Below are 141,539 nucleotides of genomic sequence, written 5' to 3'. Positions count from 1 at the left end.
GTTTGACACCTTGCACAGGCATGGTGGTGGCAGCGGTGGCAGAGCAAGCCTAACAGATGCATTAGGGCTTGCAATTACCCTTGAGTCTACAGGCACCCAGCAGTCAGTCCCTGCGCTTCCAGCAGCTTGTTCAGCAGTGCCAGCTGGCTCCCGACAGCTCTGCTAGAAGCTGTGGGAACCAGAGTGGGGTCAGGGTGTCCAAAGGGCTTCATGGGCAGCACTGTGTTGTGATGCTACGTTGCTCCCCAAAGGTGAGCAGTACAGAAAAGGCAAAGATGGGCCACCGCAGCACGTGGGTGAGAAACAGAGACAGAGGTGCTCCAAATAGCAGTGCTCTGTGGAGCCACGGCCATCCAGGTGAACTACAGCCAAAGAGCCCGACCAGAGAAGTCTCAAGTTTGAGATGCATGTGAGCAAGCAATACGACAATGTTTAAGAGCTAGCACAAGGATCTCTTATAAAACAAACCCTCTTCTTCCTTTTGCTCTTTAACAGGCAAGTGTAGAGCTCTGAACCAAAACAGGTTTGTGCAGAAAATGGTCTGAGCCACGCTGCCCCGGGATGGGGAGAGCCATCAGGACCCCCCCCAGCTTAGGGCTGCCCCAGAGGTGAGAGTTGCCTTCACGCAGTGCAGTGCCCGGCCCCTCTGCGGGCTGTCAGGCAGGCTGGGAGTTATTGCCAAGTTCTGTATTTATAATGTGCTTGCCCATGCATATACAATAAAGGATTTCTCAGCTATGTGGTGATGAGCTCCTGTGTAGCTCAGATTAGAGATGAGCTCCTGGTTAGTATTACGCAAGGAACACATCAAGCAGGAATTCATTATTTCATAGTAGAAAATGTGTACCTGGAATTCTCCTTAAAAAATGAAAAAGCAGCTCAGCCTTCCTGAAAACAGCAATCTCCCTCTTCTCCATGAATATTCCCAGTCCCTCTTTCTCTCAGCACAGCCTCATCCCTGCCTGCAGGAGCTCAAATGGTCAGCCTGCACCACAAAAATTCATTAAAGGCAACAGCCTGTATCACAGTTTATCAACAATTCATAAAGGCCCAGTCCAACAAGTGGCCAAACACAAGATAAATTATAATCCACAGCATCAAAGAATAAGCCATCCATTCCACAAGAACCCCTGTGGCCCTGCCAGGGATGCAGGAGTGCAGCAGAGCACTCGCCCCACAGACACCCTTCCTGCAGCAGCTCAGCCTCTTCCACATGGATGCTGGGGCTGCCCCAGGGCAGGAGAACACAGGGAGAGCATGCCCATCTCTTGCAAGCTCCCCACAGTAAGAACATTTTGAACTTTGAAGGCTTCAGCTCCCATGGCTTGGCTTCCCAATGCCAATTTGTTATTGAGCTGGCAGCTTTATAATGAGCTGAGAGGAATTTGCTGTTCTGTTTCCTCTCAGATGCACACAGGTGAGCTCTCCCACAAGTGTCCCCTCACCAGCTAATGAGCTTAGCTGCTCCCCCAAGACTGAGTCCCTTTTCCAGGTCTGCAGTTACTGCTGGGAACAGAGACCCCAAACAAAGCTTCAGCACTCTCCAGCTACCCCAGCTTGTTCATGAGTAAGCCAAGCAACAGAAGCATCTTCTGCTTCTCCTGATATAGACACAGAAAATCTGTGCAAGTCAGTGTTTCAGAGCTTCATCCCCAAGTCAGGAAGAATATCAGTGCTTCTCTGCTCCTTGAGTCAAGCCAGCTAGTGCTCAGATGACTGATGTGCTCCAGCTACTAAAGCCTAGGCAGTAAATCAAGAATTAGCCTACACAGAGACTAAAAGGGAAAGGATTTATTAAAAGTCAAGCAGGAGAAGAAAACAAGTTTTGTTCTATAGTTTGGTCTCTGCACACTGCAAGAAGCAGCAGAACTGTAGCAATAGAGGAGTTCAAAGACTGAACACTTTCCATACAGACACAAAAAAGCTGAGTCTTTTTCTTCCCTAAACACAGGTAGCTTTTATTTCTCTTGAAAGTTGCCCCAAACACAGATCTCAAAAAATGCTAGCTACATTCACCTTTTATACTAACTTTGTTTTACAATGTACTTCAAGCTCATATAAGAGCCAAAGTCTAGATTAGACTGAACTTTGTTATTTCTCTAGGAGATCAGCTGAGATTTTTCCACACAGCACAGAGAGCAGCAACAAAAAAAGGCCATGTACTAAACACCATGTAGCCACCATAACCCCCCAGAAGCAAGATAAAAACACAGACCCCCAAAATACTGCAGTTTTTCTCCATGACATACCAGTGCAGAGCAGCCTCCAGCACAGCCTGACCCCAGCACCACCCAGCAAATAGAGTAGGGGGCTCTCGGAGCCCCACATTTATAGGCAGCCTGGTCCCCGCCACCCCCACGTTGGGGTGGGGCCTCTGAGATAAGAGGCCCCCGGACACACCTGGGGCTGTTGGTGAGCATCTCCCACCCTTGGGTGGGGTGCTGGGTGTGGGCTTGGTGCTGTTGGAAGTTGGGCTCTTTGCTTTGGGGTCCTGCTAGCTCCTGCTCAGTGGTTACAGCACTGGAGGAAGGTGGGCTGGAGATTTGCTTTTTTAATGCTTGGAAGCCTTTTTTCCTGGTTATAAAGCTTTCTGGGTATGGAGGTACCACTATGAAGCAGGTACAGGATGCTGTCTGGTGAACAGAGGTTTAAACAGTAAAGAATATTAAATGCTTATTGCTTTTTCTGTTTAGCAGCTATATAGCATGGGTTTCACCTTATCTTGTGGCAGTGTAGTCTGGAAGATATCAAGTCTCCTCCCAGCTATGGCTTTGAGGCATTTGTGGGGTGCAGGTAGTCCAAGTAACAGGAGGTGCCTAGTGTATCACACCAAGGGATGTGTGTTCTCCTGAGCAGCTAAGCCATGCCCTGAGGCAGATGTGGGGAGCCCTTTATGGGGCTTGTTCTGGTTTGCTATTAAGGAGAATGAGGGGTCTCTGACCTCCTTTCCCAGCTGGCTGAAATAACCCCTTTTTGTAGCTCTTCCTGTGCTAGTGGGTAACTGGCTTTATGATGCACAGGCAATTTTTTTGGGGGGGGAAGACTATTCATGTGGGCAGGCCTGTGGGAGTCCCAGGGGTAAGCAAGAGGGTCTGAGAAACCCCCAGGTACCCACCTTGCAGTTAAGGGGGGGGACACAAAGGAGCATTGCAGGCAGGTGCATTTTCTTTTGTGCAGATTGTGTTTCATGTTTTCCTTGTAACTGGCCTGGATGCTATGTGACTGGTGCCCTGTTCCCACTCCAAATAGGTGAGTGCCCCAGGTCCTTGTTGCAAAGGTCTCTGTTTGTTTGAAATAATTTAATTTTAAATAGAGTAAAAAGAACGGTTTATTTTAATAATAGATGATTATTGTTCATAAGATAAAAATGTGTCACTCAATTATTTTTGCAGAAAGCTTCTTACCCAATATGTGTTTTTCAAATGGTAAGATACTACAAGGGTATTTTTCCTGTTTTCCTAGCTGCAGATGCATAGAGAATCCTAATTAAAACCTTTAAGTCTTATTCCATTTACAAGGAGTGTATCATTTTTCTTTTAGCTTTTTTAATACAGGGTCTCAATGCCCATTACAAAAATTCCAATGCATCTTTGAAGTTAGCAGCTAATTATATTTCTCCAAGTTATATATCTGGAGTTCTAGATGGGGGAAAGGCAATTACTTTTTTTCTCATTTAGCATAACAATCTCTGAAGCTTTATTGGAGCTCCAGTGAGTCATGCTATAGATCAGAGCCCAGGCTGGAAAGAGGAGGAATTTGGGGGAAAGGCAGGATGCTTACTCAGCTCTTCTGGGCTCTGTCCCTTGTTAGTATGCTGTCCCCACCAGGACACTCTCTAATTGTTTGTTGAATGACCGTGGTGCTTTTTGCCTCAATAACTTTGCTTGGTAGGTCATTCAACACATTCATTATGGGGCACCTGCTAGCACTGCTGTAGCGGAGGGTCTGTCAGCATTTTACAGGAGTTTATAACTTGGCTGTAAATGTTTGTGTGGAGCTGAAAATTGTTGCATGATTTCTCCCAGGCAGAAACCGGCTGGTTCAGCCTATTTGTTAGTGTGTCACTTTGCCCAGGCGCCGTCGGCAGCGCTGCAAAGAGCAGAGCTCCTCCATGGCGTGGGGAGCAGTGTCCTGGTGTCAGCACCCCGGGAACCCGCCGGCAGCTGGGCTGCGGGCATGCCGGGCTGGGGCTTGCTCTGCGAGGTGAAAGTCGCCCCGGTTGTCCGCAGCTCTTGTGCTGCTGCCGTGGCTGCGGGTGGTTTGATCGGTGCTGGTGGGCAGGAGTGCTCTGTCCCAGCCTGGCAGAAGCAGGGAGGATGACCTCTGGGAAACCATGCTGCTGTGAAACGCAGCAGCTCGCAGTGCTGGGGTGCAGGTCTGTGGAAGCCCCCCAGGGTGGGCAGCAGTGATGGCTGGGGTGCCTGGTCCTGGGGAGAGCCTGATGAGCTGCTCCCATGCAAGCCTTGCCCTTTGTTAGTTGCATTGTTACAAGCTTTGGTTTAATGCTCCTCAGCTATATTTTTTAAAAGATCTATTAGGCTTGGAGCATCTTGCCTCTTCCCCTTTCACAAAAATGAACTTAAAAATGCTTCCAGAAATGAGTCTGAAATTTGTACATCAGCCCAGAGATGTATGTATTTGGCCAAGCTGTGCTACCCTGATGGTCACTGCATGATATGTAGTTTTGTAGGTTTTTGTCTCATCAAGACCATGCTTGTGATAATGTGATGCAAAAACCCAGAAAATAAATTCTCTAGCACATGCTGGAACAGGGGGAGAGACTGAAGCCAATTCCCAGCTGGTTTATAGCTCAGCCCCGTATTTCTGCCCCTAGGATGAGTAACTAAGGAGATGGGTACCTCTGTACTAACCCGCACCAGGAGACAGCATGTTTTTACCCTCTCTGGCAGCTGATTTATTCCCTCTACTTCTGCATTGTTGGGGCTGTCCCAGACCACTGGCTGTTTTTCCAGACTGGTCTGTGACACTGAGTACAGAGCACTGACACCAGGGATGACTTCCCAGAAGTGTTTTTTTGGAAGCAAATGTACGGAAAGGGACTCAAATGGAAGGAGGCCAAAATTGGTCCAGGCAGCTCTGTTGGCATCAGGATCTCTTTACAGTTTAATTTCCTGCAAACTGGAGAAATGCTGGTGGCTTCAGGACCCGGACACCAGGTTTTCCCTGCCTGGTGGCATGTGCTCCCAGCTCCTTGATGCACCCTGGTTGCTGCATGGCTGCTCTGGTGGGACCCGTGGTGCTGGAGCCCCTCCATACCACTGTGGGTGCAGAGCCAGGCGTCTGCTGGGACCTCCCTGCCCTCGGCTGTTTTGCCGCTGGGCTGAAAGCGCTCGTAGAGCCCTGGGCTCCTGCGTACTGCTTTGTGTCCTTAGCCCAGGCTGCCGGCTCTGCAGTGATGGGTAAACGTCACCCTGTGTCAGGCAGAGCCGTCTCCCGTGATGACCGAGCCCTGCTCTAGAAAATGAGAATGGGGCAGCCCCTTCCCCACTGGCTCCCCTGGCCCCGGGGCGTGCACCCACTCCCCCCAGCCCCGTGGGCGATGGAGCGGCTGCAGCCGCTGGGTCAGAGCTGTCGGCGCGCGCAGGGCCACGGTGTGGAGACGCTTTGCTGCTGGGGAACCTGCGAGAAATTAAATTCTCCACTTGGCTGGTCCGAGTGACTTGGCTTTGCTCTGCCGACTTGTTCCTTCATTATTTTTTTGGCCGATAACTGACTGCAAGCTTGTCTTGTCTGTTTAATACCAGCACAGCGGCTCCAGGAGAGGCACAGGCTTGTCGGTCTCAGCAAGAGCGCGCTGTATTACTCTCCCCACTTCATTTACTTTGCGGACAGGAGGGGAAAAGCCTCAAGGTGCTGCTGAGCCTGGCAGTCAGGGTGTAGGTTTTCTCTGCAGGCTGGGCGCAGCCTCCCCAGCACAGCCCTGCATGGGGGGAGACCTGTGCACGTTTCATGTCCAGGGGAGGCCTGAGCTTGGACGGGGCCAGGCAAGCTGAGGACAGTAATTATTAAGATTAATCTTCCACTCACACCTCTTGGAGCATGCCAAGGAGATCTCCAGGCAGCCTCACAGCCAGGTTTGTGATGGACTTGGCTGTTCTCGCTCTCTGGAGTGCCTGGCACGGCAGGTCCTGCGGCTGTGGGTTGCCAGTGGGAGGTGGGTGCAGGGCTGGCCGGTGCCCTGTTCCCCACCGCACGGTGGGTGTCGGGCTCGGGATGCTCCCTTGGCCCCTGAAGGGGCTGCATGAGGATGCCTGAGCAATGGTTTGGCTCGCCAGCTGCATCTTCAGCATCGCTCTCTGTGTGAGAGACATCGCTCTGCCCTCAGAGCAGCCTTGAATGACAGCCAGCCAGGCTGAGCTGGGCTGTCTGGCAGAAGTGTTTGAAGCAGTTATGTGGTGTTGGGGCCCCAGCTGGCACCCGAAACCTCACCCTGCTTGGCTTTGTTTTTCTGCAGCACGAGTCCATGGCATGGGCCCTCCTCGCCCTTGTAGCACCCAGCATATGCTGCAGCACCCTCCTGTCCAGCACTCATGGGGACACGTGAGCAGAAGGCATCTGGTTTAAAGACCCTGAATAAGCTGGTGGCACGGTGGGTAGCACTCCTGGGCAGCAGCATTAATGTCCTGGCACTCTGCATGGCTGCCAGTCCCTATCCCACATGGGGCAACCACTGCTTTGTCACTCGGGAGCCAGAAGACCCTGGCGAGTGCTGGGCTTGGGGTTGTATTTTCTCTGTGGACAGAAGAGATGTCACTCCTAAAGTACCATCTCCCTGTACATATACTTTTCTATGCAGACTAATGCATTTTGGAGAGTGTGAGGGTCCAGCTGATCTGCTGTGGGGTTGGAGCCGCAGATCTGGCAGCTCTTGTCCCAGGTGTTTTTGCAATGGGGAGTGAAGGGGGGGTCAGCTTGGTCCCATGATATGGGTCTTTGCCTGCAAGACAGGCTGCCTGTACTCTGCTACCGAGCCACTGCAGTTGGGTCCTCAGAGTGAGGCTTAGCAAACATAGTAGGTTTTTGTTTAATTAAGAGCAAGCAGGGAATTTAAAGACTGGGTTTCCTCCATCCTGTGATAAATTAACCTCCTCCTTGCTCAAGAGGACAGGTGAACACTCCAGATCAATGATCTTACTGATGGCTGGCCTCTTCCTTTGGAGGGAGAAGGGAACAAAGTGCGTCAGCCCCTGCCCCTGCTGCTGCCTTTGGGCCAGCGAGTGGAGTGACTGTGGGTAATGATGATGAATGGCATGATTAATGCTGAAACTTGGACCTAAATCTGGAATTTTAGACCTTGTTCACAGAATAATCCAGCTCCTGCTGTGCTATTTGGTGGCACACTTAGAGTGCAGCTGAAAGCACTGGGGTGCTCCAGGTGAACCCCCTGACAGAGTGGGCACCCCTGACTCATGCCTGTGTTCAAGGAATCAAAGGGCTCCTGTTCCCACATCTGGCTCGGTTCAGAGCTGCCCACCAGCAAGGCCCTGGCTGTGCCAAGGAGTGCCAGCGTCCCGTGGCAGCCATCGGCAGGGGTGCGGGGCACCTGCGGGTGGGATGCCCCAGAGCAGAGACTGCTGGATGGTGGCTTCTGTCTCTCTGGGTCCTGGGTGGGAGGGATTCCCGGGCAGGTTGCCCTTGCCAGCCAGCTTGCAGAGCCCTGGCATGGGAGTTTAATTACCAGGGGAAGCAGGAGATGGCGTACAGTGCGGGGCTGCCTTTGTTGTGTGCTGCTGTTCAGAGCAGCTCTGGCTCTGTGGGGATGGCTTGTGTTGTTCCTCCTGTCCACGGGAGGGTCGCTAATTTTATTTTGCACTAGCACTAATCATCAAGAGCAGTATTAGCTAAACTGCACCCAGCAAAACGTTGCTTTGGAACAGTATGTAATAATGACAGGGTCTGGAAAACATTGATTTAAGCACGAGGGAGCTGGCAAGGCTGTGTGCTGCTCCAGCGAGAGCACACAAATGGGCCAGCATTGGGCTGGGTACGGGTTTCTGTCCTGCCCACAGCCATGCTCCCAGGACACTCGCACCCCCGAGCACGGTGAGCCCCGTGTCCTGCTCCCCATCATAATCCAGATCCTCTGGGCACCTCGAGCTGTTCATGAATGTGGTTGTGCTTCAACACAAGGTACCAGGCAAAGTCTGCTCCTGCGGGTTCCTGGCAGGCACCCTCACTCACCAGTGCTGGCCAGAGATAGCCTGAGAGCTGATCCTCCCTCAGGAGGTGGGGGTCCCCTGCAGGGACCCTGTTCCTTGGCCAGCAGCCGCCTGGCCCAGGGCTCTGTGGACGGCTCGGTCACCTTGCAGGGCACAAGCATCCGCGCTGGCACTGGGACCCAGCAGCCCTGAATACCTCTCGCCGAGGCTGTGGGGTCTCTGCCCTCCCCACCCAGCCGGGCAGGGTGCAGGAGTTTGTGCTGGACTTGCTTTTGGGTGTAAAATCTTTTCTGAAGCGATGGTACCTAAACTCAAATGTGTACCATCACACAGCAATTCTCCTCTGCATCCCATCACTAAGGAAAGAAGCTAACAGAAAATAAGCCCCTGACTTGTTAATTTCTGAGCATTTAAAACAAACTAGTAGATTTATAAATTTCTCAGAAATCACTGGATGGATGTAACACCTGCAGCTCTGCCTGAACATTGCTGGTCCTTATCTGTAGTTTTTGCTTTTCTAAACTCCTTCTTTAAATGTATTTTTATACAGCAGTGTTGACCTTTTCTGCCAGCCCCTGTGGAGCGAGGTTGTATCTTGTGTAAAAGTCATATCAAATGGGCCACAAAAAATCACTCTTGCCTGATTAAAATGAATAGTCTAGGCGACATGTGCATTTTCCTTCTGTGTCGTTAGCTTTGTGTGAGAGCTTGCAGCAATCAGGGCTTTTATGGGAGAAATACAGCTACAGGTACTGCTAGCTGCCTTAACAGATACTAATTACAATCCTTGTAAGGATTGATTTGCAAAGAAAATTTCTATTGCCTCAAGGACAAACGTTTGTGCAAATCATATTATTGTGTATGGAGAAATTGGTAACACTTTATGAAATGGTTCATTTATAAATACTTTACTATTTATTAAATTAAATGGTATTATAACAATCCTTTTGCTAAGTTAAAATATAGTAAGTGTTCTGCTTTTGCATTATTTCTGTGCTATAAAGCAGGCTATTAGATCTTGGTTGCCATCACATGTTAAGACTATTGTTGGTGCATTTTGTAACATGCTGTGTCTTAGATATCTGAGGCACCCATGCCACGCTGAAGGATATCAGAAAGGCAGCTCATTTCGGCACCTCCTCTCCCCTTTCTTGATTTGGACCTGAAATTCTAGAATAGAATAATTTTGAAGTTGCCTCTTTTCTAGCCTCTCTGGGGTTTTGACTGCCCAAGAGTCTTTCCCAAGCCTCTCTTGGGCTTTGACTGCAGCAAATAACAAACTTTGTCTGTGATTGTATGTTTGGCTGCTTAAGCAAAGGTGGCACATGCCCAGGCCCCATAGAAAGCAGAGATGAATGCTTTGGGGACCAGGTTCAGCCGCTTTTGAAATGCATGGAGACAGACTTCCCTCACCAGGAGCATGCATGCTTGCAGGAAGCCTGTTTGGATTTGTCTTGGCGAGCTGCAGCAAGGCGATGTGTATGCTGACCTGGGCAGCAGAAGCGATCCCTGTGGTCCCTTGGCTCATCCAGCACATCTCTGATAACAAACGGTGGGTGCCCAGCCCTCCCCGGTGGGACCAGCAGGTCCCTAACCCACCTGGCAGGAGATCTGATTGCTGTATAGAGGAGGATGAGGCTGGTTCTGGTTTGGTACTTCCTTCATCCCTAGATTTGACCCTCTCCAGATATGAGCCGGGAGAGACCTGCAGGTGGGAAGCATGTTGCATTGCGTCCTAAGCCTTGGGCTGGTTTGGGCGTTGTTGCTGTGGACAAGCCAACCATATTCAAAGGTACAGGAGCTTTGCTCCGCTCCTTGTTTAGGTCTTCAAGACCCTGTGGGTCAGGAGCTGCTTTCCCATTTTCCTATGGGAACACTATTTGTATTCCCATGGTGAGTGGGTCTCTGTCCAGACTCACCACTGTCCACCTGACCATGCTTCCAACATGGAAATAGCCCTGTTGTTCCATTCCTATTGTGTATTTTACCTGGAGAAACTGGAAGAGGAAGAATTGGCACCTTGCACACAAGGTGTGGGAGGCAGCTGTGCTCACCCTGTGCTGTGCACTGCCGCCTGGGGAGGTAAAGAGCAGTGGTCACATCTATCAGTAATCAAATATGTGTTAGTTCTGCATGTTAATGGTGCTGTGCCAGCACTCCCAGGCTGACCAGCTCCATTCCTACCTTGAGAAGAAGTTGACCTTGCCTTCTAAAATTCTTGTCCACTCTGGAAAACAAGCGGACAAGACATCTTTACTGAGCTAGAAATTTCTCTTGAATGTACCCTCTTTAATTTATGTCCTCTTTCACTTCATTGCCTGCAGCAAAACCCATTAATGGTGGCAGTTTGTGACACAACTGAAGGCTTCTCTAATGGGCAGCTCTCCTGCAATTCCACTGCGCTCTGGCTTCGGAGGAATTTGCTGGCATTGTGGTGCTCAGCTTCTCCCCCTCCATTTCCCAGACTCCAGAGACTAATCCTTCCTTCGGCTGGTTTTGCTGCTGCTATGGCAATATTTTCTCCCCCATAGTGGTAATCATGCAATGGTCTCTGAGAACAGCAGGAGAAGCGGTGCCTGTTAGATGCATAAAAGGTAAGATGAACTACATGTCATAAAACTTTTAAAAGTTCCTTTTTTGTGTTTGTGCGGGGGTTATTTTATATGGCTTTTGATATGAAGCTAAAATTGCACATCAAAAAGGATAATGCATCTTTAAGCTGTTACAATGACTTCTAAATTTTTCATTTAATGTCAGTGAGGAAAAAGCCCCCTCAGTTGGCTGAGTTACGTTGGTGAGATGGCTGTTTCATTCCATAAAGTGTCTGCAGTGGATTTGAACAGTAGGAAATCCAAGGGTGATAAATAGCTATTTCTAAGTAAATTTCATGCAATTGCCCTTTGGTTAAAGTCTTTCCTCTCAGCACTTTCCTGTGCACATAGCCCAACTAATAATATTCAGGAGCAAGTGCTTTCCAGTGTGACAACTGATTGCACTTTGAAGCAGTAAATGGCTGATTTCATAATTGGTATAATTTTTCACAAGTACCTGAATGTCATATACAGAAAGAATAAGCAACCTGGACTTAATACGGGAGCTTTTTCAATTCTCCTAAAAATCAATAATGTATTAAACCCCTCTAACTGATTAAAATAATGTGAACCCTGAGTAGGTTTTGTGAGGAAGGCAGGTTTCTTCAAGGGTGGCAGATTTATGGCAAAAGGGTTAATACATGGGGAGAATGAGGATATGTTACAGATGGAGTCCGTTTTCCTAATTAAACTTTTATCAAGATTTTCCTGGTTTGAATTGTTTCACTTAGTGCAATGGAAAAGAGCATTTCCTTTAGTGTTCAGGGCAGCACTTGCAGCGCTCATGTGCGACGCCGAGAGCACTGTCCTTGCAGAAAAGATTGTGATTAAGAAGGAAAAAATACAGTATCTGTTCCAAAAATCGCATGCCAGCTCTGTAGGATCTCTCTGCCCTGCTACAGGAGAAGGCACAGGGACGTTTTCCAGAGGCGAGTTTTGCCGGTGCTGGTGCGGTCTCCATATGGCCCCGAGCCCAGGGGTGCGGGACCAGCTCCGGCCTGGGGAGGAGGCTGCCGCAGGAGTTAGCCTGGTGTGCGGGGGGCGACTTTTTGCCCAGGGGCCTCTTTGCATAGAAAAGTTCAATTAGTGTCACAGTGATGTGAATGTTATTAACAGGGTTACAAAAGAAAGAGCGTCTCTGCTGGGAGATAAGCAGAAGGTTATTTTTTCCCCAGGGTTTTAAGATTTCTTTAAATCCTTTAAGACTATTGTGGAAAAATGTTTGAAGATCTATTGAGAACATTTTTTGTAAAGATAAAGCAAAGGTGCAGCCTGACAGCAGAGATGTGCAGGTGGCAGGAGCACAAGCAGGCGGGGAGGACCATGTGGAGGGCAGGTGAGGGGTGGGGGCACCCAGGGCCCGGGTGGGTGTATCGGAGGTACAGCAGCTCACACGGACCCTCGCTGGCAGCGCCGCGTGTGGCCCGTATCTGGGGGGGTCAGGGCAGTGGGGTGCGCGTAAATGCCTCGGAAGGGAAGGCTAAGAGAAAAGATCGCTTGTGTTAAAGGCTGGGCAAGCTGCGAAAGCCCACGGTACCGCATCAGTCCTCAGTAGTGAGGGCATCTGCCTGCGCCTGACAAAGTGGCACCGCGTCCCCTCTCCCTGGGGGAGACATGTTCCCTCTTGCCCCTGTGCTGGGTAGCCGGGTGGGAGCGTGCATTGCTGCCAGACCTGATGCGGCATCCCTGGTTCTCCCAGGAAGGGCGCTCTCCTTCCCAGTGCGGTCACACACAAGTGAATTGAGGAATCTATTTAAACTTCACTTCTCAAGATCGAGATCAGACATCTTAAGCTCTGTATTATTCACGTTTGTCTATTGTTTCTAACTCATTTCCTATTTTCCAGCTGAGGGACTCTGCCAGAAGCACTCTTTGCCAGAGATTAAAACAATTTAGGAAGCAGACACCCAATTCCTTTCTTTGGATAGTAGGCAAATTGGGTATCTGTGAGAAGCAAGCAAATTTTATTATCAACAGATAGTTTGCTACTTAACTATCCTTAAGAATCCCCTGGTATTTACAGGCTTTTATGAGTTGTCCTGAGCCAAAAGGAAAACATGGCGCATGCCCTGCAGTGGTATTCCAGCCGCTGCTGTGTTCGGCCCTGTGCCTGCTGCCTGGTACCCCTGCGGGACCGCCGGCAGCCTGGGAGGACAGCGTGGGGAGCAGACATTTCAGGGGAGCAAAGATGCTGCAAAACAAATGTACCTGATGCAAGAGGAAGAGCCTGAGGTGCTCCCGTGCATGCGTGCGGTGCTCCCCGCGGTGGGGACCGGCCCTGGCGAGCTCCCCGCGAGCTCTGGCCCCACGCGTGTGCCACGGGCGCCCATGGGGTGGGTGTTTGCATCGGTGCTCAGGTTCTGCCGGGGCTGGCGCAGTGCCCTGCCTGCACGGGGATGGCCGGAGCTGGGGCCCTTCGGGTCTTAGCTGCACAGGCTAATGCTGTTCTTGCGCTGCAGCTGGTGTCACCATTACCAAACACGAACTATTAAAACACAAGCAGGTTTGGGGAAAAAAAGGGGGAGAAGAACTCCAAGAACTCCAACACCACAGGGCTAAAGGCAGCTGTGAAGGCTTTGTGGTAGCTCTGTTCTGTTTAAGCCTGGCCAGTTTATGCCCACCAGAAAAGCCTTTTGCTTTGAGTTTGTCGGCTGCTACCGTGCAGTTTGTGCTCTGCATATCTCCTCCGATGTTTGTAAAGAGGCCAAGGGACATGTGAAATAGCGTTTATGTCATTAGCCGTGGCTCTCATTGATTTGTATCAAAATAACTGTTTTAAATGTAATTACCACTAATTTGTGAAAATGTGCCATTAGATATGTAAATTCATTGGCTAATGGATGCATGTGGCAGATTACAGTGAATGGGATGACGTGGGATAACGAAATCGGAACCATTTCTCAGCTTGCTAAGCAGGTTCCTGGGGGCTGGGTTTTGGTATCTGGATGTGCTGGGGGTCTCCCAGGCACCTTTTCCCCAGCCCTTCACGCAGGGCATAGGCCACGTGGGACCTGGAGCTTTCTTCCCAAGCAAAGGTGTGTGTCTTGCATTTCCCAGTGTGGGAAATCCTGCAGGAGTCCAGGAAGACAAAGGGGATGGCTCTTAAAATTATACAAGGATCAAAAAAAAATCATGGAATCATTCATCAGGATTGCTGTAGTTCTTGACCACATAGTCAATGATTTATTTAATCTTAATATATTCCACAAAGAGTCCCCATATTTCCATAAATATGTCATATCTACCTAATACATAGTAATGAACCTGCTCCAAGGGTAAATAAATAAGATCTAAGCTCAGCAAGCCAATGTTTATCAAAGGGAGATATACAGATATTGAGTCCTTTAAAGTACCATTCTTCACAGCAATCACAACCAAGTTAGGCAATTTATAACATGTCAAGTCAATTAGAAATCCCAGTGGGCTCAGTGTGAGCCCAAGTGTGGAGGGGGGCAGCTCTGACGAAGCGGGTATGGCCGTGCGTATGCAAGCGGGTGTGAGCATGTTGGTGCATGGCTGTTGCACAGATGAGCGTGATACGGTGCTTCAAACCCTGCAGGGCAGCACCGCTGGCACTGCTCCTCTGCAAACACTGCCGAGCTACTGGGGAATTTTTGCTAAAAGGGTTCCATTTACAAAGCTAATTTAATGTAGGTGTTTTATAATGGGAACTTTTAAGTCTCATATATAGAAAGATTTCTTAATTTTTCTTTTGAGGAATTGTTTATTATGAAAAATTGAAATAGTTTCAAACTGAAAATTTTACTTGGACTGTTCTGATTTTTCTTATTCCATTATTTCATGGAATTATATTAGCAGTACATAAGGTGATGTAATATACTAGTCTAAATATTTTTACACAAATACATTGGAAACATAAGAATACAGTTGCAAAGGGAAATAACTATTATTTGTTACAGGTTGCACCTTCTTAATCTTATTTTCTAGAGCAAAGTATTTCCTGTGTTGTGATTAGTTTGACAAAGTCAATAATAATAGAATATTCTGATTATGTCAATATGACATGTAATATTATGCACTTCTTCTACTATTATGCATATTATGACATGACTTGACATGATATGACAGGTCACATTATGCGCTACTATTGATGTCATAAAATAATGTAAAAGTAATGAAAACAAATTTTGAAATGAAAAATTTTAAAATGAATTCATGACTTTTTCCTAAGAGAAATTCCCAAGAAAATCTTTTTCATTTCCATTTTTAAAGTTTGTTTTATTTTCATCCAGACAGCAAATGGCTTCTGAAGAGTTAATGTTTCCCATAAGGATGGAGCCCTGGGTTTTGATCAGCTCACAAACCCACAGCTCCCTCCTCAGCATTGAGCTTTCTCGTGGTCCACATGTGCATCTTGGTGTCCATGAGCCCGGCACGTTGGCGGCATGTCTGGTGCTTCTGCATGTGTACCATATTCATGTGCGATGCTCTGGGGTCCCACGAGTGGGAAGGCCGGGTGATGCATGCTAACAAACATATCTGTGTTGTGGGACAGCAGTCTTAACGGGTCATTTTGAGCAGAAAAATGTCAGTCCTGCTAGTCCCAACACAACAGATGTGGAAAAATATTCAGTGTGTTAAAAGCACAATGAAAGAAAAATGCAATTTTTTTTGCTTTATAAATTAAAGCATCCCATCCTTTCAGTCACAGGGGCTGGGGTGGTAGAGGAGAAGCGGGTGCGTGGTCCCCATCTTTTTGGGAGTGTGGTACCCTGCCCTTTGGGGAACTCTGCCCGGCAGCTCCCAGCTCTGCTGCTGCCTGCTCTGGGCATTCACAGAGGAGGTAGGTCACTACTTTTTCCCAGGTAAAACATTTTATTCTTCATCCTCTGCTGCCTGCTCACTGCTTTGCTCACCCAGAATACAGTCAGGTTGTGTGTTGGCTTTTAAAACTTCCCAGGAGGAGCGTGTGGAAAGCACAGAAAACCCTGGAGAACAGAGATATGTCCTGGCAGATGAGGCAACACGGGTGATGAAGACACTCGCTGACACCAGACTGGCATATGTTTTACTCGTGAGCTTCTCATGTGAAGTATGCAGCATGCTGATCCTAATTTATATTCATTTTTACAGGGATACAATGATAATTCTCACTTCCCAGAGACACAAAACGGTTTGGAAAACATTCATAACAGGTCGCTGGTGAGCTGGATGCTTACAAGCCTGAGTCTGTCCTGTGCTCGTGTCCGATGTAGCTGCAAAGGTTTAGATTCCCTGTGCAAATCATTAAGAAAAAATGCCACTTGCTGGCAGGCAGGTAGGAGTTTCAGTGGCCTGGAGACATGGGCAAACATGGGCACCAGGGACTGTAGACTGTGCTCGGTGTTCTCCTGCCTGTGAACCAGTCAGATAACAACGGCTGGGATTCGGATTCGTTTTTAATGAAACACTTTTTGCAACAATCCTACAGCAGCCCCAAATGGTGGCAGATAAGAGGACTGCCAGGTGGAAGATCTCCTTCTGCCTCAGCTGCTTCATGAACCCCTTTGTGAGGGAAGCCCCCAGCGATGGCCGCGAGGTGCGGCGGCAACGGGGGTGGTGGGGAGGGACGCTGGCGGGAGGGGGCGAGGGCTGGCGGCCGGCGGTGGCCGCAGAGGAGCAGCGTCGGCGCCGGCGAGCGGTGTGAGGATAAGGTTGCCAAAGGGGGGAACGGTGAGCGTGGGTGCGGCGGGGACCCCCTCACCCCGTGAGTGCTTGGGCAGGGCAGCCTGACGCCCCTCACCCTCTGCGGTCCTGTGCCCAGGCTGGCACCCGCGGGGTCGGGGCAGAGGCTGAGAGGGTGCTTTTGGCACGCTGCCTTGAAAAAGAGAGCACCCTGCCCTGGGTTTGGCTGCAGCCTCCGGCAGCCATGCAGGACCCTCGCCTGCCCCCCTGGCCTGCAGGACTCTCCAGCGCCGCTCCTCCGGGGCAGGGTCGGCCCTGCAGCCCACCAGCCCCTTCTGTCACCACGCGGCAGACAGACGTGGCTGCCAGGCCCATGGCGTGGCCGCGCTCCTGGCCCGCGTTGGCTCGCTCGGTCGCTGGACGTGTTTGGCGCGGGCCGGCCTCGCTGCGCGCTCCTGGCACGGCACGGCCTGTGGTGCTGCCAGCTGCACCGCACGCTCCAGCGTGTCGTGCATCTTTGTGACAGCTGGATGCGGCTGTCGGAGGGATCGCTGCCGAATCCTTGCTGCCCCATCGCCTGGCACAGAGGAACCACACAGATGTATGTCTCCGGAGCCCCTTTCCCAGGGGCTTCCAGCCTGTGGGTCCCTGTGGCCATGCCAGCCAAGCATGGCACCCGTGCTTTGCCATCCCTGGCCAACAAAGCTGGCAGAGAGGCTGGACCCAGGCCAGGCTCTCCTCCTGACCTGAATTTCCAGCCAGCATGGGACCTGCTGCCCAAAGCCTCCCTCCCTGGGCACTCAGAGCCCCCCAGGTGTTCCTGATCTGCTGTGACCGGGTCCCATCCTTACTGTGGGACATCTGCCACCTCATCTTGCGGTGAAAGTCACACTGCAGCACCGTCCCCTTGTCCTCACGTCCCAGCAGCACTGCTCCTGTCTTGCAAACGGTGCAGTTTGCCACATGAGGTGCATCATGCACATGATTTACTGAGGCTTCTCTCTGCTGCCATTGCTCCTCTGCTGAAGCCACTATGGGACCATGCAGGTGACAGCGTGCTGCTACTCTGGGGGTGAATCTGCATCTCTGATGAGAGCTGCCTCTGCTCGTGTCCCACCTCCCTGCAGCCCTGCACCAGTACCAACACTGTTCCTCTGGCAGAGCCTGTGCCAGCTGACCGCCATGCAGGATGGGTGACCTGCACCCCCCTGGCCATGGTCCCCCTGCCTGCAGTGGGACCACCTCTACTTTGGAGTTGTCACAGGGTGGGGGAGAGGCTCCACATCTCCAGGGCTTGTGCAAGGGGATGTGCCTGCTGGTGGCTGCCAGCCCTGTGGGATGTTCCCTGCCTGGCTGCGGTGGGAGAGCCCTGCAGAGCCTGTCCTCTGCCGGGGAGGCTCTTGCTGGGGGCTCTGTCCTTAGTGCATGGGATGGGCGATGCTGCTGACAACTCTTCCCAGGCACGAGAGACCCTGGTGATATGAGAAAGGTCATTCAGAGACCTCAACACTGTCGTCCTCAAATGGAAATGTCATTTTTTATTATTCAGTGCTGATAGAGTGCTCAGAATAAAGGCAGCTGATGGCTGGGAAAGCGTCAGGTCGGACAGCCTCCGGCCTCTGCTCCCGGCCCTTTCCCACACACGACGTGGCGCAGAGCCCCTCTGAGCTGCCGTCCTCCTCCTCGGCAGCTGCGGGACTGCTGTCCGCTCCCTTCCCGGCAGGAGCAGTGGCTGTTAGCGAGGGGCTGCGTGGTCCCTGCCCGCGGTGCCTGTGCCGAGAGGGCCGGGAGCGTGCGGCTGGGTGGGCGCCCGAGTGCCGAGAGCTGGTCCTCGCCAGCCCTTCAACTCCCCTGGGCTCCAGGTGAGCCTGCGGGAGGGAGGGGGCCTGGGGGGGACCCCGCCAGCCCTGGAAGAGAGGGGTTGGGTCTCGTCTGTTGTTCCACGATGCCACCTTTGCTGCCTGGACCTCCTGCCTCCCTGCCTGCGCGGGCACTGGGCCCTGCTCTGGGCATGGAAATGCAGTCTCGGAGAGGAAGTTAACTCGTGCTACAGACTTGCGTTGGAGTGCCGCTTCCATTTCCATGAAAGCAAATGAAAGGGGTTTGATCCAAATTGCATTTCCTCTCATAGTCTGGAGTATGACGGCACATTAAAGCCTGTAATATTCCACTGCTGCTCTTTTGCATGATTTTTTAATTAAAAAACTATGGAGTAAACAAACATTCTGCTCTGGAGTAGCCCTGCAGAGACCCATCAGTAGGCACATTTACATCCCTGCACTTTTTCAAGAAAGTTTATATCTTAACAAAAAAAAATATTAATAATATCACCCACCCAAACAGTTAGTATTGGATAAAAGTTTGAAGTGAAAGGCAGCTGGCAACCTTCTCCAGCCCGTGAAATGATATTAACATTTTATTATTCTAAGGTGAGCTTTTTGAAACGGAATTTTAAATGTTACCCTGCTGTTCCAGAACACAAAAACCTTTAATTTTATGCAAATGAACAGCGAGGAGCTGAGCGCTTAATGTAAACGAACACTTTCTTTGTAGGAGAGGTTGGAAGAGAAAAAAAAAAAAATTCCCAGGGATTCTTTAATTGCTGTCTGAAATTATGTAAATCCCACCGCTAGGCAGAACGCAATTATCCCGTGCCCCTCTCTGCCAGCATTGCTAATGTCTAACAAAATATCGGTGGGTGACATTTAGTCGAGGTAATGCAAATGAGAATTAATTTTTTTCCAAGACAAAGGGCAGCTAAAAGATCACCTCATTCACACACGGCAGAGGGGGGGCAGAGCCAGAGGGCTCTGCCGGGGAGGCAGCGCCAGAGGGAGTCGAGGGCACCGCAAAGTTGGGCTTGTGGCACCTGGGGACAGCTGGGCCCAGGCCAGAGCCTATGAGAGCTTCTTTAGCTTTTTATTTTTTAAAGGAATGAAACACGGGGAGGTGGGGGCAGGTTGTTTGTTTGTTTTTCTTTTTAATTCATGGTCATTCTGACACGGGGGCAGGGTGGGAAACGTGATTGAAACCCCCTAATGCCTCTGCCTGGTGTTGGGTAAAGGCGGCTTGTGATTTATCACCTGCTTGTGCTGATAACTAGCAATAATTCTATTAAATATTCAGAGTGAGGCTTTTGCAACACAATTATCAAAGGGGATTTGTTAGAGCAGAAACGCTTCACGAGCACAAAAAGGTGCTGCGGGTGCAGGGAAGGGGGTGCTTTGTAAAGGGCTTCCCTCGGCCCCGCTTTCCCCGAGGCTGGGGTCACCTCCACGCTTGGAAGGTGGGGGGACGGTTCCCATCTTTGTAGCGCAAATCAGACAAGTCATACAGGGATTTTCCTTCTTTTCTCTTTTTGTTTTTTACTTTCGGTTCTTGCATTTCACACCTACCTTTGCTTCCAAGGCAGCATCTAAGCTTGTGACTCTGCTTACCTTTTAAAAGAGAAAAGGAAACCCCCGTGGGAGCTGGTGCAAGGCAGGGGCAGGTCTGTGTGAAGAGTGATGAAGTATACGGATGCTCAGAAGGCTCCGGATCAGGGTAAGCAGTGCTTGTGGAATTATCCTTTGAAATGTACACTCTCTGCAGGGAGGCCCCGGGGATCATCCTTGCTGGAGGAGACGGGCTGAGTTACACCATCTGCTTGGGATTTAGGACAGGCAGAGCTGTGAAAATATGAATTAAAAATACAGAGTAGGAAGAAATAGTTTCCTCTTGCCCTGTCTTTCTGAAATTATACCAAGCACAACTGGATGGCTGGTGCCACCTGCGTGCCGCGGCGTTCCCTGTGATGGGGCTGGGTTGCTGGTGGCCAGCAGGGACCTCCAGAGCCCCAGCCCTGCACGGCGAGCTCTGCCGCCCAGCACCAGCCCCACCTGAGCACAGCTGCTCTGGCAAAGCTCAGGCACGTCCCCATTTTTTGCATTCAGTTCTTGCCGCATCAGCTCCCCACGGTCTTGCTAAGGCAGCAGGAGAGGGGCCAATGCCCACCAGGAGCCCCCGGACCTGGGTGAGTGTTGCCAGCAGCCTGCAACTCGCTCCATGGTCCCGTTTATGAGTGTAGGAGCTCCAGTGCTGGAAAAGGAATGGATGTATCATCTGTTTCTCATTGCATTCCCTTCCCTTGAGTTGTTGAAGCTAGCGCATTGAGAAGTGTATTCCCCTGATGCCCACACCGTGATCACCAGCCTGCCCAGACCCTCCCCCAGACATGCTTGGCACCCACAGGGGCTGTGCCGGTGCAGTCCTGCCATGCCGGTACCAACACGGGGGATGAACGTGAGGTGGTGCAACAGCAGGCGGAAGCTGTCTCTCCTCTGCAGGACACTGCTGCTGTATAGACAGAGGCCGTCCTTGTCCTCCTAAAATTTATAATCTTTATAATCTAAGATTTAGACTCCTCAAAGCTTTATGCCTGTCTTTAACCTGTAGCACATGCATAGTCTCAGTGGGATTTCTCATCTGCTAAGAGTTAAGCACGTACATAAATCTTTGCAGGCTGGGGGCCTAAGGCATTCCCATGCACACACGCACACACATTCCTGTGCACACGCGTAATGGAACAACCACTGTGCAAACTCGCTCGCGGAGCCTCCTGTGTCAGACTGGGGAGGCATGCCGAATCCTTGACGCTCATGCCAACCTCCCGAGCATTTCTCAAGCATTTCAGATGCCATAGGGATGCTGAACTTCTGACACCACCTTTAGCAAATTCCCTCTCTGTGTCTGCGTCTCTGGGAAGCAGGAGGTGGATGTTAGCAGGCAGTAATTGTGCCGGAGGTGAGCGCGAGCAGGGAGCAGTCATGCACAGTCGCAGACAGCATTTGGATTGGAGTGGGAACAGAAAATAGCTCAGGAAAGCACTGGCATGGCAGGTACTTGGCATGGAAAGGAAAGCATGTTGAAAGCTCACTGTGCAGCAAGTCTTTCCCTCGCCTCCCTCCCCCCGGACTGCTCTCTCGCAGATGTGGCCAGAGCAGCCTGCACAGGACCCAGGGCTGCTCTGCGCAGGCGCTCCGCTCCATCCCAACTCCAGCCTAGTGCAGCCTCCTGTGCTCAAGCGCTGTCGTGAAGATTTGTTACCAGGTTCCATCACATCAGCTTCATTTTCAGCAGTGCAAGCTGGTCCAATGTGATCCAGAGTTAAACTGAGGTAAGAAACCAGGGCAGATTTTTCATGGACTGGTAGAACTGACAAAATGCCGTGCCAGCCGCAGTACATCCTTCTGAGAGACAGTGTTTGTGGGGTATTTCTCCAGCTGTTTGTATTTAGCAGCATAGTGTTTGCAGGAGTCTGGTCTATGAGAATTCACTGTATGAATCTCCAAGCTTTAATTTCCATGCAGGAGTTTCTGCCATCAAATGACAAAAAAAGAAGGAATACACTTCACATTTAAAATCATCCCTGTGAAACCCTTTTTTTGCCCTCATGTAATGTTGTTTTAAGTCAGATGATATCAAATTCCATGAAATTACTCTTTCCACTTCATATCTGGTGTTTGCAATGTGAATGGATAAGGCCTCTTTAATTTGGGGTTAGAAAATCCAGGCAAAGTCATCAGGTGAGAAGTGGCATTTCATAAATGTCTTGTGTTCTGCAGCGTTCACTTTATTAAGGACTAAATTGTATTAGTTTCCCTAAAACATCATCTGCCCACTACACAAAGTTATGGCCGTTAGAAATAGACCCTCCAAAGCGGCAGGCAGCAGGCACACACAATGGTGTTTAAGCCGGCAGCATGCTGCCGGGCCAGGCTTGCCCCCGTGCCGCGTGGCTGCCTGCGCCCGCAGTGGCTCGGGTCAACTGCTATTTGTCAAAGGCAGCCGTGGCCGTGGCCCCAGGCAAAGTGCTGATCACAGCACAGCACCCTCTGAACTGACCCAGGCATTTAGCCTTTTCTGAGAAATATTTACAGAAAGGTCAGCAAATGCTTTGTGACAAGACGCTAGCACATCCCTAACCTACTCCTTTCTCACTCCCTACCTCACCCCACATGCCAGGCGCAGAGCAAACCAGGACTTGAGGTCCCTCACACCGACATTTCTCCCTTCACATCGCACAAATGCTGCTATGAGCCCCCGTGCCCGCGCGGGCAGGGACATGTTTCTGTCTGTAACCCCATCTGTTTCCAGAGGATGCTTTTGCATCAGCCAAATGATTTTCCTTGTGCCCTCACGACATCAGGATTGTGCTGCATGAAAAAAAGCCCTTCTCGCCATGTTTTTGCTTGTCCTGATGGCAGCCTCCACTGCCCTAGTCCCCATCCCCACTTCACCACCACCTCTCGGAGTCAAGATTTGGGAGCTACGGTTGAAAAGGAATGAACAGGACCTGTTACTGCAAAATGCTGGTGAGGAGGAGGACGCTGCAGCGGGGTTACAAGCAGGATGGCTCCGTGCACTGCACCGTGGCAACACCAGCTGCCTTTTCCTGATGGCACCAGGTACCCCGGGCTCCAGAGCCAACTGCACTTCCCCATCCTATGATTTCTTCCTGCCAATGATTTCTTCTATCAAACATGCTTTTGCTGTGCTCACTCTGACTGTGTCCAGGCAATCTCAGCTACCAGGCACTTGCTGACCTGTCTGCTGGCTCTGTCTTTGTTTCCCCATCCCACAGTCAGCAGCGTTAGCTGCCCATCCTGGCAGTGGCCAGTTACTGCCCGTGGTGAGGCAGACAGACAGACAGAGCAGCAGCAGGAACCAATCACTCTAAACAGATTTACCAGCTAGAAAGTTCCTTGCAAGAAAATAGAGCAGTGAGGGGCACATGGTCCTGAGGAAGAAACAGGCTTACCGTCCCTGAGCCCTCCCTGCCCTGAAATGGCCCGGGTTTCTAAGCAGATCAGAGTAAAAACCTCCTGTAGCTGGGTAATTCTGCCTCTTTCCGATAAGCCGGTAACCCCATTAATAGAGAGTCTGGCATGGAGGGAGCTGTGCTGGGAAAGCGCTGCACCTCAACATACGCAGCAGATTAAAAAGGACTTAATCACAGTGCAGCCACAAAGTGCACTACATGGCATTATTCCTCTGAAATAAAATTTTATATACAGCCTATCTGAGAGCAGCACAAAATAAATACTTTTAAAATCTATGATTACTGTAGGGTTTTTTTTTTAATTTTATATTGGTGGCTGAGTTCTGCTCTTGCTCCAAAGGATTAGAGGGATAATTCCATTACAATTTAGTAACAAGATTAAAAGAGCCAGTTATCCATTTATGGGGGTCTATGGAAACGAGCAGTGGCTTCTGGAGGTCTCAGGCTCTGGGTAGGTGTATCACTCACATCACAGACACATCCAAATCAGGTTAAGGCACAGGCAGGACATGCCTGAGGTGAAAAGGTCTCTGGGGCCACCTGTCCTGGCTTTACCGTGAGAAGTGTTTGGGGGTTCGCAGGGCGAAAGGATGCAGATGGAGAGACTTTCTAGTGTGAACGGTCAGGAAGGAAGGAAGAGTAAGGAGGAGTGCTCTAGAAATAGAACCATTCAAGCAACTCCCCCAGGACCAAAGCACCAGTGCCACAAATGTCAGTGCTGAGGAACCGTTCCACACAGCCACTGACGCCAGGGTCCCCAGGGCAGGAGGAGCCATCTCCGGCACGAGAGGCGGAGGAGACCCAGCGCCGACCCATGGGGCGGCTGCTCCCAGGGCCAGAGTGTGTCCCCAAGAGGGAACGGGCAGCGGGGTGCTGGGGTGGCTGTGACGGAGATTGCCAGAGCCTTTCAGCTGTGCAGAGCCTGTGAGAAACACGTATCAGCTAGAGTCCTGGAAAGTGCCAAGATTTGGTACGCCAGGATCTTGGCATCTTTCCTATCTCCACAGCTGGAAGAGGAATTTGTGACAGCTTCCATGGCAAATTTAGTTTCTTCCTATTTAGAAGCAAATCCCTAAATTCTTGAACACTTTTTGTCTCCAAGTTCTCTGTGATTTTCTGCATTGATAAAGCCTTGGCTCTACAGGACAGGAAAGCTTGAGGTCAGCAGTGGGAATTCCTGACGGGTGTTGAGTTATGCAGGATGCACGGTTTGTTTCTCATTCCTCCTGCCTCGCACAGGTAACAACAAGGACACAACATTATAATTATGCATCTGAGTGTCAACTTCACACTGATGATCTGTTATGCAGCTATGAGAATATTTGAGCATTTTAGTTTAAAAAGCGCTTTTCAGGAGCATTACTAAATTTCACTTGCAAGGATATTGGCTGAAAATGACCATGGCAGAAGATGCAAACACAGGTGATGTGGAGGAAGGGAGTTATTTAGCTGTTCTAATGAGTACACAAGGGAAAGCATTTGCAGCGCTGGTCCAGCTCTGCCCCGCAGATTGGAAACCCCACTGTCTGAAATTCTCTCTCAAAAAAATAACGTACCTGTCAAGCTACATATGTGGAACTGGCACGAAACGTTCAGGGTTAGAAGCTAGCCATCACTGGCATTGTTCTGTGTATCCTCTATACTGATTAACTGATTAATTGATATTTAATTGATTGCACTGTCAGAGCAAGACTTTAGCATGTGCTGATTGTCTTGCTGACTGTTACTAACAAGTCTGAAGAGCATTTAGTATAAATCCGTAGGAACCGTGCATGCAAAAGGTACAGAAACTGCTTTGGTGGCAACAAAGACCTGAGTTCATGGAGCACGGTCAGTGAGCAATGTAATCATTCACACACAGAAAGGTCTTTCTCTTCGCTTTTAAAATAATTGTTTAGAGAAATTTAAATTTAGCTGATTAGGTGGGGTAAGAAGTGTCCTCAGTTCAATTGCCCCAGCAATGTGCTGTGCTCTGCTGTCTACTCGGAAAGCTCCTTTGAAGCATTTGTGCCATTTTTGCGCTGCCCTCTCTGTCCCGGGGAGGTGCATTATCCGAGCGCTGCCACCACCGTGGGGGGACTGGTGCAGACCGAGGATCCGTTCCCGTGCCATGCGGAGCAGCAGCCCGGTGAGAGGAGGCAGGTTTGAAGGAGCAGCCAGGACGGGGCTCTGCCTTCCGCTCCGGCCTTGAGTGGGGAGGGCAGGATCCAGCCCACGTGCCTGGTGGGCAGGCTCTGTCCCCTGACGAATGGTCCTGTGCATGTATACTACTTCTTTTGCTGTTTGTCAAGAGCTTCTTTAAAGGCCTCTCACTCTGCAGAGTTACAGCCTGTAGCAATCTGTCCTTTTCTCCTCAAACAAACCCTTTATAGGCTTGTTCTTGTGAAATTTATGGGTTGTTGGGTGAAACATTAGGAAACATTACATCAAAAATGTAGAATGCTTTTCCCAGCCTGAACCAAGGTCTGTGGCAAGTGCTGGCTGCTGAGGTATGGCTCTGACAAGCCTTTTCTTCACAGCGACTGGGGCTCCTAAGTAATAACAGCCAGGACCGGGAACCCCTCCGCCGGGACGGGGGCCGGTTCACCTGCATGCCCCTTCGACCAGATTATCCCATCAGAACTGTAAAGATGCAGAATACATCACGGATCAGTCTGGTTTTCAAGAGGTGCGGGCTGAGGTGTGCTGGTGAGCCCCCGGAGCTCCCCGGGGGAACAAAGCCGGCTGAGGAGCGGCTCTAAATGAAGTACGAGAATTTGAAAGGACCAATAGGTTTTCGGAAGAGCCACCAGACAATTGTAACAACGTTGTCTTGCTGTATTAGTTTAACGTCCCCTTGAATCACTGACCTTAAGCTCTGAAAAGGACTAAATCTAAAAACAGATGCTTTTTTCCATGCAACGTGACAGAGGGGGCTGCGGTCGCTTCTAAATGCGATTTTACGTTCCCTTATGGAAACGCATCGTTCCTTGGCTACTTTCAGGAAGAAACCGGCATCTGCGCTCGCTCGACGCTGGCTGAGACCTCCGCGACGCCGAAGCCATTGTGTGCCGCCGCAGCGGCGGGAGCGGCAGCGCCGAACCAATGCTACCCCCTGGTGACCAGAACCGACGCTCCGCGCTGCCCCGCGCCGAGGGGCGGCTCCGCGCCGCGGACCCCCGGCCCGGCCCGGCCCGGCCGCCGCCGGCAGCGCCCGGCAGCGCGGCCGCGGGGCTGGCGCGGCGGGGCCCGGCACCCGGGCCGGGCCGGGCCGGGCCGGGCCGGGCGGACCCCGCTACCTCCGCCGGGCCGGGCCGGGCCCCTCCCGCCCCGCGGGGCTGCGGGGGGGGGGGTTGTCTGGGCAGGAGCACCGGCAGGGACCGGCCGGGGCCCCTCGGGGCGCGGGGGGGTGCGGGAGCACCCTGCAAACGCGGGGAGTGGGGGCCCGGCCGGGGGGGGGGGGCTGCGCGGCCCGTCTGCCAGGCCGGGGGGGCTCCGCGCACAAACCCCCCGGCCCCCGCTGCCGGGCACCCTGGCGAAGCCGCCCGCCAAACTTCTGGCGAGAGTTAACGGGACTTCGCCCAGGGCAGAGCCGCGGCAAACCTGCAGCCTGGGCTGGGGCGCCGTGCAGGCTGGATCTCGCTCCTCTCTGCGTTATACGGCTCGCTCTTTGCATCTTGTTAATGAAAAGCATGGATGTAATTTCAATTAAAGATAATTACATATTTAAACTTAACATTAAATTCTGCACTAAAACAAAATTACATGAAATCTCAGTGTGCAGCCGTGCTGCACGGCGGCATGCGAGGCGAGCGGAGGAAGGAAATGCTATTATGCAAAGCGAGCTGATCCTTTCCGCGCATATCTCCTGCCTGCACGATGCTTCCCTGTCCAGCAAGCTCCATCGAATCTGTTCCCACGCGCCACCTTCAGAGGTGATTCCTCTCACTCGGTTTTGCTGGGCAGGCCCTGCAGCCACTCAGCCATAACCATTACTGCACCGTACAACACAGACAAAAAAATGAAATACCCCAGCAAGGTTACGAAGGGGGCTGTGGTGACATTTGCCGTTCCCAGCAGCAGTCACTACCTCGGCCCAGCAGCCAGGTCCCAGCGGCCTCCTGCATCCATGGGAGGAGGCTGAGAGATGCTGCAGTTGGATAAACTCTGGTGTTAAACCGGGCTCAGGGTCCTGAGTAAAGCCAGGAAAGCGTTTTGAACTAGTGACGAAAAACACAGTTCCCGGACTACTGAATCTTTTTGTGAAATTCAACAAATTTGTTGGCCTCAAAAGCAGTTTTCTGAAAATTGAAAACTTTCTTGATTATTCCTTACAATTCCCCCCCCAAATCCCAAACACAACATTTCATTCTTCCAAAAGCAAATGCTTTTATTTTCTATCCCCAGACACACTGAAAATTACTGGTTTGAGATGGCATAAATTGCTTTTTGCTCTCCTTGCTCCCTATTCGACCAGCAAATTAAAAAAAACCCAATTATTTGCCCAACTCGGTGGCTGGGCTCAAGCACCAGGCTGGCACAGTGTAGGACCGAGCCAAGTTACTACCGGGCCACCCAGCCGTGAGGTTTATCCCCTGCAGCCCGTAGGGCTTGTGAAGTCCTGCGAGACCTTCTCAGAGAGGGGACTACACTCACATGTTGGTGGCTCAGCTTGGAGGCCATGTAGGGATACTTTTTTCCTAGCTTTATATATTTCCTAAAAATAGATGACCAGAGGATGAGTGGGTTAAAGCCATGCAAATTCAGACCGGCTTAAAGCCATGCTAATGAGACCCGGATTTCACAGGCACGGCTAAGCAGGACTCCTGCTCTGAGCCTCTTCCAGGCTTCGCTGGAGGTGGCAGCTCTGGCCGCTGGCGTGGGGACAATCCCCTCTTCCCACCTGAGCTTTCCATACTGCCCTGCAGAACCTCAGAGGCGTGCGGGAGGGGAGGGTCTGCTGAACTCTGCCCAGAGGGGTCCCGCAGTGTCCTTGTGCCTGCCTGCGGGTCTGTGCAAACCGTGGGAGCAGGGGGGGAAGCAAAGGGCACCTGTGCCCCCGTCCCTCCAGAGCAGGCCTATGCTCTGTGCTCGGGTCTGTCACGATGCCTTCCTGAGGCAAACCAAAGACACTGTGGCACCATCAAACCTCTTGAGAGAGAGGCTTTTGTTTAATAAAACATGAAAATTATTCATTGTGTGATTTAATTTGATAGGAAATTCATGCTGCTCCTGTAATAATTATTATCATTATTGATTATTGCAGTGTGGCTGAGCAGCTGCAGCCAAGGGCCAGAGCCACACTGTGCATGTTATGCCAGGGGACAGTCCTCACCCTCACAGACACACTTCTTACACTTCTTAACCTCAACTGGACACAAACGCGGCATTGAAATCGCGGGTTTGTGCTGTGTGATCATCAGAGCTGCCAGCAGACTTCATAACTGCACCAGGCAGCGCAGTCTGAGGAAGAGAAAATCAAGACATCATCTGAGCAGATGTGGTGCATGTGAAACAGCGAGCTGTGTTGCTGTCATTAAGCTTCAGTGTGAACGTCACCCACAGAGCCCTTTGCTCCTCTCCTTGGGCCACAGTTGTTTTCCAGCCCTAGAAGATGTCTGTTCCTCAGCACACACCAGGAAGGGCCTATTTGCTGCCAGGAGGGAGACAACTGGCAGGATTTGCTTGTTCCCTGGGTGGACACGGCGAGCAGCCACGTGGAGGGGCAGCACCGCGGGCACCGTGGGCATCGCGTACAGCACAGCCGCTGCGCTCCAGCACTGGGGTTTCTCCTCCTCTGTTAAATGATTGCAGTTATCAAGCACTGACAAGTGGCATTAAAATTTATTAGCCAGCATAAAGTTTTATTTAAGGGATGGCTAGAGATTTAGTGGGCTCTGCGAGTCCTTACTTAGGCTGGCTGTGTCACCTTTAATCACTGCCTGCGGGGTGTGCAGGATGGGGGGGGGGGCCTGGGTACCCCAGCTCCTGCTCCCCATCCCGGGAGGTCCCCTCCCCTGCCCCCCGCGGCACCTGCGCCCCAGCGGCCCCACGTCCCGCCGCTGCCGGCCTGGCCATGCAGACCCTGCCGGCAGCGTGCACCCGGCATTGGTGAGGGAGCTCCTCCGGCAACGCCTCCATTAATCAGTTTGGCAATCGTGAAATACACTACATGCGTACTGGAGTTTAAATCCTGGACTCACTAATGGTTTACTACCCACTAAATCCCCCTTCATGTTATTTAACTTTTAAACCCAAGGAATATTCCAAATCAAAGAGGCTCTGTGTCACGCTTAGTCCATCTCAAAGAGCCTGGAATTAACATCCCTTCATGGCTCGACAGTGCCTGCCGCACGGAGCCACTGCTTGCTCCTTATTAATATTTATGATGGGGAGCGAAAGTTGCATAAATCTTGGTTGATACTTAATTAAACCCCACTTCTTTTGATTTCTTCTCTTTCAGCTTCACTTAGTGCGGACTGTACAACCATTAGATGTTCATCCCACAAAGAACAGCCTGGCACATGCGGTGGCACCCATGGGGCTAAATGGGATTTAGCATCTGCAGCCCCCCCGCTCATCCCCCCTGGACGCCCCTGTGCCACCGGCTGGCCTTTGCAGCCCTGGCCTGGCCGGTGCGGCCGCAGGTCGGAGGCTATAGAGGCCCCACGGGCCAACACGAGCCTCGGCTGGCAAAGCACAACTGAGCTCCAACCCCTTTGCTTTGGTTTATCTGCGTCTCGTGTCTGATCTCAAGCGCGATTCATAAGAAAACAGTTAACACGCGGCTGACATATCTTTGATACGACGATCATACCGAGGAAGCAGCTTGACCCCCGAAGGCTCCCGCGAACGGCGGGATTGACACTTCACATTGACTTTGCTTCAGGCTTATCAACAAATCTCAGCCAATTTTATTAAAGAGCCGCGTGTGGTGTGTGGGACACGCCAGGCTCAGACAACTTCATCTAGCGGCAGCTCAGAAACCAGGCAAGGGCTTGGCTCATTTTCTTCTCGTTCATGTTTCCATTTTGCTGGCAAATTTAACTTTACAAAAGCTCCTCATGGGTTTCAGTGAAGGCTGGAAAGCGGTAAAAGCCCATGGTGTTTCCTGGCCCTTTCAGAAAGAGAAGGGGGAGAGCAGGTAGGGGCTGGCTGGGGATAATAGGGCTGCAGCGAGCAAGTGCTGGCTGGCGAGACAGGTAAGCGCAGCCGCCGTGATCCCCCGGCAGTGCCCGGGCAGTAAATCACCGCGGAGGCAGCATGGAGGCAACTGCTCCAGGCCGGACTGGCCGGAGCCAGAAGCTTGGCAAACCCTGCCTGCCGGCGGCAGCAGGCTGGGGCACGAGCGGCACCGAGGGACTGGCAGCAGGCAGGGACCCCCCTGCATTCCTGGGGGCCACGGCCCCGCACCTCCGGGCTGCTGGACGAGGGGCTTTCGCCTCTGCAGAGCTGTGATGCCTGTCCTGAATTGCAACCCTGGGAAACGCCGAATTCTAAAATCCCACCCAAAACCCAGCCAAACCTGATGGGACAGGCCGTGTGGGCAGCGCTGACTTTTCTAAACTGGTTTACTTGGTTTAGGCTCTATTTTTTAGCTCAGTTTAATGTGTATGTTGTATTTTTAGTACCATAAGAGGGCTGGGGCAGGATCCCCCAGGATGAGAATCAGGGCAGCAAGCAGCCAGCAAGATCCTCTGCTCTGAGGCATCATTTGGTAATTATGTCTCTTTTTACTCATGCAAATTTTATCAATATTATTTATATATTCAAAGCCATTTATAAATAATATATACATTTATGCTAAGGTAATTGCCTCAACTAGATTATTTGTCCCAGTTTTTATTGTCTATCCAGATGCTGAATATTAAAAGTATGTTTTCTTGTATGCATTAGTAGTTCAGAGCTGGCTGTCTTGTCCCAGGAACAGCGCTTCTGCATCTGCGGGTTTGGTGGGAGGGGTAGAAGGTGGAGGATGGTTTTGGCAAGGGTAGGGCAGGGAGAGGGGAAGGACGATGGGGAGCAGGGAGGGGAGCTTGGGGCGGGCGGCCATCCCAACACTCCGGTGCTGGACCTGCACGCAGCGATGCCGCTTTGCCCTGGTGCTGCGGCTGCCCCAAGCCCCCTCTGCAGGGCAGCAGCCCATGGGTGGGCTCCCACCGGGAGGGACAGGGCTTCGGGAGTGACTGGGGGAACTGGTCCCAGTATCGCTCACATCCCATCCCACCTCCCACCTCTTCACTTACCAAAACTTGACATCGCAATGAAAAAAGATTAGGAGCATTGACAGGCCTGCAAAGGTGACAGCTACAAAGAAATATGGAGCAATCACATTGTCAGAGTGCCTATTAGGAACCTAAAAAACCTCAGCTCTCCTGCACAAGCAAAACTGATTTATTGCACAGTACAGTTCATGAACTCATCAGTGGTTTTGCATGGAGAAGAGATGGATTTTCTTTCAGATGTTTATGGTGTGAGTAGACTGTCCTGAAAGTTATTGTTTGATTTTATAAATCAGTAGTGCTTGCTAGGGTGAGCTAAGAACAGAGCTGCCTCTCCAGCTGAAACACAGCCAAAGCTCATCCCGAGGCCTGAGAAAGTGCTGTTCATTTCTAGGGTCGTGTTTCTCAGGAATTCCCGGCACGGCCTCACTGAACAGAGGAGCACTCGCACATGGCTGGGCTGCATCTGCTGGCGGTGCCAGCAGTCTGGAGGAGACGAGGATCCTGTTCGCGTCTCCCAGAAAGCCAAACTGTGCAGCCGTTTCTGACCAGCTTCCAGATCATGGTGCGGTCTCCCCATGCGTCCGTGTGGCACGTGGCCGGCTGGCCTGCTCTCCCGGCTGGCACCGGCACAGCCGAGCAGTGGCTCTGGAGACCACGACACTGCCGGGTGCTGGGTGCTGGGTGCTGCGGCCAGAGCGGGATCCTGACCCATCCCTGGGTGCCAGAAGGGATTTAAAGGTGCGGATGCAGGCTCGGCTTTCTGACAATCCTGTACTTGTGTTAAACATGTAAATGTTTCCTCTCCTGCACGGGATTACGCCTCGGATGCCCTGGGAACAGCTGTGGTTTATGTAGATTTTAAAGGTGAACTTTCATGCTCAGTGAAATTTTAAAAGCAGCTGATTTACACATGAATCCATTTCTCGGCAAGTGTCTATGTAGCTGTTTCTCTTCCTTAATGGTTTGTGACTGAAGAGCTGGGCTGTAAACAAGCGGCTCCCATGCGTGGAGCAGCACTGCCTGCACGGCAGCCGAGACCACCCTGCGGGCAGAGCGGGCAGAGCCTGCGGGCAGAGCGGGCAGAGCGGGCAGAGCGGGCATCAGGGCTACCCTGGACGTAGGGTGCAGCCACGCTGGGAGAGGGCCGGCGTCAGGGCGCTGACGGAGGTGGGGGCTGCTGGGCCACGGCACCGTCTCAACGGTGAAGAGCGTTTCTTCTTCATCCTCGGCGGTCCGTAAGGGGCTGCAGGAGCTGGGACATGCCGCTCTCCCGCTGGCGGAGTGGACATCCTGGTATCCTGCCTGCATCATCCTGGTGACTCGCCTACCTGCACAGCCCCTGGAATAAGGGATCCACAGGCTGACGTTGCCATTTAATACTCTTTATAGCAAACAGTTCATAAACATTCATGTCTGCAGCCGAGCTGCTCTGCTCCTTCACCCGCTCCTTCCAGGGGACGTGCCTCCTGCCTGGTTTGGGGCACTGCGGGAGGTGACCTCAGGCACACGTCCCCTCACCAGAGACCCCGACCACGCGTCCTGCCTTGAGCCCCACAGCAAGCGAGTCCCGGCTCGCCAAAGTGTGGGCAGGAGCGTGCACCCACCTGCCCTGCCCAGAAACCGCTGCCTGCTCCTGCCCTGCTCCCCGGCCCTGGAGACCTGGCTCGGGCAGGGATGGCCGCCAGCACGTGGGGCTCCCGCGGATCCCACGCCGGAGCTGCCATTGCGGATGAGCGCTGCCAGGTGAGCAGCGGCGGAGGCAGAGCCCCCGCGGGAGCACCCGAGGTGCTGGCAAGCATCGGCTGCCCCAGGACCCGTGCCAGCATCCCGCTCGTGCAGTGCTGCTGGCTCACCCCATCCACCGGCCCTGGCGATCCCGTTTAAACCCGAGCAGAGCACATGGGTCCCCAAGCCCTCTCCAGCCCTGACCCTTTAAAGACACTCTCTCTTTTTCCTTTAAAAACACAAACTTTAAATGGCTCTGAATAAAATAAAAGAGAATAACTGAACTGTGAAGGGTGATGATTGTATTTCTTTCACTTGTAAGAGAGACCTTTATAACTCTCTTGGGAGGAAAAAACCAATAATGGTCCTTCATGGATGAAGTGCTCTAAATATGGTGTATATTTTTTAAAATACCAGTTCTACAGTTATTGAAACAAATTATTGTTAAATGCATTTACAGCATAATAACTGTGCTAATTTGCTGATAAAAAGCATCCAGCGTTAAACCCCCCATACATTATTTTGTCATTAGCATTTGTTAGCTCCTCGTAGGTATTTTCAGACAGAAGGCTTTGTTCTGTATTTAGCACACGGGCCCCGCGCTCCTCGCTCTCCCCTCCCGGTGGGAATTGCTTGTGCGCAGAACTGCAGCTTTTTTTTTAAAACTTCATGTTTAAAAACGGAAAATTTATTTCATTTCATTAATGGGCGAGGGAGGGAGGGAAAGGAGGGAGGAGGGTGCGTGATTTAGTGAGCAGCATGTCACGTGCCGTGTCAGCACCCGCACCAGCCGGACCCAGGGGCGAGCGTGGCCCCGAGGCGGCCCCAAGGGGCGCGGGGCCATGCTGAGCTCCCCGCCGGATTGGGGGTCCTGGCCAGCTCCCACCCACGGAGGGCCACCAGGGCTGCCGTGGGTACTGCAGGCCCCTGCGGGCACCCTGCCAGCGGCACCTGCGGAGTGGGTGACATGGCAAAGCCTGGACCCCTGAGGATGGGGAAGGGGGGCTTGGGCATGGCCATGCCCTGAGGACAGCTCCGGGGGGCAGGCAGGGCAGGCGGGAAGGGGGTGGCACAGGGCTGCCTGTCCCAGAGCAGCCGGGCAGCAGCCCCCGCCCCTGGCAGCAGTGGGGGGGTCTGTCCCACGGCCCATCCCACGGTGGCATCCTCAGGGGGTGAGCGGGGCCAGGGCGGTGGGCAGGGGACGGGGCAGTGGTGCGGGATGGGGTCGTGGGCGCGAGATGGGGAGGTGCACAGGGGATGGAGCAGTGGGCGCAGCACGGGGGCGGTGGGCACGGGGTGGTGCGGTGGGTGCAGGATGGGCTGCTGGGTGCAGTGTGGGGCGGTGGTGCAGCACGGGGCGGTGGGCAGGGGATGGCGGTGCGGGCAGGGGATGGGGCGGTGGGCAGGGGATAGAGGTGCAGGCAGCGGATAGTGGTGCGGGCAGGGGATGGGGCGGTGGGCAGGAGATGGAGGTGCAGGCAGCGGATAGTGGTGCGGGCAGGGGATGGGGCGGTGGGCAGGGGATGGCGGTGCGGGCAGGGGATGGGGCGGTGGGCAGGGGATGGCGGTGCGGGCAGGGGATGGGGCGGTGGGCAGGGGATGGCGGTGCGGGCAGGGGATGGGGCGGTGGGCAGGGGATGGCGGTGCGGGCAGGGGATGGGGCGGTGGGCAGGGGATGGCGGTGCGGGCAGGGGATGGGGCGGTGGGCACATCCCGGCCTGGGAGCGCCCAGCAGCCGCCGCCAGCGGTCGGGGGTTTCTAGAGCCACCGTTGCCATAGCAACCCTGCTCCGATCATATCATCGCCAGGAAAAAAGCAGCTTTATTATCAACACAGATCTTCCCAAATTAACCCTCGCACGCCCGCTTGGCTCCAGCCCGGTGCTCGCCCAGCCCAGTGCCGCCGGCCGGCCCGTGCCCTGCTCTGCTGGCGGAGGCTGGCAGCCCGGCTGGGCTGGGCTCCCTGGGGTCAGAGCGACGGGACTTCTGCATTGACGAAACACGCGTTCGCCCACCGCCCCCGGAGAGCGGGAGCATCTCGAGGGTCCTTTCCAATCATAAGTGTTTATCGTTGCCCATGCAAGCATCGGAACTTTAAGTCATCCATTTAACCAGCATCACGAAAAGCACCGGCGGTGTGAAGCGTGTGTTTCCCTGTGCAGCGCGGTGCTGGGGGAGCCGTCAGGGTGACAGATGGACCGGGTGGAGGGAGGCGCGGGGAGCCCACTTACCCCTCCTAGCTCCGTTTAAAACAGGAGATATATATTTCCCCCCTGAAATATTATTGCTAATTCTCTGTACGAATGTTCCCTGACCCTTCCTGTGGCCTCCAGATGCAGCCGTAACAGATAAATAATGATAATGAGCAGCGAGGGGGGAGTCAGAGCGGCGATGGCCGGCAGGGACCGCGGGAAGAACCTGATGGAGGCGTTTGGAAAGGGCCCGGAGCCGGTGGCCTCCCGGCACCCCGCTTCACGTCGCCTCGCGGGGACACCTCGCACCCGCTGCCCTGCCGCACATGTGGCCCCGACCCTCCCGGATAACTGATGGGCTATGGATTGAAGGCCTTAGACAAATCAATTAAGATAGCTACTGTATATTGATTAATACCCGTAGCTATAAAAATATAATTGATTACCTGAAGAAGAGCAGAGGTAATGTACAGAACAGACAGAAAACCTGTCTGAAGAGTGATCAATACTTACATTCAGGAAACTCACCCAGGAGTATAATTGGACAAAGCAGAATTTGGGCCAAACCAAGCACCGGGAAAATAATTTTGCTAACAACAAGCCATTAGGAAGCTCGCAGGACCGTCCGCCATCTATCCCAGAGCGAGTTTACGGCCACGCTAGCTGCAGTAACATTTTTTATTTTCATTGCTTTTGATGAAGGATGCAAAACTTTGTTTTTCTGACCAGACCAAACACTCCGGCTGGACTGAGCCTCCTCCCGCTCAGGACAGCCCCAGGACTCCCCCCAGGGACACACCAATCCCAAGGATGTTTCCCAGCTGCTTCTGAGTCTGGGCAACATTTCGCTTCCAACTCCCAGGGATGCTCTGACCTGGCCCTGCCCAGACCGAGCGGTTTGTTCCTCGCTCCTCATCCATGTGGGATGCGCACACCGAGACCAAGCCCACCGGTCTGGAGCGGAGCAGCTGCTCCACCACAGCTGGAGCCCGTGCACGGGTCCAGCGCTGCCTCACCGCCTGAGCGGTGGGGTCTGTGCACCGGGCCGGCTGTGGGGCACCCCCCGCACCGGCCCGAGCCCCCGCAGGGTAAGGCAGGTCCCACGGCCTCAGCGCCGGCCCGGCCGAGTGCCCGAGGCTGGGAGCGTCGCAGCAGCCCTGGCAAACCTGCTAAATTCTCGCTCCTCGGGGGAAAGGCGAGCATTATTTGTGGGGTGTTTGTTGTCCACACCGGGTGCCGGGTGTGCTCCTGCCGCACAGAGGGCAGGGCGATTAGCAAGACACGCAGTGAGATTACAAAATGCAATAAAATACTTAAAATCTGCCCTCCAGACTAAAGTAAATCAGACATGACTTTGACAAGGTGAAACCAAAGTGATGAAACCAATCCATTGTGCTTGGGGAATCGATCTCCCCGGCAGGGAGTAGAGAGGCCATCGATTCACAGCCTCAGCAGTCAGGAATGTCAAGCTGCCTGATCTAAATTTCTATATGCATCACTCCAGATTAAATGATGGAGGAGCACGCCGTGTGCAGGCATCCACCTGCCCAGCCTCGCCGATTGGCACCGGCACGAACCCGCCGGGTGCAGGAAACCTCGAGAGGTGACGCGCAGGCGGTGGCGGTGCCTCCCCCGGCAGGGGTGAGCACCCGCTTGGCTCTTCTTGGACATCCGCAGCGCAGACCCCAAACAGTCACGGCGAGCGGCGTGGGGCTGCTGGTGGGGGGATGCTGCGGCGGGGCCGGGTGGGTGCAGGGACCCCGACCACCTGCACCTGCCTGAGCACCGGGGAGGGCGCCTGCATTACAGTGTCACTGTGAAACCCGGTGTAGTAATTAAGATTTCATTCTCAAAAATTAAATATTTATCCGGAAACATGATCTCTAGCTGTGAGGAGCCTGGGCCTGCGTCACCACGAGGGGGACTGAGCATCCCCAGACCAGGACGGGGGTCCGGCCCCGTCACGTGTGACACTGCACTGGTGGGGCCAATGCCATCGACTGCTTTGTCACTGTCGGACCCAGCGAGGCCATTAGTTTTGTCAGTGTGAGAATAAAGAGCCGTCTCTGGGGAGAGATGGAAAAACTCGATCCAGCTCCCAGCAGCCCTGAGGGGGTTGTGTTTTACCATTTCTTTATGACTTACCAGCTGGAACACGAGCAGGCTTAGCCGTCGCGAGTGGCAGGAGCATTTTCTGCTTCCAGCTCCCACGGGGAGCCTGTGACAGAACATCAGGGACCGGCGCAAGAAGCGGAGAAGCTGGGGAACAGATTGAAGGAGGGAGGGAAGGTGGTGGCATTCCGTCGTGCCAAATCCAAAACACTTCTGGCACGTGCCTGGCCCATCCCACCTCCTCCCTCCCACGGGGCAGGGGCTGCACCGTGCCCCCAGAGCGTGCTGGGACGGGCACTGCAGAAAAAGGAAGACTTACTGAGAAAGGCCCATCTGCTTGGCGGTGCCCTGTGGCGATATGGCTGTGCTCAGGGCAGTGTAACCTGTCCAGGGTCCGGGCTCTTGAACTGGTCCTGGCCCATCCCAGTAAGGGATGGAAAACTGCTCTCAGTACCCCGTTGGGATGGCTGCTTTCATGTAATGGATGCAAATCTATATGCAAATAAATCCTGGTCTCTGGTCTCATAAAAAACCCAGAACTCATCAGAATAAATATGGTTTGCCTCAGCTTATTTTTCATCCACCAAAGGAGTAAATTGCTCTTTTTCAACAGTTATGTCTCATGATGTATTTAACTGTTTCAGTATAATAACTCAGCAGTAATAGAGATGATGAGCTAATGCACAACAGTAATTAAAAGTGGCTGTGACCTCTGTCCCTGCTGATAACAGAGCTGTAGTCATTGCCGGACCTCCTCCAAGTCACCAAACAAGCTTTTCTTTATTTCTGTCACTTTTGCTGCTTTAATAATACACAGGTATGATACATCTCTGAACACATCTGTATGTGAAGAGTTGCCCAGACCCAACCGGTCACCGTGCCCCAGGACGTGCTGCCCGGGTTCAGGGACAGTCTGCCAGCTTTCCCCAGGGCCGAGCGGGGTTTCGGGGTGCCGTGGGCATTGGGGGACCCCGGCCCTGCCCCTGGGCTCAGCCCCTCAGGGGGCTCTGCAGAAGTGGCTGGAGAGTCTAGTCTGAGCAAACACTCTTTTTGGGCCCTTTCCCAGGGAAAAGCCAGGGTGGGACGGGGCGGTCAGGAGCCCGCAGGCAGCTGCCTGAAAGGGGGCTGTAAAGCCGCTCAGGGAGTCTGCAGCTCTCAGAGGGGAAACCACATGTGATGGACGGAGAAAGCAGGCTGGTATCAGTCAAATAATCCCTCTCATTAGTCTTCTGTAAAGCAGGAGATAAGGCAGTGAAAGGGACAGCTGCTCCTTCGGCTGTGCGGTGGGTGGGGGTTTCCCGCAGCAGATTTGTCAGTGCCAGAGGACTTTCCCAGGGGAGGGGTCCCCGCAGCAGGCGCGGGTACGGCTCCGCTGGCGGCAGCGCCCCGTCGCCCTGCCCACGCAGTGGGGTGCTGCCCGGGACCCCCGACAAGCGGCGAGAGCCCAGGGCAGCGCCAGTGTCCCGCCACTCGCTCCTCTGCCCAGGGACGCCGGGCACCCAGAGTCCCGGGGGCCGGGGAGCCCTGCCCGCCCCAGGGAGAGGCTCGGGGTGCCCGGCGGGGGCTTGGGGTCCGGCGCCCACCGGCAGCGCTGGCCTTGGCTCCTGCTCCTGAGCACATGACGTCCAGCAGCTCAACCGGCCATGAGCCGGAGAGTCGCTCCCTGACCGGCAGACCCATGCCAGCGCCCGGCACCCTCCGGTGAGCCCCGCAGAGCCCACAGGCTGCCCCTGCCACCGCCGGGCAAGAGGGAACAGGAGTGAGAGGCTGCATTTTTTTAATGTAGATATTTTATGCGTTGTTCCCCTTCTGGGATACGTGAACGTCTTTCCTAAAAGTGCTTTTAAAGAGACACCATCAAGTGAGGTCAACGCTTAGAGCAGCAATACGTGCACTACCCAATGGCAATGCAGGCACACGGGCACAGCCTTGCAAGACGTGTGGCCGCTTTCAAAACGGCATTCTTGAAAATGTTCCCGGTTCATTTTCAACATCCCTTAGAAGCTGTGCACAGCAGTGTCTGCCAGCAGAGCACAAAGGGGAGTCATGAGTGTGGCATGCAAACCTGAGCAAACAGCGTCAATACAGCTCTAGAAAAAAAGTAAGGCTTGTATAGTTAGAGTTACCAGTTTGATAGGAGCTTCTAAATTATTTGCTTTTTTTTAACCTCACAAAATCCATTTGCAGTTATTTATAGCAATTCCAAGCAAAACATAGGCTGACAAACACACCTGAAAAAAGGGAATAATCGTGGTACGTGGTAATTGTTTATGCAAAATAAACTGTCACTGCCAATGTTTGGCATTCATATACATCTTTGTCGACAGTATTTTAGTAATGTTCCATTTTCTGTACGAATTATTATATTTGCAATTATGAGATACAAAATACCACCCAGCACCCACACCAACTTCAGCTTCCCACTCTCTCACATCACAAGATTTTCGTACTACATGAAAGCTAGTTTCAAAATTTCATGTTTGTAGTTACAGATTAAATAATATTAAACAGTATTACACTTGAAAGATTTGTTTCCAAGTAACAAATAGATTCCCCATATTATTCTTTACTGTAAGTAGTTGTTGTTATATCTTATTCATCTGGAAAATAATTTCAAACAGCCATGAAAATAGCGGATTTCTCTCTGTTAAAATGATAGTCAGAGCCTGGGCCGCTGACATATAGTAACATGATTCACTTGGACAGTTACTGACTGCACATCCAATTCATTTCTTCTCTAGAGCACCAAGTTATTATCTGAAATGCACAAGGTGTCTGGGGGTAACATATGATCAGCCAGGGACGCTTTTGACGGCTTGAAGAGCAATCAATAAAAATTGTCTCCAGCAGTTTTGTAGAGTATGGAAGTTGGTGGTGAAATGAAGTGATGGAGATTAACTAGTGGAAGTCAATGCCCTGGTGCTGTGAACCCTGTTTTTTAATTAAAGATCCAAAGCTGCTTTTCACTCGAATAGGGTTCCCCCCCTCCCCGTACCAAATTCAGTGCTGAAGGATAACTTCCCTCCACTCTGCGTGTGCACGAGCGCGTGTGCACCATGTAATAGCGGCTGCTGCCTCCGTCTGCCCAGGGCGTCTGTGCCTCTGCAGCCTGACGGGGACATTTGCATTGGCTGGTGGCAGCGGCTCGGCTCAGCCCTGAGCAGCCCAATTCCCACCCGCCGCTCGTTGGTGAGGGCCACGCTTTGCCGTTGTGGACAGTCACAGTTGCTCACTCGTTGGAAATGCATTTTAAGGATAATCTTGACAGTCATATGGACTAAATTAATATTCTTGCTCCCAGCCCCATAACCCAGCTACACCCTTTACTGACAGCCGTTAGTTCACCCACAACAAAAAGGGCCTGGAAGCTACTAGTCTTATATGACGATCGTTTAATTTCGATCTCATATTTTTGAGTCTGCATGTACTCTCACTGAGGTTAATGCAAGTTTTTCAGTTAACATCAATAGTGTGGGACTGGGCTCTGTTCTCCTTGCAAAGAATGACACTTGGTTTGTGCGTAAGCATATTGTGCAAAGGCTGCTCGTTCTTTATTGCTTATCTGCACGGCAAGGGGGTGTTTGTATCGCTGAAATAGGTTGTGGCAGTGTCAGCGGGGGCACCTGTCTGCTCCCAGTGAGCCAGGGACACCCCCAACCTGCCAGCCCTTGGGAAATCCATTTGCCATTTTAGCATTTCTTAGTAGAGTAGTTTTTAAAACACTCTGTTATTTCTTCCATTAAACACAGTACAAAGCTATATGGTTTTGATGGTGTCACAGTAACAAACTCTTAAGGACTTGTTTACAAAGAAATAATTATTGTTTGCTAAACAGTTTTAATGCAAAACAGCAAAGCTCCCTGCTGGGGTTTAGAACAGGACTGCTATGGACGCAGGGTGGGCAGTCCCGAAGCAGCATGCTCTTTGCTTCTCATGTACCAACTACTTAAGCGCAGAAAAGGTTTTCGTAGCAGCGCCACTGCCCAAATATCAGACGATTGCATGCTTTAAAGCAAATCTTTCCTTCTGTCTATTCAAGTGTCTTTCATATCAGTGCCATGTTTAATATTTGGATTTCTGTGGATCGCATCTTTCAAGCTCGCCTGGTGAGGCTGTGCTTCTACAAAAGGTATGTAGAATGTCGGCTATGTAATGTAACGTAATGTGCCATGTCGGCTATGTATGTAATGTAATGTAGAGCATGTCGGCTCCTGCAACAGATGCTACTTTAAACGATCCCTTCCCAGCAGGGTGAGGACTAGATCATCTCCAGGAGAAGCCCTGAGCTCCAGCCCCTGCGAGCCGTGCCTGGCCCGGCTCCTGCAGCAGGCACCAGCCCATGCAGCCCGTTGGCTTCTGCAGCTACCCGTCTTGAGCAGAGCCGCAGGCTGGCTGGTGCCTGTTAGCCGATTTGAGGGCAAAATAAAGCAGGGGATGTGCTCCTGGTTCCCAGGGCCGTGGGGGGTCGACACCCCCAGCCTGTGCTACTGCCAGCTGTGCCCGGCGGGGCAGGCGGACCCGACCCTTCTGCCCACGCGTCTCCGCACGGGTCCCGGCACAGGTCTGCCCGGCGCTGGACTGCCTGCTCCTGGTGTCAGCCCACCTGCCCGCATGGTGCCACAGTCTGTTACCCGGCATAACTGTTGGGGTTTTGGACCATTACAGAATCCAGTCCTTTGGGTCCAGCAAAGATGGTTACGGACACTGTATAATGTAAATGGCAGAAGAGAAAAGGTGAATTATGGTTTGAATGCAGCAGCTCATGGAGGCAAACCAGGCAGACGGGGTCCACTCTTCTTGTGCCAAAACCCTAACGGGGTTGAAAAAGTCATCAAGAAACTACGCTTAAGGAAATCTCTACCGGCTCCAATGACAAGTGAACGGGAGGCCGGGCTGCCCCTGAGGACCATGAAGCCCGTGGAACTATTCTTCACCACTCCCCTGAATAGCATCCCTACAACTGCACGGACTGCCCGCTCTGCAGACACCCGCCCAGCGCCGGAGCACCCTCAGCTTTAGTCCAGGCACATCAGGGGATGTTTTGCATCGGAGCATCCAAACATCCTCCTTACTGAGATGACAGATCTCACAGCTGCAGTGACTTCTCTGCAGAACTGCTCAAAATCAGGGGCTCGCCCCTGGCAGGCAGCTCCTGAGCCCTGGCCTCCCCTCCCCAGCAGCCTGGGAGGAAAGGTGGAAAAGAAATAGTTTTTGAAAATTAAATTAAAAGAAAGAAATCGTTTCAGCCACGAGCCCAGCGTAAACGTCATCAGGACCACTTGCAGCCCGCAGCAGCATCCGCACGGGCCAGATCCCGGCCGAAATTGCCTGGGCGCTGCAGCCAACAGCAAGAAGCCGGAGCGGCGGCGGCTGCTGGTTCTGCCGAAGGATTTACAGGCCCATGTGCCGGCAGCCAGCCCCGCGAGGGGCAGGGGGGTGGCGAGGGGCTGCGCAGCCCCTCGGCGTCCCAGCCCAGCCCTGCTGCGAGATGCCCGGCAGCAGCGGCTGTGCCACGCAGCATTAACCCCCCATTTCACGTGCTTACTGTAATCCACCAGTAAGGGCTGGCTGCGCGGGCTTGAACTATACCGCTCGGTTTAATAAGAAATGTATAAAAATAATAAAAATGGAAACTCATGGATATTATTTGTCAAGTGTGTGCCTAGCAACTCCCTGTTATTTCACATATCGTTCTAGTGGGAACATAAGTAAAACACATTAGCAGTAATTTAAAGTTGCTATGTGCATTGATTATTTATATCCTTACATAAAACTCCAGCCTCTCTGTGCAGCACACCAGCCTTGATAAACTGTGTATGTTAAATCACAATCTCCGAATATGTGGACAGAATCTCCAGGCGAATATTGTAGGTTTTTTTAATATATATAGAGAGAGATAGATCCACTCTTTGGTAGTGACTTGTTTGGTTCAAGTGCATCTCTAAATCACACTATACATATAAATAATAAATAAGGGAGGCTCATATCCTTAATATTATTCTCATGTCTTATTAAACTAATATTTCAAAAAACTTTTATTTTTCCTTTAGTTGCAGGTCACCGCTAAAGTTAAAAAAAAAAATTACAATCCAGCTCTGATGCTTCACAGGAAGAATGCAAGAGTCCCTGGTAAAGCACAGGCATGAATGATTATTCTAATTGCCTGGAGATGCCTTCTGAGAGATGGAATAATTAAGCGGTGAGATGATTGAGACCTTTGGCACCTTTGTCTGTGTTCCCCCTCAGGCCCCCCCCCCGGCACGGAGAAGAAAAGGACCATTTTCTGAAAGCATGTTTTATTTTTCACTTCATCACTGTGAACATTTTATTTGATTTCTTGCCATGAAAATCTTTCAATGTATCTAGGCGATTTCTTATGGTCCTTTGTGCACAGCTTTCCTTCAGGAGAGGGAGAGCAGCGCTGCCGGTAAGGCTTATGGATCCGGGCAGAGCCGGGATGACTAACAGGCAGGCGAGCGGTCTGCTAACGCCTCTGGGAACGCCAGGCTGCCTGCACGGCTGCCGAGATGGTCTGTGCCTGCCCGTGCACGCGTGTGCACGCGTGTGCATCACGGCATGTGCCCGGGCTGCCCGCCTGCGCACGCGGGTCCCTGCACGCACGCAGGCGTGCGCCCTCGCTCCCGCTGCGTGTGTTTTTCTGGGCCTGCTGCAAACCCGGCTGCGGCTCCCTCTGAGCAGGCATCCACCGCTCGCTGCCCGTGCCCCGGCCTGCCCACGCCGGCCGGCTGCTCGCAGCGTGCAAATGCACGACAGCGTTCACCTGCCTTTGGGCGGCACACGGGCTCCGGCTTGCCTTTCTGCGCAGAACCGCAGATTATTGATTGCTGATCTGTGAAGCCCCACGCGATGTTTGCGCAGCACCGTCGCCTTGGCAGTGACTAAGATGCTGTGGCTAAGCTGACGGCATCGCTGAGGAAACCGAAATGGCAAATCTCCAGGCCACGGTTGTCAAAGAGCCCCCCAGAGCCGCGTGCGTGCGGCAGCACCGCGGCGGGGCTATCGCCGCACCGGGGGAGTTGCTGGGGAGCGTGCGGCCGCTCAGGCAGTCAGGCACAGCGTGCCAGGAGCAGGAGCGAAAACACCTGCAGGACTCAGAAGGTGATTTCTTGGCTCTGCGAGGCAGCTGGGGAGGCAGCCGACGGCGCTCAGCTGCAGCCGAGTCGGCGGCAGCCACGGTGCTTGCTCGGGAGGTGATGCACAAGTGCGCCCGCAGGGATGGGCACGGCTCTGCCAGTCAAACTGGGAGTAAACATAATGCATCAAAATTTACTGGGAATTAACATCCCAAACATCTGCTGGAGCGGGGGGTAGTTTGGCAGGTGACTGTCACCGGGGGAGCCGGCGGCGGAGGAGCCTGGCATGGCTGTGGGTGAGTCGGGTCTGGGGCTCGGCAGGTCCTGCGCCGGTCGCGGTTGGGCCCTGCCAGGCGCAGCGCTCAGAAAGGCTTCACAACCCCCGGCACCGACGGGGTGCTGGCTTCCATCTGTTTATGCCTCTATGGCAAGGCCAGATTTGCTGGGAAAGGTAAAACGTGCAGTTAAGCCAAGCGAATACATTTAGAAAAAAATGCCACAGCTTCGGGGCGTGCAGGCGATGCTGCAGAGCAGGCACGGGACAGCTTGGTTCTCTCCCTGCAGGTGCCCAGCGATGCTTCGGCACGTCCCATCTCGCGGAGCCACCACTGATGGGGATGGGACGGGCACTGGGTGACACCTCGGGGTGTTTCTGTTCTGCTCCCGGGGGGCAGTGCTCTGCAGGCAGCGCTGCCGCAGCCCCACCGTGCAGCGCTGGCTCCGGCACCAGCACCGGGGGCCGGGAGCCACGGCCGCGCGGCAGCTGAGCCCTGCTGGGGCAAGGGGCGAGGGTGGCTGCCGCCGGTCAGCCGGCCAGCGGAGCTGCTGGGGGGGGTCCTGGCTGGGCCGCCTCTGTCGAGAAATGCCAGCTGGTCAGAAGCAAGATGTTTTGCAGGAATGCCTTGGCTTTGACAAAAATTTGTTGCGAAAGAAAAATTGGGGATGTGGGGGGAAGTTTTCCTGATAAGGTCAAAACATTCAGCCTCAACCTTTTCAGAGCAGAACATTTCAATTTTCCGCTTCAGCCTGATATTTCATTTCAATTTTGTACTAAAAATGTAAATACAATTAAAAAATTAAATGTTTAAATTTTCCTGAAGCAAGTAATTTCTGTTGACCCGAAATTAGGCTTTTCATACAGTTTTGTTCCATGGAAGATTCTGGAATGGTCTCACCTCCTCCCGTTCAGGAACCAGCTCCTTTTCCAGCCCAGCTTTAACTGCTCTCTCGGATGACGAGGTCTGGCTTTCCGTTTTGCACTGGTTTATTGCCTGGTGAAAGGGTCTCCTATTTCCCATGGGGCTTGCTATTTTTGCTGTAATGTAAGTAACAAAATTTATAATAATACATGATAATATTATCGAGGGACGTATGAGCCCCAGTTAGAATTGCACTTACATGACAGTAAAACAGGTAGGAGCTTGCAGAAGGGATGGATGCAAACCTGGATAGTGCTTCAGCCTCAGCTGTCTGCAGCTTGTCAGAGTGATGATACTGCAGTGCCGATAGTCATTTGCATAACCTTTTAAAACAAGGTTTGTTTACTACCGTCCCCCTGCTATAATTGCAGGGTATAGGATGCTTTCCCTAGAAATGGACACACTAACTGCTCTGCCTTCCCAGCTCAGCCGTGTGAAGCAGCAGTGCAGCACGGTATACATAAGCCGGCACCCTAGATCATGAGTGATCGCCGCGCGCAGAAAGCTGTGCAAGAGGAAAACACACGGCTGGCATGCCATGTCACGTCCTCATGCGTGTGCGGTTTGGGCAGTTCAACGGCACAGTTTCTTCAGTGATAGGCAGTGCTGTTACTGATAATACCTGAAATCACTTTATTAGGTGCTATATGCTGACTCTGGTGACTTATTCCAGCGCTGTGACTCCAGGGAGTGGGCATTACTGTGGGTAATTGTCTGCACCCACCACGTCTGCCTCCTGAAGAAGAGTGTGCAGCGTACCCACAGTCCTCGCTGCTCCAGGCTCTCTGCGCTGCTCACGACCATTCCAATTAAAAATCTCTATCCATTATGGAACCTTCAAAACTCTCCATTAAATCTAAAAAGTTTCTATACTTAGCAGACAGAGCTGATTCTGATGTTCCCAGGATGAAAACCATTAACCCCGTCAGTGCTGCTGTGCTGCAGCTGGACTGTGGACCACTGTGCCCGCCCAGCTCAGCTCATCCTTGTCCCGCCGAGCGCCGTGGTCCCGCGTACGCTGAAAACGTTCCTGTTGGGGCGGAGCAGCATCCTTCATGTTGACAAGCAGAAGGAGCCCGAGGACATTGCTCAAATGCCTCCAACCCAGAGATCTGATCCCAAGTCAAAAGCTACAGCAAACACATGGAGCAGATGAACACAGCTACTCCGGCGCGTGAACAAACCACAGCATCTGGCCGCCTGCTCTCCAAAAGCCCATGGGGCTGGAGGCCAAGGTGCCGAGCGTGCGGGTTCTATTCCAAAGAGGGGCACAGCTATTGCACCACGCCGTGTCTGATTCACGGGGGAGCTGCGGCCAGGACACGGGGAACTTGCTGCCAGTGAGTGGGAGAGCAGCAGCCGAGACTAAAGGAGAAAAGGCTGGGCAGCAGAGGAGCGCAAAGTCTGGTGGCTGCTCTCTGCTTGGCTGGGGTCTGGAGCACCATTGCCCCAGGTGCTGCCCAGACATGGAGTGGGGACCCCGGGGCTCGGGCTGACATGGGGCCACCGCAGCGGCTGGGGACGCTGTGTGGCGGGGTGGGCACCGTGGGCAGGAGGTGAGCAGTGCCTCGGGGAGCGAGGCAGGAGGCGGGGACAGAGCTGGTGTGAGCCCGGGGCGATGCCGGGACCCCCACGGCTCAGCTTGAGGTCTTGGTGCAGAGGCTGCTGGAATATCAGCAGTTTGCATATGAAAAAGGTCTTATAATTTTCTTCTAGATAATAACACGTTGCTTCCCTGGCTAGAATCCCCAAGGGTGTAGGAGTTGCCTCTGCTGGTCCTCTGCAAGGTTTCACACCCGTAAATCTTGGTGCAGGGCAAGAGGCAGACACTGCCCAGAGCCCCTGCTTGGGGAGCCAGGCGTGAGTGGGCAGCTGGGGCTCGGGGCTCACGTGGGGTCCGTCCACCGCACTGCTCGGAGCCCCCTCGTGCTCATCCTTCTCCAGCCCAGCCGCATGGTCCGCAGGTCGTTGCCAGCTCAAGCAGGAGAGGAATCGCACATTTGAAGCATTTAGTGCTGCCTTTTGCATGGCTGCGGTTGCCGCCGCGCTGGCTGCGAGTGCCGGGCTCCCCGGGTGTTGTCCCCCTCCCCTAGCCTGGCGCGGCTGTCGGCACTGTGACATGAGAACAATACTTTATGTAAATAACTTCCAAGCAGAGTTACTCATTATTAATGCAGACAGTTCTGAAGGCAAAAGCAAACAGCATTTGGCAGCAAGAACTTTTAATGAGAATGTCATTAAGGAATTCAGACTGCGAACCACAAAGTGATTCCTGGTGCACCCGGCTGACTTCTCTGCCTTCCCGTTTCTTTCCTGTCCACTAAACATAAAAATGTCATTTGTTTTTATAACCCCAGAATCCAGGCTTTCTCCCTCTCCTTTTATTAACCAATTTATTAGCAGGACAAGAGCAGCCAGCTGGAGTTGGAGGGCAGTGCCCTATGAACCCTTTTTTTGCAATCGCCCTAATTATTTATTGCTATCAGACATCAGTGTTTCTATAAATTAAACCTTCTCTTCCCAAAGCTGCCCCGTGGGTTTAAATCAATACCGTGCATCTCACATAATACACGATTATTAATAAGCAATGGTTTGAGATCATTCTGCATAACATTACTCCTTAGTCTGGCGTGTGCTAAAATGAGGGGGAGCGAGGGGGGGTTGGGAGCAAACCCCGGTGTGGGAGAACATGCTGCTGCCCGTGGGGCTGGGGCTGGTGTGGCCTCAGGAACGGCATCAGCCCTAAAACCAAAGTAAAACCTGGGATTTGAAATGGTCAGAGAACAGCGTTTCTGGTCTATGGAACATACTGGCACTTTGAAATGCATTTTCCTTTTGAATCAGAACAAAACTTAAATATTCACCATAGAATAGGAAAAAACCCAAAACCAAAACCTTAATTTAGAAGCATCCTAGCTGCCTTCTTGATAATATCAAATTGTTTCATTATGTATAAAAATACATTATCAAATACAACATGCTATATATTATAATGCTAAATATTTAATATTATATGCAATTTTAAGCAAAAGTAATTTAAGTAAGAACAGTGAATGTATTTATTTTTAATATTTTACCTTATCAAATCAAAATTCTCAACCAAATATAAAAAGGAAAAAAATTGTTTAATCTTTCTCCCATCAAAGGTGTCATCAAAACTGACATCCCCATGAGCATTTCCATTTCAATGAAAATGCTTTCCTTGATGGAAAACTGCTCTCCTAAAAAAAAAAAAAATGTTGCTGCCCTCTGTGCTGCTGCCTGACTGCTCAGCTGGGTGAGGGTGGGATGGCGAGCTTTGCTCCTTTCAGGGCAGGTCCTGGGTGATTCAGCCCAGGATCCGGCTGGCATAGTGTTATTTAATCAGAACTTCTGTGCCATTATTTGCATTGAAGGCGGAATAGTTTCTACCTGCAGGGATTTGCAGGGACGGCGAAGGCAGGCAGGCAGAACTGGGGGGGACGGGACGGGACGGCTTGGGAAGCTCCGCGTGGCTGGAGCAGAGCGGGGGGGACCTGGGGTCAGGGTGTCCCCCCACCCGGCTGGCCCTGGCCCAGTGCTGGCAGCAGGCACGTGTGCGTGCTGCTGCTTCTTCCTCCTTTGCTGCTGTTAGATTTAATCGGTCACAGGATAAACATAAATACCATTTTGGTGTCGTTACCGACTGGGATGTGGCTCAAGCACTGGTGATGGAGGAGGTTTTAGCTGTGCAGGTATTAGCCATGAGCGTACGGTCGTATTTCACTGTATTTCTCTATCGGCTGCTGATGGCAGCTTCCCTGGGCGCAGGGATGGCCCCCCGTTTCCCTCCCTCCCTGCTGTGAATCATCCCCGGGTTTGCTTGGTCTCCCTCCTCGAAGGGCTGGTTTTGCCTTTGCCTCTCATCTGCTCACCCGGCTTGTTACAGAGAAAGATCTAAATGCAAGATATTTTAAGCAATCACGCAGATGAGCTCTAGAACATGAGAAATCCTCAAAGTTGGCCGTTTCTGTATTGTCAGGCTGAGGATGTGCGGGGCTGTAGGATGTGTTACTGCTCGTGCTGTTCTGATGGTCCTCGTGAAGAAACACCCCGCTTGCTCAAAAAAACCCTGGAAATGATGCACAGAGTGGGCAACTTGACGGCTTCCTCTGGTACCTTTGTAAAATTATAAACAAATTGCAAGCTGGGTTTTCCTTAGGACTGGTCACAATTTTCAAATGACATTTGTCCAACGGGACACCCTTTTCGTCAAATTTCTTTGGATGTAGTTTTTAGTCATCTATGTTTTATGGGAGATCTTGATCTTTTCCACTGGGACATTTCCATTTGCCGTCTATTGTCTCCAAACTTTGAGCTGAGATTTCCTCACAGAGCCCGGGGCGGGGGGGGCGGCCCCTTCCCGGGCCGGGGAGGCTCCCCCGAACGGTGCTGGGGGCTGGGGGGGGGCTGGGGGTCCCGGGAGGGGTCTGGAGGGGACGGGGGGGGTCTGGGTCCCGGGGGGTGGCTGGGGGCCCGGGGGGGCTGTCTGGGGGGTCCCGGGGGAGGGATCCCAGGGGGGTCTGGGTCCTGGGGAGGTGTCTGGGGGTCCCGGGGGGGGGGTGTCCCAGGGGGGGTCTGGCTCCCGGGGGGTGGGGGGGGATCTGGGGGTCCGGGGGGGGGCTGGGGCACGCCGGCCACGCGGCGGCCCCCGACGTCGCCACCTGGTGGTCGCTGCCCGCCCCGCGCGGCGCGGGGGCACGCGTGGCCCGGGGCAGGCGGCAGCGCGCGGGGCGGGCAGGGCCCGGCGGGACGGGCAGCGGGGCGGCCCACCCTGCTTCTCCCCCTTTTTGCACCTCCGTCCCCCCCCCCCCCCCGCCTTCCCTCTGCCTCCGCTCCTCTGCGCCGGGTGTTCAGCCGAGATTGATGAGGGGGTCGCTCCTCCCGGGGAGCTGGGGGCTCTGCCCGGCCACCGCTTGGGCGGCTGCCAGTCTTCCATCGTGGCCCTTCTGCAAAGCCCATCTGTGGCGGACCGGGAACGAAGGGGAAAGCGCCGGTTTGAAACACTCGGAGATTTTGCCCCTGAAAGGAATTGCGCAGCCTTTTCAAGGACGTCTTCGGGAGTCACAACTATTAGCGTGAATACTACATGCAGATAGAAAAGGGGCCTCTACAGCTCTGCTGCAAGAGTTGCTCTCTCCGGCACGATGCGCGGCACGATCGCTGTTTGGGAACAGCCCTACATTCAGAGAGCAGCTGAAAAAACCAACTTTTTCTTGTTAAAAATAATTATATCTTGTCAAGTACGGTGGCATCTGCAAAATATCTGTTAATCTAAATTATATGATACTTAAAGAGCAGAACTGGAAGCTGTACTGATGGTATTTTTTTCTCACACTTTTAGAAATGGAATGAACATGTTCAGTCTGTGTTCCACTCACAAAGGAGCTGCAGGAGCTATAGGAGCCATAGGAGCCAACCTGTCCCAGAGGCTGGTACCAGCCCCGCTCCTCCTGCGACACCTGCCCTAGCTCAAAGCATCGCTTTAAAAAAAGCCGCATTCCCGCCGAGCAGCCCAGGCTGAGGGGTCCACGGTCGTGGCCTTTGCACGCAGCGGGGCCCAGCAGTGGCCACAGCTGGGGCAGAGCTCCCGCCTGCCGCGCTGCCCCCCTCCCACCCCAACCTGTGCTGCCGGCCCGGGGCGTGAGGGGGAACCCCAACGGGTGCCGCAGAATTCCCAGCCCGCCATCCCAAAGCGCTTCTCGGCTTGGCGACCTCCCCAGGCTGGTGGGGCCGTATTTGTTCATCCTTGACAGACTCAGGAGTTTAAATATGAATCTCTTGATTTTTGCAGACCAAGTAAGCGTGGGCAATGGCAAAATGTATTCCACCTCCTTTCTGCTGCGCAGCGAACGCTGTTCCCTGTCCAGGACTTCTGGGGCACTGCCTGTGCATCTGCTGGTGAGTGTCTAAATATCAAGGAGGGCTCCAGACACGAGAAGAATCCTTCAGGGAGCCCCAGCTCTTTCCCCTTCTGCTTCAGCTGGTTGGGGAGAGCCACTGTACATGCAAAGTCAGGGTGCCTGGAACACAAAGGCTCCGGCGATAGCAGGAATGGATGAAAATACCTGGTGCTACATCATGAGTCCTGACGAGCCTGTGCACACGTGCCAGGGAAGCAGAAGCTGGGAAGGACCAAACAGAGGAATGTGGCAACAAGCAGATTAAAAACACAAAGCCGCCCGAGCCGCGTGCAGCCGCTGGGACTGTGCTGCGAAGAGCAAGTGTGGCTGCCCCGAGCACGCTGCAGCTGATTACCAGCAACACAGCCCGGGCTGCCTCCGCAGCAGCACAATGAACGCTGGCACGGCCGCCAGCCTCCTGGCACCTCTGCTCTCCGGCTCTATCTGCATTCGCACATCTGTGCCGCCGCCGCTGCGTGCCAGCCGGGGGGAGAGCCAGCCCTGCCGTCGAGCAACATCCACAGCCGTCGTCCTCCTGGGCTCCTGCTACGCACGACATGCTGCTTAGCAGCTGAGGCCAAAAGCTTTTCCCGGTCTGAGAGGTTGGGAGAGTTTTCAGAGCGCGCTATGCCTGGATGCGCCCCGTCCTAGCGCGCAGGCAGGGGCTGTGCCACAGCGCCCGCATGGGCCCGAGTCAGCGAGAGGTGTGGGCAGGGGGAGCGGGGCTTTGGCTCCGGCGTGCTGCTCATTATCAAAACCTGTGAGACATTTGTTAGCTCGTTAGCACTCCCGCGCTGGACGGCTGCTCATGGGCTGGCATGAGAGAGCAAGGCGTGCGGCTGTGGCGTTCCGGTGGTGTGGGCTGCTCCGAGTACGGCGGTGCTGGGCCCCCGGGTCGGGGGCACTTGTCCGCTCCCGGTGCTCCAGGTGCAGCAGCCAGGAGACAAGCTTGCTCTCCCAACTTTGTGGTCATCGTCCACCAAGGAGCAGAAAGCAGAGCCAGCTGCTCCATCCTTAAGTGCCGGAGACGTCTGAGGGAAGTGTGGGATTTGGGTCCATCCTTTGAGGATGCTCACCTGGAGCAAGAGACACTGCAGACCCTGAGGAGACCCCTTGCCCAAAAGACCTTGCACTCACCAGTTTTCTGTCATCCTTTACACAGTCTGTGTGCAGCCACGGGGTGTGCTGCTCTCCCAACGTGAACCAAGGTGCCAGCAATGCAAAGGGATGCAGAAGCCAGATTTGCAGGCATGGTGCAGCTCTCCAGGGTAAAGGTGTGTGTGGTCAGGGTCGTGGAGTGCCCTTAAATTCCTCATTGATGCTCAGCTGTCACAGAGCAACATCAACGGGGAAACCTTCCCAGTGAGTGCCTCGTGCCAGGGATGGCTGGGCCTCAGCTGTTCATGGCAGCACCCACAGCTGGGTGACGGCCATGCCGTGCCTGCAGCCAGCGGGGCAGTGCCCAGCCACGAGGCAGCCGGCCTGAGGGCCAGCACAGCGGCTCCCATCGGTGCTGGCACCCCACGATTCCTCAGCCCTGCCGTCTCCCAGGCCCTACCGAGCACAAACCGCAAACCCCAGCACCTGGGACCCGTGCCCACCCTTGGAGAGAGGAGGAGACCACCAGCGATCCCATCACTTGCGACCGCTGGGGCGGCTCAGGGTCAGAGAGGAGCATGACGTGATGAAGGCTCGTTGGACAGCAAAAGGCGTCTGGGCATGGGATGGACTTGACGTTGGGCAGCAAAGGGATGGGATGTCCATGGGCTGGACATGAGTCGGGGCTGGGCGGGCAGCCCCCACCACCATGAAACACCTCTTTCAGGCAGAGCTGCCTGAGGGCGTTAGCGTCATCCGCACTTGGCTGCCCAAGGTGAGAAGAAACAGGTCCCCAGGGAACGGGCACCAATGTGTCGGCTTCGGCCGCGGCCAGGCAGCGCTGGCGGCAGCGCGGTGCAGGGCTGAGCTCTGCGCGGAGCTGCCGACAGCGAGGAGGCAGCGCTGCCCCGAGCCCTGCCACGGCCGGCGAGACGGCGGTGAGTGACAGCAAACACCGGCGCCGCACCGAGAGGCAGAGCGGGCTGTGACAAACACTCACTAGAAAATAATAAAGTGGCAAAATAATTCTGCATCGGACACACTTACCAGAGCATAAAGAGTCTGAAAAGGAGACAACATCTTGTATCATCTATCTTCCTTAAACACCCAAGCTGTGACAAAGTGGAAAGCAAAATTATGATGAATGATCGGACATATTTAGTCTGTACCTGTGCTCTTTAACTAGGCCTGGTGAAATGGGTGCTAATGAAAAGCAGAACACCTACCAAAAAGAGGAGATTTCATTGAAAACAAGTCTTTATTACAAATTGGCACTTCGTTTTCATAAAGTGCATAATGAAGGTGCATATTGTGACATAAATTAAAACAGGCAAGTGATGGGTCAGCACTGCAAAACATTACACAAAGACAAATCACCAGTGAGCCCTCGACAATGGCTGTATCTCATTTACAATTTTTCGAGTACATTTTCAGATTGTGAGGGAACACGGCTAGGTTTTGTTCATAAACGGCATGCCATCATTTATTTTACTGCCTCATTTGAATATGATGAATACTGTAGCCCTTTATTTGTTCACAACAACCAAATAATTGTAGATCCGTGGGTTTCTGGGCAATTAATCACATTTTTTTCCTCCAACAATCCACTATAAACATGACATTGAACAATAAAGTACATTAACCTCTGCTTTGCACAAAAACTTTGCTTATTTAAACACCGCAAGGGTATCGGCTCGCGTTCTCCTTCAGGACGGATCCCGATGTGCCGCCGTGCGCTCTCCCCGTGGGGTCCATGGGTCAGCGCTCACCCGCAGCCCCTGGGATGCAGCGGAGGGGTGAGCATCCCGCCCGCGCCAGCTTCCCGGGGGGACGGCACCCTTTGGGGCTGGGGCCGCGTCACACCTACAGCACTGTCACAGCCATGCCATGCTGCCTACTGCCATCCCCGAGCGATGCTAAAAATGCAACAGCCCCCTCGGCTCAGCCGGGGGCCGCGCTGGGTGCGAGCGGGGCTGGCGCGGAGCCGGGCACGTGCGGGGAGACGGCAGCTCCCCGCTGACGTACCAGGCACCGGCTGGTTTCTGAACGGCACCTGAGGAGTATAGCTGCGCTCGCAGCTTCGGAATCCCACAGGCACTGACAAGGAGCCGATTCCTCCTCACTGCCCAGCGGCAGAGCTGCTGTGTCCTTCTGGCAACGGGGATACGGATGGCCGTGGCAAAGCCGACCTCGGCACCTGCTCCCGGCAGACATCCATGTGCTTCTCCGGGAGCAGGACAGCCGCAGGGATGGCAGCCCATTTGGGACACAGGGGATGGTGTGAGGCTCTTCTGCTTGTGTGATGAAGGCCGTCTCTTCAGGTCATGCGTTAGTTATGGGCAGGATCCTTTCAGTGAATTTCCCGACTCCAAAGAAGTCGGCCAAAAAGTTTGTTGGTATTCAGATGCCCTCTTTTTACAAAACAAATCCCAAATTTTCCTGAAATGAGAAGGCTTTTTGGTGCATAGCCCCAGCTCAGCTGGCCCAGGGGTGAGCCCGAGCAGCCCTATGCCGTGGCCAGCCCGTCCCCACCCCGGGACGGTCCAGTGGGGCCGTTCCCACTGCGGCTGCTGCCAGGTGAGGAGGCCCCATTGCCGTGTCTGTACATCCAGGTCTGTCCCCCTGTTCTGCTGGATTCTGGCTGACCCCCATCCTGCCCCCGCAGCGGCATGAGGGGCTCATGGTGGGGGGGGGGCTGCCTGGAACCCACCCACTCCACCGTGTTAAACTGGAACATATTTTTCTTCCATGTTGCTGTTATTTTTAACATTTTGAAAAATCCTGTTTGTGGTTTGTGTTTTTTTTTAATCTACCACTGGGGATAGAGCCTGCCTGGAAAAAAATGGGAGTGCAGCCACTGTTAAGCCATGAAAAGCAGTGACTGGACCGTTATCTAACACTGTTGTAAGGTTACTATTTATCTAGAGCAACTGAAGTTGGCACTCACATCTGGCGCCTGGTACTTAGTGCAATTATTTATGATTTCCACCAAGATTTAAAAGCTCATCGCCGGCCTTGTAATGCAGTAACTGATTGCACTGCTAATGTAATTAAGAAAAGATTATGATGTCCACGTGGCACACCAGATGGTGGCATTCATAGCAATCGGCACACACAACTGGCAGACAACTGCACAAGGGCAGCGAGGCACAGGCAGCTGGAGCGCTTCGTTTTGTACCCTCCGCTCGCAGGCGAGGGGAGGTTTCACACCATTCCTTGCATGGGACAGCTGCCCGGCTGCCGTGCCCCCTGTGCACCCTTGGACAGGGGGTCCTAGTTGTGCAGAGCACGCATGCATGTTTCTGCACGTGGGCTGCCCCGTTCACCCCTGCAAACACCCCGCAGGGGCAGGGGTGTTTGCAGGGGTGAACGGGGCAGCCCACGTGCAGCGAAGTCCCTCTTGGTGAGTGCGTGCATCCTCTGCTAACATGTGCCCCCACCTTGCACAAGCCCACCCTCGTTACACCTGGGAAACCATTTGGTAGGAGCAGTCTCCAGTTTGCTGCTCATCGTCATTTCCATCAAAGCTGTCTCCTGGGAAATGGCAACTCTTTCAGCTCCCCATGGTGTTGGGGGGGGAATCAACCTGATTTTTTCTCAAGTGAGTGTGGACAGCATCATGATGCTACTGCTGGCCAGGGAACCCTGTGGTGGGAAGGCATGAGCCTCTCTGCACAGCATGCACCAGGCTGTGGAGGTCCATCCTTGCTATGGCCATGCTATGGAGCCCTCAGAAAGAATTAAGTCACCATGGGGTAGGTGCCAAAGGCATTTCTGCCTGTAGTAAGAGGGAGTTTGGTCCTGTGACTCCAGTGCTAACTCCTGTGCTAACTGGGACTGGCCCAACTCCATATCGCTGCAGCAGATTTGATCCACTGTTTCTCCTGTCCAAATACTCAGGCAGCAGGAAGGGAAGTTACAGGCTAGGCTCTAAACAAGAAAGTTGGAAATCTGCTCACCCGTTTTGTCAGCTGCTGAGGGGGTTTAGGGAAAATTGTTCTTCCACCTAAATGGGAGGTTTCTGGCTAGTGGTGGGAGTCAGGTCACCAAGGGAGATGTATCTCTACACATTTTGGGGGTGGAGGTCTACCCACAGAAAGCACTGCAGCTCTGTGCACTGCTGACCCAGCTTGTGGAGCTCGGGACCGGGAGGTGACTGCAGGTGCTCGTCAAGAAGCCGGTTCAGAAAGTAGGCAGAGGGCAGGGTCCCAGCTGGCCTTTCACTGAGAGCTTCCCTCAGATTGATCCTCCTGGCACAGAGGCTCTTCTCCCACGATCGAGCTGAATTCAACTCCTGCAAAAGGACAGTTCTGCTGCTTGCCTTGGCCAGGGACCCTGCCAGGCTGGGCCAGGAGCGGCTGCCTTCTCTGGGATTTTGCATTCCCCACGAGCGGGAGAGGCTCGTCCCTGACATTGCTGGATCCATTATTCAGGATTAATGCCCATTTGCTTGTTGCACCTTCTGTTGCGGAAATAATGCTGCAGCTTTGACTTGCTTCCAGCAGGGCAATGGAAAAATCAGAGTTAATATTGTGTCAGAGCGGAGAGAAGAGAGGAGTGTTTTTTCTTGGAAGCTGTAATGTATGCAAGGAGCTTGTGTCACCTAAAGCCCATTCGACATCGTGCGTCGCCTTCCTTGCTATTGCGTGTGAATTTAATAAAGTGGCTGTGACTCATTCGCTCTCGGTAGTGGAGCTGACATAAGTAAATACGCAGGCTGTAACCTCGCTGGAGATTTTATACCATCTGTATTTACAACATGAATATTTCAGCAAATTTGACATTTTGGAGACTTCTGTCTTCCAGGTTTAGTGACGACGAGTATCTGGGTCAGGAGTGCTGCAGGTTCACAAGCAGCATCCTGTCAATAATTTAATGCTCCGAGTGCTAAGCAGCGCTAGCAGGACGCACGCCGGCACTGCAGGGTTTGTTGGCTCATTGAGCCGACACAGCTCTGAAGCAACATAAAAACAGTTTCTGATCTCTCGCTGCTGGCCTCTGCCTGAAAAGCATAAAGCAGGAGGCAACCCTGTGGCAGCTATTCTGCTAATGTCACCGTAATATGGATGCTGTTTTACTGTCACTTTTAAGATGAAAACAGCAATGCATGGGGCAGGATAGGACGAGGCATTTCTCAGCACATTCTCCTGCTGTCCAGGTATGCGAGCTGCCCGGGGAGGGAGGAGGGCAGCCCGTCGAGTGCTGGGACATGCTGCATGGCCATGTCCTGTTAAATCCCCGGGCGGGCTCGTGCTCAGGCAGCCCCTGCCCCGGCACAGGGGCGATGGTGCCGGCTTGCAGCCACACAAGCTCTCTCCTCCAGCTGCTGCCTGGACCTGAGCTGGCGCCGCTGGAGCGCAGCGGGATTCCCATCCGCCAGCGTGCCCCGGGGACTTCACAAGGTTTTGTCTCCAATTAGTTTAGGTGGGTTTTACAGACACAGGGGCAGAGTCTCCAGCCACCGTGTCACTGGAGAGGGTGGGCAGGGTGCGCTGTGCGTGGCTGTAGTCGGGGTTCCTTCGGCAGGCTGGCACAGCAACACCCAGTGTGCTGATAACAGGCACAGGTCATCACACCTGTGGGAGATGGCAGCATTTACCGGGAAGCTCCACCAGAGCCTAGGGCACTAATTGCCCTAATGGCCCTGATGAGCCCCATCTGGGCCCTGCACCCACGGGCCCAGGAGCCCATTTAAGCTCAGCCCTGGGCCCTCAGCCCCTGCCTGATCTCTGCTGTAGGAGGCTCAGGCCCACGTCCCACAGACCCCGTGGATCCAGCCCCTGACCGGCTTGGCTTTGCTCCTGCCTTGTCCCCACAGACCTGCCCAGCAGCCACTGGACCTGACCCGACCCGTGGTTTGGCTTCCCAGCTCGGCCTCAGACCTGCCGCATCCCACGGACTTGCCGCGTGGTCTGGACGGGGGGGTTGACCCTGGCGTGGCCAGCCCTGCTCGCCTTGCTCCGGTCCTGTGAGGGGCTCCTGGCAGCGGGGCTCCCTGCCCTGCTGCCTCAGCAGAGCCCCAGCACCTCTGCATGTGCACGTGCTTGCACGTGTGTGCACAAGCTTGCACAAGCGCTTGCTGCACTGCTGCAGCTGGGAGCTGTGCTGCTGTCCCCCCGGGGGCAGAGGGACCCGCTCCCCCCCAGCTGAGCCCTGGGAAGGTGCCTGTTGGTGCCTGTTGTGGGCAACCGGGCCGGCACGGCGCCGAGGCTGATGCACCAATTCTACCCCACCTTGGAGGGCAGGGTAGCGCTGACAGGAGAAACAGAACAGCCAAGAAATGAAATATGAGAGAAGTTACTGTAATGAATCCCACAGTTACTCAAGAGACAGAGGGAGCAGAGCATCCTGCAACAAGATCTTTGACAGAAGAAGAAGGAACCTGTGAACAGGCTTTCCTGTTAAACCCAGGTGAGATTTTTTTTTTCCTCTCTCTTATAAAACACTGCTCTTAAAATATTTACATTGAAAAAATGCACCACTTTCCATATGAAAGCTACGCTTGGCACAAGCATCCTCTCGGCTAGAAAGGAGCTGGAAGAGCCCTTCTCTTTCTAATGTCAGCTCATTATCATGCTGTTGAGGCACATTATACACCCTGAAAGCAAAGCCACTCTGGTTCTGTGTTGAGCCTCCCTTTGGTTAGCAAGAAATTGATGATTTCGGCAGCAGGGGAGCAGTCCTGCTTCAGAAGTGTCTGCACTCTCAGGATGTGCTTTGAGGGAACCGCAGGCCTGTAATTGTGGAACAAAAACCTTAAAACTTACGTAGGAGTAAACTCAAAGCTGGAAAGAAAATAAAATGGGATGTCAAATTATGTATTCAAAGAATAGCTTCTCATTAGTGATGCTGGGTGATCTGTAGATTCTCCCATCGCACGATACCCATCCTCTTGTACTTCCCGGCGACGCAGAAATCTTTCTGAGGGAACTGGCTGATGCGTTTCATTTTGGTTTTATCTCTCTCCTTGTAAGGATTGTTAAGTGTGTTTTCCTAAAGGGATCCTACAGATGTGATGTTTCAAGTATCGGTAAAGATGGGAGGACGTTAAGCAGGTGCTGAGCATGCAGCCTTTTCCCTGCCATCGCTGTAGCTGCCTGCGCAGGAGGCTCTGCCTGCGGTCACACCATGGTGGGACTCAGAACCCCTCAGCAGAGTCAGGGCTTCTGCTTCAACCGCTGGCCACGGTGGGTTTAGGTTTTTCCATGGAGACCCCATTTCTGAGCTCGTACCCCTGTTTCTGGTCCTGAGCCTCAGCGGTGTAACTTATGTGGCCGGATCCTGCCCTTACCTGAGGGTGCTGTGATGCCCTCGGGGTGGTGACCTTGTGTTTGGGGACAGCCAGGCAAGGCTGGGGAGGCTCTCGCTGTTCCTGCTGGCTCTTCATTAAGGATATTTGGATTGCAATTTTTCTGCTCTCCCAGTGATACTGTAATTGTCCAGTTACGACCGACTTTGGCATCGTTATCCACACTGAGTCCTGTCAGACGGATGAGACACTCGCTGGGGTGCTAATATGCACAAGCTGCAGTAGCCAAGGAGCCAAGCAGCAGTGTCTAATGCTGCCAGCTGGCCTGGGAATTGCAACGGAGGGAGCTGACATGCTCTTGAAGGAGTGGACGGGGCCCTCGGTGTTACCCGACGCCGCTGCGCTCCTGCACGCGCTGCAATGGTGGGAAGTGGGGCAGGGAGAATGGCTTGGGACTGGAATGGGGACATTAATTCTCTGGCTGCAGCAATTTAACCAGTATGTGAATTATTTATTTTGGTTTAAGAGGAATGAAGGGTGCTGGCTGTGGCCCTCCTTTGGGGAGTTTGAAGACCAGAGCTGTGTTTTTGGGGTCCTGCATGGCTAGATGGAGAAGGGGCTGCACCTAGAGAAAGTCTCGCAAAGGCAGCTGAACCGTGACCGACTTCCCAGCGCCGCCTGCCAAATGGTCACCTATTAACTTACTGGCACTCCTTCGTGCAAACACTGGGTCATCTGAATGCCATTTGCTGCCAGCATGCTACTGGGACAGCAGCTTTGCAGCCCTGATAGCCACCATCCATGGATTTTTTCCCTGCGCCTATCTGCAGGGAAGGCCTCGGCAAAGCGGTAAGCAGTGCGCTGCTCAGCCCAGCTCCCTCTGCCCCACCAGCAGCAGCGGATGGCACGGGCCTGGGGCAGCACTGGTGGGACAGCACTGTGGGACAGTGCCCACCCTGAGTGAGAAAGCAAGCCAAGCAGCAGCATTTCATCAGAGGAGGTCTGCAAAGAAAACATTATTTCCCCCGTTGTGTTCATAATTCAAAATTATTCAAGCAAAGGTTTCCATCTCACTGTAGCTATTACTCATAATCTGAGAATCTGGATGTGTGGCTCTCCTTGGTAATTAAGCCACATGGAGTCTTTTCTGCCCTCCATTTGTGTGGAACAGCAGTTGTACCTCAGTCCTGGGGTGTCTCTGAAGAACAAACAGGGCTGGTCCTGGCTGCAGGGCCTCGAAACGGGGCTCACAAATCCACATTTCAGCCTTGTGCCATTAAATGGTGCCAGTGCCCTGTGCACCTTGGGCCAGTGGCTCCCTGTGACCCAGGCAGGTCACAGGATGCTTTGGGCCCTGGTTTCCTTGTCATGGGAGGGTGCTGGTGGAGTCCCTGCTCTCCTGGACCATCTCTTCAGATGAGGAATGCCTTGAACCTCTTCACGGAGGATAGGGCTGAATGCCTGCCCTGGCCAGAGCAGTTGCTGGGTGCTACGTAAATCACAGTTATCACTAGCAGTGGTGTTGTGTATTGGTGTTCTGTATATCATAACTGAAACAGGGACTGTAATACAGATGTGAGGACTTACCTATACAGCATCAATGCTATTTAGTAACAACTATGGGATAGGAAAGTAAATGGGAAATAAATCAAGAAATAGTGCCTTTTCCAGATCACTTTATCTGTTCCAGAGTGGATCCCTGAAACAACGGTTCAGAGCAATTTTCTGCAAAGGTTATTTTGGTAACTTTCCAGGCATTGCTCACTCATGTCCTGTGAGTGTGATGCTCCAGGAAGGGAATGCACTTGCAAACAACATTTTCCTAAACATGTGTGTGGCAGGAATGGAGGAAGTCGGCTGCCAGCCAGAGCTGGTTCCCGTGCAAGGTCCTGGAAATGTGCTTGCAGGCACCAGCAGGAGACTGACCTGTGCAAACGGGTAAGTGCCTCCCCTGCCTCCACAGCAAATGTGTTTTGAGGTGTCTGATGGTCCTGTTGTTAGGGAGAGGAGTCAGAGCTGGCAGCCCAGGACTCTGCTGTGCACAGCCAGCCCCAGTACCCTGCTCGCCTCTGCCAGATGCCTGCCAGGGTCTGAACCCATCCACCTGTGGTGAGGGTGCAGGTGTAGAATCCTAGAATGGTTTGGGTTGGAAGGGACCTTAAAGATCACCTCGTTCCAAGCCCCCTGCCCTGGGCAGGGACACCTTCCACTAGACCAGGTTGCTCCAAGCCCCATCTGACCTGGCCTTGAACGCTTCCAGGGACGGGGCATCCACAACTTCTCCGGGCAACATGTTCCAGTGCCTCACCACCCTCACCAGGAAGAACTTCTTCCTTACATCTAATCTACATCTACCCTCTTTCAGTTTAAAGCCCTTACCCCTTGTCCTATCGCTACATGCCCTTGTAAAAATTCCCTCCCCATCTTTCCTGTAGCCCCCCTTTAGGTACTGGAAGGCCGCTATAAGGTCTCCCTGGAGCCTTCTCTTCTCCAGGCTGAACAACCCTGACTGTCTCAGCCTGTCCTCACAGGAGAGGTACTCCAGCCCCCTGATCATCTTCATGGCCCTCCTTGGGACCTGCTTAAGCAGGTCCATGTCTTATGTTGGGGGCCCCAGAGCCGGACGCAGTACTGCAGGTGGGGTCTCACCAGAGCAGAGTAGAGGGGCAGAATCACCTCCCTTGACCTGCTGGCCATGCTTCTTTTGATGCAGCCCAGAATGTGATTGGCTTTCTGGGCTGCAAGCACATATTGCTGGCTCATGTTCAGTTTTTCATCTGCTAATATCCACTTGGGCATCATCCAAGTGTGTTCAGCCCCGCAGCTGTGTGTGCCCCAGAGAGGGGCTTGCCCTCTTTGCAGGAGCCTGCCAAAGCAGGGATGTGGCGATGGCTTCAGCACTCCTGTCTGGGGCTCTTGGGGCTGTCTGACTGCAACAAGCAGACATGCAGGCTCGTTCCTTTGGGGCTGCCGTTGAGTCACTGACCCCGCAACCATTCCTCTAATTCAGGAGCTGGTTAAGCACGTGCTTGAGACTGAATGCTCATTTTAGTGCTTTGCTGACCTGGGGCTAAGTGAGGAGCTGATAACACTAAATACAGCGTTTCCCTTTTTCCTTTTGTATGTGGGCTCCTGCATGAGCTGCAGCATCTCCTTGGGACTCGGTGATAGCTGTGGCAGGAGGTGCAACACAAGCACAAGGGATCAAACCTGCTATTTCCATTCTGCTGGAGATCTACCCACCCTTGAGGTCCAAGGTGGTGCTCCTGCTCCCGGGGGCACCTTGTCCACCAGGTAGGACAGAAGTCAGAACAGAAACATGGATGCTGACACACCACTCGGCAAGCTTGGCTGTTTATTCTCTGTGCTGATATCTTGGCTGGATGAGCCCTCTCGGAGAAGGCTGGTTCCCAGCCTTCCCCAGGCAAGGGGTCTGCCCAAGAGTGCTCAGTGTCTGGTGGGAGAGACCCTGCCCCAGGCTCCCTCAGCACCCACCCACCACTCCTGGTCCCCAGGGGCCAGCCTGGGCTCCTTGCCCCTGGGGTGCAGCCAGTGCCAGCATCGCCCTCGGTGGCAGGAGGGGGACAGGCGGCACCCGCCTGTGCGAGGGCTCCGGGAGCAGCACGGGGGCCTCAACGCAGGGTTTGCCACTGTTGGGAAATTTATGAACAATTCATAAATGTGTTTTACAGACAGCTGTTAGTATGTGCTGAGCAATACTCATTCTGTCAAGGAAAACTAGTTACAGGGTTATAGCCAGGCCACTTAAATATTATGATCCATAATATATAAATAGTGGGCCGAGCGCTGCTGATGCTTCTTTGTGCTGTAAAGAACCTGTGCATACTGCAATCCTGCACTCGCTGAAGGTGTCTGCAAGCCATGTACTCGCACAGACATTTGGCACTTCTAAAAATCATTTTCCACCCCATCCTGGGGTCACACAGCACAGCTGCAGGCTGCCACGGCTGCGGTTGGATGGGAGGGTGAGCCGGTGTGGGGAGAGGCTTGCTGTGGGGTGGGTAGCAGAGCTAGAAGCTGTGCTGCCAGCCGTGGGCTCAGGCCTCTGGGCTGCCACTTGAGATTTGTGTGCTTTGCCCCAAAACCAAAGATGTGGTGATGCTGTGTGCCGTTTCACTCTTCAGCTTAAATTCAGAACTGATGTCTTTTAACCTTGGCTTGAGTCGCACGCTTCCTTGGTGTCATGGCCAGACCAAACCGAGGGGGACGGAGGAAAGTGTCAGTGCCACTGTGGCAAGGAACCAAAAGCACAGCTCAGAGGTGAGGGCTGCTGGACTATCTGCCTGGCCGTGGTATGCCTGGTCTGGCTGGTGAGGAGCTCAGCTTGGGCTGCAGCCTGGCCTGCCAGCAGTAATGCGCACTGAGGTGCATCAGACAGCCAGCCAAAAATGAGGAGGACTGCAGTAGTAAAATAGTGAGCTATTTTCCCTGCAGGAAATATTACACAGCCTTGTTGAACAAGAACAAAAGATTAAACTCAAAGTAAAATGAAATGCAAAAATGCTGTGAAACGTGGTGGGTGGTCTAGGGGTTTCTGACTACAGTATGCTCCTGAAATATCCTGGCATGTCTTCTCAGGATCATGTCGCTACCTGAAATGCTTTGGGATCTCTTTATTCAAAAGCAACCCCCACATGTCCCAGTAGAAAGCATATGCCTACTGCAGAGTTTGCAGGTCTTTAAAAACCTTTGGAGTGGCTTGTTTGCTTTAGTTAAGAACTTGCCACTGTTGAAAAAGTGGAGGTTTAGCTCTACTGTCGTTGATCTTCTGCTAGGGCAGTGCCGTGCCCTAGGCTCTGGGTATCACTGAGGACAGGAGGATGCAGGTTCAGTAACTCTTAGGGTTTCTGGCAAACCTTGCCTAGGTATCATTAGAGACAAAACCACCCAGAGCTTTCTCAGGCTGGACTTGGTTGGCAGCTGCGCACTTCCTTCATTCTCCCCATCAGCTGCTGTCGTTCAAGATGCCTTAGCGACTGGGGATAGATGTACGTGGACAGCCACACCTTTCCCACTTACAGAGGTACCTGAATTAAAGGAGATAGGAGGACCCTCTCATTCCTTTTAGGATAATCAAGATTTAAAATAGAAATGTAAAAGGGAAGTTGTAGCTGCAAAGAGACATTTTTGTGCATTAAGTTAGAGGCAGCAGGTTAAACCTACCTCCAAGAAACCTTAAAACCAGGCAGCAGCTGAGCCTCAACCTGCGGCAGCTCCAGAACGAAATTAAACTCTGGGCTGATTTTTCTCTAAAGGCAGGCATAAAAAAAATGGTACATGCAGCTGTATTTCACTGCTACACTAAATGTGGCTACAGAGAAAGATGAATTCCTGCAGCATAAAGGATTTTAAACAAACAAAAGGGCCTGAGCTTACAGTCAGGATGAGGATGCAGGATCCTTTACAGGTCGCCATAGTGTTTCCCCCTGCAGACTGGGATCCTTTTTGATGGTGAAGCCGGAGCAGCCCTTGCCAGGAGTTCCTGCTCCCCCTCAGGAGCAGCATGTGAAGCTGAGCTGGGCCAGTGCCCCCTGCGATAGCCTGCAGAGCTGTGCATTCCCATCCTGGCACCAGCACAGCACCCAATACCTATGCTGTGCCTTACTGAGCGAGCTGGGAGCGGTGCATCGCAGACTGCAGTTCAGCACAAATTTTGCTTATAATAAATGAGGACTCTCTGTATTTTGTCTGTTCTCTGCTGGAAGCATAGAAACCTGTGCTATGCTGTTCTGAGGTGTTGTCTGGGAACAGACAGATTTTACTGTTAAAATATGCTTGAAATGTAAAGAGGGTGCTGGGGCTCAACTGCAATCTCTTATCTCAGTCCAGCCTCTCACCTAGGAGCAGATTTATCTGCTTCCCTGAGGTGCTCTTGGGCTGGAAGCACCTTCCACACAAGATCTCCCCATGCAGAGCATAAGCTGCAGGTGCAGCAGGCAGGACCTCGCTGTGGCCAGCACAGGAGGGGATGAGCTTGCCAGCCACAGTGCTGGCCTTCCTCCAGAGCAGCTGTGGGAATGGCTTCCCCAGGCACCTTTGTCACTTCCACAAGTGCTGCCGGCAACCCGCTGTGAGATGCAAAGCAGTGCCGTCCCCAGCATTGAGCCCTGAGGAGTGGCACCAGCAATCGCCACCCTTCTAGGAAAGCGGTGCTACTGCGGTGAAACGGAGTGGGGTAAGACAAACAGAGCACATCCTGCACTGCTGACAAACCTGGCTAGCACGCACGTTTATTTGGAACGATGTTCTGCAGGATGCAAATTCTGGCGTCCATCCACTCAAGGGCGAGTGAGCCGTGTTCGTTCAGCCACAGCTCTAGCATTGTAGCCAAGACTGAGTCAAATTCCTCCCATTCAGTGTCCTGAAAACAAGACACTGGTATGAACTGGACAGCATGTACATGACTGCAGAACTCGTGAGAAAAGACACGCTCTGAACAAACAGAAGTAAATAAATGCATTTTGAAAAAGATTTATGTAAAATATTCAGAGGAAAACATTATACTTGCAAATACTTATGCTTTTGAGTAACTTTACACTGGTAGATTAACCAACTCCAGTATAGTTATTCATGTACCTAATACCAAGTGTGCAAGTATTTGCTGATTCAGAGCCTGTGCTTATGCTCTGTGAAAGAGCACAATGGTGCCTTTCCCCAGCCTCCAAGCGCTGCCGAGGTTTAAAGGTCTCCATAGGCAGAAGTGCCAAGAGCTCGCCCTGAGCCGTGCAGGCCTGCCCAGCTGCAGCAGAGGTGTTTGCTCCTCGGGCAGGGCAGCGCTCCCTTTGGGCAGCTTCTCCAAGGGTAAAACTGAAGCAGCAGCTAAGCTGTGCTGGAAAGTGACTGTCTCTTTGGAAGAAATGTTACTGCAGATCATGCCACAGATACGTTGGGATATATGTTTGCAGTGAATCTTAGAATATTTCGTGGATACTAAGCAGCAATTAGAGTCTTCCTTTGGAATCAATTCATTTCCTACCGCCATCATAGCAGGGAGGATCTTATTGAAACTCTAGGATTTTTAATATTATTACACTAAAGACTCTCTCAGTATCAGCATCTCCATGGGGGAGCATTAGCACACTGTAATGTGTAACAACTTCTCCAGTTCAGGAAATCTTGCTGTATTTGTAATAGGGCATTTGGGGCATATATTATGTATGGGACATATATTTCTCATTTCCACCAGGCATCATCTTTCCTTCTCTCTAAATTACTCTCCAAATCAAAAAAAATGCATTGTATTCCTTATCGCTCAAAAAATATATATTTTTTTAATCTTTGGACCCAGAAGCCACTACCAGCCATCAGGGCTATATGCAGTAGAAGCCAGAAAGCCTTGGTTGAACAGTGAGGGAGTAGAGCCATAGTCAAGAATACCCAGTTATTACCATGGTTCAGCAAGCACCAATCTGAAATATCTCTTTTCTGGAGAGAAGCACCAGCCAGGAGAGAAGGAAAGTTTGGTCCCAGTCCAGGATTGTATCCAGGGAGTAAGTGGGACATCAGGATTCTGCTGTTGCAGAACACTTTGCTTTACAGACAGGAATCCAAAACCACTGAAGTGTATGTTGCTATCCAGACAAGCCTCTCAAACACTAACTAATCAAAGGTCATAGTGTTTCTCTTGGTAGTAAGTCTGACCACACCAGGATGAAGCACGAGGAGCTGGAACAACCCTGAGGATCAAACCCAGGAACTCCCCTGGTTGTCAGTTGTACCCAGCTCTGCAGGCACCTCAACAGCTGCAGACCAGCCACAGCTGGGCCTGTGGGAAACTCTTGGTGACCCGAGCTCCTACCTACCTCAATGAGAGCCAGATAGGTGCAAAAATCACCTGGAGACACCCGTGGAAGAAAAGAGAAGGGCTGTTTTGCCAACCGCTTCTGCTCAGTTCAGCCTGGCTAAAGGTATGTACATAGGCAGAGGGTCCAAACAGGATGGAAGAAGCAAACAGTTACCCAGGTGGGAAAAGAACAGGCTGCATGGAGCTCCTCAAACGATGAGCAAATCTGAGCAAAAAGAGAATGGGAGAGGGGAAAAAAACAGGGAATTAGCGGTGTAGTTAAAGGCAGAATGTCAAACAAGGAATCGCCCTGTAACAATACAGATGGACCCTCCATTAAAGGTGCCACTCCTTCAGATGGTACCTAATTTTGTCAGGTCAAAAGAGGACAAGTGGGAGGAAATTTGGGTGACATCGTCTGAGTGAGGTCTTTCTCCTCTTATAAGTCACAGAGGCCACGTTTCCAGCACAAAGGAAACCATGGCTCTGAATAGGCAGCATGTCACGGAAAATAGTTGGTGGAAACCAGCTCTAGAAAGGACCCAGGAGACCATCTTGCCTGGTCCCTGCCCCAAGGGAATGACTGAGTAACATCTGGTAAGCGCTTTTAGGAGGACTTTCAACTAGATCAGTGACAAAAACTGTTCCATCTGTGTTTCACTGTCTTTGCTATTTTAAGTTTTTCACCATACCTTTGCAGAATCTCTTGCTGCACTTCACACCCATCGCTTATTAGTCTAGCCTCAAAGGGCAGGAGAACAGGTTACTGCCCTCCTCTTTAATTCACCTACAAATTAACATGTTTTCCTCTCTCCTTTATTTCATTCTTCACCCCAGGATTTTTTCTTTAGATTTGCAGTTCTGACTCTGTCAGTCTTGCATCAAAGGCCATTGATGTCAACCCCTACACCAACACTGCTGCTCTCCAGATTATCATTGATGACCTTCCTTGAGGTAAGGTGCTCAAAACCAAATGCAGGACAGCTGCAGGATTAGTTCATACGATTAGGGCTACAGGCTATGCTACTCTTCCAGGTTATGCTGTGATGTGCATAATCTGCTAATTTAATAAGCATGTTCTCAATTTCATCACTGGCATACGATAACATTGAGCAGAACCAGACCTCTGGAGAGCCTCAGGTCAGGATGTCTTCCATGCTGCCAGTGGACCCCTAAGTGGCTTCTGGTTACCCAACCAGCCTGGCAAACCCTGACCTCTCTGGACCACGTTTGCTTAGTTTGTTTTTCAGGCCATGGTGAGAGAGAGCATCAAGCATCTTACTGAAGTCAAGGTAGCTTCCAAAATGGCTTATCCCCCAACCGCAGCAGCCGTTTTCTCAAGAAGAAGAAAACTAGTTTGCCCTTCAGCAGACCGCAGCAGCAGCTGCCCATCTCCTAGATGCCCTCTGTTTCAGAAGGAAGGCTGAGGTTCCATTGACCAAATTCCAGTTATTCAGCTCTTTTCCCACCCAGCATCACCCATCTTCCAAAGGCTCAAGGACCACAGCCTGCGGCTGGGGCAGACCTCCAGCCAGGAGAAGCTGTTGAGAAGTTTCCACCCAAGCGGGGCTCAGCAGATGAACCGTTTTCTCCGTGAAGCCTCGCTTTTTGCGGCGTGGGGGCTGGCGGGAGCCGGCCCCTGGGCCCCGAGTCCTGCCTTTGCTAGAACCCAGGGTGGGACGTGGCGGCGGGCAGAGCCCCGCCGCCCGGGGATGCTGGGGGGGGGACGGCTGCGGGGGGTGGCGGAGGCCCGGGGCGCTCCCCCCTGCCCTGCCGTGGGTGGGGCAGGGGCAGGACAGCCGAGTGCCGTCCCGGCCTGCGGGGCCGGTTTCGCTTTGGGCCGCGGCCGGGCGGCGGGAGGCAGCGCTGCGCGGTCGCCACGGTGAGTGAGCGCCCCGTGGGACGGGACGGGGCGGCCCCGAGGGGGTCGCGGTGCCGGCGGTGCGGGGGCCGGACCGGGGCGGGCTCTGGGCCCTGCGCGCCGCGGTCCGGCCGCGGGTGGGCGCGGAGCGGCGGGGGCGGGGGCCTGCGCGGCGGCGGCGGGGAGCCCGAGCTGCGCCGTGCTGCGCTGCTGCGGCCCCGGCCCCGCCGCTCCCCGGGGCCCGGCACGGCGCGCTCCGCCGGGTAAGGCTCCGCGCGGGGCCGGGCCGCGGCCTGCCCGCCGCTCCCCCGCCCCGCTCCGCTCCGCCCGGGCCCGCAGGCCGCTCCCCCGCCGCCGCCGCTCCTCCCGCCGGGCCGCGCCGCGCCGGCCCCGCCGGGCGATGAGGAGCTGCTTCTGCCTGCGACGGGGGAGCCGCGACCCGCCGCCCGCCGCACGGGCAACAGTTAAGTGTCCCCGGACCCGCCGCGGCCCCTCGGCGCGGCCCGGCCCGCCGCGGCCGCCGAGCTCCCGGGCGGGGGCGGCGGGGGGGGGGGGGGCCGGGCCCGGCGGGCGCTCGGGGCTCCTGCGGGGCGGCCCGGCGGCGGCAGCCGGTCCGGAGAGCGGAGGGGGGCCCGGCCCGGCCGCCCCTCCCGGCCCCTCCGCGGCCGGGGGCGCTGGCGCGGCCGTGGCGCCGCGGCTGCCGGCGAGGCGGGCAGGCCGGGACCCCCCCGGCCGCTCGGGGCGGGCCGGGGCAGAGCCCCCCCGGAGTGCTGCGGTGGAGGGACCGGCGGCAGCACCCCGGGCTGGGGCGGGGGCCCGCCGGTGCCGTGCGTCGCCGGGAGACCGCGCCTTCGCAGCGCTGCCAGCCCGGCGTGCGAGTGGCCGAGCTCCGGCCTGGGCTCCCTCTTGTCCTCCAGGTGAGGTCGAAGGGCTCTGCTGGGGCTGGCGGCCGGCTGCCGGAGCAGCCTCGGTGGTCGGCGGTGGGGCAGAGCCTGGTGACCTTGGCCCGCTCAAGAGCGTGCTGCAGGTTTTATTGGCGACTGGTTGGAGGAAATAACAAAAAAACCCGTGTTTCGCGTGGCTTTTTGCTGCAAGTGTTGTACGGCGTGGGTTTGCTTGACCGCCCGTTTTTCTCACCTGTTCTCAGGTTTCTGCGTACCTGGAGGTGATAATGTGGGCTCTCTCTCTACAGCGCTGGCCGGAGCAGCGATACTGAGCTGCCTGTGTTTTACGTACTCGCCTCTTGCATTGACGAGGCTTGCGAGCTTTCACTGTGGTTTCTGGAGAGGTTCTCGAAGATGCACCAAGCTTCAGTATTTTCTGCGCTTTCTCTGAGCTGAGGCATTCGCAGCTTGGTTGTGGTAACGCAAGCAGAGTCCTTCAGCTGAAACAAGATAGGCTGGGCTTCAGCAGGAGTTCAGCTGATCGGGCTAAAACTGAGGTTTCTCCATCTTGTGTTTTGTTTCAACTGAGGGAGAACATGCTAACGTTTACCTTCATGGTGTCTGTGCCTCGTGTGGCAGGTTGGCGGTGTCGTCCCTGTAATTTTTAGCTCGGATGGCCTTACCCGATAGATTTTCTCAGTGTACTGGGATGAAGACTTAGTTTGAGCTTCTGGAGGTGCAAAATAAAACACACAACATTTCAGTCTTGTAGCGCGTGCTGCTCTGACAAAGTGAATCCCGGGCTCAAGGGTTCCTGTAGCCCCCAGGGACTTGTTCATACGTGTGCCAAGATAGAAATAACTGAACTGAATGTCATTTAAATTTTGCTGCCCTGGTGCAAGGGCATCTGTGTATGGAAACCTATTTTGGTTTGAAATAGGACACTCTTCACCAATGCGTGTCCGTAGTTAGAAGTGCTGTGAAGCAATACAAGGTCTCAATTCTGCTCGTTCTGTGACTTAAGTTCCCATTTCCATCCAGTTCAGTCACAAACTGTAGAGGTTTTGCAGCTGACACGGGGCAGCTGTCTCAAGGATGGGAGCCTGGGTGCAGGGGTGATTCCAGACATACTTTCGTTTGGGGCGAAATGTGAAACTGAAATTCTGCCTGCTTGTGATGGAGGCCTCCAGGGCCCTGACCCTGTGTCCTGCCACGGTCTCCTGTTTTTCTGATTGAAACTATGTCCTATTCCGTGAACAGAAATAGAAAATTGGCTGGGGCTGTGTCCTGTTCCTGGATGTGGTGGGAGGACCAGGCATGCGGAGGAGTGACTTCTAAGCAACCCGTGTTGTGCCAGCATTACCTACCGCCTTTTCAAAATGATAGAGTGATAACCCGAGCATGCAAGTGAGGGTTTTAGCAGTGTGTCTGCCTTGGTTTGATGGGATTATTTCCTGCAGGGTGCAGGAACTCAGTGAGGTAGTTGATAATTTTTCTCCAGTTTTGCCTTAGCTCATACTTCTCTGCCTGTGGGAAGAGCAAGTCAGTGTCAAAAGTGCAGGGCTTGTAGTTGAAGGAAGAAACAATAAGACCATTCTCTCTCCAAGTCCCTTGCTATTTAACTTTAGAACTTGACCTGCTTTGCTGGCAGCGTGATGCTTCTGCAGCAAATACGTCATCAGGCCTGATCTGATCATGTACCCACCAGCTCTTGAACTTGCCTAACTTGTTGAAAAGGAACACTGACAGGGAAAAATGCTGTACAAACTCACAGTAATTCATATTTCTGAAAACGTATTCCTTTTCTATATATGTGTCCCAGCCAAAGTCCAGCGGTGTGTGTGGTCAGTCACCTCAGTGGAATACTTGAAACGGACAGTGAAGCCAGCAGAAAAATATGCCTAGGATAAACTAATAAAAGCGGAGATGAGCTAGCAAGAAAATGGGTGAGAGTGAGTGAAAAGGATGTAAACAGTCTTGGGGGTGCTGGGAGAAGGGGAGGTGTGTGTGACTGCGGACATGGGCTGCAAGACAGTTCCCTCTGGGGTGATGAGCTGCCCTCAGCTTTGCCGTCTCGGCAGGGTGCAGGGCTCGGGGTGCTGAGGCAGCTACGTTGAGCTGCTCCGCCAAGTCAGCAGAGGGCTTGGCGCTGCCAGGGCAATACGGACCGTGTTACACATCTAGGGAGCAGACCCGGTGTGTGTAGGTGTTGGAAGACCCGGTGTTGGAAGTAGGCACTTCGCAGCAGGAGGACCCAGAGCGGAGCACTGATGAGCGTTGCTTGGTGACGGATCAAACCGAGACCCTGGCTGGGCTGTATGTGTGTGGCTTTCTGACTAAATGTTACTGCCTGCTGCCCGTGCTTTCTCTACTCTTCTGCTCTACCTGGTGGCTTGCCCTGCGGGCTGGCAGCCTCTGGAGTCAGGGCTGGCAGGACAGGACAGAACACTGCTTGCTCTGGCTTGTGTGAAAGGCCCTCTGCTCCTTGGCCTCAAACTCCCTGATGCAAAGACTTCTGGAAGCCTGGTCGGCGGCAATGCCTGGAGCCTGCCTGCTGCAGGGCACCCCAGCACTGCTCTCCCCTACCCCCTCGGTGCACTGCAGCCCGCAGAGCCATCTGTGCTGGGTTGAAGCAGGGAGCCTTGCTGCCCTGCTGAGGGAGCAGGATAAGGTCTGTGCCACGCGCCTGCAGGGGTGCCTGTTGGGGTGTCGTGGTTTAACCCCAGCCAGCAACTAAACACCACGCAGCCGCTCACTCACTCCCCCCCCCACCCAGTGGGATGGGGGAGAAAATCGGGAGAAGAAGCAAAACCCGTGGGTTGAGATAAGAACGGTTTAATAGAACAGAAAAGAAGAAACTAATAATGATAATGATAACACTAATAAAATGACAACAGCAATAATGAAAGGATTGGAATGTACAAATGATACGCAGTGCAATTGCTCACCACCCGCCGACCGACACCCAGCCAGTCCCCCGAGCGGCGAATCCCTGCCCCCCACCTCCCCGTTTCTGTACTGGATGGGACGTCACATGGTATGGAATACACCGTTGGCCAGTTTGGGTCAGGTGCCCTGGCTGTGTCCTGTGCCAACTTCTTGTGCCCCTCCAGCTTTCTCACTGGCTGGGCATGAGAAGCTGAAAAATCCTTGACATTAGTCTAAACACTACTGAGCAACAACTGAAAACATCAGTGTTATCAACATTCTTCGCTCTGAACTCAAAACATAGCACTGTACCAGCTACTAGGAAGACAGTTAACTCTATCCCAGCTGAAACCAGGACATGGGGCCAGTCTGCATCTGGCCATACTGGGCCGGGCCTGGGTTGGTGCCACACAGAGCAAGTGGTCCCCCAAACCCTGGGCAGGAGGAGGCAAAGAAGATAAAGCAGGGCCTTGGCTGAGGGCAGAAGGCGAGAAGGCTGTGGCAGAGGCTGGCAGAGTCCCTGAAGGCCTCTCCTCCAGCCAGACGTCAAGATCCCGGGGATACCCGTGCCTCCTGCCTTCCAGCATGGCCAGTTTGAGGGGGCGGGAAGCATTCAGGATAAAGCCAGCAGCATGGTGGCTGCGTGCCGAGAGCCCGTTCTCCGCATCTTGTACTGCAGCCATCCCGCCCCGCTCTGCCGTGCGTTGCTCGGGACTGGTCCCAGCAGGATGCACAGGGACTTTCTCTGGTGGAGGCACATTCTTTCCCCGCTGGTTTTGTCCGAGTGGCCCCATGGTGTTTTGAAGCTTCTTCCTGCCCCAGGGCTCGCATCCGGCTTCCCTTCGCTGCCTGGGCGTGCTGGGGGCTGGATGTGGCCCTGCAGTTGAGAATGACCTCCAGGGAGCATGCTCCCAACTAATGGGAAAAACGTTCTTCGAATTGTTTTGGGCTGTTCCCAGAATAACCCTGCAGCGGGTGGAGCGGCGCAGGCCCTTCGGCAGTGCCCGGCAGACGCAGCTTAGCGCAGGATGGTGAAAGGCCATCTGGTCAGCTGGTTTGAGTTCTAGGCCACCATGATGTTAGGCGGGTGTATAGGTCAAACTTGCGTTGTTTAAAGAGAACTTCATTAAAATAACAAGCTGTCTAATAGGAGTATTTATAGAATCCTGCTCCTTAATTTAATCTGTTCTTTTACTGTTTGTTTTTTATTTTTAAGTTCAAAGGCACGATAGAAAAGAAACCAAACTTTGCAGATGCCCTGGGGGAGAAGTGCAATGTAACTAACTGTCTGTATGATTGCCCAGCCAGAGACTCCCCTCTGACCTGCCCAGAGTTCACAAAAACATTTATCCGAGTGTGCAAACCGATTTGCTGTTGCTCCATATCTGTTCCAGACGCATCCTTGATGCCACCCGCACGGCGGGAAGCTGGCCTGGCGTGGCAGAGCCTTGCCGTGCTGCGGTGGCTGGGTGCAGGCCCAGCCGCCTTCGAGCGCAGCCGCCCCAGCCCTCCCACTGCGGAACAGGATGCGCCGCGCTGCCCGGAGACCCGGAGGTTCGTTTTCTGGGCAGATGTTCTGCCTGCCCGTCCCCACCGGGCATGGGCCGCGGTGCGAGTGCCGGGCAGAGGAAGGTGCCAGGCTCACCGCGCGCTGCGCAGCGGTGGCGGGCGCACGGAGCCCGGCTTAGCCCTCGCCGTAATGGGGTGCTGCTCCGGGCCCTGCGCCGGTGCCGCCTCGCGTCTCGCCCTGTGGCTTCTGCCTCCCGCCTTCTCGAAGCGGAAAGCCCTCTCCTCTGTGCTTAGCCGCTGCCGCCGCCATAGAGGGGCTTTGTGTGAGCCGGCACAAAGTGAGGATTGATGCCGTTTCCCCTCCCCCTGCCGCGCCGAGCGGGACCGCAAACGGCTCCGACAAAGGTGCCCTTCTTCCTCCCGCCGAGGACGGGGTGCCGTCAGGCTGAGGGGGTCTGCCCAGCGGCACCGCGCTGCGGGTAGAGGCACCCCCCCCCCATCCCGCGGTGGTGCCGGGACCACCAGGGCCCCGTCCTCGGCCTATCCCAGGCCGACCCCGCTGCTGCCCGGGTTCCTGCCGGGGCAGCTGGGCCTCCCTGCAGCAGGCCCCAGCGCGGTGAGCCGGGGCCTGGGCAGCATTTGGCAGCAGGTCCCTGGCCCGCGTTAGCCCTGTCCCTGCCATCGCTGCCGCAGAAGAGGGAGTGCCAGGGGCTCCCTGCCTGCCTGGGCTCTCCCAGGGCCTGGGAGGGGGCACAGCCCCTCTGCTTCCCCCCCCGTGAGGTGAGGTGTCGGTGGCATCCCGGCTGCCCCTGCTCCCGCTGCCTCTGCGGAGCAAGCCGGCGCTTCGTCAGGACGGGTTTGTTGGAGGCCAGAGGCGCCACAGCAGCGGATCTGCTTCCCCGCAGTGCAGCTGCAGCCGTGCTGGAACCTGCTGCGCGGTGTTCTTAGTGTGCTGGGGAATATCGTCACTTACCTGGATTTCAGTTCAAAACGGCCTAAGAGAAGCTCGTATCAGCGTTCATTATCTCCCAGCTCCTCCCAATGTGTAGTAACAAGTCATCACAGTATTGGGAGTTGGAAAAGTTGGCAAAGTTTCAGAAAACATGCATCTGTATGAAGAACAGATTGTAAGTTCATTGTTAAATTCACATTATGTTTGCTCAGTACTGCACGTTTTAGGCAATGGGTTCTGGATTATCTGCGAGGCATCTGGATGAGCCGGTGGAGCAGCGCAGGCAGCGGTGCGGGGTTTGTCTGGGCTGTGCCGGGTGCCACCAGCATTACTGTGGCAGGGTCCTCCTCAGGGCAGGCGAGGAGTGGGCAGGGAGCCCGTCAGGAGGGGAGGGTGAGCCCTGTGGCTCAGGGTGCGCTTCTAGTCGTGCTTTGGAAGCTTAAACCGTGTAGGGAGCAAAGTGTGTCTGCTTTGCTCTCTGCGTGCTGGATGCTTGTCTAGGTGCCGAAGCAGAGCGCTCTCCTGGGTTTGGTTCATCAGCAGTAGTGTTCTCACCATTACTGGTCACTAGCTTCTGTTGTTTTGGACTCCTCGGGTAGTCTGGCTGTTCATGTGACATTATTATTATTTACATAGGGCCCAGACTTGCTCTTTTTTATTGCCTGCAGCACGATGTTTGTTCAGACTGGGCATTGTGAAGTGTAAACCCAGGTCCCGCTGGCACCAGCACTCACCTCTGCCTTTTCTAGAAGCAGTAAGTAACCAGCCGTCTACATGGCCTAGAAATGCTGGGATTTAATTGCTCTGAGGAGGGAATTGTATTAGGTAGCTCTGGTTCACGGCTTGTCTGGCTGCTCAGCAGTGACGCTTGTTTACACAAAGCACTGCCCTTTTATCTCGGGGTGCGTGGGGGGCGGTTTCCTGGGGCATTCCTGCCTGAAAGCTGGAGAAGACTTGCCCTAACTGGCTGCCTCTGCAGGAGACCACATGCTGAGGCAGTGGCACCTTTCCCCATCCTCCTCCTCCTCAGTGAGTTGTTTCTGCAGCTCTCATCCTCTCCTCCTGCTTCCTGCAACAGCATCTTTCCAAAATTGGTTGGTCTTACCTGCTTCTATCCCCCTTTGCGTATCTCCCTCCCCTGAAGTACTCGATGATGTCTCCCTTCTGGAAGATGCTCAGGTCTCTTCAAGGCCTCTGTCTGCTTTGCATCAGACCATCCTGTGCTGCTTCATCTGTGTTCCCCTGGTGTTGAGGCTCTCTGCAGCAAGAAGTTTTGCATACGGCGCCAGATACATCTGTGCTGCTATATGAAAATGGTGTGGTTCAGGAGGGTGCAATGGGACTGGCGACTTGTGGGCGAACCCCCAGCCTGTCTAACACCCGTAGTGGATGGGGAACCTCCCAATGAAGCCATTAAGAGCAGATTTCTTGCTGCTTAAAATGGCAGAGCTGCTTCAACCAGCCTAACTCAGGGATGAAATTTGCTCTCTGTTTTGGAGGGAAGGCAATGAGCTTGGGTTTTCCCATCATTGCTAGATGGAGACCAGCCCATGCTAAGTATACTGGAAGCAACAAAATTAATCTCAGAAGGGGCTGCTGGCCCAAATTCCAAACCTATTGGGCATTGCACAAATGTACCCTCTTATCAAAAGCAAATGAAAGTGCAGAAGGTGTGTCTGGCCTAATCCTGTGTTTAACTTGGCAGTCTGTGGTGTGTCAGCACAGGCACTGTAGCATGCATGCAGGTTCTTGGTGCTCTATGTCTTCTGCTGGGGTGTGCTGCCGAGCAGCCCTTTAATTCTGCTCCTTTCTTTCAGGATCAGTCCATAATGCCTGAAGTGCGAGACCTCTCAGATGCCTTGCCTGACTTGCCAATGGATCCCATCACGGGTGTTGGTGTGGTTGCATCCCGGAACCGAGCACCGACAGGTTATGATGTAGTAAGTAGAGCTATTTCAGCTGCTGTTGCTAATGGTTTGGTTCTGCACTAATGAGGCTTTACTTTGCTGGGAACAGCATCTCTTCAGAGAGGGCTTGCCTTCAGATGTGTGCTTTAAGAAGTAATTTGATATCCAGCTGCCCACCTCTCAGCCCACAGCACTTAGTGCTTTCCCTCAGTGGAGTTTTGTGGGTGCAGTCGTGCTACTTCATCTGTGCCACTCCAGAGGAGCATAATTACCTGGAGGAGGGGTTTTCAGAAACAGCTGGCCACTGTGGCATGCAAATTTAATAATCCTAGTAACATCCATCCTGAAGGAGTCCTAAGTATTGCACAAATTATATCTCTGAATAAATGGATCCCGCATCAGCTGTTTAATCCCACATATCAGCACTGCACAATGATGATGATAAGCTCCAGAATGGAAAGCAAAGAGTTTCGCACCCAGCTGAAATTGCAAAGATGATTTTGATGCACAGAATGCAAACCTCTAAACTGAGCTTTGGCAGGAGGCTTGGCAGCAGGAAAAGGCAGCTGGATACAGCAGAGATGAATATGTGAATGGATAAAGGGAGGTCACTGTTTAACAGCTGCTTGTTCCTTGAATTAGTTGCTGCGTAACCAACAGTGTGACTTTTCTCCCCATAGGTTAGTGTCCCAAACAGTGAAATATCATAAAATACTGACGTTGCAGAGCTCTATATGGAAAGATTTGGCCCGTAGTCCCATCTGCTCACTTTTCTATGTATCCTGCTCCAACTGTGCTACGTCACACCTTGGCTTTCCAGATTCACACAGCTTGTGTGGCTGGGAGTGGAAACCAGTTGACTTGAGGCTTTGCTCACACCTTTTCAGCTCTGGATCATTGCATACCCTGTTCAGTGTAAGAAGGAAGAAAATGGATCAGGCTGAAGTAAGGACACGAGGGAGGGGATTCTGAAAAGGCTCCTTAAAGACCTGGAAGGTTTTTGCATTTACTGCATTTTTCTGAGTGCTCATTACCTGTGTGAGCCAGGCTGTGTAATTAGCTGCTTGCCCTGATAAAGGAGCATGGGACAATGTGAGAGTTGTGATAACAGAATTGCATTCTGCCTAAATGACTGGGCAGAGAGAGCGCTCACCCCAGATAGCCTGTCTGTGGTTTAATAGGGAGCTTCAGCACTAACGTAGTTTAAACTAAACAAGATAAAAGAGTCTTCCTGTGGCTTAATCCAATTACAGTGGTGTTGTAATAATGCTTGTGAATGTGGGTCGCTCTCTCCTAGGGGGCACAGAGAGGAGTCTGCCCTTCCTCTGGTTCTTCCGCCTTCCTCTCTGTTTACCAGGAACCCTTCTCTGACCCTGGGGCCAGCAGTCCCCGCTGCAGGCTGTGGGGAAGTGCCTGCTGTCTGCAGTTGTCTTGCCCTAAGCATGGCTTCCACACCCTTACTCCCTCAGCCTCCTGTATGGCAAATCAGCAGCACGTCTCTGTGCCTGGATGCTGCGAGCCGCAGTTGGTGTCCTTTTCACCATACAGCAACTGCTGTGATGGAGCTGCTCTGGGTGCCACCCTGATGTGACAGGATGTCCTGGTGCCCAAAACCACGGGATGGTGGCACATAGGGCTGTGCTTTTCTTGTCTGGATGTCTGGGAATGTGGCTCCGCTGCGCGAGTCAGGGCTCTGGAGCAGTGTGGGGTATGCGGGGTTGCCACTTCCCCCTGACCTCTCTGGAACTCAGCCTGTCCTATCTGAAGGCAAAAAGCCGAGTATGCAGAAGTGCACTTCTCAGTACAGCAGAGAAAGTCATGTTCTGAGACGTGGGCAACGTGAGGACTTGGGCAGTCTCAGGCTCTGTCTCTCTCCAGATATGCAATTTCCCTAATGAGACACTGAGTGTTGATTGTTGCTTCAGGGTGTAAAGCCTTGATGAAGGCAGCTGTGGCAGCTCCATCCTAGGAGTGTACTCCCTAAAACCCTAATAGTTAGAGGTTCAAACTGCACCCTGAAAAGGAGAACCACTCATCTTTTGGGAAGCGTTAACACCAGTTTGTCTTGGGATGTTGTTGTAGTCCCTTTAGGGATCTGATTGCTTTGCCTTTTGCTACAGCATCCTGCAGCGTTCAGTTCCACATGTGGATTCAGAGTTGTGTGGGAAAGTATTTCCTCTTATTAGCGATGAATTTGACATCGTGTAGTTTTACTGATGGTTTTGAGTTTTGTGATGGTGAAGTACCCAGTTCTCTCTTTCTGAGACAGCTATGTTATTTGTAGGCTTTACCCAGTTTCCCTTTCCTTCGTGTCCTTTCTCCAGCCATTGCCATATTCTTTTCCTTCCTTCTCCCTTTGTTCCTCTTTAAAACAAACAAGCAAAGGCATGGGTGCTTTCAGCCCAGGTGTAAGTTAAATGTCCAGGGGATGTCCTGGTCCATTTCCCAGGTTTGCTTGGAGCCCCGGGGTTTGGCGTACTGTCCGGCTGGAGGTGGCGGTGCGGCAGGGCCCAGGGTACCAGACCTGGGGGAATCTTGGCGAATGGGTCAGAGATCTTCTTCCCCTCAGTAGTTTTTTAATTACTTGGAAATCTCCATTGCCTTTGTGTCTGTTTAGAAAACAGCTACTGACGCTTGTAATGACTAACCAGGTCTTTGAACAGGTGAAGCACCAAAGACTTGATTTTGCCAAAACGTGCACAGTGTGTCTGAACTTAGATTCCTGAAAATCTGCCCAAACTGGCAAGACTGAGCGTATGGGTGGGGAGGAAAGGGAGGAGAGGTGGGAGGCAGGGAGCCTGGGGTAGGAGAGAGGTGTGGTTCCTGTGCAGCCGCGTTCCTTGCTGCGGGCTGAATGCCAACTCCATGGTGGGGTTTGCTCTGGGGTGAGAGCCTGAGCATGCTGCTCACCCAGGACTGTGGTGGAGCTGGACAGCTCACCACTGGTGGGGCAGACCCATCCTATGGGGCAGGCAGTTTAGTGGGCCTGTTTGCCAACGGTCTGTCCTGTGGTAGCAGTAACCCCATACCGACTGTCAGGCAGCAGGTAGATCACCCCACACGTGGAGGGATGGGCTGCGGGACACCTTTCTTACTGGGTGCCACTCCATCAAGTCCATCTGTTTGTAGCACATGCTCGAGGAGTGTCTTTCCCCAGCTCCATGAGGAGAAGGACCATTCCTTGTGCCCGAGGTGCTGGGTGCCCTGTGCCGGGTGCTGTTTCCTTTGTCCCGCACGTTCCTCGCCTCTTAGCCAAGCGGAGGACCTGGTGAGCTGGGGCTGCGCAGTGCCCATCCCGCCGGACAGGTCTGCCTCGGCCTCTCCAGGTCAGCTCCCTTCCCGTGTTGCCCCACCGAGGGCGTGCTGCCATCGTGAAGCAGCGCTGCTCGGGCACAGCTCTGCTTCGAGCGGTAGTGGGGATCCTCCTTGCCTGCAGGAGCCCAGCAGATGATGTAAGAAGTTTCCTGTTTATATTGCTCTGTTTTCTTTCCCCATGAGTTTTCTGACAAGTTAATGCATGCTTACGTTCTCCAGGCTTGGAAAAAGTCTTCAGCAGGGTGATGCGGAGGCAGAGCACTTAATTGCTTGGGGATGTCGCCTGCTCCTGTTGCATTTCAGCAGAAGCAGAAATGGTTTTGCCGGTGTTCCCATGGGGCCCTGCGGCTGGTGGGCTCTTACCCCCAGCTGCTTTTTGCTCCGCTGCTCACGTCTTCCTGCGAGGCTCTGCAGGTGGCACAGCGTGGCTGCGGCAGGCAGCTGGGCAGTGACCAGCAGCTCAGCTGGGTGGGGAGGCATCGGAGGGGCCTGAGTGGTTGCTCAGCAGGGACCCTGTCCCCAAGGGGCAGTGCCATGGGCCAGGCCTGGCACTGCTGACTCCCGGGAGGCAAGGACTCAGGTGCTGCCATCGGCTGCTGGGGCAGGAGCGGGAAGGGGAGTGCGGGGTCGGCCTGGACTGAGAGATGCCTCCCTGGAGATGGGTCGAGTGCCTCGCTGTGTGGCTCCCCACGGACCCAGCTTGGGTCTTTCTACTAGATACTTGATGGGTTAGAATGGCAGGGTTGTTCCTAAAAGGGTGTGTGGTGTGGGTTGGAGTTTTGGGGGTTTTTCTCATCATTAAGTCAGAGTATAGCAGTGCCAGCCTGCGCGGGGGCCCTGCCAGGCATCTTGGTGAGCTGTAATCCAGCTGTGCCCTGGGCAGTGAGTTGTAGAGGAGATGATATCAACCGAAGTGATGTACTACCACCTCAAAAATTATTTGGTATTGTTGTAAGTAATGTAAAGTTCCTAAAGCTTACAGAAGTTAGATTAAAAGTGCATTTGACAGCAACTTGTATAGCGCCAATTTTACGGTTGCAGACTGGGTCTATTGCCGCCTGTTGAGTTTTGAGCATCTTTAATGTGGGAACAAAGAAAACAAAACTGGCTAACACAAGAAAAACTGAAATGTAGAACTCGAACCATATTAATAAACAAAGTGATTAAATCTGGTCGTAGTCCCTCAAACTGTTTCTAACAAGGGCTGGAGTTCAAGCTAAGTGTCCCTATATGCCAACAGTTTTTCTAAGCAGTCTGTATTCTGAATATCTTTTTGCCAGGACTGACTTACCCATAGGGGAGGGAGATGCACATGGATTTTCTGTATTCCTAAACTAGCACTTTAGGAAAGAGCTGAATTCAAGGAATAATAAAGAAACAAAAAATCCCACCAAAATCCTGTTTTAAAATTTTCCTATTTAAAAATCATGCATGTTTCTTTGCAGAATCCTGACTGCAAAAGCTGTGTGTGTCATACAAGGGCTTGAACTGAGCAGGGGCTTGTGAACAGCAGTTGCTGAAATGCGAAGAGCAGCCAATGCACTTCGTTCCCTTTGCTGATCAGACAATAAACACGCTTTTCTCTCCTGCACATTGGATAATTGGAGGGTCTTGCCAGCACACATCTCTTGCTTCCTGCACCCTGCGCAGAGTTTCTGCTCGACAAAACATGGGTGCAAATAGTAACAACAAATGTCAGCTCTTTGTTATCAGGCTGCTCTGGGGCCAAGGTCTTACTCAATTCAGTAAGATGAGACTTGGAAGAGCTGCAGTGGAGCAGTTTGCCCCCATCTGAGAGGCATTAGGCAGAAGTTCAGCTGTGCTTCTGCGTAGCTTCAGGCCATGCTAGAGTCTCCTGTTGGGAGCCATCAGTTGGCCGTTAGTCTGGTGGGGTGATCTTATTTCTGCTACCCTTCTCCTGGTGTTTGCTGCCTTGTCTCCTTTCTTACTCGACAACAAACCTTTTGGGGCAGGGGCTCTTACCAGCTTGCACTGTGCAAGGCAAGTGCTGAGCTGCTAATAGAGGAGAGCCCTTTCCCTGGGTGTGGTGCTGCCTCGTGCCCATGCCTTGAATCAGCTCGAAGGCGAGATCTTCTCCTGCCTTTCTCTTCCTGCACATGCCGCTGTCTCTTTGGTGGAGGGCCCGGGGTCTGTTTCCTTTGCCCTCTGTGCGGTGTCTGCCACTGATTCGACTGGACACAGGTTGCATTGAAGAGGGATGTTTGCAGGGTGTGTCGTTGCCCATGGCACTGCTGTTAAAGTTTGTGAGTGACCAGGGCTTTCCCCAGCTGCTGGAAGCAGCTTTTTGGCCTGGGAGCCAGAATTCCTTGATGGCTTTTCTGTGAAAATATAACTGAGATTGGGCAGTTTCTGTGCTTTGTCTACACGGACCCCTCCTCACAGCTTGCCCCAGTGTGCCCTTGCGTGTAGGGTGGTAATGAGAGCCTCAATATGCTGACTTTTCCAAACTATTGTTTGGAGACTGTAACTAAAGTTGCTGTTTCCTCATTAGAATAGCCTTTGTCAGAGCATCTTTAATCAAAGGACTCCCAAGGGACAGCGTTTTTAGAACTTCTTTTTATACCTCCTCTTGGAAGTTCTTTACACTGCACCTTGTGAAGAAACTAATGAGATGCTGTGAGAGTTCGGGTACCGTTAATTAGAAGAGGTCTGAGGAAGAAGTACGGCACATATATTAACTTTATCTTGGCTCACATGTCTCCTCTCTCCCTCTGTCTTTTCTTTCCAGGCTGCACAAACAGCAGATGGCTTGGATGCTGACCTCTGGAAAGATGGCTTATTTAAATCCAAGGTCACACGATACCTGTGCTTCACGAGATCATTTTCAAAAGAAAATGTAAGTCCGTTTGAGTGTCTGCATGATTTGCATCTGTGCCTGGTATGCTCTTACCCATAGGATGATTCATTTTATGGAGCCAATTATAATTCAAGCAGGCATTTCACTGAGTTTGGGTGAGTCAGGAGGCAAACTGCAATGGCCAGATATTTGCATTTTGTCTACATTCTTCATGGAAAGAAATCGCTGGCAAAATCCGCAATAAAAGCAACAGAAAAGGGAATGCTTGCATTTCAGCAACCCACTTACACTACCATTTCCTGCTGTAGCAATGGGCTCTGCATGCTCATGATCCTAATGCATTTCTAACTCTAATTACCTAAAGAAGCAAATGCTGCAGGCAGTGTTGATGAAGGAAATGTTAGCTTCTGAATCCAGGGGCATCATAGATATTTTTTGCAGGATTCGCTTTTCTTTTTTTGTTGTTTTTGGTGCTGATTCTTGAAAATTTGCCCACGTTGTGCATATGCTACCATATTGTTGTAGTCTTCTAGTATGGCTGTTAAGCGTAAGTTAGTTTCTGATTAGTGGCAGTTGTCTGCCCACATCTTCTGTGGAGGAAAGGAGACCATGTACAGTGAGGACCTGATGCCTTCTACTGTGTTTTTGGTTGAGGCTAGTGTGAAAACTTCCTCTTTTCTGAAGGAACTATTTAATTCTACAATGAATGCACTCCATCTAGTGGGTAATCCTGCTTTTGGTCGTGTTTTGGATATTCACAGTGACTCAATTGTCAGGGTATGGAGATAACCATTTTGTACTCGTGCTTTCACCAACGATGGGAACAGAAAAACAACTGTGACTTCAGAGGCTGATCATGGGTCCTGACAGGAAAGCCGGGGGCTGCCAATTTCCAGCATTTGACCTTTATTCCATCCGCTTCCCTGCCTGCCTCTAGATTAAAATAAAGCTCCAGAGCTATGGGAAATAGCACTTCCTGGGGTGGATGGACAATAATTGTGCTTTTCATCCTGGAGTACCTGCAGTAGCAGGAATAATAGCCCCAGAATAGGCAGGGCAGAAAGATTAAACGGAAAGATTTGTGATGATTTGAGTATTAAGTTTATCTGTGGCTACCTTAAATGCAAGGTTGTCAGAAATAATTACAGGATAGTAGCAACTGCTGGCTACCAGAGACAGTGTAAGTACCCTCAGTCGGTGCCTGTTGGGCTTTTGGCATGAATCCTTTGCTCAGCACGGTTTGGGAATACATTCCTCATATTGATGAGGAGTGAATTAAAGGGAGCGTGGGGGGAGGACTGCTGGTCCCAGCTGCACAGCAGCCTGGTGTGCGAGGTGTGGCACGAGTCACTGCGTCCTGCGTGTGGGTTGTCTCAAGCCCTGCATCAGTGGCACGTTAGATCCACGGGCGCTTCTGGCAGAGCTCCTGGGCAGCAGCCTGCAGGCAGTGCTGACCATGTTCAGGCGCTGGCATGGAGCCGGTGGTCCTGTGGTTCATCACGGCCATACCCAATGCACATTGGGAGCACCCCCTCTTCCCAGAGGGTGGATTTCCCAAGGCCTGTGAGCCTCCTCCGACTGGCCGAGTGGGCTCCCTCCCGAACACGTGCCTCTGCCCGTGCTAGGCAGAACATGCGCTTGTGCTGCTTGAGGCCATGGGCTTTGCATATGCAAGGGGGCCTTTTTGAGAGGCAGAGACCAGGCTGGTAGATGCTGGCACCAGTTTGCCAGTCCATGGGATGCACACAGATCTGATCAGCACTCCTAGTCCTCTGGCTGCAGGAAGGCTGGAAGGTGGGCTGATGGGCTGAGAGGAGGGGACCAGACCGGTGGGGTAACAGCCTTTTCCTCTTGTGTGGGGAGCAGCACCCTTGTCCCCGGTTAGCCCAGCAAGAGCTTTCCCTCCCCTCTCGGTCCTCTCTGGCCACACAGGGGTACGATGTGATGCCCGACTGGTGACCTCGAGGGTTAAAAGGCCTCGGTGGTAGCAGTGACCTAGAGCTCTCATCTGGGAGGGAGAGGCTTCTCTCACCTGGAGGTTGATGTGTTGCTGTGCTTTGGGCTGGAAGTTTTACCGCTCGGGGGGGTTTTTTTGTTTTTAACAAAACACTGGGAACTATTTGTCCTGAAGAACGTGTTGTAGTTAGCAGAGGTAATGCACCTCAGATACCTGGTCTGTAACAGAGACAGTCTGTAGTGTCTCTGCATCAGAATCATTGTTCTCATCAGCTTACAATATTTGACAGATTATGAGGACATTGCTGGTATTTGAGTGTCATGGTGAGGAGGCCCCAAATGGTGCATCTCGTAAACGGGGAGGCTTTGTGCCCTTTTTCTCCTGTGTATATGGCAGAGCATCAATGCTGACTCCCAGTGTTTCAGCAGCTAACGAACTTATCAGAGACATCTCTCCTACCTGTCTGCTGCTGATGGAGGAATGATCGTTGGTTCAGCTGAACGTTGCATGCTGATGTAACATAGCCAGACAGTTTGGATAAATAAAACATGAAAGATGAATCAGCAGTGACCACTTCATCTACTGTTTGCCATGCCAGGACCACGTTTACTGATACATTCAGGCTTTGCAGCATCCAGCATTGCTTGCTCTGAGATGCCCTGGCCAAAGGGGTGACAGAGGCATGTGGGGACTGCCTGGCCTCGGCCACTTTGCATGAGCAAAGGGTGTGTGCCACGCTTGTGTATGGTGGGATAGGGCTGCAGGCGGGGTGGCCCTCCTGGTGAGGGGTTGACCATGAAATGCAGAACCTCCAAAAAATAAACTTCAGACCTGATCTCCCCTTATTTCAGAGGTTGCAAATTTAAATATGTTTTAAAATAGTTCAGTGTAATAATCAGAGTGTGGAGGTTTGACTGAAGTACTCTGCCAGATAAGAACTAAAGGAGGTACTTAGCAACCCGTAACAGAAAAAGACACTGACATGGTTTGATGGCTTAGGATGAAATTTTAATTGTTCTGTATTGCATTTCTGTTTATAAAGGCTGTGCAGTAACTAAAGTGTGTTTTTCTTCCATACGTGAATCCAGATTATTGGCAGCAATGCTGGCTTTAACGAGAACTGCAAAGAAAATCTGGTCTCTAAACAATTGTGGAGGCTGTCATTCTGAATTGTGTTTTGAGCTCTTCAAGCCTTGATTAATAGGACAAGGCATCAGTTCAGAATTCATATGGACTCCAAATGAAGTTCTTCATTCCAAATGGCCTGCTCTTCTGGAGTGTGCCTGCGTTTGGAGCTAGAACCATGTCTATTCAGTACTAATTAGCTAATGCATGTTATAACTTTGGCTGTGTCTGCATGAACCATCTTCCCGTAATGCTTTCTGCTGTTACTGTCACAGAAATGTCATGTTGCTATTGTAGATGTAGAGTGTGTGATAACTAAGGTGACCTCCTTAGTGGATGAGTTGGTGGAGGTAATACTTCGAACTGCCGTGTTTCCAAAGGGAAGAATTTAGTTGTGCTTCCAAGGATCCAGAAGTATGGCAGTGGATGAGGTTTAAGAATCTGTAAATGCTGAAAGTTGTCCGGTATCTCCTAGTCAATCATCATGTAGTTCTTGCAGAGGGGACAGTTGCAAGTGTTGGCTTGGTACCTCCTTACCATTTTTAAAGTTGGTGGTCAGATACAATGACAAGGTGCCTTGGGGTTCAGCAGGTGAGAAAAGCTGGGTTTGAATTTGGTGACATTGTCATAGTCAACTGTTTCTTTTCTCTCTCCAAAGAGTCATTTAGGCAACGTTTTGGTTGATATGAAGCTCATTGATATCAAGGACACTTTACCTGTGGGCTTCATCCCCATCCAGGAGACTATCGATACACGTAAGTTGGCATCTGTTCTTCAGTTCTGTGCCTTGGGAGCAGCCACTGCGGCCAGGTGGTGGAGGGCTGTGTCCCAGGCAGAGGGACACTCTCAGCACTGCTGCTCTCTGGGGCTACATGTGCATGTTTAGGGGCAGTTCTGGACTGCAATGAAACAGTCTTCGGTTTTCCAGTACTCTTCAGGCTTTTTAATACTGCTGCCTGACTGTCACCAGCTTGCCTGCTAGAGCAGCACAGCTCTGGGGCAGGAAGGAATAGTTTATTCTTTCATTTTGCAAGGGAGGGCTAGGCCTAGTGGGAGCAGAGCTGCTGTGCTGAGGGATGTTCACAAATGGATGCCAAAAGGAGGGGTGTGTGCTTGTGGTGCTGGGTTTGTGTATGCTGGCTTTACACCTCCCACCATGAACAAATGAAGGCCCATGTCCTGACAGGTAGTGCTGAGGATGGTAGGGTGTGTTTACACTTGCTGAGAGAAGGCACCAGCGGAATGTCCAGGGAAAATACCATCCTCATTTCTGCAAGGCAGAAATAGCTTTGCTGCAACATTTAAGCCAGCAGTTCCCAAAGAGTGTATTCGGATCCCCCGAGACTCATGGCAGTGGCAGCTGGAGCCACGTCTGGTCGCAGCACTCTGCTCTGCAGCAGGTATCAAGTGCTTTGGGCTTGCAGTGCGGAGGAGGCTGGGGACAAGCCCCATGGGAGCTGAGTGTGGAAGGGCTGCAGGACACCATGTGCTGGTGCTGAGCGTGCTGAGCGTACAGCTACTGCTCAAGAGCAGGGCTGGTACCAGCGCTCGTCAGTAATGAAATCCAGCCTAGTTATGAGTAGAAGCGAGTTATATGAGCCTGCTTTGCAGGGAATAATTCATGCCGGTCTGCAGCAGATGAGGATGGTTTTTCAGTCACTACCAACCTGGTTCTAATTTGAACCCATGACCTAGAAGTGAAAGGCTCTGCAGTCCATTTCCATTCCCCTGCATCATCCCGTTTCCCTGGAGAATTCCTGGGCACATGTGGCGCGGGGGAGAGTCATTGGCTTATCCTGCTCGCCCTTGGGAGTGCTGGACACTTACTGTGCGCTACTGTAATTTTTGTCAAAGTTCTGGTGGAAGGGTGGAGGGGGACTTGGTAATTAATTTAAAAATGCATTGGATTGTGACCCATACAATCTTTAAAGCAGAAGCACTGTCTGTATTAATGAAGTCGTGCATATCCCTGCTTCCATTAGCATGAACGAACACATTTCGATTGACTGTTTATAATATGTTTACTTAAAATTAACTCTGGTTAAGCATGTGTAATTAAGGAATCCAGCTCCTAAACCAAGTTTGCTACAGACTGCGGACTCTAGCCAAGTGTGAAAGAAACCAAAGACAAAAGCAAATAGCTTTGTACTTACTGTGAAAGTCAAACAAGAGGCACTGATTTTGTTTAGAGTTAATTTTGTGGTTATATGTGTTTCTGTGCTTGTCTCTAAGTGACAGCTGACTTGTAGTAAATATATTAAATATAGTACTCCTTACTAGGTTCTGAGAAAATTTTCAGATGTGGAAGCCTTAAATCCTGGCTTCCTAAAATCACTTTTAGGCACTTCAAGTAAAAGCCCTAGTTTTCCAAAGCAGGAGAAGACTAGACGTCAGGGATACAGGTATTTAACATCTCTAAAAAGCAGCACTGTAACTGCAAAGCTGCATGCACAGATGCTGTATTGTGACACACCTCGCACTGTCTGTACATTTATTGGTGCTGGTGCGACAGCAAGTTTCAGAGGCCGGGATGGATTGCTTTCTCCAAGGTGCGGATTACGAAACAGGAGGAGCCTATAGAGACTAGGCTGCTTGCCATCTGTTGAAGTAAGAGCATATTTTTAAGCTGGAGGATATTTATTCATATTAAACTGAAGGGTTTTTATTTTGCAAGCACTTGCTTGTAGTTGCTGGTTGTTTCCAGATTTTCATTCAGTGTCTGCACTTCAGATTTTCAGTTTATCCATAGACTTCTGTCATGTCTTTCAAGTGCCTGCATTCACAAATAGAAACCTCACCTTGCTCACATTGAGACTCTCGCAGACTCTTCAGGGTGAGATAGAGCAATGGTTTCCAAGCACCGCAAATCTGTATCTGTGTGCCAGTGCCACCCGTTGTCAAGCGCCTGACCCATCGCTGGGTGTGGATTGTATCTGCATGCAGACAGACAGTGTGCATATACATGAATTCATTATACAGATAAGCCTTAACTCTGATGGGCTTGAGTTTTTCTTGATGGATAACATGGAAACAAGTGAAATTGCTTTGTGGTGCGTAGCAGGAAGGGGCCATGCAGCAGATTCTTCCACCCTCTGAACACAGGTCAGTGCAGCACAGTTGCCCTGTAGGAGGTCCTAGCAATTACTGCTTTGTAAATCTGGTTTATCCCTACAAAGATACCAGGGCAAACACGGTGGGAATATCATTTCAGTGCTTGCTGACTGAGTCAGGAGAGGTCATTAACACTTAGGATGCGTGAGATTTGGGCAGACAGCTTTTACCGTTAGCCACTCTGGCAGTCTGTTTCTCTGCCTGCTCCTCCTCTTGGTTTGGTTGGCTGTTTGGAAGCACTTGGCAGAATAAACTGACTGGTTGTGTCAGAGCTTCCAGGTATGTTCCTAGAGGCAATGCTTGTGGGAAGAATATTTAGATATGACTGTCCAGGCTGGTAAGGCAAACATTACCTTGAAAAGAGAAAGCGAATGTGGAAGTGGAAAAATCACCTGCCATTTCTGTTCTGTGGTGCAGTATTCTGTGGCATACATGATGTCTTATCTTCTCTGCAGAGGGTAGTAGGGAGTACTGGTTTATCGCAGTGCCTAATAACAAATCTCACACAGTGAACAGAGAGCTCCTGATAGAAAATTTCTTCAGTCACTGAATGGCACTGCACTGTCTGGTTTGCTGACATATATCTGTTCTTTGGCTCCAGTTCCTGCCATAATTATCTGCCTAATATCTGGAGAGACAATAAATAACATTTATGCCCTAATCTTGCATAAAAACCACCCTGTGTCCTGGGTTGTTTTTGCAGAAGAAATAGCTTTCAGAAAGAAGAGGCTATGCATTAAATTCATCCCTCGAGATTCTACAGAGGCAGCGATCTGTGACATCCGAATCCTGGGTAGATCTAAACAAGCCCCTCCTCAGTACACATTCATAGGGTAAGTACCCTTCACTCGGGAAGCTGTTGTCATAAATTCAGTTGTACCAAGGCTAAGCACCCTGTTTTCCTCTAATTACTAAGTAGCAGTTTGCAAGAGCTGAAGCCTGTCATTAGAAGAGTCTACATAACTACAGGTGTTACTGAGTTTGATGTAGGAATTGACTAACCCCTACTGGTCCTCGCTAACCAAGGTGTTTGTGAAACACGTCAGTGCTTGATACTTGGGCACGTGTGCAGCATTTGCTTGTAGCATTAATGTCTTCTGTGTTGATGACACAGGGAGCTGAACAACATGGGCATTTGGTACCGGATGGGCAGAGTTCCACGCAACCATGAATCTTCACAGCCTGCGACTCCTCCTTCCCAAGTACCATCTTCGACACCAGCTCCTAACCTGCCAAGGTAAGTTTTCTGCTTTCCAGCCCCTTCTGCTTGATGCTGCATGGTGTATTTGTATTGTTACTAACCTTGCCTGGGGGAATCAAGACCAGGGTGCCACATCAGTACAAATGATTGTGGCATGATCTGATAATGAGGGAATGTGTCCTTCTTTCAAGTATTTGCCTACTGGAAGTTCCTTTGGCTGTTGTTGTATAAAGACATATAGGTGTCAGAAGAAAGAAGCAGCCTGCAGAGGAAGGGAAACAGCGAACTACACCTTTTCTTTGCTTTAAACTGTGCAGAATGTTGTAGTTTTCAACAAGTATGCATGGGTCACCCGTGGAGGGTGGGCCAGAACTGTAGCCAAGCCCATTTCCCTCCTTGACCAAAGGGAGGGAGAAGCGTTCATGCAGATTTTAATGCATAGGGAGGCAAGTTTTGCTCATTCTCCAGAATCAGTCCCCTCATGGTTTGAAGTACTGGCCCTGTTTTTTCCTTTCTTGGACCTGACTACTGTGCTCCAGTCTTGCAGGTGACATTGAGCATGCAGAGCAGACTGCTCATCCTGCAGTGACTGACAGGAGCAGCACTTCTGGGCAGATGCTGGCATAGTGTCTGTCCAGGTTGTTTTCCCTGTGTTATAGACAAAATTTGTGGGTGTGTATAAATGTATGCACTTGTGTGTATACTTGCATATAACAGTAGTACTGTATTGACAGCTTACTTGCTGGATTTCTCTGGACAAAACAAAGTGTTAAGCAACAAACCAACCCAGACAGAGGTTAAACTGAGTGCTTTATACTCCTGGCATTTGCTATGAAAGCACAGCATCCAGTGCGAGATGGACTCCTACTGATGAGGCTCATCAACTGAACTCCGGGCCGGGCTACTGTCAGGGGACAGCACATTCTCTATGGGTCCCTTTGGGCTTTTGCTTAATTAAGCAAACACGTATTTTTGCACTAGGCATTTGGTATACTGCAGATACATTTACAGTATTGCAATAACTGTTGAGAGCTAGAATTTCGAAGGAGGCAGTGGAGGGGAATTCCAGGGGGATCAGTTTGTATACAAAGGTCATTGTATCGTATGGGTGGAAAATACTCATGTCCTTCAAAGTCTTGATTTACAGGTCATTTCAGAGAATGATGCTTTTAACCTGCTGTAAACTGTTCCCGAAAAAGCTATCGGGTATCTTTAAGGCAGGTGCGTACATCTGAGCCTTCACCCATGACCCAGACTTAAATCTACTGTCTTGCGGTAGCTTTTTGAGCTCTCCAAAGCATTTGGGTGTTTCTTTCACTGAGAGTTTTGCTCAGTTGCCTGCTGTGCCATGGCACGCTGCTTGCTGTCCTGTACTGTCAGCTGTGCTGCAGGCAGAGGTGCCGTCTTGCTTCTCAGACAGAGATGGAAGCAGAAGAGATGAAAAGCCAGCAGTCTTCTGGAGATTTCGGCCTGTCCCACTGGGAGCTGATACGTTGTTTTGAAGCTCCACTGGACATAAGCTACATGCTAGCACAGGCCATGCAAGATCAGACAAAAAGATGTCTTGATTTTAGAGCACAGATCTTCATTTTCTGTCTGCAAGAAATTCCTGCCTGGGCAGATTTCCACAATAAAGAGAAAAAATTATCATAGCAAGAGAATGTCAATGGCGGTCCTTAATCACTAAGTGTGGAAGGGTCACTTTATGGCCGAGCAGGGAAGGCTGCAGAGCAGTGTCAGAGCCATTGGGAACAGGGCCAAAATTAGAGCTCAGAGCATCAGCGACAGTCTGAAAAGAAGTGTTTACAAGGCTTATATATTTTATAACCTCTTGTTGTACAGTTTATGGTTTACAATGGCTGCAAGGAAATTGGATCAGTTTTGTTTTACTTGCCAAATAAAGCAAATGTCAAAATAGTCAATATAAAATGTATTCTAATTTGGCTGAGTTAAAACAGCCAGTATGCAGTGGAATAATTGAATGTTACATTAATGCCTCCTAGTAAAAACCACCTGTCTGTAGCCAGCTCCACTCTCATGCCCTGTGCGTGATTTACAGGTAACTTTTACGCCACCAGCCTGATCATTCAAAGCATCTTTCATGTCTGTTTTTTTACTCTGATTATTTATTATCCAATATATTTTTTAAGAAATAGAAATGTATATAAAGGTGCATCCTGCAAATATTTCATTATTATGGGGAACACATACTACTTGAAAGCCTTTTCTAATACTTTATCAGCAATGTGGTAAGTTACTCAACACTTAATGTTTGTGGAAGATTGTTGTCACAAGTAACCTCTTATTTTTACGTCACCATAGAGAGATGAGATTACACTGGTAGCCAGTTTGCCATTTTATTCCATATGGATATATCCTGACAGGAACAGCAGTGAGTTATTCTGCTGCTGCTGTGAGTGCTAAGAGAAAATTGGTGAGCAGTGCCAAACAGAGAGCACTGTGGAGATTCTGCCATTAGGCTGGTCAGATATTTAAGCTATTCTCTTCAGTTGCTGGCTAGCATTATAAAATAATTTTAAATCAAGAGGGTATGCTTGGCTGCTTCAGAACAATTGCTAAAACTGGATATAAACTAAACAAGGAAAACATACCAGTGAGCTTCTGCACAGCAAAACCTTCCTAAATGAAAGGACTTTACACTGTGGGAGATGTTTATTTCTGCACCAGCCATGTTTCCTCTTCTGATCCATGATGTAAGTTCCTGATGGCAGTGGATGGCGGCACATCAGAGTTTTGTCATGTGTCAGAGGTTTGACCTCCACAGCTTGCTGCACGTCAGCAATGCTGCTTCCATTGCTTGTGTTGCGGGGTTATGGCTTGCAGTCAGAACTGCACAAGGGGAGGCTTTGTTTGATATTCGTGCTGGACTGCATATGTTATTTTTCAGCCATTTCTTCTCCTTGGTGTTTCCTACTGCAGGCATCTGGCTTAATGGTCTCTAACGGCAGCCCTCGCGCATCCCAGTGAGGATGGCATGCTGTGCTGTGGAGCACAACTGTGCCATTGTGCAAGGCATCAAGCTGCTTTACTGTCTTTTCTCTCCAAATTCTGCGACAGCTTCTTGGCACTAATGGCAGCCTGGAGAAATGCACTTTCAGTTTCCCATCCTAGAAGGCTGCTACTAAAGAACTGCTTTTGTTGACTTGAGTCACCAGTGGGAGTTTAATGTAACTTTCTTGCATACCTCTGCTCTGTGTTCAAGTCTTGCACTCTCTGGTGCTGCATGGTGACATTGCTTTGCGGAACAAGAAGGTAATTGTCCCCCAAAAGAGGTGCTACTAACAGGTAACTCACCTGGCCCTTTGCACACTTTAGGTTCACCTAGCCTGTGGATCGGTGATTGCCAGTGCATGGACTGAGGACTTGGAGAAGAGTACACGTCACGGAGCACTTGAGCAGTGTCTTGGGGCTCAGCCCCTCCATGCCTCAAGCTCTGTTGGAGTAGGCTAGCGCAGGATTTGTGTGTGATGTTCTCCTCTTTGCAAGTCTAGTTCTAGCCTTTTGGGAGCAAGTCCCTGACTTCTGTGAATGCACAGAACCAACCTCAAACCATTTTGCCTTGCGGTTGCCTACGTGATGGCTCCCATCACAGCTGCAGTGCTTTGTGAGCCCGTGTGGCTTCTGTGGTTTCGGAGTACGTTTCATATCCCTTCCCGAGGTGCTGTGGGAGTCTCTACCGCCGTCATTCAAACAGCCCTCTCACAATTTGTCAGCTGCAAGCAAGATGTCAGTCAGTGCTGCTGAAGTGTGTTTTACAGTGACAGACATAATTGCACTTAACTTTTTGCGTGGATGTTATCAATCTGTGACGGATACTTTGGGAAATGGAGCACTCTGATTGCAGAAGATGTGTCATAGGCGTTTAATCTTCCTCTCGGAGAGACCGGGATTCAGTCACAACTTTTACTTGTTGATGTCAGGTTTTGAAAATGTAGATTCGTGCTGACCCTGGGAATCGTTCAGTCATTTAGTTTGCAAGGCTGTCATCTGAAAGGTTAATGGCTTACCAGGGAGAAGGAAGATCTTGCTGCAATCCACTTGTATTCGTATCATGCGTTAACGTGGCTGTGCGCTCGGTGTTCAGGTTCAGAAGGGCAGAACCCCTCCAGCTGCCTTCCTGGAATGCCTCTGGCATGTCTCCGTGGCTGTCCTAATTGAGAACCACAAAGGGAGGGCAGGGGAGAGGGCAGGCCGGTCCTGGGTCAGGGGTTCAGCCCGAGCTGCAGGTCTCTGTGGGGCTCACGGTCCCTGCTGCCATCCGGGGGGCAGAGCCACGCGTCAGTCGCTCGTGCTGTGGACTGACCAGAAAGGCACACGGGTGAACAAAACAGTGTTGGCCCTGCGTGCCGCACCTCCAAGCGTGCCTGGCGACCAGGAGGGGTGGCAGAGCTGGCAGCACGCCTGGCCTGGCCAGGAGAGGCCAGCGGTGCGGGAGCACTGCGCCTCGGGAGGGAGTTGCCGTCCTGGTGGGGTGGCAGTCGGGAACGCCGAGCGGCTCAGTCGCATTTCTCGCACGTGGGGCTCCTGGCGCAGCCAGGCGCGAGCCGTTGTGGGTGCCGGCAGAAGGAGGCACGGGTTCGTGGAGCCAGACGGAGAGAGGATCGGGGAGGGGTGGCCGCTTCCCCGAGAGTGGCACGCCGCCGGTGCGGTGCGGCCACCTGCTCCTGCGCACGCAGCAACGGGGGCGGCCGAAGCCGGCACAAACTAGCCAGATGGAAGGGACACAGTTTTCTCCTGGTTAGCGAGGTGAAGTGGCGGGGCTGGCCCGAGAGGCCATGGGCACTGAGCGTGGGGTGAGCCAGAGCACCGCAGCCTGCCGCGGTCAGGGGGAGCCGGGCAAAGCCTCCCCAGGCGCAGGGGATCTGTGTCCAGCTGGGCAGTACGAAATGCCCACCGTGGGGGGCAAGGGACCAGGCTGCTGGTGCTGGAGGTGGGGCCCCGCTGGAAAAGACGGCGGGTGCGCCGTACTGCCCTGGCTGGAGGGGGCTGCAGGTGGGGTGCGGGCCCCTACGGCAGCTCCAGCGTGGCCCCAGGGCCCCATGCTGGTCTGTCCCGGGGGAGGTGGCGATCCCTCTGGACTCTGCCTGTGGGGACTCAGCCCCAGTCCAGGAGCCATGCCCGGGGACAGAGCAGCATGTGCACCTCTCCCTGCTGCCTGCCTCCTCCCCAGGGGTCCGGGCTTCTGCAGAGAGGGGCTGCGCATCGTGCCAGACCTGGGGCCCCAGCATACGTGTGCTGCACTTGTAACTCCTGCCTGATCCGCATGGCTAATAAGCTACAGAAACAGCTCATTTGTGCTGCAGCTCACACCCCTCGCAGCTGTGGGTCTGCAGTGTGGCTGGCAGCCGTCCCTCCCTGCGTGCCCTCTCGATGCTCTGAGCGCAGTCGGTCTGTGCCACCAAGTGCTCAGGTCTTGAAATTCTGATCTGGCAGGAGTATTGCACCAGGGAAGTGCTGCTCTGGTTTTGATAAGATGATAACAATTGCTCTACTTAAACCCCTGAAATAAGAGCAGAATGTGTAAATTTTCCTCCTGTGTGTGCTCCCGATTACCTTTTAAATAGTTAAGCTACCCCTCCTTAGAAAAGGGAAATGATTTGCTCCTGTTCTTCTGCTCCCAGTGGAGCTTAATGTTAAGGAACCTAAGAATTTCCTTTCTAGGCAGAGAAGTCTGATTTTTCAAATTGATTTATTAATGGTGTTTGAACTTTGTCGTGTAAGCTTGGAAAGTGATCAGTGTGTGGCTTTCTGCTGGAGGCTGATGATGTGCAATAGGTGGCAGCTAATAAAGCAGCACCAACAAGCCTGTGTGGTGGAGACCTGAACTCGGTCTGATGATAAGCCAGTCTTACTCTTGTGCAGTGGGTTAATTGAAGGAAGTGGGGACCCTTTTACCCTTCCTGTTTTTTAAGATCGCTATTTCTACATAATATTGTTGCTACTTAAAGAAAAAAATTAAGACATTTAAATAGATTTTATGGAGAGTCTGTCGAGGAGAAGGTTCCAGGGTTTCAGTGCTTTTCTGCTCTGGGCAGAACAAAGCCAAGACTTCAGAAAGCTGCTGTGGACTAGAGGCAGATACCACTGGTAGCCTGATGGCCATGATGCTTTCACGGGGGGGGGGGGTCTACCTTAAAGTTCCTCATCTGAACCAAATGCTACCAAATAAGGAGTACTTTGGGATGGGTGTTTCTGGTTTGACTGGAAACTGCTCTGAGAAATGTTGCCAGTGGGATCTCTGACAGTGATCCTTTCTACAAAATGCTTCCTTCTTGATGGAGTTGCATTTTCTAATATGTTTCATCAAAAGAGCTCTAAAATAAAACTACCTTCTGATTTACAACTAATAAAACATATTTGGCTTGAATGCTCAAATCACTTGTATTGTGAAATACAGTAGAATATTGCTAGTTCTTAAATTTTGTACCCTACAACAGGCCAAGGATGGTACAAGGGCTGGGTTCACATCACAGTAGCTATGGATAAAAAAACCAATGAAATTGAAACAATAAGTTGAAGCTTGGAGGAAGTGTTTCCATAGACCCTTTCCAGTGGGTATGGTAGGAAGCAAAATTTAAGGATGACATGTCTGTGATGCGTGTATGCTGTGCAAATCTGAACACGATGGTTGGTTTGAGTGGGTAAAGGGTGCTGCCATACATTTATCCAGAGTCTGTTTCCCATAAGGAATTTGTTATGAAACTGCACTGACCGTATGGCTTGCATCCAACTCAGCTGGATGAAGACGTGCAAAAATTGGTCACAGTCCAGTATGCTTTAGTGGTAGAAAATGATGATTAGGAAAAAATGTTTAAACAATATGAGTGGTTTCCAGGCACAAGAATCCTTTGCAGCAGCTGAGAAAGAGACATTAAGTGTAGTTAGAAGAAGTCTGATTGATTTAGCTGATTTTGAGGATGCATTGAAAAATTCGGGGAGTGCTCTGAGTGAAGAGGCTTCGATCTCCTTAGAGTCATTTTTCTTTATAGAGCCCTGTTCCTGGTATAGTAATATTCCTGGAGGCATGTTTTCTTTAGGGTATAGCGTAGGGTCATTAAGTACAAACCAACGGTATTCATTCAAAGAAGCTATATACTCAGTTGTTAAATAAGCCCTGTGGGGGAATTGAGCGTTTTTTCCCTAAAACTTCTGTGTTGTCTGCTATTTAATATGATCTCTGCCACTGTTGATTTGTAATCTGTGCTTTCACCCTGAAGTGCATGTGGTTGTGTTCAGATATTTCCTTCTTTAAATCAATCACTTTCACCATTTTCCAAAACACTTCTTGAGTTTATTGCTTTTAGTAAAGTGTTTGGACTGTCATTATTTATTACTGGCAAAGTGCTGACAACGTGCTCTTCCCAAATGAGTCTTTATGTGGAATATTTGTTTAACAGGTTTTGCAGGGGAGACGTTGCTGCTCCCCGCCAGCTGGGCTGTGCCTGCAGCACCCCAGTGCTGCGGGGTCTGCCTGGGCGGCAGCCCCCCTCTGCACCCAGCCCGGGCAAGGGGCTTGCTTCGGAGAGATGCTTCTCCTCGGACGTGCGTGCCTGGGCTTTGTTGTGCTGATTAATTTGACAGAATTTAAAATCCTAACCGAGGAAGCTTACACTGTGTGTAATTTATCTTTTTGGAGTATTTCTGCTGTTTGGCAATTTTTCCCTACTGCTTCATTATCTGAAAACTCCTGACTCTGGAGAGTAGCTAGTGAAGGATGTGGAAAGCTGTGCTCTTCCCGCTGCAGCCTCCAGAGACACCGCACTGCTCATCTAAGACAACCACTTCATAAGCACTTCATGCTTACAGTATGAGGTCTTAGTTCTTTGATGCAGTCCTCTGCCTATAACAATTTAATGGGCTACAGCTCAGACTTTCAAGCAGTGTAAATTAAACTTGTTGGGGTTTTTCTATTGTTTGGCAGCTGTTCTATCCTGGTTACTTAAATCCTCTGATCTAAATTAATCCCTGTATAGAGGAAACTGCGGGAGCTTCATTCTGCATTAAGCCTTACATTTTGGTTTGCTGGTCTGCAGTAGATCATGCTCCCTTGTTAGCATCATCGGGGTTTGTTCTGTTCAGCTGGTGATTGCTTTAGTTTTGACAGAATAGCGCAATAGCATTTTCCCCTGTCTTCGAGGCGTGGTTGTTTTGGGAGGGGGATACGTAGAGGCATGCTGTACGTAGTGCATTCATTACGCATGCTACAGACAGACATTTTTCCCTTTCTGCAGCTGGGAAAATTAAATGGGTAAATCTAAAAGTGGAAAGAATCACACACTCCCTTTTTCATTCTCTCATGCATTTGGGCTTTTATAAAATCTGAATCTGGCATCGCCACCTCTCATTGATTTTTGGGAAACAGGATATTTTAGTAGCTTGGAATGAGATGAAATGCTTGCAAAGCCCATATGTTGCTTGTTTTAGGGAAAGGGTCAGGAAGGTTTTAGAAAGTATTTAAATATTTGGTTTACACGATTAGAATAGATTGTCTGGAATGAAGTCCATTACCCGAGGTGATTCTTGCCTCACAGTTTTGTTTTTCATTGCAGTTCTTTGGAGTATGAGGTAGGTGTTCTGGCATCGCAATGCCTGAGCACAGTAAAAGTTAAGGACTGTGAATAAATACTGTAGATGGGATTCTGGACACCACTGGAGCCATAGATATCTGCTATGGCATTGTCTGTAAGCTGCAGTTTGGAAAATGCATTCTGGTAGAGTGAGCAGTTGCTGAGAGATCCTCTGATGTCTGTCAGTGAAACTCCAGCAGCTCATTTCTTAGAAATGGGCTTTTTCCTCCCTCCATAGGCAAAGCTTTCAAGTTGGATTATGTTTCTTGAGAGCTACAGCCTGATATTAACTTCTTGTAGGTGTGTTTTCAGCCTTCTACAGCTTGGAATTTAATTGTTCTGTCCTCAGTTTTTCATGAAGCAGGATCTTTGCATAATCCACTGATTATGGAAGATACAATTCTTTTTATTTGACGGTATTCCTATGAGACTGCAGTTTTTGTGGCACTGTTCTTAAGTTCATTTAAAATAAATTGCAGTCATGACAGTGGTATGTCAAAGAACAGGACAATTCCAGTCTGCAGCATGCGGTATGGTTTCTAATATATTTGATAACATGGGGCAGTTCTTAAAGTTTTGCCTGATTTCTCTACCACACTTATCCAATCCAGTTGGAAAGCAAAAACTTACAGTTGTTCTTTTGCTGTGCGTTGTTGATATTTTTATATGAATTATGAAGCATCCTTTGATATCTGGCATTTCCCCTTATGATCCTCTGTTACTTTTTATGAGTACTTGCCCCCTAACTTCAAAAGCAGTTCATCACCTTCTTGCAGACAGTTATTAATAACTGATTTGGAACTGTCAGGCATTCCTCGGCCTGTTTTATGCAAGTTTCTCTCCAAAAACATTCAAAAAATGGCCATAATGTGTGCAGACCTCAAACCGCCTTTGCTAGCATGCGAAGGATCTCTCTCATCACATGCTTCTTCTGTTGCTGTTGTATGTAGACTTGTTCCATAGATTTAATGACCAAAAGAAAAAACTTAAGTTAAGAGAGTAATTAAATCTACCCTGTCCTGAACTGTGCTGTTGCAGTTGTTTCACCCTAAATTGCCTGGAAATTATCGTATGCTGGGGAAGAATATTTTTTGCATTTAAGCCGTGCTGGAACAGTGTTGTTTTGACTTCAGCGTTGGAGAGAGCGGGCTGGAGCCCCAGTGGCTGGCCTTGCTGGGGCAGGCATCTGTCCGTCCTTCCTGGCAGCACCAAATCCACCTTGTTGCTTTCATTTGGTGGGGAGGAAGAAAGCTACTTTTTGTGACAGTTCAAAAGGAAAATAATTGGCATGGGGATAGTTAATGTGAGTTGCCATTCCTTAACATTAGAGATTCCACTAAAGTACTAATAATTACTGTTAATATCTTTCAGTAGAAACTTTCAGAGTAAACGAGCACTGGTTGAAGCAGTATTTAACGGCATGCTGCTGGCATGATAAGAATGCAAATAAGCGTTATTAGCCTAATGATTTTGCTGTCACCATGGCTGTGCAGCAGTAGTGTTGTGAATATGTCATGCAATACCCGTGAATTTGGAAAGTGTGTCAAAACACAACTTCAATTAGTTTGCTCTAATTATGGCTCTAGAGAGTTCATAACTATATCACTCCTCATTAAAAGAGATTTTCTTATATGGATTAATACAGCACATAAAGGGATGTTTGAGCGATCTGAGGCAGAGCTGTGCACAGGGAGGATGCCCGTGATGTGGTGGGAGGTGCAGTGGGCCCAAAGCAGCGCTGGGGTCCGTCCCTGTCCCGTGAGCTCCCGGTGCAGGGCAGGGACTGGGAAATCTCCCGTGCGGGGCGGGCAGGACCGGGTGGCTGCACCAGGTCAGCTGGTGGGCAGCAGCTTCGGTATCCCTCAGCACGTGAACCTGGGAGATAATTCTGGACAGGCTCTTCAGTTTAAAACAAACAAACAAAACCAAGCCACCAGCAAAACAAAACACAGAAGCCCTAGTAGGAACACACTTAATGCTAAAATAGAGATCTGGCCTGAAAGCTTTGCTCTGATAAAGGTCGAAGAGCGTCGGTAGTCAGAAGCCTGTGTCAGTCTGGCATCTCTGAAGGAGCCCTGCAGGATGCCAAATGTCTGTGTACCTTTCCCAGGGTATTTGTCATGTCTTTTAAGTACTGTCTTTCTGTATTGCCTGAGCATGTTCTTGCTTTGCAGAATGGGGAAAAGATTCTTGTGCTCACAGGTGAGCAGTTGGTGAAGGGTTAAAGTAGTAATTGTTTAAATCTTTTAGGCTTTCCTCCCAGTTCTGTGATAATTTGATGAAGAACTTCACCCTAATTAAATATTCAAATTAGGAATAAGTGTCAATATGGCTTCCCATTGCCTGGAATGATGATTAATTGTATTCAAAACTCTAGTGGCCGCTGTAATCTAAACCAAACCGTTGTTCTTGATTATTTCTGCAACACATTTACCATGTTTTTGTTTTAAAATTTAAACTAGTAATTGATTTGCCATATGCCGCAGAGCTGCACATATTTTCACGATATGTGTTTAGGAACTTGGGGACTTTGTAATTGGGATTTTCTTGCTTTTCAATGGCAGCCTCTTTTTTTTTTTTTTTTTTTTTTTTTTTTGTCTTCTACAATGCAAAATGATTTGGCTTTCACAACGCATAAGGAAAATGCATTATGCAATCAACTTAGTAGGTATAAGTTATATTGATCCTGGCCAAAGTTTGCATTAACTTATAATAAATTAGACCTTGTTTCCCATTTTTCCCTACAATGTCATGCTTTTAAAAAAGGGAAGGGGGAAGGGGAGAGCTGGTCTCCTTCTAGCAGTTACAGCTCTCCGTCTTGTGGTTTTGCAGCTAAATGTTGTCCTTGGAGAGACCTGGTTCCCCACAGTGCAGCTTGGTGGGAGTGATGAAATGCCTGTTTGTCCTACCTCAGAGATGGAAAGTGGCTGTGGGGGGGGTGCAGGCCATCGTTTCCAAACGCCCTCATTACAGCCCACATTCAAGCCCCCCCGGTGCTGGCAGGCTGGTGTGGGCAGCGGCTGAACTGGCACTTTCAGCTGACGAGCCCCACGAGCGGTTGCAGGAGCGCTTGCCCACTGAGAGCAGGTCTGAAGGTGTGCACCCTCGCGCGTAGCCTTTGTAGTTCCCCTGCCACGAGGGAATACCTCCGTGTGTCTTTTAACATTGATACGTCTGAAATGGAGAGCAAACAGGATACCCTGCAGAGTTAGGTAGCAAGATCTGTATACATCATCTTCTGCTGCCATATTCATCCGTGTGTGGTCAGAGTCCCTCATACTGCAAGCGATTCATTTTAATTACACGCGTGGAACATGCGCACCGCTTCAGCATATGGCGCTCGTGAAACCTGGTGCTTGCGTGAGCTGCCAGGCACACTGGTAGCGGCTAGGGACTTGGTTCAGAAAGTCTTCTGCAAACTAAGGATTCAGAGCTTTACTGGAAGGCTGCTGCATGCGTTTGTGGAGCTGACAGCTCCTTCGTGGTGCTTACGTAGTGCCCGCTATGAGCCAGCTGTGGGACTGTCTCTGCAGTCCTCTGGCTGAAGGGATGCTTATCACCTCCCTTGCAGCCTGCAGTGGTCCGGCTGGCTTGGTGGTGCGTTGTGGAAAAGGGCTGTCCAGAGGGAAGAGGGTCCAGCCTCTCCTGCAGCAGAAGCTGGTAGAAATTTTTAAAATACTCTGCTCAGAAATGGGCCTTTTAAGTAGGTCTGCTTTGTTTACTTGCAAAATAATTCCTGCTGTTTTGTTTGGGGTGAAGAAAGCGGCCCTCCATACAAGCAAGAGAAATTCAAAAGTCTTTCTGTTAGCTGTTTTGGTGCCTCTGAAAGTATTTTTGGATACTGCTATTAAAAAACAAATGAAAAGCGTGTAATGCCTACAGGCAGTGGTCTTCTGTTTTAAAGTGTGTTCATGACAAACCTGCCTCTGCTCACAGAGAGTCTCATATGGATTGCGTTTTAAACGGCAAACTGTTAGCCAAATTCGAAAATATTTTCACACCATCTTTTTTTGGTTAGAAGTAGCTTTGGGAAGCACAAGCAAACTCAAACTCATGTTTGCTTTTTCTTATTTTATCCATGCTGTTCACCATCAGCTGCATCAAGGGCTAAAAATACATAGTTCTTCACAAAATGTGTCCTGTTTTTAAAGGCAGATAATTTCCAGATGATTTGCTCAACAGATAAAACCTGCTAGCTAAGAATGTGGATTTGATGCTCTGCTGGAGAATACACAGGGCTCTTTCTCGCAGATAGGGTGTTTGTGAAAGGACACAAAGGCCGCCTTGTTTTTCTGGCAGGAGGGCAGTGCCAAGGGTCTTGCCGTGTCCAGTAGCTCTTACTTGTCTGAAATGGTAGCTGCTGCTTCTGCCTTATGCTACACTAAGGCTCTCTATCAAGAGGGAGCATCTTCATTATGTATGGCAATGCAGTCCAGAAGATTAATGATAACATTTTATAAAAATTCACACAGACCTGGGATCAGCATTAGAAAAATACAGATTTGAATTAAAAGGGAAAAGCTCGAATCTCTCATCAAAGCATAGAAATCTGTGGGCTATCAATAACGGTTACTAGCAAAAAGTCTTTTCTCACGGCAGACTTCTCAGTGGAGCTCCATGGCTGGCCAGGCGGCTGCACTGGCTGGAGTGGGGGTGCAGCGTGACGGCAGAGGCAGAGCCATGTCTGCCATGGTGAGCAGCCTTGCTCGTGCTCTCCCAAGCCTCAGCGCTCCCGTGCCCGGGCAGCTTTCCTGGGCTGTGTCCCACTGGGCAGGGGGAGCTGGCGCTGGCTGTTTGTGCCCTGCCCGAAGGGCTGTCGGGCCCGTCCTTAGTGCCAGAGGCTGGTGCAGAGCAGCTCCAGGCTCTGGCAGCTTCACGTGCAGCCCCCTCTCCAGCCCTAGGGCTTGACGAGAGCAGGGCTTGCTGGGTGTCGCATCCTGCCCTCCCACACCACGTCTTCCTGGGAAGGTCACCCACCGCGTCTTCTAGCCTGTGTCCAGGCTTGCTGTGTGCTGGGTTTTCCTTTTAATAAGCTCTGAGCCGCTGAAAATAGTTTCAACTTCACTTCCATGAGCTCTGTTTTTTCCTATTTATAGGAAGGTTTAATGGAAGCTGTAAAAATATCTCTCTGCTGCAGGAATGCTGGGCAGAGCGTTGTTGGGAGGGAGGGCGTCACGCACTGCTGCGGCTAGAGGTGACGAGTGAAGTTTGGCTTCCCTTTTCTCAGGGGCTGGTGTAGTGGAGCTCAGCGTGTGCATCACCCCCTGCCTCAGGGAGCATGGGAGCGTGCAGCAGGCTCTGGGTAGGTTTGGAGCAGGCCTTAGTCATCAAGAGAGCTTCAAAGATCTTATTTATGAATATACTCAGAAGTTTTTGGCATGGATAAATCCAAAGCACTTGCTGTTAGCTCTTTTGCCTTGAAGGAAACGCAGTTGAGTCCCGCGGGGTGTTCAGGCACACTCTCGATACCTTATATTGAGACTTGCATTTGCAGAGGGGGAACCACGCTTGCCAACCACCGTGCAGGCTGTCCCTGGGTGCTGGCTTGCGAGGAGCTGCCGTGCCCTGCCGGAGGGTGGATGGCTGCCTCTGTAGCACTTTGGTTGTTGGCCGAGTCCGGTGTTCAGCGGGGTGGAGGAAGCTTGTGCCAGGGCATAGACGGTCTTGCTCACAGCTGGACTGAGGAGCAGGTAAAGCAGCTGAACCACCCTTGTTGTAATGGCTGAATCGCCACCTCGGTCTCCTCCTGGTATTTGGGGCCCACTCTGGCTTTTACAAGCAGTGTCAAAATTGGTGTTTGCTGCTTACCCTGACTGGAATCATCAGGCAAGAGCAAGGCTGATGGCAGCAGTATCTTCTGCTCTGTAGTAACGTCATCTCCGTTTCCCATCTCTCTTCCTATAGGCATATCTCGCTGACACTCCCTGCCAGCTTTCGAGGGAAAAGTCACAGCACTCGCCTGGACTTGGAGCACCAGCACTCAAATTTGTATGCCATATCAGGTAAGCTGGTGCACACAAATATCAGGTGTTACTGGCGGCAAACGTTACTGATCACTGGGGAGATCGCAGCCCTCGGGGAGGGATGCTGATGCCTGCAGAGGTGCTAGATGAGAGCTCTGATGGAAAGCAACACTGACACAAACTTTGCTCCTCATCTTTTTCATGATCTTCACAGGTGAGTCATAAGAGACGACATCTCTGCCCGTTTCACAGGAAGCTTTGTCCTGCCTAGCTAGCAAGGATGAGTTTTGTACACGCTGTTCTTTGCTGTACTCAACATACACATTAAAAACAGATGAGATCTTTACCCTTTCCCATTTCTATATTCTGAATACTGGCATTGCATAGATTTCTTTCTGCAGTATTAGGGCAAACTTGAAATAAGATATTAGGATATGAGGGGGTTCTGCGTTATTTTCAAGAAGCATGCCCTTGTACATGCACGCTTGATCTCTCTAGCTGCAGCTTTCTCTGTTCACTATTCCAGGCTAGTATACAAGTGCTAGAGTTAGTGATAGTTTCCAGATGTCAATGTGGAGAAAACTTGCCAATGAATAATTTAGCTGGTTTTTATTTTTAGCTAGTACTAGTCTGCAGGGAAAATGTGTATTTAAACAGAGTGGTGAGGATCAAGCCCGTTCCTTCACCCATGCGGGTACAGGTACTTGTTACTGTGCTTCAGGATCACACAGTGGGTTCGGTTTGAAGCTGGGGTCCCTGTGAGCTGTCCCTGACAGGACTTCTGGAGGAAGTCCTGCCTTTAAGTGGTTGCTTTCCTGAAGGAGGAGTGAGCTAAAAAGGAACGTAGCTGGATTCTTGGGACCCAGGAGGAAACGCCTCTGGGAGTGAGAGGCAGGGATGCTTTACAGAGTTGTACCTCATCGAGTCTGTCACTCTTGGATGTGCTGAGAGCTGTGTGGCCTGGAAGCTATTAATGAACCACAGCAACAGGACTTTTGGTTCTGCAAACTAAAGAAAAATGTTAGGTGCAGCTGTGGCACAACAGTGAATTTCACCTGCCTCTTCCCTTATGGGGCTAGCTCGTATTCTGTGCTTCAGCTGAGTAGTTCTGGGGTCCAAGAGAGTTTTCCTTAGAATTATTTTTTTTGGAGTAATACTACGCCTGAACAAATATTGTGATAAGCATGGTAGAATCACACTTAGCCACAGTTTGCTCTTTATGTCATTTTTGCAAGAGGAGAAAAATACTGGCTTTAAACTTGACTGTCAAAACCTAATGGAAGTCCCTTCAACTGGCTGAAGGAGATTTTTCAGGACAGTTTGGAAACCCAGCAAAAGCAGCAGTGGATTCAGTGGGCTGTACAATAGGTAGTGCTTGTGCATAATCAGGGAAGAGAAGATGGCAAAAATGTGCCATTCACAGGTTCTTGCTATTAATAGTGAGTGACAATTCTAACATGGGAACATGGCATTAATTCATGTACCATAATCAAAGGGTTATTTAAAAGGTAATCTCTGACTGAAACTGCAGCTTCGGGTTCCTAAATAGATGGAATATAACAATTGCATAATTCTTGTCAGTACTCGTTTTTCTTGTTACTCTCCTGCCCTAATAGATTTAGAAACGTAAGGGAAGGTGTGTTCTTGTGTTCACATGAGAAACAGTCCTACATGGAGGATGGAAAGCTGTGCTTCCTCTCCTGAGAAAGCATCAAATGCACAAACAGCGAGGCAGCACGTCTGCATGAACGTTACTGAGAACGACCCTGCTCTAGGACTTCCCATGGACTGCCTCTGCTTGCAGTGCAACCTGGAAAGATGACCTATTTTGTAAAGAACCTGAATATCAGATAATTATAGGCAAAGCACAAAACAGGTCTGCAAAACTGGGCATGGCATTAGTCCTTCACGTTTGCATGAGCACATTTCAGTCAAAGTATATAATTCTCTTTTCCCCACCCCCCCACCCCCCAACTGCACATTCTCCTCCAGACACGTTGTTATACAAGTTGTTGTGCATACATGTGCTGTAATGGCTATTGCAGCTGTGAATCGTTTCTGAAGCAAGGGTCTTGTCATATGAAACATCCTGTGCATTGGCAGGGATCTTCATGCATAACTCCTGACCACTGCTGCCTTTTCAGCAGCTGTGATGAGGTGCTGTGACAATTCCCTTTGCGTGTTTAAACATTGCCAAGGTAGATTAGCCCCCAGATGCACTGTGGAAACCATTCTGAAGTTTCCTGTTACGTCGGTGTAGTTTGCAGCCAGTCCGTTTTATCTGTGCTGCAATGCGAGTGCCTCGCTGCAGTGCCATGGCAACGGGAAATTTATTAACGCGCTTCCACCGTCGTCCCTAATTGCTCTGCCGGGATGTGGTTTGCCGCGGTGGGGTCCTGGCTGCAGCGTGCTGCGGGGCCCGCGGCACCAGGAGAGATGCGGGCACGTGGAAGACGTGCGGGCCGTGGCGGTGAGCGGCTGGCGTGGCCGGTGACACGGTGACCTGGGGCTCTGGCAGGTGCAGGCGTCCTCTCCAGTCCCGCCGGGGCGGACGCGCTTGTGGACAAGCCTGCGGGCTCCCTCTCTTGGCTCTCAGCAAAATGGAAGGTTTCCTGGTGCTGGCGCAGGGAAACAAAAGCTGTTATGAACAGTCTCTTATCTTGCAATTTTGGTATTGCTTCAGTCTGAGTTCTTGTGGTGGGGACAGGATGGGGTATTCAGGAAGGGAGGGCTGTAAAGGAGGGTGAAATTAAGAGTCGCAGCATGGTCTCGGTTCTCTGTCTGTAGGCACCCAACATTTTCTCAGTAGTCAATGAAAACAACACTTCCAACTGGGGCTTAGCCTGTTTATGGAAGGTGAAATGAATTTTGGCTGTCGAGCCTGCTCTGTATCCCAAAATACATTTTGGCAGAAATTGCCATATCCCTACTGGAACTGTCATGTTACTCCTTGGGGTATGTAATGCAATTATTATCACAAAGCTGGAGTCAAGGAAAAAATGGTCCTGAAAGTAGTAATTACAGTTTTTAACTAGCCTTTTGTTGTTTCCAGTCTTGGCAATGAAATACTGGGTGACCAGAAAGTTAAGGAGACTCCTCTTTGCACAGTAAACTAATGAATCAGTCTTTGACAGGGTCCATATAGGAAACTATTGCCCAGACCTTGCAGCAGGAGCCTGCCACGTGTCACTGCAGCGCAGCACTACTGTCTGTGCTTATGCTTGCACCGCTGGCATCATCTTCCACGCCCGGCAGACTCCGTGGTCCCACCCTGTGCCATGTGCCTGAGACCAAAAGGCAGAATTACTTCGAAGTTGATCTGCAAAAGGTCTCTGGGTGCTGCTGGGAGCGTGGTGCTGAGGAGCTGACAGGTTTAATATGCATGTTCGAACGGGCAGCTGCTGGAAGAAGAATGCCTTGCTCCAGACAGACCTGTCGACAGACACTGCTCAGTATTTCACAGCGTAGTCTTTCTTCATGGCCTTCAGCTTAATTAAGATGTTGTTGTGACTACATACTGCCTTCATTTCAGACTTCAGCATCTTCTGGCTGCATATTGCTTTGGCTTATCAGAGCCACAAGGACAGTGAGGGAGAGAGGGAGCCCTCTCAGTCAGCCACAGATAATAACGTACAGGGAAAATTCCTGAATGAAGTGAAAAATTATTTATAATAATGGTACTCAAATAGAAGGCAAATAAGTCACTCTAAGGGTATATAAATTTTTATGATAGTGTATAAACAGCCATAGCTTGCCTTGTCTGCCATCTATCCCTGCAGAGAATGAGGGCAACATCTAGCATAAAGAAAAATATAATAAGAAAACGAAGAAATGAATGGGAAGAGCTGGAGGATTGATCACTTGGTGTATTTGTATATCCTGATGTAAAAGGTGCTGCTGACAGGTGGCCAGGTTTCTTCTGTATAAAACCATGTGTGTGCTGTCAGGGCGGTGTGAGCAGCCTTGTTTCGATTGATGAATTGCCTGCTTTCTTGATTAAACCTTCCGTCACTTAAGAAACAAAAAGCCTGTGTTTGGATGGCAGAGTGGGACATGTCAAAAAAATCTGTCTGCTTTACCTTTGTGCAGATGTTGGGCACAGACTGTAACATGTATTATTAAAATGAATGTGGCATTTACTGTGCATTATTTCTTCCCTGGGAGAAAGGACCTGTAAATTATATGCTAATAATAAGCTTTAACCCTTTCAGAAACAAACAGATTTAGGAGTGCAAATATTCTTGCAGGCCTCACTAATTGGATAGGCTCTAATACCACTGTAGCTCGCTCTGAAGTTAATATTCAGAGCAGTATGCTGATGCCTCTTGGGGATCTTGCCTCCCATAAGTTTTCTGCTGTGCTAAGTGCCACTGAAACGTAAACCTTTCGAATTACAAAATCTTCCATTGAAAGCCCCCTTCAGATTCTGATTACAGGCGAAAGCTGTCTCCTGCCTGGGGACGAGGCCGGCAGCGGAGAGGTTGCACAGCCAGCCATGCACGACCTCCTCTGCAGGGGGGACAGCGCTCTGCCGTGGAAGCTGGCAGAGCCTCCTGCACTCGCACCAGCTCTAACCTTTGATTTCACTTTCAGAATCGCTTCAACCTGCCAGTTTGAGACGTACTCAACCGACTCGTCTCAGGAAAAGGATTAGGGATGGAAAAAAGGCTTAACACACCTTGCAGAGCACATGGCAGGATGTTGCATTTGGAAACTAGTGACTTGAGTTTGCAAAATGAGATTTTTACGGTCTCAGCTGTGGTTTCTGGTAACTCACGAACTGGTCCAAACCGTGTGCTTCCCCATAGTGTGGGTTTTCTCTGCTAAAGTCAGGTAGGCAAAGCCATCGCTGGCTTTGGTGTGTGACCCTGTATGTTGCTGAGCAGGGTTGTCGTTTTTTGCCCTGAAATTTTACTGTAGCCATCTTCGGCATCATGTTGCAGATAGATGTGTTTGTCAGTTGTAGCATACAAATTTATGTAATTTGAATATAGGACAGTCAATACTTGCACCTTCTCTTGACCTGTTCTGAGACTGTCAAGGCAGAAATCGCATTGCATGGAGTCTATCAGATACTTCTGCACAGCCCCATCACAATGTGTGCACAAAGTAATTCAAGCTTCTTTGTACCAATTTTGTGCATGAAACAAGCGTATGAACTTCCAGATACTGCTACAGCTGTCATCTCATAGCCAGAAACCTGACTTCAGTCGTATAAACCTATCTCAAAGGATTTTTGTTCTAGCAGAAAGCTGGAGATAAGATGACCAGTTACCCTTGGATAGGACTGAGTTTCATTTTTTGAACACTTAAATACGGAAACTGTGCTGAAAAAGCAACAGAACAAAAGCAGAACATACTTTAATGTATGTTTGTTGATAGTATTTTCAAATAATACTTGCCAGCTGTCAGCCCAAAACAATTAAAACATTTGTGCAAGTACTTAAAGAAATAGTTGGTTAGCTTGACATACTGATCTGCCATCCCTAAGTTCGATACCTCAAGTTGTGTTAATCCATAGAAATAAAACAGGATCCAGAACCACATGTTGTTTGTACTGTATAAAAGTTAACCGAATTGTTTTTTACAATATGCTCAAGAATCTCATGCCATTTGAAGAGTTCTCAGTTCAGTTACAGATCCTGCAGAAGGTGCCTGTGAGCAGCAGTCAGGGCCCTGCGCAGAGCCTGTATTACAGCTGCGCCTGCCAGAGTTCCCGGCCCTGAGCCGGGACAGCAGAGCTCGTCACCCCGTGCCTGTCAGCAGCGCCTGTGCCTGAAGCGTTTGTGCTGTCTGCCCGCAGCACTGCCCGCTGCTCCTGCGTGGAGCTGTATGCCATTCAAACACCGCTTCTTGCTTTTCTTAAATCCTTTCTTTACATTCAGACTATCCATGGTTATGGCTGCTGTTTTCTGAAAATGCCAGCATTCTTCAGTTTTGCTGATACTGAACTGAAGGTGAAGGTTTTCATTTTCTTTCAAAGGAAAAGTGCCGTGTCCTCTGGGTTGGAGCTTAGATGTCACATCCCGAAACATGTCACAGGCTTTATCTACTGATAAAGCAACGTTTGTGATTGTGAACAAGGCTGCAATGTTTGCCATTCATTTGCTTAGGAGCAGCGGATTTTCAAAGCAGTTATTTGATGCAGCAATGCCTTTGCATATATTTCTTATCTTAAAAGTACTATTTTGTGGTCGTCTTTAAATACATTATCAACACGGTTACTTGTGTGAAGTATTTTTCCCAGAGAAACTGGACTGAGCGAGCACCAAGGGAGGGAAACATGGCCAGCTGCCAACTTGGTGTTGGCTGGTGTGTGTTTGCCAGCTCGCCATAAAGAAGGATGTTTTTGTGGGCAGCTCTTCAGGTGGCGCTTTCTCCGCGTCTCTAATTTGTTTATTTTGGAATCGTGCACCAATATTTATTACCTTAATATTTACCTTAAAGATGTAAATATTTACTTAAAGGTTTGTTTATTGTTGTAGTTTACATATTTAAATACAGTAAATGAATATTTATATTTATTTACCTCTTTAAGACACTTAATAGAAAGGTCAGAACAAACTTTGTGACCTGATCAGGTAGCAGGGTGGTTTTGTGGTGGTATCTGGTGGGCCGTAGGTAGTGACTTGGGGCAGGAAAGCAGTCGAAGCAGTTGCCATCCTGAAGTGGGACGACCGGGCTGCAGTTGTAGAGGGAAACATTTGCAAGCGTAGGTTCCAGCCAGAGTTTGATCTGCTAGGTCACCCAGGCAAACTTTCCCAGCACGAGGTCATTCTGAAGTAGCGGGAGAGTCCCCCGGGGCCAGGTCCCAGGGAGCCCGGCTGGGGCAGCAAGGACAAGGCGAGCCGGGGTCCATCCACAGCGCGGCTGTGGGAGGAGGGGGGTGCTCCTGTAGGAAACAGAGTGAGATTTGGTGTTCATTCCGTGCTGGTTTATAATCCAGATCTCTGGAGGCAGCAGAGAGAGTGGAAACTGATGTTAATGATCTGGAAAAACATCAAAGCCGGTGGATTCCTGAAAAGGAAACCAAGTTGCTTTTCTGTATTGGATCATGCAGATCTTGGCAGGGGGGAGTTGTAATTTGTCTGGGTAGGTTTGTTGGAAGCATTTATTTCACACACACTGTCTTGTGGCAGCAGTTTGCTTCCAGATTCCTCGTTCCTTTCTGGAGCTCAGTCGATGTATTCAGCATGGCTGTGAGCTTTGCTCTGAAACGCCAGCGCCAGGCCGTGGAGGCTGGCTGGAGCCCTGCGGCAGCGACCGCTGCGGGGGCCGGGCTGGCTGGGTTGGGTGCTGGCAGCTTTGTTTTTCCACTGCTCAGTGATGGACTCAGGAATGCCTTGTTGCATGTACCCCCGGTTTTGTTTTGTGGTTTTTTTTTTTTTAATGACAAAAGAAGTCTCTTTCAGAGGTCTTTCTAGATTAAGAAATGGAAGAAAAATTAAAGATTTCGTTACATTTCAGTGCCCATATGTCAACTTCTTTCTTGTTGCAAAATGTCAGGTTATCTATGCCACAACTGCCACTTACTTCTCTTCAATGTACATTTTCTTCTAAAAGATACTCTATCTTTTATCTGTATGTAATGAGGACAGACATTTTAATCAGAGGTTAGTCATTTATTTTTGCAAACTATTGTTTTGCTTCATCATTTTTGCAGATAATTAAATGGTTCGCTTGGCACAGTGTGTCTGCTTTATTAAAACAGGTAATTTTGAAAAAAAGGAAGATGCTATTTTTTGGATCACTGCACAAGAATTGCCTTTATCTTCATCTTCCAGCATAGTTTCTGGTGGTTTTGAGATATGCTCCTATGTTCAAGTGGTTTAGTACAATCTGCTCTCTGAAGGGGGAGGCCCTGTGCTACATTTTACTGTCGATCCTGATTCCCACGTGTACGTTCTTTGCACTTCTTAAGAATAGAAGTGGAACTAAATTTATTTTTTGTGACACTGAATTTTAATCAGGATGGGCCAAAAAACAGACAAGTTGTGACACCAGCTTTATCCTGCATTGAAACCTCTTTACTGAGGCTGAGATTAAAGTCAGCCTGTTCTTTGCCCTATTGCAATTTCCAGTCTTTGGACTGAGACCTGGATAATCTTCAAAATATAAAAGGCTCTATTAATATCCAGCAGTTCAGGGAGGCTGAAGTCTCATGTAAAATGCTGCAGCTGCGTATTTCAGAAAGGGAAATGTAAGTGTTACTTAATACTGTATTTAATGAGATTCAAAAAAGTGTATTTCTTATTAAATTAGCTCATCCGTGGTATACGGATTCTTTGCGTGCTTGCTGCTGCAGTGTACCGCCCCGCGTTATCAGTGCTGCGCTCAGGCAGGCTTGGCCCAAACAGTGAAAGATGAAGCCACGAGTTCTCCCGCCTGTATAATTTTTCAGACATGTGATTTTCTGATTAACCTGCTGTCGTCCGAAGTGGCATTTTTTATCTTCATCGTCTCTGTTTTGCGTACTTGTACAAGAGCGTGACAGCTCTGGCTGTGGTGCTGCTCTTTCTCTTGCGTTAGCCTCAGCTGTCCCAGGAAGCTGCAGGCTGGCGTGGGAAGTCTTGCCGTCTCCTGCTGTAATGTACCAGACCTACAGACTTCACCCGTTTTTCTCAGATCACACATCACCTTCCAAGGAAGCTGCTTGTTGATCTCTGTTGAGAGGATTATCTGGCTGCTGCCCCCGAAGCCTTGAATTATGTATGAGCAGGTGTACCAGCAGGGACGTTCCCCATCCCAGCGGCGTGGGCGGTGGCGAAGGCGTTGACGCCAGCGGCTCCGAGCCGGCAGGGCGTGCAGGGCACGTCTGAAAGCGAGTGGCGGCTGGAGCAGGGCTGCGTCGAGAGGGAGGGTGATGCCGGGGGGGACCCCACCGACGACGTGGAGCCCTGCCCGGGCAGGGGTGCTGCTCTGCCCTTGCTCCACACACCCAGCAGCAGTCGTCGTGGGAACGTGGCTGCTGGAGGAGGATGAGCTGGCGGGACTTGCACCGGTTGCTCGTGGAGCACAACCTCTGAGGCAGGCTGTGCTGTATTTGTTTTGCTTTTCCGAGTGCCATAGTTTAATTTTTTTTAAATAGGAAGCCGCTCTATGGTGTGGGATATTTAAACAGTTATTAACCGAATGACAATTAACAGATTGCATAGACAGATTTTCTTTTCAAAACCTCTGAAATTGAGTACAGTTTGCAAAACTATCACGGCATAGTAATGACAATGAATTTTGATTTCCCGGAACTGATATTAGACTCCTTATTAAACTATGTGCATCTGCTTTTAATTTACTCCAAATAATTGGAAAATGCAATGAAGCTTTCCAATTAAAGCACGGCTTTATGCTGTTTAATAATACCCCCATAATATTATAGCTTATGAAGTGACAGGTGAGTTGGTGTATGAATAAAACATAAAGGCAGCAATAAGGGACAGAAAACCGGAGACAGTTGTTGGGGATTTTAAATGCTGGATGTAATTTGCATATATTAATCTCTTCTTTTCAGCCTTATCAGGCGTTCTTCAGTATTTGAAGTTAAAATAGCGTTGACAGGCGGGAGTACGCTTAGTTTTTTCAAGGATTTATTACTTGTATAATTTCTGATCTTTAATAAGCAGATATGACTGATCCTCATAGTTCTATAGAAATCGGTTAATTGTTCCAGATGGCGTGTACTGATTATGCAAAATTACTTTTCACACCATTTTTTTTTTCTGATGGAGTTTGGAGTAAAATTAAATTTTTTATAGCCTTCTTATCATGCTGTTTTACAGTGGTTTTTGCACAGAAGTTGAATTTAATCTACTATATTACATTGACCAGCAGAGTTATTCTAATGTAGCATTCTGTGATTTGACAAAGAATAATAGAACACATTGCTCATTGTTCGTTACTGTGCTGCTAATAAAAAGGAGTTCTAGTGCAGAAAACCAGGCTGTTATTTATGAAGAATGCTTAATTTGCACAGTTAAAAATGCAAAATTGTTACAATGAGACGTTCTCTCTTTTGGATAGAAGGCTTGGGCAGAACAAATGAAAATAGTCTTGTTGCTACAGATTTCGTCTAATAAAGAAGGGTTTTTTTAAATGACTGGTGTGGCTAGGCTGTATTTTATTGGGAGGAGCAGTCATCCAGGCAGCATGCTGTGACTCCTATCAGGAGGTGTCACGGGTGTTTTCCCTGATTATCGTCATCCAGATATCTCAATGGCATAATTTCATAATTGAAAACATTTATAAAGGTTGTTGGGCTTCATTTATCTAATGAAAAGCTGTTTATACAAAATAAACCATACATAAAGCCCTCTTGCTAATAAGGTTATTGCAGTTCGTTTTGGTGGTGGCTCAGTTGTTGGAGGAGGCGTCCTGCTGCCTCGCTGTCCCAGCCGTGCCGCGTCCCGGTGCCGGGCGCCCGGCTTGCCATGGGCGGGGGTTCCTGTTCCTGCAGCTGCTCTCGGCCTCGCCGGCGGGACGCCACGATGGGCACTCATGCGCTGCCGCAGGTTTGTCTGGGAGTAACGTCGGGCCCCTGTTAATTTTGGCGTTGTGTCGTGCCCCTTGTTGTGCCATGCCACGGGTAGGCATGAGGTGCTCCGCTTGGGCAACGCTGCCGCAGGCTTGTGTGAGTTTGCTGGATTCTCCTCCCTCGGGCCAGCCCCGGCGGTGCGGCGCCTTCGCCAAGAAGCAGTGGGCAGCCTTGCGGTGCGAGGTCCTGCTTGTCCCTCGGCCGGGCTTCGTCCTGGGGTCTCTGCTGCCACCACGCTTAGACCTCCATGGAGGGGCTGAAGGGACAGTCAGGGGCTGAGTCCAAGACATCTTACTAATCTTTGCAAAGCAAAACAGCAAATGTTTAAAAAAATGACCTTGTGGTTAATGGAATTAAAATCTCCAATTAAATTAGAAAAGGGGGGATACAGTAAATGGGCTTTTGTAAAGAGTGCTTATTTTTAACTCAATAGAAAAAAGACAAGTAATTAACTCAGCCATTAGAAAGCTCAAGATTTCTCCCGTCTCCTGTGGAACTAGAAAATTGTTTTGTGTATACTCTTTTATATATATATATACAAATAATATATAGGGAGACGACTAATGGCATAAATCAGAAATGATTAGAAAATATTTGTTCTAATGAAGTAATAATTTGGTAGTAATGTTTTTCATCAGTGTAGCTTAAGGCTACATTAAGTGGACAGACTTTATATGGATTCTCTAATTTTAATCTTCAAAATGCTATCTAATGTCTCATTAAGACTTGCATATAATGTATCTTAAGTACAGTCATTAAATATAGTTTAGGGAGATTTATGTTCAGATATTGCTTAAAGATGTTTTAATAGGCCCATTTACTCTGATGATATTAACGAGCTCTTAACACATATTAAGCTTCTAAAACTAGTGGTATTCCTCTCGCAGTGAGCAAAACAACTTAGGAATTGTAAATGAATTGGATGCTCCAACAAGGCCGTTTTTCAACTGAGTCTTCAGACACCCTCTGCAATCCGTTTAGCTCTGTAAGCATCGGGCTGCGTCCCTGCTCTGCTGCTGCTGCAACGCTCCTCATGCGTTCCTCTAACACACGCTGCCTGGGCCCAGGCGAGGTCGTTCAGACCTGCTCACGGTACGTCGTCTCCTGGGTGTGCAGGGGCTTAGCAGGGGTTCCTGTTGCTCACATAACCGCCTATATGGTGAGCTGCAGCTTGAGAATAGGCCAGACCTGCATAAATACCTGTAACGTCACACGAATTTGGTTGTATATCTACTAAAATAAATGAATCAGATACTTTAAGGAAAGAGCCACATACAGTCACGCTTTTAGATAAATTCTGCTTTTTGATCATCTGAAGATAAGATGCAGGAATTGTAATTATGGTAATAAAAACTGTTCATTCCCCTATTGTCACTTTAGTTCCAACTCGGAAAGTTATTGCAAGCAAAATTCTCCAGTTTCATCACTCAGCTCTTCTTAAAAAATCCTTCTGAGTTCAGAGACTTTTATAATTACTAAATTGGTTTGTTAGAAGGAGATAATAGCAAATTTCTTCTTTTCATAATTGGACACTTCTTCCCTGTAGGCTAATGTATGCGCGGCACTTGCATACACAATAAGCTGTGCTTTTGAAAAGCCATAACTAGCTAATAAGTGCTGTGGTGTCATCGGAGAGTAATGGTTTGCTGATTAGCATAATTAATGACAAATGGTGGTGCGGAGCGGGTGGATTGGTTTAGCAGATGATGAATGCGCCGCAGCCGAGGCCGAGTCCCGCCAAGGCGGCCCGGCTGGCTGTCGGCGGCCGCTCCTCGGCAGGTAGGCCTCGTTAGTCACCGCCAGCCTGCCCCTCGCGCCCGCCGCCGCTCCTCGGCAGCTCAGGAAGCTCCGTGGCGCGAGCCACGTGCCGGCGCGGCTCCGCGCGGCAGCTTCCGGGCGCTCCTCTGCCTGGCTGGGAGCAGCCAGGGCCGGGAGCAGGGCTGGCCGCTCCTCCGCCCCGCCACGCTCGGGGCAGGGGAGCCTTCGGCCGAGCGCTGCGGGACCGGACTGGCACCGACGGGAGAGGAGCTGCGCCCGGCCGGGTGTTCCGGCGGGCCACGAGTGGTCCTTGTCCTCCGAGGGCGGGAGGGAAGCTCCAGGCAGCCGGCTGTGCTACGAGACGGGCGCATTTATCTGTGGCTTGATTAATCAGGGCTAATTTGCATTCGCAAATGAGACTGATAAAAATGGGAGTTACCTTTTCACCTTTATGGGGGAGGAGGGATTATTTCTAGGTTGTCTCTTTTTTAAGTGATAAGCAACTCTTACCAATAAGGATGAAAATACTTAATTTGCATTAGCAAAAGAAGCTAATTATTATATAGTTAATTAGCATCTGGAAATGAGGATTATCTTAATTACAAAGCACAATTTCCTTAATAGCTACAAAACTGTAAGTTTGATCTGTGTGGAGATTGGTGACTATTATTATGTAATTAGTGATCATATTAATGGTGCGGTGTATTTAGATATAATTTGCATATGCAAATGAAATTTACCTGATAGAAATATGTGGCTCCACTAATGACTCTAAGCACTTAAAAATTAAATTACATTAGGAGATCTGGATCCTGAGTTGCAGTGCAGCGGCATGGTGGATCTCCTCCTGCAGAAGAGCTTTTGGGTCTGCGGGGCCGTGGCTCCGTGGTCCGGCTGTTGGGAGGACGAGGAGACTGCCCCCCCGTCTTTTCGGCTCCCCAAACCTCAGTGCTAGGTACAGCCTTCTGCGGCTGGGCAGTATCTCGTGCAGCATCTCATGCAGCACAGCCATCGCCCTTGCCCTACTGCCGTCCTCCCCTGCACTGAAGACTCAGCGCAGTCCTTGTCCAGGCTCTTCTGGCTAGAGAAGTATTACATCACTGGATGGTGGGAGCACGCGTTCTGTTGCATCAGTGAGCTCCCAGGCAGGAGATGGGAGTCGCATGTCCCTTGTAGCCGTGCTTGTGATGAGTTTCTGCATTCTGTTCATGTTTAGGGGTGCCTGTGGTATGGAGAGCACGGTGCTTTAAGGACAGCTGATCTGTCCTCTTTCCCCTGCTTTTACTGGAAGCAAAAAGCTGCCTGTGTGTTTAAAGAAACCTGAAGTCCTTTAAAACAAAACGATGTTGAGAGGGTGCTGTGCACCCTTACCTCCCCAGGGAGCCCTGTGGGAATGATGTTGGTCGCTCAGTGCACAGCTGGAGATTGTGCGATGCTGCTGCCGGGCAGGATCACAGTTGATGTTGCAAGTGTGAGTGTCTGCCACTGCCTGGTGACCTGGCCCCCATCCAGATAGGTTTTTGAGTCAGGGAGCCCAGTACCCTCACAGTGACAACCTCCCTGCCCCTGTTGTACAAAATCACACCTCCGTAGGTATCTCAGCAAAGGAAAACCAAAGCTTCCAGGGCCAGATATTGTAACAAAATGCAGTGTATTTCTTTAATATACCCTGCTCCTAACCTGCAGTACTGAAATGACTGAAGCGCAAAAAATACCGGTGCTGGAAGGAAGCAGCCGTTACGCAACAGGATGTTTCTCTCATCAAGAGGGAGAAATTTACAGCCGCCGGCCGGGGAACACTGCAGCTATTGTGGGTGCTTCCTGAGATGCTTTTTGCAACTGCTTGCTCCAGCCTGAGTCCTGCCTGCCTGTGCCTCCCTGCCTCTCTGCGGCAGACAGACATTACATGTTTAATGACTTCCAAGGAGTCTGTCTATCATTACAGCTAGAGCTGAAAGTAATTGAAAAGCGTCTGTGTTTCTCTTCAGCGTGGCGGCCCGTGTGCGGAGGCTGGAGGAGTGCCTCCGCTTCGCCTCCCTGTCCTCGAGCGGGACCTGCCCCGGCTCTGCCGCAGCCCTGCACGAGTGCCCTGTTTTGTATCTGCTCTGGTCTAATTAATTAAGGGTTGTTGCTTGGAAGTAGCACATGCTTAGGTGTGATCTTTGAAGTTTAGTGTGGTGCGGAGACTTCAAAGGGGACATTTTATTAAAAAATAATAAAATCAAGAGCTCCTAAACACTTGAAATTTGAAGAGCTTGTTTGAAGTCTCTCCATGTTCTCTGGTGCTGATACAGCCGCAGCGCTGAGGTACTACTTAGCCATCACCATGCAGTACTTAACCTTCACTTTATTTAAAAAAGAAAATAATCAAAACCAGGAGTATTTTCTCAAGTGTTTTCGTGGCTTGATCTAGCAGTAAAGAACTAATTGTGCTGTGTCGTGAGCTATGCAGGAAACAGAGAAAATCAAGGCTGACAATCAAATTAGCAAAAATGAAAATTTAGTCCAGGTCTGGTTTTTTAATCAAAGTCGTTTCAAGATGAACAGGAAAGCTGTAAACCTTTCCCCCATTGTGGAGGTTTGCTTCCATGGCCCAGGAGGCCCCTGCTCTCCCGCTCGCCACACCGAGCATCGTGTGGTTCAGTGCTGCCGCCGTCTTGCTGCCCGGCCCAGGCCTGGACACGGGGCCAGGGCGTTCGTTCCCAGCCAGGCCACGCTACCGCTTCCTTGCTCCCCCATGACGGCTCCCTGCTGCGAGCTCCTGCTCGCCCCGGGGAGCCGCAGGACCAGCAGGGCAGCCCCCCCAGAGCTGGCTGCAGCGCTCCGAGGCTGTCCCATGAGCTTGGGCTCGTGCCTTGGTCCGGTGGAGCTGAACAAGGGAGAGGTGGTGGACTGAGCCCCGCGCCCCTGCCCGCGGGCCGGTCGGGGGCTGCTGGAGGCACCTCCAGGGCCGGGTGTGCGGGCAGAGCCCGCAGCACCGCTCGCTCAAGCGGAGCGTGGGACCATCCCGGCTGCTCTGGTCCCCTCTCATCAGCACGTTCGACTAACGAGGGGCCGCAGAGGGCTGACAACCCGCTGGTCCCCTCGGCACAGCCGGCAACGGTGGCCTCTGTGGGAAGAGCACAGATGGCGAGCCTGAGCGACAACGTAAACTGCAATATGTCTTGGAGACGCCGCCGGGCTGCGGCTGGTTTGTCGCCTTGTGGCGGTCTTCTGGGCTGTGGGCAGCTCTGCGCTCCCCTGCCCCTCGTCCGAGGGGTCCCTTACTGTGGGGCTGCTCTGGGTAGGCTGGAAAGGGACTGGAGAGGAGCCAGGGGAATCGGGGTCAATGTCTTAATATTTGGGTACTTTATTAAATGAAGAAGTGTGTGCGTTTTGGGGGCGGTGTCTGCAGCTGGGGAGTGCAGCCTGGGGCGGTTGCAGCATTCCCGATTGCAGCCAGCTTGGCAGGAGCTCGCGGGAGAGTTTGCTTTTGTTTTCCTCCTGAGGTTTTGCTATCATTAGTGATTTGGAAATGCAGAGTGGTGGTGTTCCATCTGGGACTCGGTGCACGGTAGCACAGAGAGCACACACACATGTTTACTATTCAGACTGCTATTTAAATTACTGTGTACAGAAATACAGAAGTAGGAGGCTTAGCTGTACATTATGGAGAGCGTGGTTTATTTTGAAAAGCTTGCATCCTTCTCTTGATGCGTTGCAGACTGTTGTAAAACATTTTTTCCATACTTCTGAATGACTTTCCCCTGTACTGAGATCACGTAACGTGCCTGGATTAATGCAGGTGTCCTGTGCTTTCTCCACACACGGGTGTAAAGGCTCAGGTGTGCAGAGCTCGTGCCGGGACGCTCGGTGGGAAGCAGGCGCGAACAAGAGCCAGAGCTGTGTGCGTGTGCCGAGTGCCTGGCGTGTCAGGGTGGCTGTGGCAGGCAGGCAGGCGCTGGGAGGAGGTATTAAGGGGGTGATGTCCTGGTCCCTGCCTGACCAGCCTGCCCTGGCCAGCATGGTGCTGTCCCACCAGCTCCCCACGGCTGGTCAGCCAACCCCAGTAGCAGCGCGAGTCCTGGCGTGCCGGCTGGCTGGGAAGGGCCGTGCCGCTGGCAGGAGCAGCCCCGCTGGGTGGGCAGGCGTTGGACCCGGCAGCCTGCATGCCCCGCAAGGGCTTGGGAAGTCCCTGTCCTGTTCCTTAGAAAGCCGTCAGCCTCGTGCCGTGACCCTGAGTTAACAGTCATGATTGCAGAGAGTGGGTGTTCCCCATCTCCGTGTGCTGTGGGGTGACTCCATGACTGAAGCACAGCCTCACCCCACACAGGGCACCGCTTCTGACGGTAAGAGATGTCCCCCTCGGCCTGGGGGACAGGACTGCATGTGGGCTGCGCTTTCTCGCTTATGTGGAAGTGGTGTTCGAAGGGCCCTCCCTTGAGCTGGGGTGCCCTCCTGCCTGCACAAGGCTGGGCTGCATGCTGGGGGTCAGCAAGCTCTTCTGGTGGGCACCCGTGGTGCCCACGCAGGACAGGGGCTCCTGTGTCCCTCCAGTCTAACCGTGGCTTCTCGTGACGGGTGCATGCAACCGCCCAGTCCGAGCGCTGCCGTGCCCGCACTCTCTGCCAGCCCCCTGGTTCTTACCCACTTCCAAGTTCCTCTGGTGTCATTTAGCTGAAAATTAAGTTTTCTCTAAACAGGTGAGCTTTGCTGGTTTTATGGTATTGCTGTAGGCTGGTTTATGAGATATTCATCTTGGTGAAACATAAACACTCCGCTAGCGTTTCAGGTCTGGGGAAAATCTGAATGCTCTTGTAGTATTATAGAAAGCTGTTTCTAAAATCTAAGATAATTTAAATTTTAAAGGTGGCAATAGTACATTCAGTATTAGGGGTTTTTTGTTGGTTTGGATTAGCAATGCTTTGTTTTCAAAGTCATGCAGGAAAATGTTTTGCAAGGTATTTATTTATTTAAATATTTTTAATATCAGCAGTTGAAAATTCAAGTGTAAAAGGCCATGCAAAAATAGCAATAAAGAAATCCAAAGCTATAAAAGCTTATGGTGAGAATTTAAATGCAGAAACAGCTGTTATTTCCTTGGGAGTTGAGGTATATAAACTCTTCCATGGCTGTGTATCCCCACAATAGTGGTGTGAAGAATTAGCGCTCACTGCAGTGTGCAAACTGAACCCGCCAAGCACTGAGGCAGCTATTCATCTATACCCAGGAGCTAAATATGACAATGTTAGCATTTTTCATTTCCCTGACGTTACCATTAATAAAGCAATGATCCAAAAGAAGCTTTGCTGAGTCTGTTCTTTATGCTTCCATCACTCACGACTAGATAATTTCACACAGGATCGTTTTTAAATTAAATGACGATAAAAGCGCTCTGCTGTCCTGTGTTCACTAGTTCATAGAAGTCTATCAAGTCATTAATGTGTCATGACAAACTGCTAGTTGGATACAAGAGTAATTAATTATTTGCATAAATAACAGGTTGAACTTCGTGCTTTGAACTGCAATGACATATGCATCACATCATGGACATCTTAGAACCTCTTGCAGAGAGTTCATGGGAGGGGTGAAAGCTGAGCCAGGCATGTGTGCAATCGCATCCTCACGCGCTTCAAACGGTCAGGAGCTTGGCTTGAGTTTTGATGCTTTTTGTGTTCCTAAGTTCTTCATTAACGGCTGTTTCAAGAAAGCATCTGATCATTGGAGATTTCAATGAACAATTATACAGATTTTCATAATCACCATTAATCACCACATATTTTTCAAGATAATTACAGCAATTATTATTTAGATTCCTCTTTTATGTGCGCATTGTAGAAAAGAACAAGTGCTTATTACACTGGGTAGTGTAGAGAACTATGGTCTGAAGTTCTTTGTCATCCAGAAACTCATTATGTTAGCTGATGCTGCCTGTGAAAGTTCGTCAGCATGTTTAAATTAGGGTAGCATTGGCAGGTCTGATTATTTAAATCTGGTAGCTTTGCTAAAAATATAGTTATTCAAGAAAGATGAATTACTAATTTGACAACTGAGATTTAGCTGGAGTCTAGAGCATGGAAGGCAACATCTATCGTGTGCTTAGAGGAGGGTGACAGTACTTTTTCAGATTAAAGAGAGAATTTCTAAGCAAGCTAACAAGTTGTATTGTTTTGTGGCCTGCCCTTTAAAGGCTGAGAATAAGTCTTAGTAAGTTATAATGAAGGAGTAGCCATTGGTTAAAAGTTGGTCGTGCTTTTCGGTGGTCCTGCACTGATGAAAGGGATGGCTCCGGTGCCCTTTCAGGTGCCCCTCACTGGAGGGGTCCAGCCTCCGGCCTCCTCCCAGCTGCCATCGGGGATTCGTGGGGACGCCATCCTTCGGGGCTTGGTTTTAGGAGCGGTTCTGGCCGCTGGCTCCTTTCAACTCTTTTATCTAGTTGCAGTGACTGAGCTAATTGGATGTGACCCTCAGGGAGGAGCTGCTCCGGGGAGACAGCAAACAGCCATTGAAAACATTTTTCTTTCTGAAATCCCTTTTTATTTTGTTCCATTCTGAGGGAGAAAAGCGCAGGCACCTCCCTAACCTGTTGCAGGTGCTGTGGGTGTAGTTGCACGGGGAGAACCTGCTGCCTCCTGGATTCAGCCGGGCCCCAGTGCTGTGGGCGTCCTCCCGGCAGGTGAGTGGTGATTCCTCGCGTGGGTCCAGGAGCCGCGACCGCCTGAGGGCTGCGGCTGCCTCGGGAGGTGCCGGCGGAGGTGGTGGTCCTGCTGGCCCTGCCACTGGCCCCTCTCAGAGCGGTGCAGGGCAAGAGCAGCTTTGCCTACCTGTGCAAGGAGGCTTTCAGTGAAACGTGCAAGGTGCAGACGTTTTATAGGTCTTTAAAAATATTTTAAAGTCACAACCTTTTAAAGATGTTAAAACCTACGTGGGTCAACGCGTGAGCTTAGTCAAGTGGTGGTATGAGTAATGCTACTGGCGGTAATGCTGTAAAAATGGGACCTTGCCCACCTATTTTGTTCTGAATCAGTACATGTTGCCTTTGGAAAGAGCTGTACTTTATCATTCACCAGCACCAATTCCTTTTATCCCTTTATGTTACCATCTGCTGGTCTCGAACATGGTGCAAATTGACATCGAGGAGCGTTGAATAGCTCTTGGCCAGACTAAAACTAGAACTGCAGCTCCAGGCCAAAGCCTGGCTGGCAAGTCTTGACACTGCCCATGGAAATGGTAACACTGGGCAGAATCTCAGCACAGTGCTCTGCTCATCAGAGACTGCCAGGAATGCTTCAAAAGCAACAGGGGATAAAAAAAAAAGGAAAAAAGGAAGAATCAGAGGCTGCTGCTGATGTTTATTTACAGCACAACATCAGAACAAGGGACATGGAATTAAAAGCCTCCTACAGTTCTGATTTCATTTAATTTTATTATGAAATTAACTGGCTGCTGTAAACAGCAGTTGCGTACTGTCTTGCGGTGCACGGTGGGAGCGATGGCACCCGCGCCCAGACCCCAGTGCTGGCCACCTCAGCAGACTGTGGTGCAGTGATGGGAGCTCTTTCCTCCTGCCTGTTGCTGAAGATGCCTGGCCCTGGAGATCGCTTCCTGCAGTTACCTCCTTCCCTCTTCTGTGAGTCTCGGTGAGCTGGTGTGCGGTGCGGGAATGCTTTTAAGGGCTCAACCCACACAAGCTCCGAGCGTAAGCTTGCACATGTGCAGCCTCATCACAGCAGCATCGCTGCTCGTGCTGCATGGCCATGCTCCACCTGGGAAACACGGAGAGGTGGGCCCTGTGCCAGGAGAGGCATCTGCCGGGGCCGGGCATGCACACACGCTGCCAAACCAGCGGTGATGGAGTCAGGGCTACCTGCCAGCAGTGCCCTGCAGAGCGCCGGCAGGGACCGGTGCTGCAGCCTGGCCTCAGGAGAGCGCTCAGCCCTGTCGCGGCAAGGGGCTGTGCGGTGGGCAGGGGGGTGCAGCGCAGTGCTGAGCCTCCCCTGTAAAATCACTGCAAAAATGCAGTGCTGCAGCTGGGGTTTTGTTCAAAGCAGCGTGGTGCACGGCACCCGCGCGAAGCATGCTCTACACTTTGCGTGACACGGTCTTGTCCACAAGATACAAAAGCTAACATTAACGTGAGATGGTTCAATGTTGTGCTGGAGCAAAGTGCCGCTGCATTTGTTAATCTTCTTGGATTTGGATTTACATTCCTAAAAGGAAGTTGGGTGCCTCACCCTTGAAGTCCTTGTGAATGTGAAAAAAGCATTCTTTGGCAGCAGTAGATTTGAATCTCTCTTTTCCTGTGGCCAGTGCTGTGGGACGGCGGGCAGCACCTCTGAGGGCAAGGTGGGGGACGCGGCGGTGTCCTTCCTCCGAAGCGTTTGCTTTGTCCGGAGCCATTGTTCAGCCTGGAAGCAGAGGCGAGGGATGAGCAGCCGCTCCCCACGTGTCTCAGGGGGCTCCACCGTCTGCCTGCAGCCCCTTACATGCCCGAACAGCTCCCGGAGCCCACCCGAGCCGTGGGGCGAAGGCTGCTGCCCTCCCAGCGCTGGGGGAGGCGGCTGGCTGTGACAGCCTCGTGCTTTATTTCCTTAAAGTTTCCTGAATTGGTGGGTATTTAAATCCTCATGACTTCTAGTGCCTGGCTGTGAAAAGAGCTGTTGAATGAGTGTGTTGTTTTCCGATTTCTCCCTTTAATGTATTTTACCAGCAGCCTAGTGACAGGCCTGACACGCCAGCTCCTGTGCACGCTCCTGCGCATTGGGAGTGCAGCATTAATAACACACTTCCATGCATCATGCCATTTTTAAGCATGATCGTTATGATAAAGGGCATATACTTAATTACAGGCCTGCTTAATTACAGCTCTGTTGAAGCTCGTTTGTTTAGGAGAGTGCTAATTGCGCTGCTGAGCCTTTGGCACACCCTGCTTTCATCTGCTGCTTTGCTCTGCAGTTTTGAGCTCTGGGAGGGCTGGAGTGCGCAAGGACCGAAGGACGGATGGAGGCAGTCCGGCGGGCGCTGCCGGCGGAACGTGCACGCTCATCACGGCTTATTCTTTAAATTACTTTACAAAAGCCGGCGTGTGACTGATCAAAGCAGGTTTCTGTCGGGATAACAAATGCAGATGGTCTTTCAGGTTCAAAATTTCCCGGATTTGGTGATGGTGCTTTTCATCTGTTTCCTTTTGTTTCATGTAGTGCTGTGGCTGCCATATAGCACCTTTGATAATGAAATTACTCCAGTGGAGGGTTTTTTTACGTCAAAAATATACAAAGCAAATGTAAAATGCTAAGTATTCTTAAATAACCTATGTTAAATCACTAACGTGGTAAGTCACTGGTGCTGATGGAAGTTACAAACAGCAAGCAGAGAAATGCTGGGTTCGTGGGTGCAGATGCTTTGTGAAAGAAAACCCTATTTGAGGATTACTTGAGGGCATTTCAGGGCTTAAATTTGCTCTAGTTTGAAGTTTTTATTTCTTTCAGAGCTGAAATTTAAAGACTTAAAATGTTAAAGGTGTAACTGAAATAAAGCAGGTGTATTCAGGGCTGCAGTCTGCCTTAGAAATGTGGCCTTTTCAGTCTTGTGTGGAAATTGCCGAGTTAAATGTTTTAAAAATAAGTGTCTCCCTTGTACTGACATGTCTTGTGGGAGGCTTTCTGTGAAGTTTTCGAGGTGGTGATAGCAAGACAGAAACACCGAACATCACTGCACTATCTAAGAAGAACACACAAGGCAATATAAAGGCAAACAGTCCTCTAAGTATCATTAAGGTTGTGCTACAGAGCTTGGCCCAGTGACATGAGGCTGTGCCGTGTGCCGTCACGTCCTTGTGTCTGTCCTCATACTCTACTGGTTTCCATTCTCCAGACGTGGTTTGCAAGTGTTTGAGTTCCGTTGCCCACTGTTGAGTTTGCAGTGGCAGCAGCCAGGCCAGGGAGGGTGCTTGGCCCCACGTGTTTGTTTTCATTCTGCCCAGGTAGTAGTACTTATGGCTTTGGAGAGGTACAAGTCACCTGGACCAGGTATGTTCCTTAGCCTCTTGCTCAGACACCACCGAGTTTGCTCAGATGGTTCTGTGTGGTAGTGGTAAATAGATGTCTGTCCTCTTAAACTGTTTGTATTTGTTTTCAGTTTCAAATACTGTCCTGTTTTGGCAGCTGAACCAAATTGGAAGACTCAAAATTGAGACCATGAAATTGTGTTTGGATAGAGCAGGGAGGGTTCATTGAATTCCTGATTTGGTAGGGACTAACCCAGCTGTGTCTCGAACAGAGAGAAACCACTGGCAGGTTAGAGGGAGGAAAAGGCTGGCAATAACTTCTATGAGCTATCAATCATGTGTCAATGCCATGAATACTTGATCTGTCACTGGGAATGTGTGAAGTTGCATGTGAGAAGTCAGCTGGAAATGTGACGTGTCTGCTCGTTTTGTCCCTTTCAGCAATGGATGGAGTGCCTTTTATGATTTCTGAGAAGTTTGCCTGCGCTCCTGAAGGGGTAAGTTGCCTTCATTGTTCTCCTGGTGTCTGAAATTCATCTTTTCATGGAGAGCGATCACAAAGCATCAACGCAAATTACCTGCCTCTGGGAGCTTTTCTGTTGTGGGGCCTAATATATACCCAGTGCTTGAGATGACCCAAGGTTGCGCTTCACAATATTTTCCGATAGGGTGGGAATGGCTTTTGCCAGATCGCTTCTAAAACTGAATTGTCCTGGGAGTTGAAGGTTTATCACCATCAGAAATAGGAATGGTGGTGGGACTCTCTGGTGCTGGAAGCATTTCTAATTTCTTAGCATAGATTGTAAAGAAAGCTGCAAATGTACAGCTCTCCTAGATTTAAACTGCTGTGGAGATGGCGCAGTGCAGTCAGCTTTATGACTTTCCTTTTGCACCCCAGAAGTTCAAGGCAACGGTAATGGCATGGTGTGCTCCAGCACTGGCAGCTGCCGCGAGGCTCCTGCGGCTCCATGCCCTGCGCAGGCAGAGCCGGGCAGCGGCATGTGGGCGAGGATCTTCCAGAGCTACTCAGTCTTGGCGGGCTCTGGTGGTTTTGCAGGTGGAGCGCGAGTGGCTGTAGCTGACTGGGGGTGGTAGGATTGCCGTGGCTGTGCTGGCCAAAATCCAGTTTGGTGGGGAGGCTGTGCCCTTATGTTTACCAGTCCCAGCCTGGAAAGTTGGCGGAGGCGGCTGTGTCCTAATGATGCTGCAGCTGGACTGCAGCTGGGTTCCAGGGAGCAGGACTGGGGTTGCCCTCTGGCGTGGGAGATTATCCGAGTCAAAGTGTGTCAAGTGCAGCAGCAAAACAGGCTGGGTTGTTTTCACATACGGCACATTTCTAAGCGAGTTCACTCCTCAAGTGGAGTCCTGCTCGGCGTGCCTGTGCTGCCAGCGGCATGGCTCCTGCCTTGCAGCGGGGTGAGCTCGAGAGGGCACCGCGTCCTGCCTGCTCGGCACCGAGCTCTGCAGTGCCGGCAGAGGGTGCCGCCAAAGCCTGGGCAGGGTAGGTTTGCTCAGCCAAAATGGAAACCCGGGTACCAATTCACAATGACTTTTGAGCGTCACTGGGCCAGTGCTAGTTTAAGTTGGTGATCCAGAGCTCAAAGGCTCAGCATCCCGTTATTAGTTCCCTAATCCATCCAATCCTAAAACAATATCTCTTTAAAAATCAATTTACAAGAAGCTGTTAAGGCAAACACCGAGCCATCAGCTCTATCTGATTTTTCACGTCTGTGCTCCCGCTTTGTGCTTTCTTCTTCCTGCTGACACAACTTGCGTGTGCAGCCGGACACGGTTTTTCACAACCATTGCTTTCTGAAAGGGTTGTTTATGGGCCGTTATTCCCAGAAAGCTGGAGTCCCTGCTGCGAGGACAAATGCAGAGAGATTAGGTCGTGCTAATCCTCCCCTCGGATCCTTTAGACACCATTGCCACCATATGGTCAGTTTGGTTGGGGCTTCCCACAGCCGGTGCCTCTCACACCTACGTGCTGGGGCCATATGAAATCCATAGGGTGTAACAAAGTGCGTTCCACTAACAGCCGTCCTGCGGCAGGGAGATGGCTGAAGATCTACCTGTGCAAAGCGACACTGAGATGAGTGTCAGCTGTCCCCGCTTAGGGAGAAAGGCGTTAGAGCTAACCCACCTTCTGCTTCTTGTGGTAGATGGAGGAACAGGATTATGCATGTGTTTACAGATGGTGCCTCTAAATCTCCGGTGATAGAGTATTTGCTGACTTTAAACAAAACAAAACCAAAACAAAACCCCCTAAATTTGACATTTCTGATTCTTTTTTTTTTTTCTTTTTTTTTCTTGCCAGATGCAGCCAGTTGATCTCTTGGGCATCACAATCAAAACCCTTGCAGAAATCGAAAAGGAGGTAGGTAGCCAGCCAGGCACTAAGCAAAAGCATCATGAGAGCTGTGTTCACTTCATTCTAAGATCCCTTCCCTTATGGAAAATGCCTCTCTTGTCTTTCCCAAGTCACTGCTGGTGGATAAAGTCAACACGGGGTCAAAGAGCAAGCTCAGAATTAGGGATGTCCTCTGTGATCTGTGCTGGGTGAAGACACTTTAGGTATTGAATCTAATGCCAAAGTTGTCTGCCCTCTATTTAATTCCAGATGTCTTTCTTACTTAACCTTTCTTTGTCATTTATTAACATGTTACAAGCAGGACACTGTTTGTATTAGGTTGCCTCTTGCATCTCAGGAAAGCAAATGAATTTGACTAAGCAATGTCAGGTAAACTACTTCATCGCTTTTCAGTTTGATGGTGCTGGTAACTTGTTACCAGGAAAACCTGGCTGTATTTTAGTGAGCGTGAGTCTTCCAGGAGCTTGGGGAGGAGACAGCCATCAAACCGAGGGTGGACTCCTGTTCCTGAGGGAGCATTTTGGCACATGCAAGACTTGGGCTGCATGGTGCCGAGGAGCTGCCTGCATTGCAAGGGCTGCCTCTCAGCTGAAGTCTCAGACCAGGAGGAAAATGGTCTCAGCAGCACATGCTTCTTCAGGCACCATTGGTCACAAACATCTTCTCTTGCTAAAGTGTTAAAGGCAGAGAGTAAGAAGATAGCATAGCAAAACTTCCAGACTCCTCATGGCTTCTCCACTTTTTGATTCCAGTTGTGAGTCCAGTTTCCTAAATCCATCCTCTTCTCCTGCCTGGAAGTTTTGTCTGAGTACAAAAAGAAGGTGGTCAGTTGCCGGCTCTCTCCAGGCTCCCAGCAGGCCAGCGGAGCAGCAACGGCGGCTCTGAAGTTGCTGCCTGACGGAGGCAATCGCTGGCAGAAGCACCCACTGCCTTGGGTGCTGCGGTCCTGCCACGTGGCAGGTGTGCCATGCTTCTGTTTGGGACTGCCTGCATCTGTCACGAGGGCCCTGCACGCTGGGATGCGGGTGTGTGCAGAGCTGGTGGCCCTGACACATGCCTGCCTCCTTCCCCCCACTCTTCGCCAGGAGCTGGCCACGGGGCCGCAGGTCCCTTTTGCCGGAGGGCAAGCGAAGTGGCATTGGATTTGCTTCTGCAGCCGTGCTGCGTGTCGTCTGGTGCGGGAGAGGTCTTGGCAGCTTGGGCGCTGCCCAGAGGGGTGGGCTGTGCAGCCCTGTCCTGTGCCCCTTGCAGGCCTGCAGAGTGCGGGGACACCAGTACCGGAGTCGTTTGTGTGGCCTGGGGAGGAGAGGTTGGTACCTGCCGGCTCTCCCCACACCCTCCTGTTCCGCTACAGGCTGTGTGCGTTTCGCAGTAATGAAAAGTATAATTATGCAGCCCGTATTCCTTGATGAAGCATCTTGTCTGCACATAGATAGCTATGCATATAAATATTGTGAATTTCTGCATGGCTTTATTTCCCTTGCAAGCAATAGCACCATTACAGCAAATCTTCTGGATTTCCAAAGCAGCAAGAACATTTTCCCTGGAGCTAGATGCCTTGCAAAAGATATTCCCAGAGAATTCCAAGAGTTATTGTTCTCTGTCGCCACATTTGCAGATGTATGCACCCATCCTCCAAGCTGCGAGGCGAGCTGAATGAAAGGACTCCACCCTTTCAGGGAAAGTGATGAAAATAGGCGCAAACACTGTACTGCACGCTTAGGCTGCACCTGAAGTCAGCATCCCATTGCAGCACGACTGCACAGCCGTGCCCTGAGGAGCCTATGAAGAAGTGGCGTATGAAGAGGCGGTGAAGCCCAGTGGGTGAAGGCGGATTTAAGCCGAGGGCGCCGTTGGCCCATGGCTGCTTTGGTGGATGTAGGGTGGAGAGGAGCAGAGCCCTGGCAGCGCTGCTGCTGGCTTTCCCCGCGGGGCTGCAGGGAGTTTGTCCTCGCGGCTCCTGCCTGTCCTGGGTAGGGGAACGTCACCGAGCGGGCAGGCGGTGCAGGTGGCGGCGAAGGTGCTGAGACCGTTCTCGGCTCCGGCGGCGGCAGCAGGTGCTGCTGTGCCACGTGGGTGTCGGCAGCGCGATCAGCTGTTGGGCTACTGTGGGCCCCCTGCGCTGGCGGGGTGCTGGCCAAGTGCACCCCGTCTTCGTTTTAGCTTGGCATCGAGCAAAAAGTCTGGAGAGGGTCTAATTAGTAAAGGGAGCATCTAATATTAATCATTCCTTTTAAACTGACAAGGAAGGCAGTTCATTTAACCACTTAATTGCTACAAGTTTTCATGGGCTGCTCTGCAAATATATTTAACGAAGAAGTTGTAAATCTAAAAGAGCTTAAAATTTTAATTTTATACAGAAATCTTTTTCCTTGTTCTCATGTTTGTAGTCAATTCTCCAGAGTGTAGTCACATGAAATGTTCTTTAAATGAACATATTTGCTAACTGGCATGATTTCAGTTTTTAAAACATTGGTTCCAGCAATTAGGCTTTTTTTTCAGTTCCCAAATGACTAGAGAAATTCGTCTTGATTATAATTGCTCTTAGCCACGCATATCTAATTTGTGTCTTTTTAAGTGTTAATTAGTAAACAGTTTGAGCTGACATCTTTATGTGTTTGTGTGTTGAAAAATGAGGCTTATTGCTTATTTAGCTTGGGGCTGGTACCGCTGGCTGTGACATCATGACATTGAGGTAAAATTAATGAAGACGTGTTTGCCAATTAAGAGGCGGTCTTGAGAAAGACGACTCCTTGACACATCCCCTCGCACAGGTTCCCCGAGACGCGCAGCGTCCTTCCCGCGAACCGGGGGGGTCCCGCGGGGTTCCGCCGCGGCCGCGGCCGGGGGCGGGGGCGGGGGGGGGACGCGCCGCGGTCCCCGCGCGCCCTCTGCCGGCCCCGGCGCCTCCCTGCCGGCCGCGCTCCCCCCCCGGGCGAGCGGGCGCTCTGCGCGACGGCGGGCCGGTCCCGCTCCCGCTCCCGGTCCCGGCGGCTGGCTCCGTGCGCGGCGGGGAAGCCGGTCCCGCCGCGGCTTGGCGCCTGGGCGGTGGCAGCTGCCGGAGCGTTGGTGGCCTCGCCGCTGGGCGCGCCGAGCCGGGACAGAGAGGAGGTTTCGGCGTTGGAGCAGAGAAGGCCAAGGCCACCTCCGCTGGAGCCGGCCGGAGGAGCGGGTCCAGCTTGTCTCTCCGCAAAGAAGCACGCAGGCCTCGCGCAGCTCCGAGGGGTCTTGGCACCCCGGGCGAGCGCGCGGCAGCCCTGGCACAGCCAGCCCGTCCAGCGCTGCGGCTCCGTCCCTGGGGTCAGGCGCCAGCGAGGTCGCCGAGTTCCCGTGGCCACCTCTCTGGCAGTGTGTCCCATGCCCTGGGCTGGCTGGCAAGGAGTGGTGGCAAACGGGCCTAGCCCGCGGGAACAGTGGAATGTCTTGGTGACATCCCAGGAGCCACAAACGGGACACTGGGAGATGTGGGGGAGGATGGTCCATATCCGGAGCCGTTACAGTGGGTGTGCCGGGGCCGCGTGCCGCTCCTGCCCCGGCAGCCCCAGCGCATCGCTCCGCTTCGGCCGCACCACTCATGATGGGAGAGCCAGCACAGCCCCGGCCTCTCCTGGGAATGCCATGGCATGGCAAGGGGCCACAACAGCGTCCAGGGTGGCCTGGGGCCGTCAGGGTGCGGCCCACGGCGTGCCACGAGATGGCACTGCTACGGTACACTCCACACGCGCTGCGGCACCCAGGCCACGCCGCTGCATCCAGCCGGCAGCAGGGATGTCCATCAGCTGCAGGGATGTCCCTCGGGCTGCAGCAACGTCCAGCCAGCTGCGGTGACATCTGTGGTGTGCAGGGACACGTAAATAGGAATTTTCACCATAACCAAAAATGTTAGTTATGATGGTACCAGCTTGTGTAAAGGAGGCCTGCAAAGGGGAATCTTTCTGACTAGCTGCTCTATGCGCAGGATGAGCGTGGTCATGTTTGTGTTAGCACGGTTTTAGGGGAGGGGGGGCGGATCTTACCCGGGACAGTTACTGACGTGGGGTCTGGTGGTGCCGGCAGGCTCACCCGGCATGGCCCTGCCTGGGGCAGGGGGATGAGATCACAGCTCAGGGTGCTGCCAGGCCCAATTCTTACCTCAGTCTTCTGCTTGTTGTATCGTCCCGGCACAGGCCGGGGAGTGCGGCCGCGTGGCTACGTGGCTGCATGCCCTGGCCCGGGCTGCCATCGGGCAGTGCCCCACGGTTCCCTCTGTCTTGCTTTGCCCCGCAGTACGACTACAGCTTCCGGACGGAGCAGAGTGCGGCGGCCCGCCTGCCGCCCAGCCCTACCAGGTGCCCGCCGGTCCCGCAGTCCTGAGAGGGGCCGCCGGCGCTGGAGCAGGCGTGTGTGTGCATACTACTGAGCGGGACGCGGCGCCAGGGCCGTCCCGGCAGACACCCGCTCGTCCGGCCATCACCGCCCGCCCTGCGCTGCACCACCTCCTCCTGCACGCGCCGCTCCACGCGTTGGGACTGCGCAGCCCTTCGGCAGCTGCCCCCACCCTCCCTCGCTGCTGCAGACGTCTCTCCACGTGAGTACGTGACTGGGAGCCTGACGGCAGCCCCTCGGTTGTCCCCACTTCCTAACCCCTGCTGCAGGACAGTCACCAAAACCAGAGCTGTAACAAACTGCTGCGAACAGCAAGCCGTGAGCTCACAGACCATCAAGAAACGCTCAGCAGTGAGCCCTAAAAGTAAGGAAGAGTAAAAGATATGGCTGGTTAATCTGCAAGCCCCCGGGCATCCCGCCTGAGCTGACGTGGAGCTGATGGGCTCTCGACACCTCGCGGCGGGAGGCCCCTGCAGCACTCGGTCCAGCGGGCAGCACCGAGCCACGGTGGATGCTCCGTCCGCCTCCACCGAGGTCTGGGCACACAGCAGCCCCGCCGCGGCCGGGATCAACCCCAGACTGTGATCACTTGTTTTTGCTGTAGGCTGGCAGAGCCAGGGTCGCTTGCTCAGACCTGCCTTGGCCTCTCTCCCCGGGCACTGGCAAGGCGGAGGGGTGCAGAGAGCACAAGCTGCACTGCAGTTCCAGAGGTGAAGCACCTCCGCTTTGCACAGGGTGTCCGTGTGTCCGTCAGGACTTGGAGCAACAAACATCCTGTATTTCTTTCCGGGCTGGATGCTGGCAGCGGCCCAGGCAGACCCCGGCAGTGCCCCGCTGACCCCTGGCCAAGCTGCCTGCAGAGCTGGGGCCCTGCTGACAATGTGGATGCTGTCACCTGCCCGTCACTTTGGACAATTTTCTTAAATTTCCCCGCTAGCTGCTAAAACAAAAGAGATGTGCCTGTTCCCTTGTGCACTCACGGGGAAGCACTGAACTCTGACGTAGTGCAGGATGAGAGTGGGATGCATTAAACCCTGACCTCAGCCTCCTTGTGATCGCTGACCTTAGCTCGCTCCCGAGTCAAATGCATGTCTTGGAGAAGTCTGTTGCTGTAATAAGTTATTTAGAAGTGCCCGTCTGACTCCGTGCTGCTTTTTCAAGTCTCTGCTGTAGAACAAAGCTACATCATGGCAGCAAAATGGCAATTTTTAAGTTAGTATTAAAACGTACAACTTTTTGTATTGTAAAATACTGATTACCTAACCCTATTGAAATGCAATTGCCATAGTAACAAATAACAGTATTGTTGCTCTCAGTCTGGGTCATATGTATGCCCTGACCTGCTTTGCACTGCTTTTGATTGATCTTGCATTTTCTAGTTGGACAGAATGGTGACTAACAGTAGGTTTTGTACTGTCAGCTTGTATTTTTTATTTGTACATATGTAAAATATTTCTTGTCCAAAGATTCATTTCTGGTTTTAAGGCACCATACCGTATTGCTGGGATAATGAGCACAAAATACCATAACATTCAGGACAGACCAATTCCAAGTCTTTGCTTCAACTTGTTCCAGTCAGGTAAATCATTTTCTAAAACTGCCTCTGTAAAGCAAGGCTGTGCGATTGGAAAGCAGGGGCCGATTTCATTGTAGGTGTGTCATATTTGGGCGAAAGAATTAAAGCTAATGCCATTTGTACCAGCTCTGGAGGTTTGGGTGACCCCCTGGAAGTGCTCGTTTACTTGGAGGTTGCAGCACCATTTTTAGTTCTTATTTATCCTGCAGGAAAGCAAAGCCAGACCTCACTGCCAAGCTTCACAAAGGCTAGATTGATGATGCCGACATCGACAAATGAACATACCATGGCAGCCTGGTCATTTGGCTCAGGTTCACTTGAAGTTCAAATCCACTCCATGCTGTAGTACTATGCCCATCTCATCCATCTTTTGTCTTTCTATTTTTCTGCTCGTAATTTGTTCTGTAGTTTTCTGTGGCATCCATTTATAGCTTCTCCTGTGGCTTAGTGGACACTGCAGGTAGGTAGAAGCCATCTGCGTGGTGCACTCCTCATAGCTTTGGGATGAAGGAGCTGCAGAGAGCTGACCTTCCCTGTTACTGGTGGTGGAGGAGTGAGGGTTGCAGGCTGATGCAGGGCAGCCAGCACAGCATCTGCAGGGCTCCAGGGGCAGTTCCTGCCACCAGGAGATGGGGAGACAGCTGCCAGGACCCCCTCCTCGAGCTGTGTCTTCCCGTGCCAAGGTCAGGGCTGACTGTGCGGCAGCCGGAATGCTCAGTGAGGAGCAGGTTCGGATAGCTGCCGAGCCCTGCATTCAGTGGGGCACTCCCCAGGTATGTCTTGGAAAAATGGGTGCATAGCTTCGAGTCCCTTCCTGTGAGATTTAGCTTAGAGAGCATCAGTAGATAAAATTGGTGCTTTAATATTTATAGCAACAGTTAACGTTTGCTCAGCCTTCTTAGAGATAGTGAGCTCACCTTTCTCTTCAGTGACCTGCAAGAAACACTGGATGGCTCAAAATGCTGACAGGACATGCAGCTGGGACAAGCATCTAAGAAATCTTCAGGATATATTTGTATAGTTGGTTCTCACTCTTCCCTCTCTTACACTGGGCTAGCAAAGCTGCTTCAGGGGTGCATCTGCAAAGAAACTTGAGAGAGAGTTTGATCTTCACAGTGTGTTTCTGCACTGTGGCACTGCAAGGATACCCTGTACTGAAAGCATGAATAGTACAAATGCAGTTCTTGTGGTACAAATGCAATAGAGGTGTTTTGAGCAAAGAGCTACAGCTGCTGAGAGCCAGCTGAGCTCTTAGACCTGCTAACCGAAGGCTGGAAATCTGGGCATTTCCAAAGGGGAGAGGGCTCAAGGCCAGTGCTTGGAAGCACAGTGAGGCACATGGCGCAGGGTGGTTGACTGCATGTGTTGTCTTCTCAGTCCACCGATTATAGGAAGCTTCTTTATTGCACCTCTGAATTCCCAAGATCTTGGGCGTCAGGTCGGCATTTCCACAGACAGGTTTTATTTGCTGTTCCGTAACTTTTGTACTCACGGCAACTCATTGCAAGGCTGGTCCTTGCATGCTCACAGCAAGTCCTCCCTGTTGGCATGTCCCATAGCCACTACCAGCATCTCTCTGCATCTTCCTCCCTCCCTGTCCAAAAGGTGACTGTGGTAGCATTGGCCCAGGCAATAAATATTCAGGGAGCCTGATGTTGATGTTGTCTGGCTGTGGAGAAGCCTTCTGGAGCATAAGAGGAGGGGATGAGTCAATGGAAAGCAACAGAAATGGATTTGCAGAGCTTTACCAGACTTGCTTGGCTACCTTGCCTCTGTTTCTAGAACAAAACTAGTCTCTAGGTAGCTTAATCTTGTGGCTGATGGAGAAATTATTTTGCCAAATTATCATAGGTCTGCAACAGAGACAGAAAAGCAGCAGTGAGGGGTTTACTTACTGTAAAATACACCTTCTGATGTGAATTAGTAGTGACACACTGCCTCCTGGATTTCTCACGGCAAAGAGCAGGTAGCGCACCGAGATGACTTGTGGGCCATCCAGGCCAGGCAGTGCTGTCTAATGTGTTAACAATGGAAAGGCAAGAAATTAGTCCAGAAAGTAATGTAGAGTGTGAACTTTGTGATAAAATTCAAGTGTGGACAGTTGTAGCAGGTGTCTTCCCTGTGGGAGCATCTCATAGCTGTAGTTACATAGGAATAAACTTTGTCAAACTTTTTTCCTTTGACTGTCACTGAGTTTGCCCGCGGTGTTTGTAGGAGAGGATCCACCGCGAGCCTCCTGTGTAGTGAGAGGTTGTTGGTAGTCTGTAGCTTTGGGCTTGTTTGGTTTCACACCTGCCCCTGCCCCCACCGGTTTCCTGAGCTCTCCAGAGCGAACGCATGCACCGCAGAGCCTGGAGAAAGTCCCGACGTGGGCACAGCACGTGCCAGGTGGACGCTGGTGGTGAGGGCGTGCGTCCGCAGGTCTGGGCACCTCCTCTTCAGTGGGGCCCTAAAAATCTCCTTGGGGGAGGGAAAATGGGATGCGGCGACTTTGGAGCTGGCCGGTCCCACGTTGGCCTTCACCTCCCCACTGCCCTCAGGCGACACGGGGTCTGTCTCCCCAGATCTGCCCACCGGCCACTCTCCCAAAGCAGCCCCAGGAGCCTGGCCGGGGTGGCAGCGGGCACGTCTCACAGGTGCCAGCAGAGCAGCTCACCGGAGAGCCGTTCCCACTCCTCCTGAAGGGCATGCGCATCTCGCTGCATTCAAATAATTACCTCAGCCTTCGAGCCTTGACGAACAGACGGGAATCCCTCCCGGCAGCGGGGCAGCCGAGCGGTGTCGGTGTTAGTTATCCTGAGCCATAAAACCCTGACAGCGTTGCAGTAGGGAGGGTGCTCCTCTGCTCATGAAAAAGCTCAGTAAGGTGCTGCTCAATTCATTCAATACAGGGAAACCAAACAGTTTGGATATTCTGGTCATTTATTGTGAAATTGTTTCCTAACAGCAAGAGTTTTAAATGTCATCATGCAAACGGAAGACAAACCTTTTATGCAGTTGCAAAGTGTTTTTTTAAGATGCTATGCATTTTGTTGGGTTATTGAAAGTGAATTTACTGTGCATTAATCTTATGAATGTTACTACGTTTTATATTTATTTTAGATGACCCTCCTGTATTTTACAAAGGGAAGTTTCATTGTGTGATAACTTAGTCTGTATTCTTAATATAATTTGTTAAATAAAACTTGGTTTAATCAGTTTATTCTCTGTGCTTTGTGTTTTAAATTTGGAGTTTAAGAAGCTTAAAACACTGCAGCTCTGACTTAGGGGAGTGGAAAGGGGCATCCCTTGGGACCAGCGGCTCTTTTCCCTCTGCACCATCGTTGCATTGACTTCCTCAGATCCCAAACCTGGATGTTTTGGAAGTAGTTAAAAAGATCAGGAGGAATGAAACGTGAGTCAGTGCTTATTCTGAACTGAGCCGCCATGTAGCGGTTGTAGCTGTGGCACCTGGAACCGATTCTGTTTCTTGATGTGATTACAGGTTTGCTTGGTACAGGTAGTGCTTCTTACAGTGGGCTTGCCTGCTTCCACAGGCATTGGGCTTCGTACCCTGACGGATGTTCGTTCAGGAATGAGAATGGTGCAGGGTCGGCCTTACACACTGCGAGGGTACGAAGCCGGGTTTGTCGCCCGGTGGATGTTTGCAGTGGTGTCCTGCAGACGTGAGCGTTCCTCCCTTCCCATCTCCTATCCACTTCTGGAAGAAAATAGCATCACACATGTCAGTCCTTGGACTGGAGAGTCTCAGTAAAGAACAGGGATTGCAGGGTTTTTTGTGAGAGACTTGCTTACAAGTGCTTTTTCCTCTGCCACAGCTGAGCAGATTGCCTTTTGCTCCTGCTTGGGGCTGACGGGGACTTTTTGAGCAGTTTTGGTGGGATGAGGACCGAGACCAGAGACACCTTTTCCTCTGCTCTCAAGCTGCCCGGGAAGGTGAAGGACACTGCAAAAGATGGGACCTGATTTTAGGCACAGGAGGAATAAAGAAATGGGAGCAGAGGCATCGTTAGAGTTGGACCAGGGGCTGCGAAGCCTCCGAGGAGGAGCTGGCGAACAGCGGTGACTGCCTGCAGTGCTGGCTGGTCGCTCAACTGACCAAAGCAGCTACAGTCTGGTCATGGATCTGAAGGGTCAACTTCAGAGGCGGCAGCATGATCCCCCTGTAAGTAATTTGCTTTTGTTTGTGTTGTTTTGTCCTTGGAGATTAGATATAAAAAGCCTTGGAAAATCTGTCCAAAATGTGTCTCTCAAAAGGTATGCTGCAAAGTCAAAACACGGAAGTCAAAATAGCTCAACTTAAGCGTTTTCTGGAGTGTAAGGGACCACACGTGATGTCCACGCTGCCACACAGGCCGGGTCCCAAATATGTGTGGCAATAAGCGTGTCACTACAGTAAATGACGGCAACGTCAGTGAAACAACTTGTTTATCCTCTGTAAAGATTAACAACTTTAGTCACTCATAATTATCAACTGCAAAATTCGCATTGTGTGTAATTATGAGGAGGTCAAGTTAAAGTCATGGAGTCAGCCTCAAAGCTTGGAAACGCCAGCGCAGGCTTGACTTGGCAGCACAGGCTTTCTTTGAACTAATCATTTTTAACATGTGTGCACTTGTGCAGGGCCGGTCCTTCCCCCCGGCCTTTCTGTATAGATGGGCTTCCCTGTGCCAGGGATGCCGGTGCCGCCACAGCTCAGGGCAGTGATGGCTCTCGCCAGGAGCTCTTGGCGTTCCAGCCGGAGCAGCAACGGACTGCTGCAGCCACATGCAGCAGGTGACAGCAGCGTGCAGCGTGAGTGCAGCAGGCAGTGAGAGGCAGCAGCGTGCAGCGTGACAGCAGCGTGCAGCAGGTGACAGCAGTGGGCAGCTTGCATGGGGCTGCACGATGCCTCACCACAGCTGCTGGCCCCCCGGGTCCCTGGCCACTGGCAGCACGCAGGGCTTTCGGGCAGGACTTTCTCGCCCGGAGGCCACCCTAGCAGCCGCTGTCTGATGCAGCGTTTCGGCTCAGAGCTGACACAC

The 141,539-nt window shown here is 51.2% G+C and overlaps 1 protein-coding gene across 12 annotated transcripts; it reads left to right on the top strand.

The window, feature by feature from the left end:
- Positions 1-69,372: 69,372 nt before the first annotated feature.
- MVB12B (multivesicular body subunit 12B) lies at positions 69,373-139,717 on the top strand. Of its 12 annotated transcripts, XM_052814260.1 has the most exons (12): positions 72,786-73,269; positions 73,855-76,122; positions 76,616-76,701; positions 77,765-77,887; positions 83,919-84,026; positions 87,728-87,824; positions 90,884-91,013; positions 91,295-91,417; positions 105,874-105,971; positions 128,645-128,700; positions 130,521-130,580; positions 130,968-131,317. In XM_052814260.1, exons 4-12 carry the CDS (start codon positions 77,777-77,779, stop codon positions 131,253-131,255), a joined length of 1,071 nt encoding a protein of 356 aa, XP_052670220.1. In that variant the 5' UTR covers positions 72,786-73,269; positions 73,855-76,122; positions 76,616-76,701; positions 77,765-77,776; the 3' UTR covers positions 131,256-131,317. The 12 variants fall into 12 exon arrangements, with proteins under 12 accessions (XP_052670223.1, XP_052670225.1, XP_052670226.1 ...); XM_052814263.1 differs by lacking the exons at positions 72,786-73,269; positions 73,855-76,122; positions 130,968-131,317 and adding exons at positions 69,373-69,487; positions 134,841-139,717; XM_052814265.1 differs by lacking the exons at positions 72,786-73,269; positions 73,855-76,122; positions 130,968-131,317 and adding exons at positions 69,373-69,487; positions 132,193-133,179.
- The last annotated feature ends 1,822 nt before the right edge of the window (positions 139,718-141,539 follow it).

This window comes from Harpia harpyja, chromosome 19, assembly GCF_026419915.1.
Source record: "Harpia harpyja isolate bHarHar1 chromosome 19, bHarHar1 primary haplotype, whole genome shotgun sequence".
NCBI classification, from domain to species: Eukaryota; Metazoa; Chordata; class Aves; order Accipitriformes; family Accipitridae; genus Harpia; species Harpia harpyja.
Note: the sequence above shows the minus strand (reverse complement) of the source record. Positions and strands in the feature narration are given on the sequence as shown.

Excerpts from the sequence above, each read along its gene's own strand:
- MVB12B (XM_052814255.1), top strand. The coding sequence starts at position 69,391 with ATGAACCGTTTTCTCCGTGAAGCCTCGCTTTTTGCGGCGTGGGGGCTG. Across the intron at positions 69,488-76,615 it reads TGCCTTTGCTAGAACCCAGG|CACGATGTTTGTTCAGACTG; the intron begins GTGGGACGTGGC and ends TATTGCCTGCAG. Across the intron at positions 77,888-83,918 it reads CACCGACAGGTTATGATGTA|GCTGCACAAACAGCAGATGG; the intron begins GTAAGTAGAGCT and ends TTTTCTTTCCAG.